The sequence below is a fragment of the Acomys minous genome (genome assembly GCF_964271855.1).
Source record: "Acomys minous genome assembly, chromosome: 20".
NCBI classification, from domain to species: domain Eukaryota; kingdom Metazoa; phylum Chordata; class Mammalia; order Rodentia; family Muridae; genus Acomys; species Acomys minous.
Window position 1 is genome coordinate 8,580,039 of NC_140502.1, and position 105,731 is coordinate 8,685,769.

The 105,731-nt window shown below is 44.4% G+C and overlaps 5 protein-coding genes across 8 annotated transcripts; 1 reads left to right on the plus strand and 4 right to left on the minus strand.

The window, feature by feature from the left end:
* Nucleotides 1-2,606: 2,606 nt before the first annotated feature.
* On the plus strand, nucleotides 2,607-6,383 carry RPS9 (ribosomal protein S9). 2 transcript variants are annotated; one of them, XM_084770297.1, is made up of 5 exons: nucleotides 2,607-2,693; nucleotides 2,957-3,078; nucleotides 3,277-3,399; nucleotides 5,201-5,387; nucleotides 6,136-6,383. In XM_084770297.1, the coding sequence occupies exons 2-5, from the start codon at nucleotides 2,982-2,984 to the stop codon at nucleotides 6,311-6,313; spliced, it is 585 nt and encodes a 194-aa protein (XP_084626423.1). In that variant the 5' UTR covers nucleotides 2,607-2,693; nucleotides 2,957-2,981; the 3' UTR covers nucleotides 6,314-6,383. The 2 variants fall into 2 exon arrangements, with proteins under 2 accessions (XP_084626423.1, XP_084626424.1); XM_084770298.1 differs by lacking the exon at nucleotides 2,607-2,693 and adding an exon at nucleotides 2,713-2,864.
* Nucleotides 6,384-11,626: 5,243 nt separating this feature from the next.
* Nucleotides 11,627-83,896, minus strand: LOC311591400 (paired immunoglobulin-like receptor B). Of its 3 annotated transcripts, none has more exons than XM_084770948.1 (15): nucleotides 83,828-83,896; nucleotides 70,762-70,797; nucleotides 18,428-18,712; nucleotides 17,996-18,298; nucleotides 17,442-17,726; nucleotides 17,010-17,315; nucleotides 16,492-16,788; nucleotides 15,949-16,251; nucleotides 15,600-15,650; nucleotides 14,458-14,574; nucleotides 14,080-14,155; nucleotides 13,966-14,003; nucleotides 13,674-13,726; nucleotides 12,727-12,882; nucleotides 11,627-12,649 (listed from the first exon to the last, which is right to left on the minus strand). In XM_084770948.1, exons 1-15 carry the CDS (start codon nucleotides 83,859-83,861, stop codon nucleotides 12,473-12,475), a joined length of 2,517 nt encoding a protein of 838 aa, XP_084627074.1. In that variant the 5' UTR covers nucleotides 83,862-83,896; the 3' UTR covers nucleotides 11,627-12,472. The 3 variants fall into 3 exon arrangements, with proteins under 3 accessions (XP_084627074.1, XP_084627073.1, XP_084627075.1); XM_084770947.1 differs by lacking the exons at nucleotides 70,762-70,797; nucleotides 83,828-83,896 and adding exons at nucleotides 18,889-18,924; nucleotides 19,068-19,167; XM_084770949.1 differs by lacking the exons at nucleotides 17,010-17,315; nucleotides 70,762-70,797; nucleotides 83,828-83,896 and adding exons at nucleotides 18,889-18,924; nucleotides 19,068-19,167.
* LOC311591402 (neutrophil immunoglobulin-like receptor 1) lies at nucleotides 65,579-69,151 on the minus strand. Its single transcript, XM_084770951.1, has 5 exons — nucleotides 68,884-69,151; nucleotides 67,656-67,769; nucleotides 67,137-67,195; nucleotides 65,939-66,094; nucleotides 65,579-65,861 (listed from the first exon to the last, which is right to left on the minus strand). Exons 1-5 carry the CDS (start codon nucleotides 68,984-68,986, stop codon nucleotides 65,691-65,693), a joined length of 603 nt encoding a protein of 200 aa, XP_084627077.1. The 5' UTR covers nucleotides 68,987-69,151; the 3' UTR covers nucleotides 65,579-65,690.
* LOC311590781 (paired immunoglobulin-like receptor B) lies at nucleotides 81,291-83,814 on the minus strand (the record flags this gene model as incomplete). Its single annotated transcript, XM_084770042.1, has 6 exons — nucleotides 81,291-81,517; nucleotides 81,745-82,050; nucleotides 82,176-82,460; nucleotides 82,744-83,046; nucleotides 83,182-83,388; nucleotides 83,649-83,814. The coding sequence occupies 6 exons, from the start codon at nucleotides 83,812-83,814 to the stop codon at nucleotides 81,291-81,293; spliced, it is 1,494 nt and encodes a 497-aa protein (XP_084626168.1).
* Nucleotides 83,897-91,553: 7,657 nt separating the features above from the next.
* LOC311590889 (leukocyte immunoglobulin-like receptor subfamily B member 3-like) lies at nucleotides 91,554-96,628 on the minus strand (the record flags this gene model as incomplete). Its single annotated transcript, XM_084770188.1, has 10 exons — nucleotides 91,554-91,718; nucleotides 91,795-91,950; nucleotides 93,017-93,054; nucleotides 93,516-93,622; nucleotides 94,385-94,523; nucleotides 94,752-95,060; nucleotides 95,183-95,467; nucleotides 95,745-96,047; nucleotides 96,182-96,350; nucleotides 96,548-96,628. The coding sequence occupies 10 exons, from the start codon at nucleotides 96,626-96,628 to the stop codon at nucleotides 91,554-91,556; spliced, it is 1,752 nt and encodes a 583-aa protein (XP_084626314.1).
* Between the last annotated feature and the right edge of the window lie 9,103 nt (nucleotides 96,629-105,731).

Sequence of the window (105,731 nt, forward strand, 5' to 3'; positions counted from 1 at the left end):
GTCCTTCATCCCATATACTTGCTAATGTTCTTCATCTGGGCCAAATCCTCCATCCAGGCCGGCCATGTGCTTCTCCATCTAACCCATGGTGGTGCTACTTTTTTCTTTCCCTCCTCGGGTCTCTCTCCTTTCCTTCTTTCCAAGATTCCCTCTGTCTCCCCAAGCCTGGGAACTTTAGCCATGCCTATCTCATTTGCCCTGCCTAGGTGTGATGGCTTTTTATTAATTAGCATCAAAATAAATCGGACCATCCTCCAACACACACATGTATGTCTGTGCCATGGAATATACGCGGAGGTCAGAGGACAGAGAGAGCCCGGTTTCTTCTGGTTCTCAGGGATCAAACTCGGGTCGCCGCGTTTGCCACTAAGCACCTTTAACTGCTGAGCCATCTCACTGGTCCCCTAGAGATTTCTACAGACCATTTCACGTAAAGATCTGATTTAAAGGCTAGGCTGGACTACATAGCCAGTTCCAAGCTAGCAAGGCCTGTCTCACACAGATGGATAAATAGGGGCGAGAAAGATGGCTCAGTGGTTAAGAGTACTTGGTGTTCTTGCTGAAGACCTTTACGAATTATGTATGTGAAGGTTATCACTAAAATTGTTGCGTGAGCTGGTTGTGGTGATGTATTCCGCTCCAGGGCAAAGGCAGGAGGATCATGCGTTCAAGGCTTGCCTGGGCTAAGCCTTTGGGACTGTAGGGATGGCTCAGCAGTTGGACTTTTCCAAAGGACCAGAGTTCACTTCCCAACACCCATGTAGGACAGCTCTCAGGTGCTTGTCACTTCGCATCTTCAGGCACCCTATTCTGTCTTCCTGCCATCTGCACTCGGTACACACACCCACACAGACTACACATCTGCACTCAAGTACACATACTCACACAGACTACACATCTGCACTCAAGTACACACACCCACACAGACTACACATCCGTACTCAGGAACACACAGCCACACAGACGACTACACATCTGCACTCGGGACACACAGCCACACAGACTACACATCTGCACTCGGGTACACACAGCCACACAGACTACACATCTGCACTCGGGTACACACACCCACACAGACTACACATAATTAAAAATTAATCAGGCTGGCTGTGCCTTCTGAGTATACAAAGCAAATGCAAATTCTTACCCAATCCAACTGGTTAAAATAAAAATATCTGAGCTAAGGCGGGAGAGACGGCTCAGCGGTTAAGGACACTGACTGCTTTCTAGAAGACCCAGGTTTAAATCCCAGCACCCACATGGCAGTTCACAACTGTCTGTATAAGGTCTGACATTCTTACAGAGACATGCACACTTGCAGGCAGAACACCAATGCACATAAAATAAAGGCAGGTTAAAAAAAAAAGACTAAGCTGGGCAGTGGTGGCCGCATGCCTTTAATCCTGCACTTGGAAGGCAGAGGCAGGGGATCTTGGAGTTAGAGGCCAGCCTGGTCTACAAAGTAAGTCCAGGACAGCCAAAAGCTACATACAAACCCTGTCTGGGGGGGAAAAAAAAAGAAAGAAAGAAAGAAAGAAAAGGCTGAGCTAGGCCTAGTGGTGTGAGCCTGCCCTCCCTCGTACTCAGGGAAAGGCAGGGACATCATACCTATGAGTTTGAGTCCACCCTGTCTACATCCTGGAACCATAAGTCCTATTTCCTCTTAAAAAAAAAAAAAAAAAGAAATCACACCTGCACATACACACCACACAGCTGGGCGTGGTAATGCATGCCTTTAATCCCAACACTCGGGGAGGCAGAGCGATAGAGGCTGGAGGATCTCTGTGAGTTCAAGGTTAGTCTGACCTATATAAGGAGCTCCACGACACCCAGGACTAAGAAGACTGTCTCAAAAAACAAGAGGCTGGAGAGTTGGCTTAGCGGTTAAGAGCACTGGTTCCTCTTCCAGAGGTCATGAGTTCAATTCCCAACAACCAATGTTGTTCATAACCATCTATAGTGAACACACACACACACAAACACACAAAATCATTTGCAGCAAAGTGGATTGTAATCCCAGCACTTGGAAGGTATAGACAGGAGGATGAGGAATTCATGGTCATTTGATGGGAAACCCAGTTTCAAAAACAACCAATAAAATAGACTGAGACTTGCCTATAGGCATTTTCTTATTTAACAGTTTCCCTTGCGGGATTTGTGTCCAGGTTTGTGTCACGCTGACAAAAAAAAAAAAAGAACCAGAACCAGCACAGCTTGCATATTTCAATATTATAATAAGCCCGGCATGGTGGCTCACATCTAAAATCCTGGCACTTGGGCGGGCATGGGCATTACCACGAAACAGCCGGTGGGGGGGGGGGGGAACGTTGGCTGCCGCCCTGAATTCCCTGTTAAGTTTTTCCCGAGGGTCTTTGTTAAAACAAGAAAGTGACGACCGCAGTGCGTTACTCAGTGCCTTCGTCCTAGAAAGTGGCAGCCTCTTTAAATCCATGGTTTAACCAAGGCTGTCACTTCTGCTCTTCCACTCTCCCCGCCCCCCCCCCTCCACCATCTCACTGGTAAGTCGGCCCACCGTAGCGCCGCTCTGGTCCACCCTCTTGTCGCAATCGCCTTCCCGCTTCTGATTGGCGTAGCCGCGACCTGTGCGTGATGACGTCACGGCAGGGCGACGTCGCTATAAGACCGCGATCCGGCCGACCGCGTGTCTCTTTGTCACGGGCCTGAGTTCGTAGGTGAGCTTCCTGGTTGCTATCTAGTTCTCATGTAGGGGTGACGGAGCCATTCGAACGTTCACGAACACGCTGAGGAAGGAAGGCAGGAAAGAGTTGGTTGGCCGATATTGCAACACGGCTGTGGAACAACCCCAGTTCCAAATAGTCTAAAGCAGTTTTCCCGAGAGCCGAGTTAGTGCGGCCATATCTTAGCGGGGGTGGGGGGGGTGGTTTCCTGCGCACGCGCCAGAAGTTTTTTTTTTTAAACCAATTCTATTGCGCAGGCGCAGCGGGCCTGGAGGAGCCAACATGCCGGTTGCCAGAAGTTGGGTTTGTCGCAAAACCTATGTGACCCCGCGGAGACCCTTCGAGAAATCCCGTCTCGACCAGGAACTGAAGTTGATCGGTGAGTGGCCAAGCTGGAATTTCGGACTGGGCGATCCGGGGAAGAGTTAGGTAGAGCCATGATGTGTGTGTCTCCCACGTGGTCAGTGGCGCCATGTCCAAAGACAATTGGGGTTTAGACTAGCTCTGTAGTCGCCGATCCAAGTGTAGTAGTAACCGATGGCCTCTGGCCCTGTGGTTCCTTCCCACCCACGTGCAGGAGAATATGGGCTCCGGAACAAACGTGAGGTGTGGAGGGTCAAGTTTACCCTGGCTAAGATCCGCAAGGCTGCCCGGGAGCTGCTGACGCTCGACGAAAAGGACCCAAGGCGTCTTTTTGAAGGTGAGTGTGGGCCTGTTTTTAGAAGGGTGCGGTGGTTGCTGAGTTTTTAGGTCGGGACGGGGGTGAGGGGTTGGCATATGACGCTGAACCCCAAGTAGTGGGGATTATTTGAGACGGGGGTCTCCCTGGCGTAGCTCGGCTGGAACTGGGTTTGCAGCTAATTAACTACCTTGATTGGCTTAGCGGAATTTCAACACAGATGGAATTTGGAGAATGCAGGCTGCAGGTTTTAAGCATGTGAAAATTGTCAAGGCTGTTTTTCAGCGAGATCTTAAAATAGCCTGTAGTAATATTGTGTACATTGGGGGGTTTGAGTCCATGTATGTCTTTTTGAGGGTGTCAGATGCCCTGGAACAGGACAGTTGTGAGCTGCCTTGTGGGATCTGGGAATTGAACCCAGGTTCTGGTAGAGCATTCAATGCTCTTAACCGCAGTGTGGACTCTGCAGCACCAGCGATCTTGATTTTTGGTTTTTCGAGACAAGGTTTCTCTGGTTGTGGATTCCCTTGGTAGGCGAGGCTGGCCTTGAATTCCAGGTGCTTGCCTCCACCTCCCGAGTGCAGGGATTAATGAAGTGCACAACCTATTAAGTATACAGTTTTGCCTGCATGCAGGCCAGAAGAGGGCACCAGATCTCATTATTGGTTGTGAGCCACCATGTGGTTGCTGGGAATTGAACTCAGGACCTTTGGAACTTAACCTCTGAGCCATCTCTCCAGTCTACCAGTGACCTTTTTTTTTTTTTTAAAAAATCTTTTTTTATTTTGCGTGCATTGGTATTTTGCTGTGTGGGTGTCAGATCTTGGAAGTTTCAGACACAGTCGGGAGCTGCCATCTGGGTGCTGGGACTTGAACTGGGGTCCTCTGGAAGTTTAGTGATGCTTTTAGCCACTGAGCCATCTTCAGTCCTCCTTCAGGGATCATTTTATAGTGAAACCGTGGTTAGGAAGGAAAAGCCCTGTAGTTTTGGAGTTGGCACTTCCGCACTCAGATTCAGCCTTTCCCATGCCTAGTGACTACCAGGAGGGGTCTGTATAGATCGCCAGCCAGTCAGCCTAGAAACAGAAGCGCTGCAATACCAGCTTGTGCCACAAGGGTTCTCTATTTGAGATACTGCCTAAGGTCCTGGGTCTGTCTGTATTGGTTAAATCGATGTCAAAGAAAAGTTTAATGGTAGGATGTGCTTGTGTCTTAGGTTTATTAGTGTGTGCACTTGTGTCTGGATGTTCTATATTTAGATGGTTTAGAGTGCAGAGTAATCATAATTTCCATTTGGGGGACATATTTTTGTATTGTATTTGACCAATATTTATAAAATGGTAGAAAACATCAGTGTTTTGGAAGAAGATAGATGATAGTGTTTTTGCAGTTTGGTTCTCCATACTTAAGGCTTATTAGGTGGCTGGGCCTTTAGCTTTCTTTCAGGCTCCTGGGGAAATAGATGGTTGGTCGTTTTATTTTTTGTAAAGTTAAAAGTTAGAGGTTAGTATAAAAGATTGCTTAACTTTCAGGCTCCTGGGGAAATAGATGGTGGGCCGTTTTATTTTTTGTAAAGTTAAAAGTTAGAGGTTAGTATAAAAGATTGCTTAAAAATCTGTAAAGCTGTGGGCTGCCTATTGGTGAAAGGGTGGCCCAGTGGCTGTGTCATGGAAAAAAGTTATCAGGCACATTAGTCCCTGAGGTTGTTTTCTCCTATGCTTCTTGCAAAAATGGGTGAAAGCTGCAGTAACCTACCGTAAGGGGGCTCTGAGAAAGTCTGAGGTCACACCTGATTTGGGTGCTACTCTCTTTCTGTCCCTAGGCAATGCTCTACTGAGACGACTTGTACGAATTGGGGTGTTGGACGAGGGCAAGATGAAGCTGGATTACATCCTGGGCCTAAAGATTGAGGATTTCTTGGAGAGGCGGCTGCAAACCCAGGTCTTTAAGCTGGGCCTGGCCAAATCTATTCACCATGCCCGTGTACTTATCCGCCAGCGTCATATAAGGTAAGCTGCAGCTAGGCCTGTAAAAACTTTATTTTCCCTATCTGCACTGTTTGTTTCCTTTGCTAAGTTACAATCCCTATCTCCCGTGCAGCCCTCGGAGCTGACAAATGTGAGTTTACCTTGAGGGTTCAGAAACGCGCCCTGCAAACAGCTTATGGGGGAATTGGGGCCATAGCCCCATAGCCCAGCGCAAGGGTCACTGCGGCTCAAGCCGTACACCTTGCGAAAGTGTCTGCCAGGCATGTGAGCAGCTGGACAGGTAACAGCTCTTGGTGCCCCGTTGGAGGGGGAGGATTAAGTTGATGTTGGTGGAGTGGCAAAGCTGTCTGGAGTCCGCTGTGAGGTCCAGTCTAGACACTCATTGCTTTATAGTCCTGTTGGTTAATTTGTCAGTGGGTAACCCACCTACTAAAGTGATAGTGCAAAGACTAGTCACGGTGAGTGGGAGTTGTGTGCGCTGCACACCTTCTGTAAGTGAGCACTAACATGAAAGCCGTACAGGCTATAACCTCAGGTTTCCTCCTCACCTACTTTTGTCTGTGGGCAGAGATGTTGTCCAATGCACTTTGGCCTAGTGTCAGTACAAGGCGGGCAGGAAACCCATAAAGAAAGCGTTAGTATTGGCTTTGGTTCCCAGGTTATTTTAAGAGTTCTGGGTCAGGGGTGCCCATCAGCCCCTTCTCAAGAGGACTGGGCTGGATGGTTCAGCCTCTCTTACCTCTGTCCTTTACCCATTCTTCCCCTTCAGGGTCCGCAAGCAGGTGGTGAACATCCCATCCTTCATTGTCCGACTGGACTCGCAGAAGCACATTGACTTCTCCCTCCGTTCTCCTTATGGTGGTGGCCGCCCAGGCCGAGTGAAGAGGAAGAATGCCAAGAAAGGCCAGGGTGGTGCTGGAGGTGGTGATGATGAGGAAGAGGATTAAATTCAAACCTTCCTGGACTGGAGGACTGTCTAGTTTTCCAGTTGACCAATAAAACAGTTTACACTTGGTATATTGGTGTGCCTGTGCCGTGAACAGTCTCTACAGTGGGAAGAAGCCCTACTAGATGTAGGCCAGGCCACTACACAGCTTAGTTTGCTGAAAATGGTTTGCTGAAGCTAGATGCTTCCTACCTGCACTGTGACATTACTGTCTTCCCCCTGCCCCCAATGTGGTTGTCCTCCTTTAGTGGCCTATAGTGGAAAACAAAGTACCAGCCCTCCCATGGGTCTCTAATGAGTTGACTGGTTGAAAGCTTGAAGGGAGGCTTTTGTTTGTAAGTTGTGTGTCAAGATGTGGTTTGGGTAAATGGGGAAATTTTGCTCAGGCTTAAGAAATTTTTAGCTGAGGCTTTGTGCTTTCAGGGTCAGGAGGGAGGCTGGCTTCCTCATTCTCTGCCTTGCTAGACCGCTTGAGTCAACTGGGAGGATGTGGTGTGATCTCTGAGGAAGTGAGAGCTGATGGAAACTAAAAGAGCAACTGTCAGTTGGGGACAGCTGCTTTGCTACCTCAGTAGAGAGGACTCAGGTCAGTTAAGTGGGCAGCTTCAACTCAGCAAAAGGCCTTACTATAAGGCAGTGTAAAGGTGGCAAGTGACAGGCCCCTCATCTGGTGGCAGTGGCTCCCATGGTTGTCATATTGGTAAGTCCCATAGGAAGTGATTTGGGTAGATGGTCCTGAAGCAGTCGCCTTCCAAAATAAGCTCTGGACTGAGAGTTCATGGCCCTTCACCCGGGTAGTTGAGAACACTGCTGATGGGCTTGATCTGGAGATAAGGTAGTGTGGAGTGGTCCTGTAGTAGAAGGTCTGCTAAGGAGGAAGGAAATACCTAAAGGGCCTGCAGTATGTGTGCACGGCTGGTGGGATAGCTGTAGTCAGGACTAGAAAGTAGCGCTTTCAACGCAGCAGGTTCCAAGCATCCCTGTCTCATTAGTGCTTGGTGTAAGTCTGCCATGGCCTCATTACCTCTGTTCAGGGAGTTGAATTCAAAGGTTAGTATGAGTAGAAATAAAGCCAAACTGTTGGGCAGAGTATAGAAGTAAGCTGGGTTAGCTAGGTACCAACTAAAGTGATTAAGAAAGTTTCTCAAGGTACTTCAGACCAGAAGCAAAACTGCATCCAGAATGAGCTGTCACCTCCCTTACACCAGAAATGGTGCATCTGCTGCTTGTCTAGTCCCCACTCCCTCGATTTCAGCATGCCCCCCTCCTTTTTCACTCGTACAGCTTCTCTGGAATGGGATGACAGTGGAGTAGGTATAAGCAGTGGTGGGAGGCTAGCTCTCAACAGGTTTGTGTCCTGTGGATTTTTTCTTAGATGCTATAGGAACTGGAAGTCTGCCTCTGGCCCATCCTGGAGTTTTTCCCCCGGAGAACTGGAACGTTCTCTCCCATCTCCAGTTATAATTGAACAGACAACAGTGAGTCTTATTCACAATAGCTTTACGTGAGATGAAAAGTAGAAGCCTCTAATAAACCTAATCAAGGAAGTGAAGATGGTTCAGTGAGTAAAATGTTGGTTGTAGAAGTGGCTCCCTATGGAGGCGGTAGGGGGACAGAATGTTCAAAAATATCTTGTGTGAAGCTCTAGAAAATAAGACATTAGGGCTAAACGTGCTGCCTGTTCTTCCGGAGGTCCTTGAGTTCAATTCCCAGCAACCACGTGGTGGCTCAACCATCTATAATGTGATTATATAATAATAAATCTTTAAAGAAACCCAAGACGTTAAAAAAGAAAAGTAGGTGTTGCTTTAATTCCAGTGTTGGGGAGGTAGAGACAGGAAGATCCCTGGAACACACTGGCCACCCTCCTACCAAAATTCACAGGCTCTTGGGTTCAGTGAGCAATCTTAGACTTTGTCCTGTCCCTTCCCCCCAAGAAGACGGGAAACCATTGAGAAAGAAATCCAGTGTTGCTGGGCGTGATGGAGCACGCCTTTAATTCCAGCACATGGGAGGCAGAGGCAGGTGGATCGCTGTTGAGTTCGAGTCCAGCCTGGTCTACAAAGTGAGTCCAGGACAGCCAAGACTACACAGAGAAACCCTGTTTCGATAAAACCAAAAAACCCAAACCAGGAAAAAAAAAGCCACTGTTGCTGTGACTCCACATGTATCTATGTTCAAACATGCATATACCCACACGCACAGCACATGAGACTAAAGACACTAGAAGCTGGACAGGCTTCCTGTGTTTATGAATCATCAGCGTGACAGTGGATACATGAAATAAAGCAATGTACAGATTCAATGCAATCCCCACCAGAACTCCAATGACATTCTTCACACAGCTAGAACATCCTAAATGGGTTATGGTGATTGTTGTCTATCACCCCAACATTCTGAAGGCCAGTGGCTTTGGGGTCAGTCTGGCTGGAGAGGTGGCTCAGAGGTTAAGAGCACTGGCTGCTCTTCCAAAGGCTCTGAGTTCAGTTCCCAGCAACCACATGGTGGCTCACAACCATCTACAATGAGATCTGATGCCCTCTTCTGGCCTGCAGGTGTACATGCAGGCAGAGCACTGTATACATAATAAATAAATAAATAAATAAATAAATAAATAAATAAATAAAAAGTTCAAGGTCAACAGCAGTTAACTAGTAAGCTTGAGGCCAGCCAGGGCTACATCAAGTCTGATGTACATCAAACAATGAAAAGAAAAAGCATGACCCAGAAACAAACCTACCAAGGATGGGACTTAGGCTTCTGAATGACAGGCAAGTGCTTTACCACTGACCTACATCCCCAGCCCTACTTTTCCCTTTTATTTTTGGGACAGGAGCTTACCTACTTGTACAGAAGAGTTCTGAACTCACACAATGGTGAAGGAGGATTTCTTTTTATTTTACTAATTTATTCAGATTATATCTTTATTGTTATCCCCTCACTTTTATCTTCCCCTTCCTCCCTCCGTCCCTCCATCCCTCTGCCCCTCTGTCCCTCCCTCCCTCCCTTCCTCCCTCCCTCTTTCACTCTTTTCCCCTCCTCTAGGTCTGTTACAGAAGGGGACCTTTTTCCCCACCATAAGGTCACAGCCTATCAAGTCTCATCCTGGTAGCATGCTTATCCTTTCTTTGAGTGCTACCAGGCCTCCCCACCAAGGGGAAGTGGCCAAATAAGGTGCACCAGAGTTCATGTCAGAGTCAGTCCCTGCTCCCCATACAACTGTGGAGAATGTCCTGTCCATGGCTAGATCTGAGTAGGGGTCCAATGTTTACTGCAATATTGTCCTTGGTTAGTGCAGTAGGTTGAGCAGAACCCCCTGGGTTCAGATCTGCCCATCATGATGTTTTTCTTGTGGGTTTCTATGACCCTCTGGATCCTTCTATTTCTCCATTCTCCCATATTTCCCTCACCTAGAGTCCCAATAGGAAGTCCCCGCATCTATCCTGATCTCCTGGTAAGTGAAGACTTTCATGGGACATCCCTTTTGGGATAGTGTCCAATTATAAGTGAGTATATACCATGTGAGTCTTTCTGAGTCTGGGTTAACTCAGTTAGGAGGATCTAGTTCCACCCATTTGCCCATAAATTTCAGGATTTCCATTTATTTATTTATTTGGCTTTTCAAGACAGGGTTTCTCTGTGTAGCCGTGGCTGTCCTGGACTCACATTGTAGACCAGGTTGGCCTCGAACTCACAGAGATCCTCTGCCTCTGCCTCCCAAGTGCTGGGATTAAAGGCGTGCGCCATCACTGCCCAGCTAGGATTTCCTTGTTTTTAATAGCTGAGTAGTATTTTGTAGTGTAAATGTACCACAGTTTCTTTATCCATTCTTTGACTGAGGGACATTTAGGTTGTTTCCAGGCTCTAGCTATTACGAATAAAGCTGCTATGAACATGGTTGATCATCTGACCTTGTTGTGTGGTGGAGCATCTTTTGGGTATATTCCAAGGAGTGGAATAGCTGGGTTCTAGGGGTAGTTTAAACTTTTTTCTTTTTTGGTTTTTTTTGAGACAGGGTTTCTCTGTGTAGCTTTGGCTGTGCTGGACTCACTTATTTTTGAAAATTTAAATTAAACTTTTAAGGGATCGTTTCTATGTGGATGTGAAAGAGCTTTCTTTCTAAGTTTTCTATGTTAATTTTTTTTAATGGTCTGATAAACTATGTTGGAATCTGTTTCCTCTTTCTTTAGTTTCAGGATGTCCTTATTTCAAGTATGCAAATATTTGGAAAGAATTCCAGCAAAGCTTCCAGAAAGGGGATTTCCAAAGAGGAACTTTTCTAATGACACTGGGTTCAATGTGTCGGAATCCACTCAGATTTTGTATTTATTAAGCAGTAAAAATAACTCATTGACGCCAAAGGGTCTGTCCATTTTATGTACATCTCCTGATACAGTGCTTTAAAATGGTTCATAGTGTTCTGCTGCTACTGTTACATTTAAAGGAATGTTGGGAGGCTGTGGAGATGGGTCTGTGGTAAAGAGTATGTACCGCTATTGCTGGGTACAGGAGTTTACTTCTCAGCACCCACAGCATGCAGCCCCCAAACAACTATAACTCCAGCTCCAATGTCCACTCTGTCCTCCATGGGCACAACTATAACTCCAGCTCCAATGTCCACTCTGTCCTCCATGGGCACCTAAATACACTTGGTATACACTCACACAGTCAGACACACACACACACACACACATACACACACACACACACACACACAAATAAGACAATATAAACTTTGAGAAAATAAAATGGAGAGAAGTGTGTGGGAAGGGAAATAAGGGTGGGGATCAAATGATGGGGGGTGGGGGGTGGTGGGAGCTGGGAGAGAGAATGGAAACTGATGAGGGGGCCAATTCTGGGACAAAGTGGAGACTCAAGATGTGGTAGGCTCCTGGGAGGATATGGGGGTAACTTTAGCTGAGGCTCCTAGCAGCAGGGGATATGGAGACTGAAGTGGCCACCTTCTATAGCCAGGCACGGCTTCCAATGGAGGAAGGGGAACATCAACCCACCACCAAAACCTTCGACCCAAAATTTATGCTGCCTACAAGATGTGCAGGGATAAAGATAGAGCAGAGATTGAGGGAAGGGTCAACCAATGACTGACCTAACTTGGGACTCACCCCATGGGGGAGAGCCAACCCCTGACCCTATTGATGATACTCTGCTCTGCTTACAGACAGGAGAGTTAAAACAACAACAACAACAACAACAACAACAACAACAACAACAACAACAGAAAGCAAAGAAAAAGTGAATATAGAGGTTTACATGCCAAAAGCTGAGCCAGGAGGAAAGCTATAAAAATAACTTACTGACATCATTAGGTTATTGTTTTTACTTGTCTGTTTATTTTTGAAATTGTTTTATTTCCTTATTGGGTATGGGGAGGGCACTGAGGACTTAGGTGGAGGTCATAGAACAATTTGTGGGAGTCTGTTTTTTTCTTCCACTATTCCTACTGATTGAGCTTAGGATATCAGCAGATAAAGTTTCTTTGCCTGCTCAGCCATCCCACTGGCCCTATTTTATTTATTACTTTTGAGACAAGGTTTCTCTGTGTATCCCTGGCTGTCATGGAACTCACTAGCTAGACCAGCTGGCCTTAGACTCAAAGAGATCTGCCTGTCTCTACCTCCTTAGTCATGAGCTTGAAGGCATGCACCACCAAGCCTGGCCTATTTATTCATTTTTTTTTAACAGGATCTGGTGTGGTCCAAGCTGCCCTCTTCTAGGCTATGTAGCTGAAGATGCCCTTGACCTCTTGACCCTCCTGTCCATCACTCCAGATTGTTAGGATTTCATTTGTGTACCTCCTCCCTGGCCTTTGGGAGTTAATGTTGTTTGAAACATGTCTCACTCTGTAACCCAGGCTGGCATGAAACTCACTAGGTGTCCCAAGGTGGCCACAAGCAATGGCAGTTGTCCTGCCTCAGCCTCTTAGGGATTGGAATTATGAGGCTGTGTAACCATAATTGCATACAATTAGCACCCAGTGAAAAACCCTTCTTTCCTATTTCATTTTTCATTTCACTTGGTTATTGAGAAATCTCTGGCTTCATTTCCGTGCTGTGTGATGTTAGTTAAAGCTCATATAAGTTGCTCAAAGTTCCCAGGATCCCTTGGAGGCCTGTTAGCCATCCTGGCAGGCAGAGGGTCATTACTCCTTGTCCTTGGGAACAGCCTCTGGATGAGCAGCCGCCAGAGCAGCATATATACTGGGCTCCTCTGGGGCTTCCCCTGCCTGGGAGGGAGGAGGTGCAGCTGTCCTCCTGCTGAGTGTCCTGATGCACAGCTGGGCATAGGTCACATCCAGTGGCTCCTCAGGTTCCACAGCCTGGAGTGGGAGAGAGTTAGAGGCAGGTGTATGCTTGGCTTGGGAGAATCTGTAGGTCTCTGAAGGACAGGACTCACCTGACTGTCCACCTCTCTGTCCTCTTCTGCTTGTCCATCCTTTGTGTTCACGTGCTCACTTGACATGGCAGAAGGTAAGGGAGTTCCTGCTTTCTTGAGCCTGGAAGGTTTCACCTGGCCATATGCCTCTCCCTGCAGGTCTTCCTCAGGTGGTCGCTGTTACAGGGAAGTAGTGAGGTACAGATCATGTCTTCCTGTTCCCCTGGGGATCTCCTCTGGCTAGTTTCTCACAGAATGGCCAGAGTGACCCATTTACATTACTGCCTCGCTGGTGGGATGTTGCTGGGCTTCCTTTCTACTGTCCAGGCTTCACCTGACACTCTATCTAGCCCTTTGCTGTCTTGGAACAAGCCACACAGCCCATCTTCCTCAAAACACTTCTGGGGGTTGGAGAGGTGGCTCTGTGGTTTAGAGCACTGGCTGCTCTTGCAGAGGATCTGGGTGTGGTTCCCAGAACCCACATGGCAGCCTCTAATCAACTGTATCTCTATTTCCTGGGTATTGGATGCACACTTCTAGCCCCTGGGAGGATCATGCAGGAGGCATGCGATGCAGAGACATACATACAGGCAAAACACACATAGACAAAAAATAAACTATGAAACCATCCTCCAATTTCTGCCCAGGTTCCTTTGGTTCTGCTGTGTCTCATGTCTACAGTCCCTGGTCCCTTAGATGTCTCTGTGACCTTCTCTGCCCAGGTTTCCCCCCTCTGTAGACAACCAGACAGATGCCCCAAAAGCCAGAAAGGGCACAGGAGGGAGGAAACTTGTGATTCCAAGACAACCGGAAGAGAGCGAAGCCATGGCACACACGAGGCAGGTGCTTGCCGAAGGGAGGGAGAGAACAGCTGTGGAAATTGGAGGGAAGAAGAATAAAGAAAGCCCCCCCCCCGCAGTAAACTGCACCCTAAGTTTTAGCACTGTCAGTGGGGACTGGGATCTCACCCAACTGTCCAGATCCACACCATCCTTAAGTCGAATGTCCTCCATGGACGCATCTGTTATAGCAGAACAAAAAAAAATGTCTCCTGACCAGAGTCCACTGGATGTCTCAGACCCCTACACCCATTTCTGTCTTGCCCCATGTGGGGACAGAGAACCAGGGAGTGTTGTGATTATCACTGGACCCACAGGGTGAAGTTCGGACCCACAGAGTGAAGACCTCAAGTCCTCTCCACCACCCCTGCAATTCTGAGACCTCAGACACCCCCTTGACCCAAGATTCTCTTTCTCTCACAAAGACTTTCTTCCTGGGTGGCGGCGGCTGTGCTGGACCTGGAGAAACAAGATGTGAGTTGTCAGTGTGATGCGTCAGGCAGGCAGGTGTCTAGGTCTCTTAGCTATGATTTACCTCTTCTGGGAGCCTCTGTCCCTGGTTCCTGGCTCTGCAGCTCCTGCAGGGAGTTGCAATTCTGTCTCTTTCTGGGCTGCAAGGAGAGGAGTCTTAGCTAGGAGAGTAGGAAGCCCCTCCACCAGGCGTGTGCGGGGAAGGAAGGAAGCAACTTTCACAACACAAGGGCGAGTGAGCAAATGTCTCAGAACATGGTACAGTTTACAGAACACCTGTCATTGCACAGGTTCTGAGGTCAAGCACTTTCTGTTATCTGCAAGTGTTTCTATGCCCAGTTTGAGGTTTCTCTAGGGCTGACATCCTGAAACCCTGTTTGGATGGGAGTTCCCAGGGGAACCCACCACCTCCTGAGACCCAAGTCACCCACACTCTCCTCACCATTCTTCCTGAATTTTCCCTGATGCCTTCGTCGGAGAAGGAGGAAGATGAGGATGATGAGGAGCAGGAGAAAGGCCACAGAGACTCCGATCAGAACCTTTAGGTAACTCCCCAGTCCTGAGGCAGAAATGACATCATGAGTGGGGACCATTGCTGCTTCCCTGAGCACCTGCTCTATGACAGACACATGCTGGGTCTTTTTTTTCTTTTTTTTTCTTTTTGGTTTTTTGAGACAGGGTTTCTCTGTATAGCCTTGGCCATCCTGGACTCACTTTGTAGACCAGGCTGGCCTCGAACTCACAGCGATCCGCCTGCCTCTGCCTCCCGAGTGCTGGGATTAAAGGCATGCGCCACCACACCGGCCTACATGCTGGGTCTTTACACTCAGCATATCTTCTCCTCACATTCATGCAACATGGAGTTGTCTTTTTTTCCTGCCCAGCAAGTCACCTGCCTCAGATCACCTGACTGTATGTGGCAGAGCTGGGAGTTGAACTGAAGGACTCTGATTTTCAGACCAGTTCTCTCCCTCAGAATTGAGCTCCTGCCATGGTCCTGTGTCCCTCCCTTACACATGTCACCACACTGTGAGACTGACCCACTGCAGAGGCCTCCTTTGTCAGGAGAGGCCACAGCCATGGCCAGCATGGGGGAAAACTCTTAGATGTGTGGACCAGGTTTCCCCCTTTATATTCAGAGAAACAGCAGCTCATAGAGGGAAGGGGTTGTCCAAGGCAGGATCTCCAGAAGCAGCTTTATCAAGCCCATAACAAGCCATTGCCCATCTTGGCCAGACAGACATTCCAACAGAATATTAATTCAGCTCTCTGGAGTCTCTCCATGCAGGTGGGAAGTTTGTTCTCAGGGCCTTAGAGGCAAGATGGGGATTGTGAGTGGGTTCCTTGCTCTCAATATTACCCAATTGCCCCACTGTTCATAATGAGCCTAAATATCTTTCTCTGATTGCCAACTTCTGTAACCCAACCTGTAGGCCCAAGGTCCGGGGTCTCTTTTGTGATCTCTGTTTGCCTTTCACAGTCACAAGCTGAAGTGACAGAGAAATGAGGACTGTGGTGGCCCAAGAGATGCCAGGCAGCCTGGGGACGAAGCACACTCCCTGCACAGAGGTGCTTGGCACTTACCTGTTGGTGACATGTGCCCTGAGGGTGGTGAACCGGAGTCTCTAATGGGTCCTGGAAACAGAACAAGAGGAGGATGAGGGTTAGCTGCAAACCCAGGGAGCATCACTCTGCTCGGTGTCCTCTATCTGTCCTGTTACCTTCCCAAGATCCTCGTGCTGCCTGCCCCACACTTAGATTGCAATACAGGATGGAGTGGATATTACTTGAGGGACCACTGCTGGCATCCACTTCTGTGCCAGAGAGACTGTCTTCTGGCCAATCTTTCTACTGTCCCCTCAATCCCACCCAAGCCAAGAGCTCTCCTTGGGTGTGGATTGTGAGTCATTATGAGATGTCAGGATCACCTCACCTGAGACCTTGAGCTCCACAGGGGCACTGGCATGGGACAACAGGTAGAGAGAAGCAGGTTGAGACCCATAGCACCTGTAGGTGCCCGTGTGGCTGGAGGTCACAGCACTCATGGAGAACTCTGCCCGGTACTGCCGAGCTTGGAACTTTGATTTCAGTCGCAGGGGTTGGTGGGCTGATCCCTCCTTGGACAGAAGGAAAGTGTCCACTCTGGACGTTGACTGACACAGCAGGGTCACATTCTCTCCTGAGTGGACTGTGGAGTTAGGCTTCACTGAGAGGGAAAGTGTGACGCTGAGGTATTCTAAAGAGAAGAGGGATGATGAGAGGCTGCCTTTGTTGTTCTGAGCTGAAGCCTCAACTGTGCCCACCCTGAACACCCGGGACTCTGTGTCTCTTTTCTCTGACTGAGCTCCTGTCCTGCTCCTTGGTCTCTGTGTCTGTTCCCATCTATGATCTCTGTTCCTCATCCCAGCCATCAGCTTCTAGGATGTTCCATGAGAGCCTGAGCAGAGGCTAGGTGCCTGTTGAGTCTATTTCTTACCTGTGATCAGGATGTCCAGGGGGTCACTGGAGGCTGACCACGCAGAGGAGAGGTTGTGTGCACCATAGCACCTGTATTGGCCTCCCACGTCCTGACTCACATAGTCCCATGTGAAGCTGGCCAAGGACAGGCCAGCCTGGGTCCGCTGGCTAGAGCGCTGTGTGAAGTTATATTTTCCCTCCTTGTACAGAGCAAATCTGTTGTAGTTGATGTCAGAGGAACACTGCAGGGTGAGGCTCATTCCAGGGTCCAGGATATGTCTTTGGTGAGTCAGCAGAGATGGTTTCTTGGACAGCCCTAGAGGGAAGGTGACAGGCTAGGGACTGAGGTGTTGGTTCTTAACAAACACCTGTGCCTGCCCTACACATGTCACTGCTTCTCCCCAGGTGTGGGGACGGTGGTTCAGAAACCAGCCTCTCCATTCAGTCTTTCTCTACCTGTGACTCCCCAGAGGGGCAGGCCTGTCTCAAAGGCTTTGGGGTCTCATAAAATGATTGGTGAGTGACATGCTGACTCACCTGTGATGTGTATGTCCAGGGGCTCACTGGGTACTGACCACAACTGTGGGGTATCCTTGTAGTACCCATAACATCTGAATGTCCCTGTGTGGTTTAGGGTCATGTGCTCCATAGGGAACAGGGCTTGGTATGGTGAAGGAGAGCGTTTATACTGCGGGCCAAGGGACTTGGTAAACTTCAGATTATCCTTGGTGAGAATGAATTTATCATATCGATACTGGGAGACACACTGGAGGGTCATGTTTCCTCCTGACGTCACCACAGGTCTGGGCAGGGCTGACAAGCTGGGTTTATCGTAGTACATTCCTAGGAGAAAAGGAGGCAGACTGTGACATGGGCTCACACAGACACAATGTTCCCCAAGACTACTCTATGGGAGGGGAATACTCCTGAGAACAGAGCCTGGGTCAGAGTCTCTGACTGTGCACTCACCTGTCACCACCAGTTCCAGGGTGTCACTGTGCTCTGACCAACCAGCCGAGGTGTAACAGTAACAGCGATATTGCCCTGCATGTTCATCGGTCACATAAGGGATGGAGAACTTGGCCTTGTTCCCAGGCTCCTCTGGGGTCTGTGTTCCCCAGGGTTTTGGGCTTCCCTCTTTATGCAGAACATATATTTTTGCGTCTGGAGTTCCTTGACACCAGATGGTTGTGGAACTTCCGGAAGTGATGACAGAGCCTGGCTCAGCTTTGATGAGTGGTTTCTGGAGGTTCCCTGCAAGGAGAGAAGAAGGTGGTTCTATTTGAATGCAGCACAGAGAGGTTACTGTGGAACATGGCATGTAAGCTCAACCAGAGAAGCAGAACTTCATATACAGATTTATCCTGGTTTTGCGATCACATTTTGCATTCCAATGTTTCTCACGTCCCACTGTCTTCCACGCTCTGTGTCAATGGGCTAAATGGCTCTGGCTACTCACACACACCACACATCAGGCTCCCTGAGCAGCTGTGTCATTTCAACATCGTTCTGGGATTCCTCACCTGAGAACAGAAGCTCCAGGGGGTCACTAGGACCTGACCACACTTGTGGGCTGTTCTGGTCATAGGTGTAGCATCTGAATGTCCACCTCTGGCTGGAGGTCACTGGACCCACAGAGAACGAGGCCTGGTACTTATATATAGGATTGTTATACAGTGAATTCTTCTTCCAGGATTGCTTCTGTGGTCCTTCCGTAGTGAAAATGAACTTGTCATAATTCTCAGAGGCACACTGGAGGGTGACTTTCCTTCCTGAGGTCACCACAGGGCTGGGCTGGGCTGTCAGGCTGGGTTTACTGTGTGCTCCTAGGAGAGAAGGAGGAATCAGTTTTGTTTCAGGCCTTATTTTCCTCCAGGGCTGTGTGGTGGTGCTGCACCGCTGAGAGCAGACTGAATTCTGAACAGTGAGGCCTGAGGATGGGGCATTCCTCTCACCTGTCACCACCAGCTCCAGGGTGTCACTGTACCCTGATGATCCATAATAGGTCTGATAGGAACATAGATATCGTCCAGCATGGTGCCAGTCAATTCTTGAGAAGGTGAATTCAGCCTTGTTCCCAGCCTCAGGTGGAATTTCAGTGTACCTTGGATATTGGCTTCTCTCTTTATAGAGATAATACTTTGTGGCTCCTGATGTCCCCTCACACAAGAGGGTCACTTCGGTGTGCATGGAGACCACAGAGTCCGGTAGTGCTCTGAGGATAGCCTTAGGGGGTGTCTCTGCAAAAAAAGAGCAGTTAGTTCCCAGGGCATCCACCCTCAGATTGCATTCTCAACCCCGTGAGCCTCCAGCCACCTGCAGCAGCAGCACACATGTGGTCTTTTCCACACTCACTGCCCATGCATGGCTCCTGGACATGAAGAGAAGAGCGAGTCAGGACAGTGTGGACACTCACCTGCCAGCACTGAGGTCCTGAGGTCCAGAGTCAGTCCTGGAAGAGAGTTGCCTGTGAGAGGCTTGCCCCTCCCCTCTGTAGAGCCACCTAAGGTCTGGGTGTAGCCTGATGGGTGAGGGCTCAGCTCTGGGCTTGGGTCATTCCTAGACCCCAGTGTCCTCCCCCTTTTCACATCTCACCCAGACAGAGCAGGGCTGTGAGGATGAAGGTCATGGCATCTCCTCCCTGGGGCTGCAACTGTGCTTGAGGACAGAGCTACAGAGGCTGTCAGGAGGAACAGGAAACGTAGGGTGTGGTGCTTGGAAGCAGAGCACTCCTCCTGACCTGGTTGTACATCAGCAACCCACAGGAAGGGGAACTGCAGACCTCACTTCCCCAGTGCTGTGTTTATATCAGGCAGTGGATCCTCTTCAAACAGTTCTCACAGAGATGACAGTTCTACATCACCATCAGTGTCTTCCTCATCTCTTCTCATTACGCTCAGAGCCATATTGTAGCAGACATGTATGATTATCAAATATCAATACAGATTGAAGTGTAGTTTTGCTTTATTCATTGTAAAATGAGCTTTAACTCACCTAGTTCAATGTTGTCCCTGAAGGCATACTGTGTCTTTCTGCTAAACCTAGGCTGATCCTGGAAGTGTCTAGAGTCTATATAATCTATCAGAGGCCTAGAATGTTTTCAGCCTCTGAGATGTACTGCTTAATAACTTATGCATTCTCTCTTTCTCTGTGTCTCTCTCTCTGTCTCTCTCTGTCTCCTTCTCTCTCTGTTTTTCTTTCTCTGTCTCTGTCTCTCTTTCTCTGTCTCTGTCTCTGTCTCCCTCTCCCTCTCCCTCTCCCTCTCTAAGACAGGGTTTTTCTGTATAACACCTCAGGCTGGCCTTGAATTCATGGGTATCAGCTTGCCTTTGCATCCAGAATGCTGGGATTAAGGGCCTATGCCACCATGTTCAGCAAAATTTTATCTTTGTTTTTCTTATGTTTTTTGTTTTTGTTTTTCTTTTCCAGACAGGGTTTCTCTGTGCAGCCTTGGCTGTCTTGAAACTCACTCTATACACCACAATGGACCCCAAATCACAGATATCCTCCTGCCTCTGCCTTCCATGTGCTGGGATTAAAGGCTTGGCCACCACACCCCTTTCTTTTTCTCATTGAGCTCTGGACTGGCTGGTTCAACTTAGCTGTTCTCAATCAAACTCGTCTTCCAGCTTAATGATTCAACCAGGCTTCTCTTTGCTCCTGAATTGTTCTTCTTGGCTCCAAACTATCTCCAACAATCTTTTCCTCCTCCTCCTCCTCCTTTTTTGTTTTTGTGTTTTGTTTTTCCAGACAGGGTTTCCTTCTGTAGACTTTGATGTCCTGGACTCAATTTGTACACCAGGCTGGCTTCGAACTCACAGTGATTCACCTGCCTCTGCCTCCAAAGTGCTGGGGTTAAAGGCGTGCGCCACCAGACCTGGCTTTCCAACAATCTCCTCTAATCTAGCTGCCTTCTCATTCTCTGGCTTGTTCTGTTTTCACCCGTGTCTAGTTTTTTTCTCATTTTGTAAAATGTTCCCTGGAAAACTGACTCCCCCAACTCTCTGTTCTTCAGTCCTTCCCTCCCTCCCTCACCCTCCCTCCCTCCTTCCCTCCCTCCCACCTGCTGTTGTTCCCCTTCATCTCCCAGTGTGTGGAGTTGTGGACATCCTTTCACCAAAGCAGCAGAAGGCAGTCCAACCAAACCATGCTTCTACAACAGGGGCTCCTGGGATCAGGGAACTTTGTCTCTAGAGGGTTCTAGAGTGATGGGACCACTGAGTGCCCTTTCCTCTATCAATACCTCTATTGACTTTACTCTGGTGTGCTTATGGACAGGAGCCTAGCATAATTCTTCTGGGAGGATTCATTAGGCAGCTGATAGGAACACATGCTGATACTGACAGCTAAACATAGTGTAGACTTCAGAGAGTCCTATGCAAGAGTTGGGGGAATGATTGTGGGAGCGGAGGTTATCCAGGACAGCACAGGGAAACTACAGAGTAAACTATTCTGGGAGGTTGGGGAGTCATGTTGTCTTAATCATCAATTAAAGAGCAACCATGTTCATAGCAGCCTTATTCATAATAGCCAGAACATGGAAACAGCCTAAGTGTCCCTCAATAGAAGAATGGAAAAAGAAACTGTGGTACATATACACTATGGAGTACTATTCAGCTACTAAAAACAAGGAATTCCCGAAATTTGTGGATAAATGGATTGAGCTAGAAATGATCATAATGAGTGAGTTAACCCAGAAGCAGAAAGACTCAAATGGTATATACTCACTTATATCTGCATATTAGCCCAAGGGGCAGGTCCCACGAAAGACTTCACTTATCAGGAAACCGAGACAGAGGGGAGGACATTCTAGTGGGACTCTAGATGAGAGAAGCATGGGAGAAAGGCAAAGTAGAAGGATCCAGAGAGTCCTAGACGCCTACATTATGTAGAACATTATGATAGGCAGATTTGGGCACAGGGGTCCCGCTCGAACTAAGGCACCAGCCAAGGACCATACAGGCAGTAAACCTTAAACCCCTACCCAGATCTAGCCAATGGACAGAACACTCTCCACAGTAGAGAGGAGAATGAGATATGACTTTCTCACATACTCTGGTGCCTCACCTTTGACCATGTCCCCTGGAGGGGGAGACCTGGTGGCACTCAGAGAAAGGACAGCAGGTTACCAAGAAGAGACTTGATACCCTATGAACATATACAGGGGGAGGTAACCCCCCTCAGGAACAGTCATAGGGGAGGGGAATAAGGGGAAAATGGGAGGAAGGAAGAATGGGAAGATACAAGGGATGGGATAACCATTGAGATGTAACAAGAATAAATTAATAAAGAAGAAAAAATAAACTATAGTAATAATAAAATAAAAATTACTTTCATAAAAAAAAACAAGTCTGTGAGTACCTATGTGAGTGCAGTTTCACCACGGTGCTCAGCAAAATCCTTAAAGTTTTCCATCATCTCTGGGTCATAGAGTTTTTCATCCCCCTCTTCTGTAACAAACTCATGTTAGGAATGTTTTACATGAGAAAAAAAACTTCTAATTCAGCATTACTTAAAAAGGTGGGGCCAGGGCAATACATGTACTATGTACCACATGGAAAATGAGATAAATGCCACTAAGTGCTTTCTTGTTTTGATCCTGTGCACCAAAACCATCTATTATTGCTTCTGACACGCCAACCTATATATGTCATTTGTTAAACTAAAAACAAACGATAAATTGGTAGAGTTCTTGTCTGCTCTACACAGAGGCTTGGGTTTTATCCTCAATTTTGCAAAAATCTGATGTGTTGGCTCAGTTCTGTGATTTCAGCCCCATGAGATGGGTTTAGGAGAACTAGGTGTTTAAGGTCACTATACAGTGAGTTTGAGGTCAGCCTGGCCTATAAAAGGGCCTGTCTCAAAAAGAAAAAGATCCATAGGAATATGGGAAAATAAAATAAAATAAAATAAAATATAATATAATATAAAATAATATAATATATAATAATATAATATAATATAATATATAATAATATAATATAATATATAATAATATAATATAATATAATATATAATAATATAATAAAATATAATATATAATAATATAATTATGTCCATAATTAACTATATTTTATATCTTCAAGGAATTAGTCAACAATATTTCAATTATAAAGCTATCACACAATAAAGCCGAGCATTTCACTATGTCCATCTTCTTTAATTAATTAATTAACTTTACATCCTGATCTCCAATCGTCCCTATTCAGCTCCCAGTTCTACTCAGCCCGCCTCTTCTGCCATTACCCTTCCCCTTCTCCCCAGAAAAGGGGACCCCCCCCTTACCAACAAACTCCAAAGCATCAAGTCATGTGAGGATTAAGTGTATTCTCTCCCGTTGAGGCCAGACAAGCTTTCCCAGCTAAGGAAAAGTGGCAGTAAAGCAGGTAACTGCATCCCTGTCAGACAGCACCACTCTAGTCACTAGAGGACCCATATGAAGATCAAGCAGCTTATCCTATACATATGTGTTGGGGACCTAGATCCAGTTCATGAATGATCTTTTGTTGGTGTTTCAGTCTCTGTGAGGCCCCAGGAGCCTGTGGTAGTCGATGTTGTTGGTGCTCTTAGTTCTTTTTCCCTACAGGTCTCAATGTGAAGGGGCCATTTCTACCCCAGCCCCTGCATATTATGTTACCCCTGTGACTTGTAATGTCCAGCGTGTGACATGGCTATGGTGTCTTTTTCCTATTAATTTTATGGTCAGCTGCTTTCCAGATCTGATAATAAGTGATGGGTCACGCCATGTGAACCAGTAAGACTTGCACTTTGTGCTGTGTGCTCATTCACACCATCCTCTTTACAGGCATGACTCTTAGCAGGATGAAGTGCTGCCCTCTTCTGGTTAAATGAGCTCCTTTGGATAAACTCTCTCCAATTACTGATATGCATAAACGGTGTCTCATCAGTCCTCTCTGGTGCAGAATGGTGAGGTGTAGAAAGCTGGCAGAGGCATCATATTCGCTGGTGGATATGATCTCCTTAAGACATCGCATCATGTTTGTTCTCCAACATTGCCCCATGGACTCCCATCAATGCCACCACACATGCACCGTAGTCACTGAGCACATAGTGAGATGGTCTCTGCTGTGTTAGAACTACAGTCCTATGTGTCCATCAGAGTTTTCCAATCTGAGGACAGCTCCTGTTACTTCTCAGGAACATGATCATGGTGGGAAATAGGTGAGTTTCTGTCACCTCAGTTATGGGTAGGTCCTAAGTGGCTGTGTTTTGAGTGTGGATCTGGGTTTGTGTACTTTCTTTGGCACCGATATGGGATCTAGCAGTGAGTGGATTCTTTTTTTCTCCAAGTGGAGCCAATTTTCATTATAGATGTTTGATAAACTTTTGTTGATTCATCAATTTGAGAGGACCCATTTTCTGTTATTTCTGTGAATGAAACACACACACCCACACCCACACACCCACACACAATGAGGGAGAGAGATAAGAAAGAGATGAAGAGTATCTATAGAGAGATAATTATTTCTTCTTTTATACTAATCTTGATTTATTGAAGAAACCCACGTTGATCATGAGTATCATTCCACATATGTGCAAATATTTGTACCAGTTAATATTTAGTTCAGGAGATTATGTCTTTCCTTGGGCCAGAAGAAACTTCTATCTAGCTCCATGGCTGACTTTTACGTAGTGTTCTATTATCTACCAAGAACCCCGCTGGGTCTGGCTGACCTGACAGATAAAACTTTATTTAAAGTTGTTTGAGAGAGAAGAAAAGTGGGCAATGAGCTTCCTACCTTGTTCTCTGTTGAAATTTCACCATGGCATATCTCTGAAAACTTGTCTTTATGTGTTTTCTCTTACTTTGCCACTCTAATCACACTGCTGTTCAGTTTTTCTCCATCCCAGATTCTAAACCCAATCTCTGAAATTGCCTAGTGGCACCAGTGTCAACTCTTGGCTCCTGAATAGACTGGATGGACTCCTCACCTATGACAGGTTGTTCAGGAGCCATTTGAGGGAATAGAATTCTGTGTGTGACAGGGTTTTACTCTCTCACTAGGACTGCTCAGAAGTACCAGGAAAAATTCATCCTCAGAGATCCTAGTGTAAAGAATTTAGCCATGGAAGAAACAGAGACGTGTTTCTATTGTTGGACAGAGTTAATCTGTTATAGTTCCAAAGGAATGTCACTTGAGCACAATTTTTTTTGAGACAGGGTTTTTCTGTGTCCTTGGCTCTCTTGGAACTTTGTAGACCAGGCTGGCCTCAAAATCAGAATGATTAGCCTGCCTCTGCCTTCTGAGTCCTGGCATTAAAGGCATGTGGCACTATGCCCTTTGAACACCAGTATTTTAAGTGGCTAGAAAAGATCCCTTCTGGGTCACTAGTGATAAATTCCTGGATACCTCTCCTGGGATGATCAGCCAGAGGTAGTCAGTTCATTTTTCCCTACATCTACCCTCTGATCCAAATCTTCCTTCATTTTACACTCTGACATGGGAGAACTCAGCTTCATATGGTCAAATTCCATGTGTGCCTCTCTCAGAGAAGGAAGAGCCCCCAGAAACATAGTCAGGTCTTGAAATACTTGTTTATAGATTGAGACTTCCTCCTCTGAACTCAGAGCTGCTGTGTGTCACTCACTTGGCATTTACTACACCTGAGGTTTTTTCTTTCAGTGAATGGAGCATCTGTATGAGCATATGTGAGTCAGGATTGGTATGCAGGATAAACACTCCATGTGTCTTTGGACTTGGTTTGAATTTATCATTTTTTAATTTTTCTTTGTTTTGATTTTTGTTTTGGCTTGAATTTAAAGGTGCCAGATGTGTTCTCCTTCTTTTTTCAGAATGAATCTCCCCACAGTGGAGGGTCATGATGTTCCCACCAAGGATGCTAAATGCCTGGGCCAGGCAGACAAGTTCAGTGTACTGTTGAGTTCCTGAAGGAGGCAGCATCAGCCAGAGATAGACTGTGATGGGGATTCCTGAAGTCATAGAACTTTCCTTCTTGAAGGCTGAGTTAGTGAATGGGACTACTGAGTGCACTTTCCTCTGTCATCCTTATCTACAGGTGCGATGCTCTCTGACCAGACAGGACTTCTATGATAGAAGCAGTGAATTAGACCTCCATAGTCACTGCTCATGAAAAGGTTCATAGAGTCAATTTTAGTCCTAAGGTGGTGCTCAGTTGTTCTTGCACAAATGAATGAATTTCCTTTATTATGGAGTAGATGACTGTGAACTACAGAGTTCAACAACACCAGATGGTTATGGATTCCACCCAGAGTATGTCAGTGTCCAGCTCAGGCCAAATGATGTGTTTGTGGTATGGCCTGTCATGAGATTATTGGCCATGTCCTAGGACATTCTTCAACTCCATTCACTATCTCTGTTTTTCTCTTAACTATGTTTTTATCTGGCTATCCCCCCAATAGTATATCCTCATATTTCAAAAGCCTGACCACGTGTTGGATGGATGCCTACATTGTTCAGAGCACTGGTTCCTTTCCAGGCGAAACTGTTTCAGTTTCTAGCACCCTCATGATGTCTCTCAATCACAAATAGCAACAGTTTCAATAGATTTGAGTCCTACTTCTGACTTAAATGGGTGTAACACATACACATAGCCAGCAGACATACATAAAACAAAGTAACAATATATGTAATATAAAATAAATTACTCTATTTATAAATATATGATCAAGAATTTTGTTCAAAGACAAGACATGGCAAACTTCACTTTTCTTAGATTTTTCCACAATCCCTCAAATTATTGACCAAGATGAGCCATTACAGATAGCTTCTGTAATATTATGACAATTAATGAGACTTTGGAGTACAGATGGTTCATTGCAAGATTTCTGTGTTGGTTTCTTGTTTAAAAGGAGAGAATAAAATATCAAATATATTTGGCAAAATTTTCACTGTTTTTGTGGCAATGCTGTATATTTTAAGAAGTCACAGTTACTTATTACATTGAGTTAGTTCCAAGTCTTGTCATTAGTTTGTGTTGTATGAAGTTACAGCTCTTTTTAAAAGAGATTTTCTCCTAAATATAATAAGCCTGAACATTGCTTTGTAAAGCCATGCAAAGAGGCTGCAGTGCTCTTCTTTTGTTTCTCACTGTCTCTGGAAAACAAGTTGGAGAGGCACTACTATTTTAGGGCAATATTGCTCTCTTTTCTCTTCTCTCTCTCTCTCTCCCTCTCTCTCTCTCTCTCTCTCTCTCTCTCTCTCTCTCTCTCCCTCTCTCTCTCTCTCCCCCTCCCTCTCTCTCTCTCTCTCTCTCTCTGTGTGTGTGTGTGTGTGTGTGTGTGTGTGTGTGTGTGAATAAGAGGCAGAATGTGCTCTCAATTGAATATGCCTTGTGGGGAGAATAGGTTTACTGAGGGAGAGTTTAGTACTGCTGACTGTGAGCAGGAAGGGATTCTGTGATACTGCAAGAAGAGCCCTGAGGAAGGATTCATCATTGAGGAGGATAGAGACCAGAGTAGACTGTGGGAACAGGATCTTATATGTTTAAAGAAATGGACCAGATTCCAAGTTGGTGGCACTGAAGATGCACTGTATCTGATGTACAGGAAAAAGACTATGGACCCTACTAAGAGGCACAGACTTCAAGACCCGGAGAACACTAGGTGAGAGGGCTCTTCACAGTGCAGAACACAGGCCTGTCTGGCCTTCAGTCATCCAACACCCCACTGAGGACTGAAGACCAGTCCCCAGGATCTGGACCAGAATTCATCTGAGAACTGGGAACTGCAGATGTACTCTATTACATGAACTTGGTATGTGGGACTGAACTCTGGGTAGTGAAGCATCAGAGCTCCTGGCCCAGGTAAATCTCAGGGAAATGGGTGGATCTATCCTCAGCCTCTCCCCTCCACTAATCTAAAAGAAAGCCCCAGGTAAACATGGGGTCCCGTGTTGCTATGGTCACGTTAAAAAGCCACAGCTTCCTGCTCTAAATGGGACAGGCAGGAACCTAGCTATGGGCTGTCCCTGCATAACTGAGAAAAACTGATCCAGCCTAGCCAAGCTCCACAGCCTAGCAGGGCCTCCCATACTCTCAGAAGAGGCTGGGCAGGACTGAGGGGATAGGGCAGAAAAATAACCAGTCTTCCCAACCCAGTGGGACTGAGCTGACTCAGCTGTGTGCTATGAATGGGACAAGGTAAGAACCTAGTAACCTATTCCAGTGGATTTTCTGCACAATTGGGCAGAACTGACTTGGCCTAGCCAGGCTACATACCTCATCAGGATCTCCTATTCTCTTGGGAGAGGCTGGGAAGACCTGTGCAGATAGAGTAGAAATCTAACCAACCAACAGCAATCAGAAAGCGGTAGCTGATCTCTCCCTGGTGGGCAGAACCTAGGCTCTACTGCCTGGATGGATTAAGCAGAAACCTAAATAACTACTAGAAGCCAGCAGCAGTTCAGTAACTCTAGGGTGATCTGAGCCTAGGACCCAACGCCCCAAGGCCTGAGGGCAGGGTTTTCAAAATTCAACCAGTGACAGGATAACGAGCTCTACATACACGACTTTGAACTAATCTTGGAGCTTCAGAGCACCAGCATCTACTTCTGCTGACCCAGTGGGGGAGCTCAGGCTGTGGAGCAAATTCTCCTTGAGCTGAAACCAGATCACCTGCCTGTCCTAGGGAAGAGTTCCGTGATTCCCCATAGGCAAGGACCCTTGACCTATCATCACACACCAATAACCTGCTCTCAATGACTAGTGAAGGACACAAGAAGCTCCCTCCCAACGTCAGAGACAGCAAGATGACTAAACACCAGTGTAAAAACACAAACCAAAAATACCAAACAATATGGCTTCTCCAGATCCTAGCTATCCCAAAGAAAGCAACCCTGAGAACTCAAATACAGTTGAAATACAAGAAAATGACCTCAAATCCTTAGTAATGAAGATGATAATGGAGGAAATGAATGAAATCAGTAAACAAATGCAGGAAGATGCAGACAAACAGATTGAAGAAAAAAGAGGCCTATAGAGAGGCACTGGAAGAAATTCATGAAAATACACTCAGATAAGGAAATCAATGAAGCAGTTCAAAATCTGAAAGCCTATAAAGAGGCACTGGAAGAAATTCAGGAATATAAAAACAATCAGATGAATAAAATCAATAAAACAGTTCAAGATCTGGAGATGAAAATGGAATCTATGATAAAGGCACAGACAGAAGAAAAACAGAAATGAAGGAGAGATAAACCTGTTTTTTAGGATCTCAAGTGGGGGATCGGAACACTTTCGTGAGAGAACAGGTGAGGTTAATTCACTAGAAGAGCAACCACCTCATGCAGAAGCTTAATTGTTGCCAGCTGAAAAGATCCAGTGAACAGACTGTGGGAGGAGATCTATAAATGAGCCAGAACTGGAGGCGGGGCTTTTTGGAGACTTGGGATAGATTTGGCTGTTCATCGCTTTGCTTCAAGACGCTCCTAGAGAGTACTGCTCAAGGGAAGGCTTTGGGGCTCCGTCTCCTGTTAAGGTTCTGGGTTCTGGTTACTCCAGGTTCCAGCAGAAGAATTCCTACAGCTCATGCCCGGAGAATCGTTCCTTGGAACTGATATCCTTAAGGTTTTGTTATTGTGTTCATTAATCCGCATTTCCTATTGTTTTGGTTAGTTGGGTTATAAGTGACATATGCTCGGTCACTAAGTTGTTAATAAAATATATTGGTTAAGAAAATTAAGCCTACACAGAAATGAGAGAACTTAGAGAAGAAAGCGAGTAACATAGAGGTGAGCTTCTTTAACGAAGTACAAGAGATGGAGGAACAAATCTAGGGACTAGATGATACAATCACAGAACTTGAAGTAACCATCAAAGAAAATGCTAAATTGGAAAATTTTCTGACACAAAACATCCAAGAAATCAAAAACACCATGAAAAGATGAAACATGATGATAAAAGGCATTGAGGAAAGAAAACATACCCAACTCCAAGGACAAGAAAATATCTTCAACAAAATCATAGAAGACAATTCCCACAATTTAAGGAAGGAGATGCATATGAACATACAAGAGGCCCACAGAACAGTAAAAAGACTAGACAAGAAAAGAAAATTTTCCGGCCACACAATAGTAATCAAAACACAAAACATACAGAACAAAGAAAAAATATTAAAAACAGTAAGAGAAAAGGGCCAAGTAACATAATATGGCTATTCTATCAGAATTACACCTGCCTTCTCAGCAGAGGTCCTTGGAGCTGGGCATCTTCTCTTTCCTCAACTCCTATTATCCTCAGATTTTGTCTTTTCATGGTGTCCTTTATTTCTTGGATGTTTTGTATCAGGAATTTTTCTTTTTTTTTTAAATTTTTTTCTCCTTTATTAATTTATTCTTGTTACATCTCAATGGTTATCCCATCCCTTGTATCCTTCCATTCTTCCCTCCCTCCCATTTTCCCCTTATTCCCCTCCCCTATGACTGTTCCTGAGGGGGATTACCTCCCCCTGTATATGTTCATAGGGTATCAAGTCTCTTCTTGTAACCTGCTGTCCTTCCTCTGAGTGCCACCAGGTCTCCCCCTCCAGGAGACATGGTCAAAGGTGAGGCACCAGAGTATGTGAGAAACTAATATCCCACTCTCCACTCTACTCTGGAGAGTGTTCTGTCCATTGTCTAGATCTGGGTAGGGGTTTAAGGTTTACCGCCTGTACTGCCCTTGGCTGGTGCCTTAGTTTGAGCGGGACCCCTGTGCCCAAATCTGCCTATCATAATGTTCTACTTGTAGGATTCTAGGACCCTCTGGGTCCTTCTACTTTGCCATTCTCCCATGGTTCTCTCATCTAGAGTCCCACTAGAATGTCCTCCCCTCTGTCTCAGTTTCCTGGCAAGTGAAGTCTTTCGTGGGACCTGCCCCTTGGGCTAATATGCAGATATAAGTGAGTATATACCATTTGAGTCTTTCTGCTTCTGGGTTAACTCACTCATTATGATCATTTCTAGCTCAATCCATTTATCCACAAATTTCGGGAATTCTCTGTTTTTTATAGCTGAATAGTATGTACCACAGTTTCTTTATCCATTCTTCTATTGATGGACACTTAGGCTGTTTCCATGTTCTGGTTATTATGAATAAGACTGCTATGAACATGGTTGAGCAAATTTTCTTGTTGTGTGCTGGAGCATCTTCTGGGTATATTCCAAGGAGTGGAATAGCTGGGTCTTGAGGAAGCCCTATTCCCATTTTTCTGAGATAGCACCAGATAGATTTCCAAAGTGGTTGTACTAGTTTGCATTCCCACCAGCAATGAAGGAGTGTTCCTCTCTCCCCACATCCTCGCCAGCATGTGGTGTCGCTTGAATTTTTGATCTTAGTCATTCTGATGGGTGTAAGATGGAATCTCAGAGTTGTTTTGATTTGCATTTCCCTGATGATTAAGGAGGTTGAGCATTTCTTTAAGTGTTTCTCAGCCATTTGATATTCCTCTGTTGAGAATTCTCTGTTTAGTTCCATGCCCCATTTCTCAATTGGGTTATTTGGTTTTGTGGTGTTTAATTTTTTGAGTTCTTTATATATTTTGGATATTAGCCCTTTGTCAGATGTGGGGTTGGTGAAGATCTTTTCCCAGTCTGTAGGCTGTCGCTTTGTTCTCTTGACAGTGTCTCCTGCCTTACAGAAGCTTCTCAGCCTCATGAGGTCCCATTTACTAATTGTTGACATTAATGCCTGGGCTGTTGGTGTTCTGTTCAGGAAGTTGTCTCCTGTGCCAATATGTTCCAGGCTCTTCCCCACTTTTTCTTCTAAGTGACTTAGTGTCTCTGGTTTTATGTTGAGGTCTTTAATCCACTTGGATTTGAGTTTTGTACAAGGTGACAAATATGGGTCCAGTTGCATTTTTTTTACACATAGACATCCAGTTAGACCAGTACCATTTGTTGAAGATGCTATCCTTTTTCCATCGAACGAATTTGGCTTCTTTGTCAAAAATCAAATGACCATATGTGTGTGGATTCATATCTGGGTCTTCGATTCGATTCCTCTGATCAACCAGCCTGTTGCAGTGCCAGTACCATGCTGTTTTAATTACTATTGCTTTATAGTACAGTTTGAGATGAGGTATGGAGACTCCTGCAGAGCACCTTTTATTGTACAAGATTGTTTTAGCTATTCTGGGTTTTTTGTTTTTCCATATGAAGTTCAGAATTGAACTTTCAATGTCTTTAAAAAATTGTGTAGGTATTTTGATAGGGATTGCATTGAATCTGTAGATTGCTTTTGGTAGGATGGCCATTTTTATTATGTTAATTCTCCCTATCCATGAGCAAGGTAGATCCTTCCATCTTCTCATGTCATCTTCAGTCTCTTTCTTTAGGGTTTTGAAAATTTTTTTCAAACAGGTCCTTCACTTGCTTAGTTAGAATAACTCCTAAGTACTTTATATTGCTTGTGGCTAATGTGAAGGGTGTAGTTTTCCTAATTTCTTCCTCTGCAAGCTTGTCATTTGTGTATAGGAAGGCTACAGACTTTTTTGAATTAATTTTGGATCAAGCTAATTTGCTGAAGGTGTTTATCAGCTGTAGGAGTTCTCTGGTGGAATTTTGAGGGTCACTTATGTAGACTATCATATCATCTGCAAATAGGGATAATTTGACTTCCTCCTTTCCCATTTGAATACCCTTGATCTCCTTTTGTTGTCTTATTGCTCTGGCTAGAACTTTGAGTACTATATTCAAGAGATATGGAGAGAGTGGGCAGCCTTGCCTTGTTCCTGATTTTAGAGGAATTTCCTTGAGTATCTCACCATTTACTTTGATTTTGGCTATTGGCTTCCTATATATAGCCTTTATTATGTTGAGGAAAGTGCCTTGTATTCCCGATCTTTCTAACACTTTAAACATGAATGGGTGTTGGATTTTATTAAATGCTTTCTCTGCATCCAAAGAGATGATCATGTGTTTTTTTTATTTTCAGTTTGTTTATGTGGTGGATTACATTGATGGATTTCCGTATATTAAACCATCCCTGCATGCCTGGAATGAAGCCTACTTGGTCATGATGAATGATATCTCTGATGTGCTTTTGTATTTGTTTTGCAAGTATTTTATTTAGTATTTTTGTATCGATGTTCATCAGAGAAATTGGTCTGAAATTCTCTCTCTTTGTTGAGTCTTTGTGAGGTTTAGGTATCAATGAGACTATGGCCTCATAGAATGAATTTGGTAATGTTCCATCCCTTTCTATCTTTTGGAGTAGCTTGAAGAGTATCGGATTAGCTCGCCCTTGAAGGTCTGGTAGAATTCTTCACTGAAACCATCTGGCCCTGGGCTTTTTTTGGTTGGTTGACTATCAATGATTACTTCAATTTCTGTAGGGGAAATGGGACTATTTAGCTTGTTTATCTGTTCTTCACTCAACTTTGGCAAATGAAATTGATCAAGAAAATCATCCATTTCCCTTGGATTTTCAAATTTTGTGGCATATATGCCTTCAAAGTAGGATCTTTTGATTCTTTGTATTTCTTCAGTGTCTGTTGTTATGTCTCCCTTTTCATTTCTGATTTTGTTGATTTCAATACTGTCTCTCTGCCCTTTAGTTAGTTTGGCTAATGGTTTGTGTACCTTGTTGACTTTCTCAAAGAACCAGCTCTTGGTTTTGTTGATTCTTTGGACTGTTTTCTTAGTTTCTAATTTGTTAATTTCACCCCTGAGTTTGATTATATCCATACATCAACTCCTTTTGGGTGTTTCTGCTTCTTTTTTTTCCTAGGGCTTCCAGTTTTGTCGTTAAGGTGCTTATGTGCGATGCTTCCAATTTCTTTTTAAAGGCACTTAGTGCTATGAATTTTCCTCTTAGCACTGCTTTCAATGTATCCCACAAATTTGGGTATGTTGTTCCTTCATTTTTATTGAATTTTAGAAACTTGATTTCTTTCTTTATTTCTTCCCTGACCCAGGTGTCATTTAGCAGAGAGTTGTTTAGTTTCCACATACGTGTAGGCTTTTTGTTATTTCTGTTTGTTGTTGAATTGCAGCCTAAGCCCATGATGATCTGATAGGATACAAGGTATAATTTCAATCCTCTTGTATCTGTTGAGGCTTTCTTTGTGAACTAAGATGTGATCAATTTTGGAGAAGGTTCCATGGGGTGCAGAGAAAAAGGTATATTCTTTCTTGTTTGGGTGAAAGGTTCTATAGATATCTGTTATATCCATTTGACCCATGGCATTGGTTAATAATGTTATTTCTCTGCTTAGTTTCTCTTTCAATGACTTGTCCTTCAATGAGAGTGGGGTGTTGAAGTCTCCCACTATTATTGTGTGGGGATCAATGTGTGGTTTAAGCCTTTTTAGCAGATCTTTTACAAATGTGGGTGCCCTTGTATTGGGAGCATAGATGTTCAGAATTGTGATGTCATCTTGGTTGACTTTACCTTTGATGAGTATGAAGTGTCCATCCTCATCCCTTTTGATTAATCTTGGTTGAAGGTCTATTTTGTTCGATATTAAAATGGCTACGTCTGCTTGCTTCTTGTGACCATTTGCTTGGAATATTTTTTTCCAACCTTTTATCCTGAGGTAATGCCTATCATTATGGGTGAGATGTGTTTCTTGAATGCCGAAGAATGTTGGATCCTGTTTATGCACCCATTCGGTTAGTCTTTGTCTTTTTATTGGAGAATTGAGACCATTGATGTTGAGAGATATTAATGACCAGTTACTGTTAAGAGTCTTAATTTTGATGTTGATTCCAGTCGAGCATTTGTGTAGTTGTGTTTTTGCCATGGTATAGTTATCTATTTCCTGAGTAGGTTTGGTTGTAGCTTGATCCTTTGGGATGGAGTTTTCCTTCTAGTACCTTCTGTAAAGCTGGATTTGTGGATAGGTACTGTTTGAATTTGGTTTTGTCATGGAATATTTTGTTTTCTCCATCAATGGTTATAGATAGTTTTTCTGTGTAAAGTAGTCTGGCCTCTCATCTGTAGTCTCTTAGGGTTTACAGGATCTCTGTCCAGGCCCTTCTGGCTTTGATGTTCTCTGCTGAGAAGTTGGGTGTAATTCTGATAGGTTTTCCATTAAATGTTATTTGGCCCTTTTCCCTTGCAGCTTTTAATATTTTTCTTTGTTCTGTATGTTTTGTGTTTTGATTATTATGTGACGGGCAGTTTTTCTTTTCTGGTCAATTCTATTTGGTGTTCTGTATGCCTCTTTTATGTTTATAGGCATCTCTTTCTTTAGATTGGGGAAATTTTCTTCTATGATTTTGTTGAGAATAGTTTCTGGGCCTTGGAGTCTGATATCTTCTCTTTCTTCAATGCCTATTATCCTCAGATTTCTTCTTTTCATGGTGTCCTTAATTTCTTGGATGTTTTGTGTCAGGTGTTTTCCAGATTTGGCATTTTCTTTATTGGTTGCTTCAAGATCTGTGATTGTATCTCTAGACTTGAGATTCGTTCTTCCATCTCTTGGATTCTGTTAGAAAAGCTCAGCACTGTGTCATTCGCCTTCTTCTCTGAGGCCTCACGTTCTCGTTTTTCTTCTGTCTGTGTGTTTATCATTAAATCCATTTTCATTTTCATATCTTGAACAGATTTTTTTATTTCTTTCATCTGGTTGTTTACATTTTCCTGAAAATTTTCCAGTTCCACTCTATGTCCTTCTTTTATGTCTCGCACCTGCTTGGCTGCGTCTTCCTGCATCTGATTTCGAAATTTATTTGTTTCCTCCGTTATCATCCTCATTACCAAAGATTTGAGTTCATTTTCTTGTGTTTCCATTGCATTTGAGTTCTCTGGGTTGTTTTCTTTGGGATAGCTGGGAACTGGAGATGTCATGTTGTTTTGGTTTTTTTTGCGTATGCTTTTACACTGTCCTTTAGACATCTTGCCGTCTGTTTTTGTTGGGCAACTTCCAGAGTTGGGTGGACGGAGCCTGATGATAGATTCCCTTGTTTTCTCATGATTTCCGTAGGCTGGAAGCCCTGATACTTCACTGGTGTGGATGTCAGGAGGTTATCCCTGTCGTTTTGGGCTCTCACAGCCAGGGATCCTCAGCTCCCCTTTGCTGTGGGTCCTGCAATCGTTCTGGGTCTCTGAATGAGCGTTGGATCAGGCCAAGGTATCCACAACCTTTTGGGTTCCCTGCCAAGTCCAGCCAGGGATACTGAGCCCGAATCACACTTCAAGCTCAGCTAGTTTCTCAGGGCCTGAACCATATGCCACAGCAGGAGAACTGCGACTGCACTCAGCAAGTGCATAGGGTGGAAGTGAGCGCTCCACCCAGCCTGTGTCACAGCAGAACTGCGACTGCACTAAGCAAGCGCCTAGGGTGGAACTGAGCACTCCACCCAGCCTGTGTCACAGCAGGGAAACTGTGACTGCGCTGAGCAAGCACCTAGGGTGGAACTGAGCGCTCAGCCCAGCCTGCGTCACAGCAGGAGAACTGCGTCTGTGCTGAGTAAGCATCTAGGGTGTAACTGAGTGCTCCACCCAGCCTGCATCACAGCAGGGAAACTGCGACTGCGCTGAGCAAGCGCCTAGGGTGGAACTGAGCGCTCCGCCCCACTTGCATCACAGCAGGGAAACTGCGACTGCACTATGCAAGCGCCTAGGGTGGAACTGAGCACTCTGCCCAGCTTGCGTCACAGCAGAACTGCGGCTGTGCTGAGCTGGAGCCTAGGGTGGAAGTGTGCACTTAGCCCAGCCTGTGTCACAGCAGGGGAGCTGTGCCTTGGGTAGAAATGCTTGCTGAGCTGAGCCAGCTTCTCCACGGCACAGCTCACTGAGCAAACCCAGGATTCTGGGGCTGAACTGTCTGCTGAGTCCAGTTTGGGTCTCAAGGCACCACGTGACCCAAATCTTGTCCAGAGTCCCCTCTCCCACAGCAACTCCCACCGCCCACCACACCAATCGCCTCCACTGGAAGGCTCTGAGCTGCAAACCTCAGCCACCGCCGCTGGTGCCGCTGGTGCCGCTGGAGCCGCTGGTGCCGCTGGTGCTGCTGGTGACACTGCTGTCTCTGCTGCTGCTGCTCTGATCTGAAAAAGTCCGTGCTCCTCCTGTGTGCAGGGGCAAGCAGGTCCTCCGCACCCTGGTCCCTCCGAACTGTGGAGCACTTCTGCTGCCATGGTGTGGGGACCTTGGTGTTCCTGGCTCAGAAATCTGTGCAATTCCCTGAATTGTTCACTGGAGCTTTCTAACACGGTCCACACTGCTCGCCGCCATCTTGGATCTCCTCCGGAATTTTTCAGATTTAGCATTTTCTAATGTTTGTTTCAAGTTCTACCATAGAATCTTCTACTGCCGAGATTTGTTCCTCCATCTTTTGAATTCTGTTGGAGAAGCTTAGGTTTGTATTATTTGCATGCTTCTCTGAGTTCATTTGTTCCTGTCTTTCTTCTTTCTGTGTTTTTATCATTGTTTCCATTTTCGTCTTCAGATGTTGAACCATTTTATTGATTTCCTTCATCTGGTTGTGTTTTTCTTGACTTTCTCCCAGTGATTCTCTACCGGCCTTGAGATCTTGAATTGTTTTATTGATTTCCATCATCTGGCTGTTTGTCTTTTATGGGATTGTTCACAGTTCCTCTCTATAGGCCTCTTTAATGTCTTCAATTTATTTGGCTGCATCTTCCTGCATTTATTTTTGGATATTATTCATTTCCTCCATTATCATCTTTATTACTGTGGATTGGAGGCCATTTTATTTTATTGTATTTCAATTGTGTTTGAGTTCTTAGGATTGATTTCACTGGGATAGTTGGGATCTGGAGATGCCATAATTTTTTGGTTTTTGTTGTTTAAGGTTTTGCGTTGACCTCTACTCATGTTTCTGTCTCTGAAGTTGGGGCCCTGATCCACCCTCTGTGTTCTGCCTGGGCTAAAAGGCCCATTGAGCATCCAGAGAGGGAAACAGAGGGTGGGCAGGTGTGACACACCCGAAGGCATGCCTGCTTGGCAGTAGGAAGCCTTAAAGCTGTGGCTGGAGGTGTGACTGCAGCTGTCTGAGACCTTGTGTCTGCCCTGGGTCTCTCTGAGGGCTGGTGTGCTTGAACTACCCTCTCTGTTCCTCCTGGGCCAGCATGCCTGCAGGTGGTCAGAGAGGAAGACAGGGGGCGCAATTGATGCAAACACCCTTGGCTCAGAGTTCTGGTTTTGTGCTCATGTTGCAGTGGTTTCCAGACCCTGAGGCTTTCTCGGGACTTGCAGGTTTTCCCGAGATCAGAACCACCTGTTTCCTGTGTTTTTCCTGGGCTAATTGGCCCAGTCTGGAGTTACACTGCCCACAGTTCAGTCTTAGATATCAAGTTCCTGGTTATCACTTGCAGGAACCTGTCCAGCTGTTGGGCAACGTGCACCCTTCTGTGAATTTTCCTCTTAGCACAACTTTAAATGTGTGCCAAATATTGGGTATGTTGCTCCTTCATTTTCATTGAATTTAAGGAAGTCTTTATTTTCTTTCTTTCTTTCTTCCCTGACCTAGGTGTCAGTAAGTAGATACTGTTTAGTTTCTATGTGTATATAGGTTTTTTTGTTATTTCTATTGTTGTTGAATTCCAGCTTTAGGCCACGATGATCTGATAGGATATAAGGTATTATTTCAATCTTCTTGTATTTGTTGAGGCTTGCTTTGTGGCCTACTATGTGATCAATTTTGGAGAAAATTCCATGGGATGCTGAGAAGATTGTATAATCCTTCGTGTTTGGGTGAACATTTGTGTAGGTATTTGTTAGATCTATTTGATTCATGATGTTCATCAGTGTCATTATAGCTCGGTTTAGTTTTGTTTCAATGACCTATCCTTTGGTGAAAGTGGGGTGTTGAAGTCTACCACAATTAATGTATGGGGATTGATGTGTGGTTTAAGCTTTATTAATAGTTCTTTTACAAATGTGGGTGCCCTTGTATTGGGAGCATAGATGTTTATAATTGTGATATCATGTTGGTTGACTTTATCTTTGATGAGTATGACGTGTCCTTCCTCATCACTTTTGATTAATTTTGCTTGAAAGTCTATTTTATTAGCTAAGTAAATGAATACACCAGGTTGCCTTTTGAGTTCGTTTGCTTGGAATACCTTTTTCAAGCCTTTTGCCATGAGGTGATATCTCTCCCTGGGGCTGAGATATGTTTCTGGAATGTAGAAGAATGTTGGGTCTTGTTTATGCATCCGTTCAGTTAGTCTGTGCCTTTTTTTTTTTGAGATTTGAGATCACTGATGTTCAGAGATATTAATGACCAGTGTTACTGTTAAGTCCCTTGATTTTGATGTTGGTTAAGTAGAGTGTTTGTCTGCTTATTTTTTTTGCGATGGTGTAGTTATCTATCCCATGTGAAATTTTCTTGTATCTTCTCACTTTGGGTTGGAGGTTTCCTTCTAGTAACTTCTGTAAGGCTGGATTTGTGGATAGGTACCATGTGAATTTGTTTTTTTTCATGGAATATCTTGTTTTCTCCATCAATGGTTATTCATAGTTTTTGTGGGTATTGCAGTCTATCCTAGCATCTGTGTTCTTTTAGGTTTTGTATGACCTCTGTACAGACCTTTCTTGTTTTATGGTCTCTGCTGAGAAGTCAGGTGGAATTCTGATCGGTTTGCCATTATATGTTACTTGGCCTTTTTTTTTTGCCACTTTTAATATTTTTCTTTGTTCTGTATATTTTGTGTTTTGATAATAAGTGGCAGGCAGATTTCTCCCCCTTTTTTTTGAGAGGTGGATCCTGTTTAATTTATCGTTGGTTTCCCAGGACAGATCACAGAGCCAGGCACAGGATAATTGCTCACTAAATGCTTGTAGAAGGGATAAATGGATAAAGCAGTGCAGACCTGGAGCAATGTGAGAAAAAAAAAACAAACAAACTGACAACCAGGAACATGAAGGAAGGAGCCAAAGAAAGAGGGGCCCATTTAGCTTTCCAGCCAGTGTTTCCCAGGGGCCTAAGGGATGTAAATACTGGAACTATAGTTCAGAGATTTCCCTTTTTGGTCTATCCTATTTGGTATTCTTTAGGCCTATTGTATGTTCATATGCATCTCCTTTTTAAATTGAGGACGTTTTCTTCTATGATTTTGTTGAAATATTTTCTGGCCCTTGAAACCAAATGTCTTCTCCTTTCTCAATGCCTATTATTCTTGGGTTTTGTCTTTTCATTGTGTCCTTGATTTCTTGGGTGTTATGTGGCACACTAAATCTTATAGAAGAAAACGTCTTGATTAGCTTTGAAATTAATTATAGGTATGTGACCTATCTTCCTGAAAATCACCAGCTCAAACATTAAGAATAGTAAGTGGGAACTCATAAAACCTAAAAGCTTCTGCAATGGAAAAGACAGTTTCAAAAGGACAAAATGGCAGCTTTAAAATAGGAAAAGTTGTCATCAACCCTACACCTAACTGAGGACTAATAGCGAAAATATACAAAAACTCAAGAAAGTACACAGAAATTACACCAAAAAATCAATTAAAATAGTGTACGTACCTAAATAGAGAATTTTCACCAGATGAATATCTAATGGCTGAGATACACTTAAAGAAATATTCAGTGTTTTTAGTAATTAGGGAAGTGGAATTAAACTATCTCTGATATTCCATAAAATACCAATCAGAGTGGCTAACGTTAAATATTAAGTGGCAGCACAAGCTGGTGAGAATGTGTAGAAAGGGGAACACTCTTGTAATTGTGTAGAATTATCTTGGAAATCAATATGGCACTTTCTCAGAAAATTGGGAATGTTTCTACCTTAGGACTGAATTATACCACTGCTGGTCATATACCCAAAAGATGCTCCACTATACCACAAGGGCACTTTCTCAACTATGTTTATAGCAGCTTTATTGACAGTCAGAAAGTGGAAGCAATTTAGATGCCCCTCAACCAAAGAATGAATAAACAAACTGTGGTACATTCACACAACAGAATACTACTCAGCTATTAAAACAAAGACATAATGCTATTTGCATGCAGATAGATGTAACTAGAAAAGATGATCCTGGGTGAGGTATCCCAGACCCAGAAAGTCAGACATGGTATGTACTCACTTATATTTGGATATTAGCCAAAAAATACAGGATAACTATCTTTCAAAGAACCACATACCCAAAGAAGCCAAGAAGGGATACTTAATTCAAGGATATTTGAATCTCACTAAGAGAGCAAATAAAATAGACTTCTGAAGTAGATGGAAAAGGAACGCTGTGTGATAGGGAATGAGGAAGGTAAAGGTGTAGAGAACAGATGAAGGGAGAATGGGGGTGGCAGTGGGAAAACAAGAGAGAACAGAAATCAGAGGGGGGAATCATGAGACAGCATAAGTTCCTAAGAGTCTATGGAGTGGTCCCCAGAGAAACTCCTTGCAGAAGGATTATGGAACCTGAAGTTACCAATTTGTGTAGCCAGGGAAGACTTTTAGTAGAAGCAGGGACACCAACCTATGCATAAAACCTTCAACCCTAAATTTGCCTCATCTACAAGAAATGTAGGGATAAAGATAGAGCAGAGATCAAGAGAATATCAAAACAATGACTTGCCCCACATGAGAACCACTCCATGAGACAGAGCCAACCCCTGCCACTATTAATGGAACTCTGCTATACTTGCAGACAGAAGCCCAGAATAACTGTTTACTTAAAGGCTTCATTCAGCAACTGTTGGAAATAGATACAGTGGCCCACAGTCAATCAATAAGCCAAGCTCAGGGAGTATTCTGCAAGACTGTATGGAATGACACAGTGTAACCTACAGTGTTACCTAATGGGGACCATGGGTGCTCACAGAGTCTGAACCACCAATCAAAGAGCAAGCATGGAGTTATCCTAGGACCCCTACACATATAGTAGAAGTACTTCTTAATCGTCAAGTGTTTTCCCTAGCAATGGGAGTAGAGGGTCTCTTTGGCCTGCCTTTGGGTCCATACCCTTCAGTTGGGCTGTCTTGTCTGCCGCCAGTGAGAAGGGATGTGCTTTGTCATGGTGGAAGTTGAGCTGACTGAGGTGTCATTCCCTTTGTGGTCCCCCTGAAGGAAAAGAGAGATTGATGGGGAGTGGCTGTGTGTGAGAGAGATTGGGACAAGAAGAGGAAGGTGTAATGTGATTAAAATCATACATACAAATGTATATAAATGGTACTGAATTTTTCTTTTTTCTCCTTTATTAATTTATTCTTGTTACATCTCAATGGTTATCCCATCCCTTGTATCCTCCCATTCTTCCCTCCCTCCCATTTTCCCCTTATTCCCCTCCCTTATGACTGTTCCTGAGGGGGATTACCTCCCCCTGTATATGTTCATAGGGTATCAAGTCTCTTCTTGGTAACCTGCTGTCCTTCCTCTGAGTGCCACCAGGTATCCCCCTCCAGGGGACATGGTCAAAGGTGAGGCACCAGAGTATGTGAGAAAGTAATATCCCACTCTCCACTCTACTGTGGAGAATGTTCTGTCCATTGGCTAGATCTGGGTAGGGGTTTAAAGTTTACCACCTGTATTGTCCTTGGCTGGTGCCTTAGTTTGAGCGGGACCCCTGGGCCCAAATCTGCCTATCATAATGTTCTACTTGTAGGCTTCTAGGACCCTCTGGATCCTTCTACATTGCCATTCTCCCATGCTTCTCTCATCTAGAGTCCCACTAGAATGTCCTCCCCTCTGTCTCAGTTTCCTGGTAAGTGAAGGCTTTCGTGGGACATGCCCCTTGGGCTAATATGCAGATATAAGTGAGTATATACCAATAAATGGTACTGTATTTTATTTCTGAATTTATAAAATAAAATTTAAGTGATTATATCTAGGTAGATGAGCTAAAGCTTTCTTTCTATGGATTTAGTGTTCTTTTTGTGTTTTATTAATAATTACTTTCTCATCTGATAAACTATGGTGGGCACTGTTGCCTCTTGCTCTAGTTTCAGAATGTTTTTATTTAAAATACACAAACAATTGGGAAAAATCATCAGTGAAACTTGCAGAGAGAATTTCCAAAGGGGAACTTTTCTAGGGACAGTGTCTCAATATGTTGTACTTCACACAGAAAGCTTATTGATATCAATGGACTTGCCCATTTTATGTATATCTCCTGATATGTCACTATATAATTGTTCATAATTTCCTGCTGTGAATACTTGTTGAACAAATGTAGGGAGGCTGTGGAGATGGCTCTGTAATTAAGAGCATATATTGTTCCTGTATAGGGGCCTGCTTTCAGTTCCTAGCTCCACAGCATGCAGCTCCCAAATACCTATAATTCCAGTTTCACTGCCCACCCTTTTCTCCATGGTCACCTGCGCACAAGATGTATAGTCACAGAGACACATATACATAGACATAAATAAAACAATTCAAATATTTTAGAAATTAAAGGGAATATATTGTTGTATGTGACAGAAGCTGAGGCAGGAGGATAGCAAGTTTGAGGACAGTTCTGTTGCATTTATCAGCTTAAATCAATACAACAAACTTTTATTTGTGCTTATTTGTTAGTTTTTTTATAATTGTTTTATTTAGTTACAGGGTGTCGGGATGAAACAGAGGATTCAGGTGGAGGCCAGAGAACAAATGGTTAAATTCAATTTTCTCTTTAAACTACTTCTGTATATTGAATGTAAGCTATGCAGCATGGTGGCAAGTGTGTTTACATGCTGAGCCATATTGCCAGGCCTAGGTTATTTACTTACTCTTTGAGTTAATGTTTTTCTGTGTCTTCTTGTCTGTCCGGGAACTCACTGTGTAGACCAGGTAGCCTCAGATTCACATAGATCTGCCTTGTCTCTACATCCTTCATTCTGAACTTGAAGGCATGTGGCACCAAACCTGATGTGTTCCAGGCTAGCCTGTTCCTTCTAATCTATGTAGCTGAAAATGACTCAGACATCTAGATCTCCCTGTCCACCACTCCAAAGAGCTATGATTTAAGGTGTCTACCTTAACGGATTCCTTTGGTGGCTAATTGTGTTTTGAAACATGTCTCACTATGTGGCCTAGACTGTCATGAATTTTACTAGATATCCCAAGATAGCCATAAAACATAGGTAATTTTCCTGCCTCAGTCTTTCATCAGTTGGAATTGTAAGGATGTTCAACTATGCTTGGAAATTTTCTAACTTCATTGCTTTGTCGAGAAATGTCATTAGAATTAGCACTTAATGGAAAACTCTTCCCTTCTATTAATTTCTCATTTCACTTGAGTATTGAGAAATCTCTGGCATCATTTCCAAGCTGTGTGATTTTAGTTAAAGCTCATACAGGTTCCTGAAGGTCCCAGAATCCCTTGGTGGCTTGTTAGCCATCTTGGCATGCAGAAGGTCATTGCATCTTGTCCTTGGGAACAGACTCTGCATGAGCAGCCACCAGATCAGCATACACACTGGGCTCCTCTAGGACTTTCTCTGCCTGGGATGGAGGAGGTGCAGTTCTCCCTGTGCTGAGTGTTCTGATGCAGAGCTGGGCATAGGTAACAACCTCAGGATCCCTGGATTTGGCAGCCTGCAGTGGGAGAGAGTGAGAGGATTGTGTATGCTTGACTTGGGAGAATATTTACGTCTCTGAAGGACAGGACCCACCTGACTTTGCACCTCTCTTTCCTCTTTTGCTTGTCCACCTTTTGTGTTCGGGCATTCACTTGACATGGCAGAAGTTAAGCGTGTTCTTTCCTTCCTGATCCTGGAGGTTTTCACCTGGGCATATGTCTCTTCCTGCAGGTCTTCCTCAGGTAGTCTCTGTTGGAGGGAAGCAGTGAGGTACAGATCGTGTCTCTCTGCTCCCCTGGTGAGCTCCTCTGACAAGTTTCCCACAGAATGACTAGAGTGAACCATTTAGATTACTGCCTCCTTGGTGGAATCTTGCTGGGCTTCCTTTCTACAGTCCAGGCTTAACCTGACACTCTATCTAGCCCTTGCTGTCTTGGATTCAACCACACAGTCGATCTTCCTCAAAACACATTTCTGGGGGCTGGAGAGATTGCTCCATGAATAAGAGCAGTGGCTACCCTTCCATAGGACCTGAGTGTGGTTCTCAGAACTCATATGGCAGCCTCTAATCAACTGTAACTCTAATTGCTGGGTATTGGAACACACTACTCACCTCTGGGAGGATATTGCAGGCATGTGATGCAGAGACATACACACAGGCAAAACACACATACAGAAAAAATAAACTATGAAACAACCCCTGAAATTCCGGCCAGGTTCCTTTGGTTTTGCTCTGTCCCGTACCCATATTTTCTGGACCCTTTGATGTCTCTGTAGCCTTCTCTACCCAAGGTTTCCCCTTAATAAGACAATCAGACAGATGCCTAAATACAAAAAAATGCACAAGATGGAGGAAACTTGTAATCTGAAGAAAACAAGGAGAAACAGAGGCCATAAAACACATGGTGCAGTTTCTTGCAGAAGGGAGGGAGAAGACAACGTTGGATATTGCTGAGGGAAGGAGAACAAAAAAGGCCCCCTGCAGTAATCTACACTATAAATTTTATCACTGCCAATGGGGACCAGGATCTCAACCAACTGTGCAGATCCACAGCATCTATACGTCGAATGTCCTCCACTGAAGCATCTGTCATAACAGAGCAACCAGCGTGTATCCCAACCAGGGCCAAAGGATGTCTCAGACCTCTACATTCATCCTTTCTTGCAGAGATGGTTACAGAGTACCAGGGAGTGCTATGATTATGACAGAACCTATATTGTGAAATTCAGACCCACACAGTGAACACCACATTTCCTCTCCACCACCCTTGCAATTCTGAGCCCTAGACTCCCCCTGACCCAGGATATTCTTTCTCTCACAATGGCTTTCTTCCTGGGTGGCAGCAGCTGGGCTTGACCTGGGAAAACAAGGAGATGTCAGTTTTTAGTGTGATGCATCTGGCAGGCACATGTCTAGATCTCTATTCATGATTTATCTCTTCTGGGGGCATCTGTCCCTGGTGACAGGCTCTGCAACTGTTGCGGGGAGTTGCAATTCTGCCTCTTTCTGGACTGCAAAGAGAGGAGTCTTATTTAGGAGAGTGGCAAGCCCCTCCACCAGGCGTGAGCAGGGAAGAAAGGAAGCTACTTTACAACTCAAGGGCAAGTGAACAAATATCTCTGAGCATGGTACAGTTTATAGAACAGCTGACATTGCACAGGTGCTGATATGAAGTGATTTCTGAGATCTGCAAGTGTTTGGAAGCTACCTTGCCCCAACTTGAGGTTTCCCTGGGGCTGACATCCTGAAACCCTGCTTGGATGTTCATAGGGGAACCTACCACCTCCTGAGACCCAAGTTGCCCACACTCTCCTCACCGTTCTTCCTGAAATTTCTCTGATGTCTTCATCGTAGGAGAAAGATCAGAATTATGAAGAGCAGGAGAAATGTCACAGAGACTCCTGTTAGAATCTCCAGGTAACTTTCCTGTCCTGAGGCACAAGTGACATCATAAGTGGGGACATTGCTGCTTCTGTGAGTACTTGCTTTGTGACAGACACATGGTGGGTCTGTACACTCACCATCTCTAAAGCTCACAGTCATGAAATAAGGGTTTGTCTTTTTTTTCCTCCTTAGCTATACACCTGCCTCAGATCACCTGACTGGAAGTGGCAGAGTGGGAGTTGAACTGAAGGACTCTGATTTTCAGTCAGGTTCTCTGGCGCAGAACTGAGCTCCATGAATTAGAGGGATGGAGCCTGAATGTCCTTCCATGGCCCTGTGTTCCTCCCTTAAGCATGTCAGCACACTGTGGGCCTGACACACTGAGAAGGCTTCTCTGTCTGGAGAGGCCACAGCCATGGCCAGCATAGAGATAATCCCTTAGACATGTGGGCCAGGTTTCCCCCTTTATATTCAGTGACACAGCAGCTGATAAATGGAAGCGATTTTTCAAGTTAGAATCTCCCAGAGGTGCTGTATAAAGCCAATAACAAGCTACAGCACATCTTGCACAGACATTCCAGCAAAGGGTTTCTTTATCCTTCTAGGTTCTCTCCACATTGGTGGCATCTTTTTTCTCAGGGTTAAGAGGCAGGATGGGGATTCTGGCTTTCTGGATTCCTTGGTTTCAATGTAATCCAATTGCCACGCTGTTCATGCTGAGCCTAAATCTCTCTTTCTCTGGATGGCCAGTGTGAAGTTGGCCAAGGAGAGGCCATCCTGAGTCCACTGACGGAGTGCTGTGTGAAGTTAGATTTTCCCTCCTTGTACAGAGCAAATTTGTCATAGTTGATGTGAGAGGAACACTGCAGGATGAGGCTCATTCCAGGGTCCAGGATATGGCCTTGGTGAGTCAGAAAGATGGCTTCTTGGACAGCCCTAGTGGGAAGGTGATAGACTAGGGACTGAGGAGTTGGTTCTTACCAAACACTTGTTCCCTCCCATCCTGTCCTGCACATGGCATTGCTTCTCCCCAGGTCTGGGGTTTTGGTTTAGAAACCAGCCTCTCCATTTAGTCTTTCTCTACCTGTGACTCCCCAGAGGGGCAGGCCTGTGTCAAAAGGCTTAGGGTCTCATAAAATATCATTGATGAGTAACAGGCTGACTCACCTGAGATGCTTATTTCCAGGGGCTCACTGGGTACTGACCACAACTGTGGAGTATTATTGTAGTACCCATAACATCTGAATGTCCCTGTGTGGCTTGAATTCGTGAATTCCTTAAAGAAAGTGGCTTGGTACTGTTCAGTAGAGGGTATATACTGTGCATCCACAGAGCTAGAGAACTTTTGATCTTCCTTGGTGAGAATGAACTTATCATATCGCTTCTGAGAGACACACTGGAGGGTCACGTTTCCTCCTGACATCACCACACGGCTGGGCAGGGCTGACAAGCTGGGTTTAGTGTAGTTGTAAATTCCTAGACAAGAGGGAGGAAGACTTTTACATGAGTTCACAAAGACACAATGTGGGAGGTGAATACTCCTGAGAACAGAGCCTGGGCCAGAGTCTCTGACTGTGCACTCACCTGTCACCACCAGTTCCAAGGTGTCACTGTGCTCTGACCACCCATCTGAGCTGTAACAGTAACAGCGATACTGTCCTGCATGCTCCTCTGTCACATTATGGATGATAAACTTGGCCTTGTTCCCAGGTTTCTTTGGGGTCTGTGCTCCCCAGGGTTTTGAGCTTCCCTCTTTATGCAGAACATATATTTCGGCTTCCATTATTCCCTGACACCATATGGTTGTGGAACTTCCAGAAGTGATCACAGAGCCTGGATCAGCCTTGATGATGGGTTTCTGGAGGTTCTCTGCAAGGAGAAAGGACGTGGTTCTATTTGAATGTTGCACAAAGTGGTCACTGTGGAACACTGCATGTAAGCTCAACCAGAGTAGCAGATCTCCACATACAGACTTATCTCTCTCCAGTTCATCCTGGTTTTGCTATCACCTTCTGCAATATAATGTTTCTCGGGTCCCACTGTTTTCCATGCTCCCTGTCATTGGGGTAATTGGCCCTGGTTCGTCAAACACTCCACACATCAGGATCCTTAAGCACCTGTGTCTTTTCAACATCGTTCTGGGGCTTTTTACCTGAGAACAGGAGCTCGAGGGGATCACTGGGCTCTGACCACATCTGTGGGCTGTTCCGGTCATTGCTGTAGCACCTGAATGTCCACCTCTGGTTGGAGGTCACTGGACCCACAGAGAACAAGGCCTGGGACTTCTTGACATGGCTGTATTGTGAATCCTGCCTTGAGAGCTCCTGTGGTCCTTCCTTAGTCAGAATGAACCTGTCGTATTGTTGCCCTGAGGCACACTGGAGGGTGACTTTTCCTCCTGAGGTCACCACAGGGCTGGGCTCGGCTGACAGGCTGGGTTTACTGTATGCTCCTAGGAGAGAAGGAGGTATCTGTTATGTGTGAGGCCTTATTTTACCCCAGGGCTGTGAGGTGGTGCTGCACCGCTGAGAGCAGACTGAATTCATAACAGTGAAGTCTGAGGATGGAGCATTGTTTTTCCTCTCACCTGTCACCACCAGCTCCAGGAGGTCACTGTTCACTGACCACACACCATCATCGGTCTGATAGTAGCAGCGGTAATGCCCTGCATGGTGCTGGTCAACTCTTGCAATGGAGAATTCAGCCTTGTTCCCAGGTTCAGGGGGCATTTCAGTGCACTGTGGCTCTCGGCTTCCATATTTATAGATACAGTACTTTTTGGCTTCCTTGGTTCCTTCACAGAAGAAGGTTACCCTAGTCTGCATGGAGACCACAGAGTCTGGTTGTGCTCTGAGGACAGGGTTAGGGAGGAACCCTGCAGGAAAATGAGCAGTTAGTTCCCAGGGCATCCATCCTCAGCTTGCAGTTCTCAACCCCATGACCCTCCAGCCACCTGCAGCATCAGCACACATGTGGTCTTTTCCACACTCACTACCCATGCATGGCTCCTGGATATGAGGAGAAGAGGAGGTCAAGACAGTTGTAGACACTCACCTGTCAAGACTGTTTTCCTGAGGTCCAGAGTCAATCCTGCAAGAGAGTTCCCTGTGAGAGGCTTGTTCCTCTCCTCTGTGGAGCTCCCTAATGTCTGGGTGTTGCCTGATGGGTGAGTGCTCGGCTCTGAGCTGGGGTCATTCCTAGACCACAGTATCCTCCCCGTCTTCCCATCTCACCCAGACAGAGCAGGACTGTGAAGATGAAGGCCATGGCATAGCATTCAAAAGGCTCCAATTCTGCTTGAGGATAGAGCTACAGAACCTGTCAGGAGGGACAGCAAACAGGGTGTGGTGCTTGGAAGCAGAGCACTCCTCATGAGATGGTTGTACTTCAGCACCCACAGGAAGCGGAAATGCAGACCTCACTTCCCCAATGCTGTGTTTATGTCAGGCAGTGGATCCTCTGCAATCAGTTCTTACAGAGATGACAGTTCTACATCACCATCAATATCTGCCTCACCTCTCCTCATTACACTCAGGGCCATATGGTAGCTGACATGTATGAATTTTTTCATCTTGTTTTCTTGCTTTTTGAGACCAAGTTTTTCTGTGCAGCCCTGGCTGTCTTGGAACACACTCTGTAGACCAGACAGGTCTCCATCTCACAGTGATCCACCTGCCTCTGGCTCCGAAGTGCTGGGATTAAAGGCATGTTCTACCAAGCCTTGCTGTCCAACAATTTCCTCTAATCTTCTGGATCCTTCTCATGCTCTGGCTTGTTCGCTTCTCTCATTTACCCCCTCTCTGTAAATATATCCTGGGAAATCTGCCTGTTCTCTTGGTCACTTTCTCTCTCACTCTCCCTCACTCCCTGGTATCCTTCCTTTCTTTTTCTCTTTTTCTCCCTCCTCCCCCTCTCCTTTCCCCTCCCCTTTTCTCCTTCCCCTCCCCTCCCCTCCCCTGTCTCTCTCTCCATCCCTCCCCCATTTCCTCCCTGTCTCTCTCATCCATTAAGTAGCTTCCCTTTCCTCTTCTCTCAAGAGAGTTGGGTGAGTTCTATTCTGTCAAATATTTCTCTGATTTGTCACTCTTTTGCTACTCAACTAGACATCATTTTCAAACTATTTTTACTGTCATTGTTTAGACAAAGACTTGTACTGCCACTCCTGGAACTAAGATTTTCTTTTTTGAAACGTGCTGTATAACAGGCTGGCCTTGAGCTCAGTTCTCCTTTCCTCTGTCTCAAAAATTAAAGGTGTGTTAGCATTCCAGCTGGATCACACAGATCTAAAAGGTCTTTGGATATGATATCTTGCCAAAGCAGCCAAATTCTCCATTAAGTTTCTTGTACAGTTCATTTTCACATTATTTGTGAAATATTTTTTTCTTTCCAGTACTTTTAAATATTTCTGAGGAGGGTCTTTTTGTATATATCTGCATAGAACAAATAGTAAAAAATGTTTTCCTCTTGTCTGTTTGGTGTGGTGGCACATGCCTTTAATCCCAGCACTTGGGAAGCAGAGGCCAGCGGATGTTTGTGAGTTGGAGGCCCACCTGGTCTACAAAGGGAGTCCAGGATAGCCAAGGCTACACAGAGATACCCTGTCTCAAAAACAGAACAGAATAAAAGAAAAATATTTTCCTTATACTCTCAAGTGATGAAGTCCCATTGAGCAGTACTATTCTGTACGTTTTGTGTTTTTTCTTTTCTGTATTCTTTATTTGTTTGATTTTGATTAAAACTTTCAAATTACATTCGTTAATTATCTATGTAATTTTAAGTGAGTGTTTGTGTACATAAATTCATGTATTTGTGTCAAAGCACCTGTGTGGAAGTCAGATATAACCTGAGTAACAAATATTCCTTGTATAATGTGAATCCTGTTGGTCACACCCAGGAAATTATACTCCAACGGGGAGAAATGTCGTGAATGGATGGAACAACTGTAAATAAAGCACTGTTTAGCCAATCAGCTTGGGAGAAGGACAGGTAGTGGAATGTGGGACTTCCTGGAGCATGGTAGTAGTGGGGAGTTCACAGTTAAGAGTGAACAGTTGATGGAGGGAGGGAGAGAGAAACCACCCAAGAAGGCGAGATTGGCAAGTGCTTCGGCTATATGTAGATCATGAGGATCAAAGTAGTTTATTTTATTTTATTCTTAGATTGGTAGCAGTTTAGATTATACACAGTGTGTTGCTTGCAGCTTTGAACTAGGTTTTCTGGGCCGAATAGATAAAATTACTGTAATACTCTGTGCCATCTCAGTGTCCCTGCACTACCATCATTTTCCTTGGTCCTTCTGCTTCTTACAAAAAATTATATGGTTCTGGATGGCCTCATCCAAAAGGTCCACAGTTTTATTTAGCTTTCTTGGGACCTAGGTTGTTAGTGCTGTTGTACTGCCTTCTGGTACTTGGTTGGAAGGGTGTCCACAACTCCAAGTGCTGGGAAGGTATCCCAGCCATGAGGTGGAACAGTGTCCCAAGAGTATCCTAGAGAACACAAGTCCAAGTATTACATAGCTCTGAGAGGAGGCCTCTTCAACATAGATGATGCAGCTCTGAAGGAGACTTCTGCCAATTACCTGAGGTGCTAAGGAACCTAGGACCTTGATCTCTACTCTTTCTTCATTTCTTCTTTCTCTTCTTCTTCTGACCAGAGAGTCACAGCAGGCAGTAAATCTCTTAATAGAGATTTATTGGACGTAAGAATCTAAGAGTTGCTGCCTCTGCTCCCAGGAGAAGTCAACAGGGATAAGGGAAAACATAGCCTTTGTATAGTGTTCCTTTGCCTGCAGAACTTTCTGGGGGAAGAGATTTCCAGAGTGTGAATTGGTGGAATTTCAATCCTGTGCTTGGGGAAGCCCTGGGATTTGGCATTGGGTTCTTCTTACAGAAATTTTACTGCAAATTAACATGGCCTTGGCTGAGTCCTAATGAGGAGCTGAAGATGTCAGTTAAAGAGGTCTGGGGCTGGTGTCTGGTGTGTTGGAGATTTCTCAGACAAAGGTCAGACCAGTTTTCTGATTTGAGTGGTTAAAAAAGTTGACAAAGTTTCCAAAACTCCAGGTTTTCATACCACTCTGCTGAGGCAGGAATAGTCACAATGGACAGATCCCACTGGGACACTAACTGGAGCCACCATTGTGTTTCCTGTTTCCATAGCCCAGGGCAGGAAGGAGGGGCTGACTCCTCCAAGTAAAGGAGGAGGGCTGGCAGTGAGCCATTTGAAATTTTAGTGGCCAGGTGTTCATAGATCTTGGGACTGGTGGTGTAGTGGGCTTTAGGGTATTGGGGGGTAGGACAGAGGGCTGCCTGCAGCTTGGGGACGGTAGATTGTCACAGGGCTGAGGGACACAGTGGATAGCAGAAGCTTTGGGGTAGCTGCAGGCCACTGTAGCTTGGACATGGGCTGCTGCAGCTTGGGTATGGGTGCCATAGCATTGGGGCAGATTACTATTGATGTCCTAAGCTGAGGCTTGAGGCAGAGCACCATGGCTTCCACATAAGGGTGTCAAGATTAGGGCCACACCTAAGACCCTTTGATGTAGCTATGGCCTAAGCAACAGGTGACCCCTTAAAGTACCCATCACTGTACAGCCCTGGAGGATGCTGCAGTCTTCAAGAACTCAATGGTACACTGATATTATCTTGCTTGTACAGCTACTTAGCAACCTCAGTGGGACCATGATTCTCAAGTGTGGGCCAAAGGACAATGTTGGAAGATTCATTATGACAAAAGAATGAGAACAAATCACGGGTCCTTTTGCACCCTACACTCACACTAATTCCAAAGACACAATGTGTGTTCATCCTTGGTCCATTAATGCTGACCTATACATGAGCATGCAGATGTACTGTTTAATGAAAAAAAGTCCTGAGATGTGGTCAATGCTCAGAGGCCTACTGCAGATTCTAGTGCTAATAGAGTGAGTCCAAACCCTTAATCAATTATTTCCTGATCTGAGGGTGTTGCTCAGAAGCCTCTTCAGAGTAGAAGGATGGTTAGAATGTGAATGCGTGGAGCTGAGTTCTCCCATGGCAGAGTGTGAGAGGTAGGGAAACCAGCGTAAGAGTGTTGGAGATGGTAGGTTTAGGGAAAGGATGAATTTCCTAACTCTCTCATATTATGCTAACAGAGCCATTCAGGAATTTATCACTAGTGATGCAGAAATATCAACCTAGGAATTTGAAAGACAGGTGTCCATGTATCTTTCTGATATCAATTATGACTGCTTAACTCATCCAAATATTTAAAAAAAACAGCACCCTCTTTTTCCTGGGTAAATTCTGTAGACTGGAATCCCTAAGGTTGACTTCTCCTTGAGATCTCTGAGCAATTCCAGGGGAGAGGGAAAACATTTGGTATACATACTACTTTTCTCCCAAAGAGATATTGAGCAACCTGTTACAGATGAGGAGTCCATCCAATTTAGCCAGAAGCCAGGAGCCGACACAGGTGCCACTGAGCAATTCTAGAAGGTGATGGCTATAGAAAGGGATGGCTTCTCAGATCAAGAGGCAGTGAATAGCATTGTTATGGGAGTGTACAAGTGAGAGGAGACAGGAACAAGTTCTCAGAAGCAGTCCATGGCAAGATTTCAGGTGAGAACAAGGTGTGAAGCTCATAACTGAGTCTTATCTATCAAACATATCTTTTTTTAAACAAGTACAGATGAATATGTTATTAATAAAATATATGCCAAGCAAATTTAGGAACACATTAAGATTATATATTACAATCAGGCAGCCGCGGTTCCACATGCCACACACCATGTAAAGGACATAAGGACAGGAACCACATAACCACCAAGACTGGTGCAAAAATGCCTTTGGTAAAGTTCTATGTGCATTCATAATAAAGTTGTGAAGACTTAAAGAGTAGTTGCGCATATCTTAAAATAATGAAGATTGTACACAACAACCTATAGCCATCGTTATATTAAGTGGAAACAACTTGAGGGCCTTTCATCTAAAATTAGAAGTGTGACAAGCATTTCCACTCTCCCCTCTCTTCTTGCAAACTTGTTTCAAAAACACTATCTCTGGCTGTTCAGCCATGGCTGAATGTGGTGTTTGGAAAGAATAGAGCACTACTTAATTATTTATGAATCTGGATGTTCAGTTTCTTACTATGCAAGAAATTTGCATAGTATACTATACAAAATTCTGAACTAAAAATAGGTGGGTATATCATCCTTGCATGAAAAAGAAATGACACACATGAATAAACATGGGTGTATTCAATAATCAGAGTTGATCAAAAAAAAATTCAAGAAAACTCCTACTCCTTCTCCTCCTCTTCTTCCTTCTTCTCTCTCTCTCTCTCTCTCTCTCTCTCTCTCTCTCTCTCTCTCTCTGTCTCTCTCTCTTTCTCTCTCTCTCTCTCTCTCTCTCTCTCTCTCTCTCTCTCTCTCTCTCCTACTCTCTCTCTCTCTTGTCCTCTCTCGGGATCACAGTGGAAAATAGGTGACATCTGCAAATCTTCCTTCATGCCATACTAAGTATGACCTCTAATTATAAGTCACAGAGAATCTGTGATCAACATGAAGCCTTGTATATGCCTAGACATTCGTATCTCAGAGCTATTCCCATGTAGTGGAATTAGCAATATTAGTTATCTGCTTGTTCTGCAGTTTTAATTCTTTACATCCAAATTAAGTCCCTCTCCCTCATCATCTCTCCATCCTAACCCCTCCTTCAGCATCTAAGGAGATGATCATGTCGTTTTTCCCCTTCAGTTTACATCTATGAAGGATTACGTTGATGGATTTCTATATATTGAACCACCTCTGTGTGCCAGGTATGAAGCCTACTTCGTAATGGTGAATAATATTTTTGGTGTCTTCTTGCATTTGATTTGTGAGTATTTTAGTGAATATTTTTGCATCAGTGCTCATAAGAGAAATTGGCCTGAAATTCTCTTTCTTTGTAGAGTCTTTCTGTGGTTTAGGTGTAAAGGGGACCATGGACTCATGGAATGAGTTTGGCAATGTCCCTTAGGTTTCTATTTTGTGGAAGAGTTTAGAGAATGGATATTATCTCATCTTTGAAGGTCTTGTAGAATTCTGTACTGAATCCATTCTGCCCTGGGCTCTTTTTGGTTGGGAGACTTTTTATGATTTTCTCGATTTCATTAGGAGATATAGGACTATTTAATTTGTTCACCTAATCTGGGTACTGAATCTTATTTTTGAATTCATAAAATAAAATATAAGTGATTACATCTAGGTAGATGAGCTAGAGCTTTCTCCCCTTGGCTTTAGTGTTCTTTTTGTGTTTTATTAATAATTACTTTCTCATCTGATGAAGTATGGTGGGCACTGTGGCCTCTTGCTCTAGTTTCATAATGTTTTTTATTTAAAATAGACAAACAATTGGAAAAAATCACAGTGACACTTGCAGAAAGAATTTGCATAGGGGAACTTTTTTGTGACAATGTGTTCCATGTGTGGTACTCCACACAGAAAGCTTACTGATATCAAGGGACTTGCCAATTTCATGTTTATCTCCTAATATGTCATTATAAAATTGTTCGTAGTTTCCTACTCTGAATACTTTTTGAACAAGTGTAGGGAGGCTGTGGAGATGGCTCTGTCAGTAAGAGCACATACTGTTCCTGTACATGGCCTGCTTTCAGTTCCTAGACCCCACAGGATGCAGCTTCCAAATACCTATAATTCCAGCTCTAGTGCCCACTCTTTTCTCCATGGTCACCTGCATGCATGATGTATAGTCACAGAGACACATATACATAGACATAAATAAAACAGTTCAAATTTTTTAAAAATTAAAGGGAATATATTGTCTATGACAGGAGCTGTGCTGGAGGACAGCAAGTTTGAGGACAGATCTGTTGCATTTACCAGCTTAAATCAATACAACAACCTTTCATTTGTGCTTATTTGTTAGTTATTATGATTGTTTTATTTAGTTACAGGCTGTAGGGATGACACAGAGGACTCCGTTGAAGGACAGAGAACAAATGGTTAAACTCAAATTTCTCTTCAAACTACTCCAGAAGTTGAATTTAAGCTATCCAGCATGGTGGCAAGTGTGTTTACATGCTGATCCACAATGTTCGGCCTATTTTATTTACTTACTCTTTGAGTCAATGCTTCTCTATATATTCCTGCTTGTCCTGGAACTCACTTTGTAGACCAAGTAGCCTCAGATTCATATAGATCTGCCTTGTGTCTACATCCTTCATTCTGAAATTGAAGGCATGGGGCAGCAAACCTGATATATTTATTAAATTTTTTCGCAGCCTGATGTGTTCCAGGCTAACCTCTTCCTTCTAATCTATGTAGCTGAAAATGACTCAGACCTCTAGATCCTCCTGTCCACCACTCCAAAGTGCTATGGTTTAAGGTGTCTACCCTAACGGATTCCTTTGGTGACTAATACATTTTTTGAAACATGTCTCACTATGTGGCCCAGACTGACATGAATTTTACTAGGGATCCCAAGATAGCCATAAAACAAAGGCAATTTTCCTGTCTCAGTATTTCATCAGTTGGAGATGTCAGGATGTTTAACTATGCTTGTAAATTTTCTTACTTCATTGCTTTGTCGAGAAATGCCATTAGAATTAGCACATAATGGAAGACTCTTCCCTTCTATTAATTTCTCTTTTCAGTTGAATATTGAGAAATCTCTGGCATCATTTCCAAGTGGTGTGATTTTAGTTAAAGCTCATACGAGTTCCTCAAAGTTCTCAGAATCCCTTGGTGGCCCATTATTCATTTTGGTATGCAGGAGGTCATTGTGTCTAGTCCTTAGGAACAGCCTCTGGATGAGCAGCGGCCAGATCAACATAGACACTTGGCTCCTGTGGATCTTCCCCTGCCTGGGATAGAGGAGATGCAGTTCTCCCCGTGCTGAGCGTTCTGATGCAGAGCTGGGCATAGGTGATGACCTCGGGCTCCTTGATTTTGGCAACCTGGAGTGGAGAGAGTGAGATGAAGGTGTATGCTTGGCTTGGGAGAATATGTAGGTGTCTGAAGGACAGGACCCACCTGACTTTGCACCTCTCTGTCCTCTTCTGCTTGTCCAACTTTTGTGTTAGGGAATTTTCTTGACATGGCAGAAGTTAAGGGAGTTCCTTCCTTCCTGAACCTGGAGGTTTTCAGCTGGGTGTATGTCTCTTCCTGCAGGTCTTCCTCAGGTAGTCTCTATTGTAGGGAAATAGTGAGGTACAGATAGTGTCTCCCTGCTCCCCTGGTGATCTCTTCTGACAAGTTTCCCACAGAATGGCTAAAGTGACCCATTTAGATTACTGGCTACCTGGTGGGATCTTCCTGGGTTTCCATTCTACAGTCCAGGCTTAACCTGACACTCTATCTAGCCCTTGCTGGTTTGGATTCAGCCCCACAGTCCATCTTCCTCTAAAAACATTTCTTGGGGCTGGAGAGATTGCTCCATGAATAAGAGCAGTGGCTTCACTTCCAAAGGACTTGAGTGTTGTTCCCAGAACCCATATGGCAGCCTCTAATCAACTGTAACCCTAATTGCTGGGTATTGGACATACACTACTCGCCTCTGGGAGGATATTGCAGGCATGTGACGCAGAGACATACACACAGGCAAAACACACATAGATAAAAAATAAACTGTGAAACCATCCCCCAATTTCTGCCCAGTTTTCTTTGGTTTTGCTCTGTCCCATACCTATATTTGTTGGCCCCTTAGATGTCTCTGTGGGCTTATCTGCCCAGGATTTCCCCTTAATAAGAGAACCAGACTGATGCCTATACGCCAAAAGGGGCATAGGATGGAGGAAACTTGTAATCCAAAGACAATAAGGAGAAAGAGAGGCCATAAAACACATGAGGCTGGTTGCTTGCAGAAGGGAGACAGAGGTCAGTTGTGGAAATCGTGAGGGTTGAGGGAGGGAGAACAAAGAAGGCCCCCTGCACTAATCTGCCAGTGGGGACCGGGATCTCAACCAACTGTCCATATCCCCAGCATCCTTAGGTCGAATGTCCTCCACTGAAGCATCTGTCATAGCTGAACAACCAGCATGTCCCCTGACTAGAGTCAAAGGATGTCTCTGCCCTCTACATTCATTTCTTTCTTGCCCCAGGAGGGGTGGGGTAGAAACAACCAGGAAGTGCTGTGATTATGACTTAACCCATAGTGTGAAGTTCAGACCCACACAGTGAACACCAAATGTCCTCTCCCGCACCCCTGCAATTCTGAGACCTCAGATACCCCTTACCCAAAATTCTCTTTCTCTTACAATGGCTTTCCTCCTGGGTTGTATTAGCTGGGCTGGACCTAGAGAAACAAAAAGATGTCAGTTTTCAGTGTAATGTTTCAGTCATGAAGATGTCTAGATCTGTACTCATGATTTATCTCCTCTGGGGGCTCTGTCCCTGGTTACTGACTCTGAAACTCTTGCAGGTAGTTTCAATTCTGCCTCTTTCTGGGCTGCAAAGAGAGGAGTCTTATTTAGGAGAGTGGCAAGCCTCTCCCCCAGGCATGAGCAGGGAAGAAAGGAAGCAACTCTTATAACTCAAGAGCAAGTGAGCAAATGTCTCTGAACATGGTACAGTTTATAGAACACCTGACATTGCACAAGTTCTGATATTAAGTGCATTCTGAGATCTGCAAGTATTTGTAAGCTATCCTGCCCCAGTTTGATGTTTCCCTGGGGCTGACATCCTGAAACCCCGTTTGGATGTTCATAAGGGAACCTACCAACTCCTTAGACCCAAGTTGCCCACATTCTCCTCACCGTTCTTACTGAATTTTCGTTGATTCCTTCTTTGGAGAGGGAGGAAGATGAGGATGATGAGGAGCAGAATAAATGCCACAGAGACTCCTATTAGAGACTTTGAGTAACTTCCCAGTCCTGAGGCACAAGTGACATCATAAGTGGGTATTACTGGTGCTTCCCTGAGCACCTACTTTGTGACAGACACATGCTGGGTCTTTACAGTTACCTTATGTGATGATCACAGTTATAAAACAAGGAGTTGTATTTTTTTCTACCCTGCTAGTCACCTGCCTCAGCTTATCTGACTGGAGGCGGCAGTGCTGTGAGTTGAACTGAGGGACTCTGATTTTCAGCCCAGTTCTCTCCAGCAGATTTGAGCTCCATGAGTTAGAGGGATGGGGCTTGAATATCCTTCCATGGCCCTGTGTTCCTCCCTTAAACATGTCACCCCACTGTGGGACTGACACACTGCGGAAGCTTCTCTGTCTGGAGAGGCCACAGCCATGGCCAGCATGGGGAAAAATCCTTATACATGTGGGTCAGGTTTCCCCCTTTATGTTCAGTGACACAGCAGCCCATAAATGGAAGCGATTTTTTAAGTTGGAATCTCCCAAAGATGCTGTATAAAGCCAATAACAAGCTACTGCACATCTTGGGAAGACATTCCAGCAAAGGATTAATTTAGCCTTCTGAGTTCTTTTTATGTTGGTGGAAGGTTTGTCCTCAGGGCCTTAGAGTCAGGATGGGGATTGTGACTGTCGGTTCCTTCCTCTCAATGTCATCCGATTGCCCCACTATTCATGCTGAGCCTAAATATCTCTTCCTCTCCATGGCCAATGGGAAATTGGCCAAGGAGAGGCCAGCCTGAGTCCACTGACTGGAGTACTAGGTGAAGTCAGGTTTCTCCTCCTTGTACAGAGCAAATCTATCATAGTTGACGTCAAAGGAACACTGCAGGGTGAGGCTCATTCCAGGGTTCTGGATATGGCCTTGGAGAGTCAGCAGAGATGGCTTATTGGACAGCCCTAGAGGGAAGGTGACAAGCTAAGGACTGAGGTGTTGGTTCTCAGCAAACACCTGTGCCCTCCCATCCTGCCCTGACATGTCACTGCTTCTCCCCAAGTGTGGGATGCTGGTTCAGAAACCAGCTTCTCCTTTTAGGCTTTTTCAATCAGAGACTCCCCAGAGGGGCAGGCCTGCATCAAAGGACTTAGGTTCTTATAAAATTACTGGTGAGTGATGTGCTGACTCACCTGTGATGTGTATTTCCAGGGGCTCACTGGGTACTGACCACAACTGTGGGGTATCCTTGTAGTACCCATAACATCTGAATGTTCCTGTGTGGCTTAGATTCACGTGCTCCATGGAGAAATTAGCTTGGTACTCTTCAGAAGAGGGTATATACTGCGCATCCACAGAGCTAGAGAACTTTTGATCTTCCTTGGTGAGAATGAACTTATCGTATCGCTTCTGTGAGACACACTGGAGAGTCATGTATCCTCCTGAGGTCACCACAGGGCTGGGCAGGGCTGACAAGCTGGGTTTAGTGTAGTTGTAAATTCCTAGGAGAGAAGGAGGCAGACTGTTACATGTGTTCACAAAGACCCAATAGTCCCCTAGGCTAGTCTGTGGGAGGGGAATACTCCTGAGAACAGAGCCTGGCCCAGAGTCTCTGTGCACTCACCTGTCACCACCAGCTCCAGAGGGTCACTGTACACTGACCACACACCATCATTGCTGTGATAGTTACAGCGATAATACCCTGCATGGTGCTGGTCAACTCTTCCAATGGAGAATTCAGCCTTGTTCCTAGGCTCAGGGGGAATTTAGGTGTGCCATGGCTCTGTGCTTCCCTTTTTATAGAGAGAGTAATTTTTAACTCCCCTAGGTCCTTCACACAAGAAGGTCACCCTAGTCTGCATGGAGACCACAGAGTCTGGTTGTGCTCTGAGGACAGGGACCGGCAGAAACCCTGTAGGAAAATGAGGAGTTAATTCCCAGGGCATCCATGCTCAGATTTCAGTTCTCAACCCCGTGAGCCTCCAGCCACCTGCAGTAGCAGTGCACATGTGGTCTCTTCCATACTCACTGCCCATGCATGGCTCCTGGACATGAAGAGAAGAGCAGGTCAGGACAGTTGTGGACACTCACCTGCCAGCACTGGGGTCCTGAAGTCCAGAGTCAGTCCTGCAAGAGAGTTCCCTATGAGAGGCTTGTTCCTCTCCTCTATGTAGCCACCTAATGTGTGGGTATTGCTTGATGGGAGAGTGCTCGTCTCTGAGCCTGGGTCATTCCTAGACCGCAGTATCCTCCCCGTCTTCCCATCTCACCCAGACAGAGCAGGACTGTGAGGATGAAGGCCATGGCATATCATTCAAGAGGCTACAACTCTGCTTGAGGACAGAGCTACAGAACCTGTCAGGAGGGACAGCAAACAGGGTGTGGTGCTTGGAAGCAGAGCACTCCTCATGAGATGGTTGTACTTCAGCACCCACAGGAAGCGGAAATGCAGACCTCACTTCTCCAATGCTGTGTTTCTGTCAGGCAGTGGATCCTCTGCAATCAATTCTTACAGAGATGACATTTCTACATCAACATCAACATCTGCCTCACCTCTCCTCATTATATTCCGAGCCATATGGTAGATGACGTATGAATTTTTCGTCTATTGTTTTATTGCTTTTCAAGATAGAGTTCTCTGTGTAGCCCTGGCTGTCTTAGAACATGCTCTGTTGACCAGATTGGCCTACAACTCATTGTGATCTACTTGCCTCTGCCTCCAAAGTGCTGGGATTAAAGGAATGTGCCATGAAGACTTGCTGTCCAACAATTTCTTCCAATCTTCTGCATCCTTCTCCTCTGGCTTGTTCAGTTCTCTCATTTACCCTCTCTGTAAATATGTCCTAGGAAATCTTCCTCCTCTCTTCGTCACTCTCTCTCTTTCTCTCTGTCCCTTCTTCCTCCCTCCCTGGCTCATTTTATTCCTCTTTCTCTGTCTCTCCCTCCTTCCTCCTCCGTTTCCCTCCTTTCTTCCACCTTTCTCTTCTCTTCTCCTACCCTGTCTCTCTCTCTCCCTCTCTTACCCCATTCTGCCCCCCTGCATTATCGCTTATGGAGCTTCCCTTTCCACTTTTCTCCAGAGAGTTGGGTGAATTCTATTCTGTCAAATGTTTCTCTAATTTTTCACTTATTTTTGCCATTCAATTAGACATCATTTTCAAACTATTTTTACTGTCATTATTTGGGCAAAGGTTTGTCCCGCCACTCCTGGAAATAAGATTTTCTTTCTTGCCACTTGTTCTATAACAGGCTGGCCTCGAGCTCAGTTCTCCTTGCCTCTGTCTCAAAGATTAAAGGTGTGTTAGTATTCCAGCTGGATCCCACAGACCTAGAAGGTCTTTGGATATGATCTCTTGCCAAAGCAGCCATATTCTCCATTAAGTCTTGTACAGTTCATTTTCACATTTTTTGTGAAATCTATTTTCTTTCCAATAATTTTATCTATTTCTGAGGAGGGTCTTGCTGTATATATCTGCATCGACCAAATATTAAAATTTCTTATCCTCATTCCTGTTGTGTGTGTTGGCACATGCCTTTAATCCCAGCATTTGGAAAGCAGAGGCCAGCGGATATTTGTGAGTTGGAGCTAGCCTGTTCTCAAAAGGGAGTCCAGGATTGCCAAGGCTATACAGAGAAACTCTGTCTCAAAAACAGAACAGAACAAAAGAAAAATATTTTCCTTATAGTCTCAAGTGATGAAGTACCATTGACCACCATTATTTCTATATGTTTGGTGGTTTTTCTTTTTCTGTTTTTAAATGTATTAAATTTTCATTATAAGTTTCCAATTACATTTGTTAATTATCTGTGTATTTTTTAGTGAGTGTGTGTGTATATACATCCATACATTTGGGTCAAAACCTGTGTGTGGAGGCCAGGGGACAACCTGAGAAACAAATTTTCCTTGTATAATGTGAATCCTGTAGGCCAGACTCAGGTTTTAAAGTTGGTAGCAAGAAAGTATACTCCAATGTAGAGGAATGTCTTGAGTGGATGTAACAACTGTCAATAAAGCTCTCTTTAGCCATCAGCTGGGTAGAAGAACAGATGGTGGAAGGTTTGACTTCCAGGGGAATGATAGTAGTGGGGAGTTGACAGTTACGAGTGGACAGTTGATGGAGGAAGGTGGAGGGAAGCCACCCAAGAAGGTCAGATTGGCAAGTGCTTGGGATATATGTAGATTATGAGGATTAGAGGAGTTTAGTTTATTGTTAGACTGTAGCAATTTAGATTATACACAGTGTGGTGTTGTAGCTTTGCACTAGGCTTCCTGGGCCGAATAGATACAATTACTGTAACACTCGGAGCCAGCTCGAGTGTAACACTCGGCCCAACACTATCATCATTTTCCTTGGTTTTTCTGCTTCTTTCAAAACTTTATTTTGTCCTGGGTGTCATGATCTAAAAGATCCACAGTTTTATTTGACTTTCTTGGGACCTAGGTTGTTAGTGTGTTTGGACTGCCTTCTGCTACTTGCTTGGAAGGGCGTCCACAACTTCAAATGCTGGGAAGGTATCCCAGTCATGAGGTGGAACAGTGTCGCAAGAGTATCCTGAGGAACTCCAGTCCAGGTATCTCACACCTCTGAGGGGAGGCATCTTCAAAATAGCCGTTGCAGCTCTGAGGGAGACTTCTGCCAATTACCTGAGGTGCTGAGGAGCCTAGGAGCCTGATCTCCACTCCCTCTTCATTTCTAATTTCTCTTCTTCTGCTTCTGACCAGAGAGTCACAACAGGCAGTAAATCTCAAAGCAGATTTACTGGAGGTACGAATCCAAGAGTGGCTGCCTTGCTCCCTTGAGAAGTCAACAGGGAAAAGGGAAAACATAGCCTTTGCAGAGTGTTTCTTAAGGGACAGTACTTTCTGGGGAATGGATTTCCAGAGTGTGGATTAGTGGAATTTTGAGCCTGTGCTTGGGGGAGCCCAGGGATTAGGAATTGGGTTTTTTTTTAACAGAAATTTTACTGCAGATTAGCCTGGTCTTGGCTGAGTCCTAATGAGGAGGAGAAGATGTCAGTTAGAGAGATCTGGGGGTGGTGTCTGGCCTGTTGGAAATTTCTCACACAAGGTTCTGACCACTTCTCTGCTTTAAGTGGTTAAAAAAGTTTCCAATGTTTCCAAAACTTGCAAAGATTCTACTGATGTTGTCATCATAATGGACAGCTCCCATGGCAGTACCAGTAGGCATTGTGAGACAGGAAAGGTGTCCATGTTTTCATACCCCTCTGCTGATGCAGGAATAGTCCCCATGGACAGCTCCCACTGGGACACTAACAGGAACCACCATTTAGTTTACTGTCTCTAAACCCCAGGGCAGGAAGGAGGTACTGACTACTCCAAAGAAAGGAGGAGGACTGGCAGTGAGCCACTTGAAATTTTAGTGGCCAAGTGTTCCTAGATCTTGGGGCTGGTGGTGTAGTGGGCTGTAGGGTATTGGGAGAAAGGCAGAATGCTGTCTGCAGCCTGTGAAGGGTAACATGTCATAGGGTTCTGCGCACAGTGGATAGCAGAATTTTGGAGAAGCTGTAGGCCACTGTAGCTTGGACATGGGCTGCTGCAGGTTGGGGATGGTTGCCATAGCATTGGGGCAGATTACTATTGATGTCCAAAGCTGAGGCTTGAGGCAGAGCACCATGGCTTTCACCTCAGGTTTTCTTGGCAGGAGTTTTAGTGTTCTTTTTGTGTTTTATTAATAATTACTTTCTCATCTGATCAACTATGGTGGGCACTGTTGCCTCTTGCTCTAGTTTCAGAATATTTTTATTTCAAATACATGAACAATTGGAAAAATCACCAGTGAAACTTGGAGAAAGAATTTCCAAATGGGAAGTTTTCTAGTGACAGTGTGTTCAATGTGTGGTCCTCCACACAGAAAGCTTACTGCTCACTTTCTGTATATCTCCTAATATGTCAGTATAAAATTGTTCATAGTTTCCTGCTCTGAATACTTTTTGACTAAATGTAGGGATCCTGTGGAGACGGCTCTCTCGGTAAGAGCACATACTATTCTTGTATAGGTCCGGATTTCAGTTCCTAGCCCTCAAAGCATGACGCTCCCAAATACCTACCATTCCAGCTCTAGTGCCCACCCATTTCTCCATGGGCACCTGTACACATGGTGTATAGTCACAGAGACACTTATACATAGACATAAATAAAACAGTACAAATCTTTTAGAAAATGAAGTGAATATATTGTATATGACAGGAGCTGAGGCTGGAGAACAGCAAGTTTGAGGACAGTTCTGTTGCGTTTACCAGCTTACATCACTACAACAAGCTTTCATTTGTGTTTATTTTTAGTCTTTATAATTGGTTTCTTTCCATTTTTACAGGCTGTAGGGATGACACAGAGGACTCAGGTGGAGGACAGAGAACAAATGGTTACGCTCAAATTTCTCTTCAAACTATTCCTGTAAGTTGAATTTAAGCTATCCAGCATGGTGGCAAGTGTGTTTACATGCTGAGCCATAATGCCAAGCCAATTTTATTTGCTTACTATTTGAGTCAATGCTTCTCTATATATTCTTGTTTGTCCTGGAACTCACTCTGTAGACCATGTACACTCTGATTCACATAGATCTGCCTAGTGTCTACATCCTTTATTCTGAACTTGAAGGCATGGAACACCAAAACTGATCTCTTTTTAAATTTTTTTTTGCAGCCTGATGTGTTCCAGGCTAACCTCTTCCTTCTAATCTATGGAGCTGAAAATGACTCAGACCTCTAGATCCTCCTGTCCACCACTCCAAAGTGCTACAATTTAAGGTGTCTACCCTAACGGACTCCTTTGGTGACTAATGTATTTTTTTGAAACATGTCTCACTATGTGGCCCAGACTGACATGAATTTTACTAGGGATCCCAAGATAGCCATAAAACAAAGGCAATTTTCCTGTCTCAGTATTTCATCAGTAAGAATTGTAAGGATGTTTAACTATGCTTGTAAATTTTTTTACTTCATTGCTTTGTCAGGAAATGCCAATAGAATTAGCACTTCATGGAAAACTCTTCCCTTCTATTAATTTCTCATTTCAGTTGAATATTGAGAAATCTCTGGCAACATTTCAAAGCGGTGTGATTTTAGTTAAAGCTCATACGGGTTCCTCAACGTTCTCAGAATCCCTGGGTGGCCCATTATTCATTTTGGTATGCAGGAGGTCATTGTGTCTAGTCCTTGGGAGCAGCCTCTGGATGAGCAGCGGCCAAATCAGCATAGACACTGGGCTCTTCTGGACCTTCCCCTGCCTGGGATAGAGGAGGTGCAGTTCTCCCCGTGCTGAGCGTTCTGATGCAGAGCTGGGCATAGGTCACGACCTCGGGCTCCTTGATTTTGGTAACCTGGAGTGGGAGAGAGTGAGATGAAGGTGTATGCTTGGCTTGGGAGAATATGTAGGTCTCTGAAGGACAGGACCCACCTGACTTTGCACCTCTCTGTCCTCTTCTGCTTGTCCAACTTTTGTGTTAGGGAATTTTCTTGACATGGCAGAAGTTAAGGGAGTTCCTTCCTTCCTGAACCTGGAGGTTTTCACCTGGGCATATGTCTCTTCCTGCAGGTCTTCCTCAGGTAGTCTCTATTGTAGGGAAATAGTGAGGTACAGACAGTGTCTCCCTACTCCCCTGGTGATCTTTTCTGACAAGTTTCCCACAGACCGGCTAGAGTGACTCATTTAGATTACTGGCTCCCTGCTGGGATATTTCTGGGTTTCCATTCTACAGTCCAGGCTTAACCTGACACTCTATCTAGCCCTTGCTGGCTCGGATTCAGTTGCACAGTCCATCTTCCTCTAAAAACATTTCTGGGGGCTGGAGAGATTGCTCCATGAATAAGAGCAGTGGCTTCACTTCCAAAGGACTTGAGTGTGGTTCCCAGAACCCAAGTGACAGCCTCTAATCAACTGTAACTGTAGTTCCTGGGTATTGGACACACACTAGTAGCCTCTGGGAGGATATTACAGGCATGTGACACAGAGACACACATACAGGCAAAACACACATAGACAAAAAATAAACTATGAAACCATCCCCCAATTTCTGCCCAGTTTCCTTTGGTTTTGCTCTGTCCCATATCTATATTTGCTGGCCCGTTAAATGACTCTGTGGGCTTTCTGCCCAGGATTTCCCCTTAATAAGACAACCAGACTGATGCCTATACGCCAAAAGGGGCATAGGATGGAGGAAACTTGTAATCCAAAGACAATAATGAGAAATAGAGGCCATAAAACACATGAGGCTGGTGCTTGCAGAAGGGAGACAGAGGTCAGCTGTGGAAATGGTGACGGTTGAGGGAGGGAGAACAAAGAAGGCCCCCTGCACTAATCTGCCAGTGGGGACCGGGATCTTAACCAACTGTCCATATCCCCAGCATCATTAGTTTGAATGTCCTCCACTGAAGCATCTGTCATAGCTGAACAACCAGCATGTCCCCTGACTAGGGTCAAAGGATGTCTCTGACCTCTACATTCATTTCTTTCTTGCCCCGGGGGGGAGGGTAGAAACAACCAGGAAGTGCTGTGATTATGACTTAACCCATAGTGTGAAGTTCAGACCCACACAGTGAACACCACATGTCCTCTCCAGCACCCCTGAAATTATGAGACCTCAGATACCCCTTACCCAAAATTCTCTTTCTCTTACAATGGCTTTCTTCCTGGCTGGCAGCAGTTGGAGTGGACCTAGAGTAACAAAGAGACGTCAGTTTTCAGTGTGATGCATTTGGCAGGCACATGTCTAGATCTCTAGTCATGACTGAACTCTTCTGGGGGCATCTGTCTCTGGTTACTGACTCTGAAACTCTTGCAGGTAGTTTCAATTCTGCCTCTTTCTGGGCTGCAAAGAGAGGAGTCTTATTTAGGAGAGTGGCAAGCCCCTCCACCAGGCATAAGCAGGGAAGAAAGGAAGCTACTTTACAACTCAAGGGCAGGTGAACAAATATCTCTGAACATGGTACAGTTTATAGAACAGCTCACATTGCACAGGTGCTGATATTAGGTGCTTTCTGAGATCTGCAAGTGTTTGTAAGCTACCTTGCCCCAGCTTGAGGTTTCCTTGCGGCTGACATCCTGAAACCCTGTTTGGATGTTCATAGGGGAACCTACTACCTCCTGAGACCCAAGTTGCCCTCACTCTCCTCACCATTCTTCCTGAAATTTCTCTGATGTCTTCGTCGTAGGAGAAAGATCAGAATTATGAAGAGCAGGAGAAATGTCACAGAGACTCCTGTTAGAATCTTCAGGTTTCTTTCTTGTCCTGAGGCACAAGTGACATCATAAGTGGGGACATTGCTGCTTCTGTGAGTACTTGCTTTGTGACAGACACATGCTGGGTCTGTACACTCACCATCTCTAAAGCTCACAGTCATGAAATAAGGGTTTGTCTTTTTTTTTTCCTCCTTAGCTATACACCTGCCTCAGGTCAACTGACTGGAAGTGGCAGAGTGGGAGTTGAACTGAAGGACTCTGATTTTCAGTCAGGTTCTCTGGCGCAGAACTGAGCTCCATGAATTAGAGGGATGGAGCCTGAATGTCCTTCCATGGTCCTGTGTTCCTCCCTTAAACATGTCAGCACACTGTGCGCCTGACACACTGTGGAGGCTTCTCTGTCTGGAGAGGCCACAGCCATGGCCAGCATGGGGAAAAACTCTTACACATGTGGGCCAGGTTTCCCCCTTTATATTCAGTGACACAGCAGCCGATAAATGGAAGCCAATATTCAAGTTAGAATCTTCCAAAGATGCTGTATAAAGCCAATAACAAGCTACAGCACATCTTGCACATACATTTCAGCAAAGGGTTTCTTTATCCTTCTAGGTTCTCTCCACGTTGGCGGCAACTTTTTTCTCAGGGCCTAAGAGGCAGGATGTGTATTTGGGCTTTCTGGGTTCCTTGCTTTCAATGTATTCCACTGTTCATGCTGAGCATAAATCTCTTTCTCTGGATGGCCAGTGTGAAGTTGGCCAAGGAGAGGCCATCCTGAGTCCACTGACTGGAGTGCTGCGTGAATTTAGATTTTCCCTCCTTGTACTGAGCAAATTTGTCATAGTTGATGTCAGAGGAACACTACAGAATGAGGCTCATTACAAGGTCCAGGATATGGCCTTGGTGAGTCAGCAGAGATGGCTTCTTGGACAGCCCTAGTGGGAAGGTGACAGGCTAGGGACTGAGGAGTTGGTTCTTACCAAACACTTGTGCCCTCCCATCCTGTCCTGCACATGTCACTGCTTCTCCCCAGGTCTGGGGTGTTGGTTTAGAAACCAGCCTCTCCATTTAGTCTTTCTCTACCTGTGACTCCCCAGAGGGGCAGGCCTGTGTCAAAAGGCTTAGGGTCTCATAAAATATCATTGATGAGTGACAGGCTGACTCACCTGAGATGCTTATTTCCAGGGGCTCACTGGGTACTGACCACAACTGTGGGGTATCCTTGTAGTACCCATAACATCTGAATGTCCCTCTGTGGTTTGGAGCCATGGAGAAATTGCCTTGGCACTGTTCAGTAGAGGGTATATACTGTGCATCCACAGAGCTAGAGAACTTTTGATCATCCTTGGTGAGAATGAACTTATCATATCGCTTCTGTGAGACACATAGGAGGGTCACGTTTCCTCCTGAGTTCACCACACGGCTGGACAGGACTGACAAGCTGGGTTTAGTGTAGTTGTGAATTCCTAGGCAAGAGGGAGGAAGACTTTTACATGAGTTCACAAAGACACAATGTGGGAGGTGAATACGCCTGAGAACAGAGCCTGGGCCAGAGTCTCTGACTGTGCACTCACCTGTCACCACCAGTTCCAGAGTGTCACTGTGCTCTGACCAACCAGCTGAGCTGTAACAGTAACAGCGATACTGTCCTGCATGCTCCTCTGTCACGTTATGGATGATAAACTTGGCGTTGTTCCCAGGTTTCTTTGGGGTCTGTGTTCCCCAGGGTTTTGGGCTTCCCTCTTTATGCAGAACATATATTTCGGCTTCCATTATTCCCTGACACCAGATGGTTGTGGAATGTCCAGAAGTGATCACAGAGCCTGGCTCAGCCTTGATGATGGGTTTCTGGAGGTTCTCTGCAAGGAGAAAAGGAGGTGGTTCTGTTTGAATGTGGCATACAGTGGTCACAGTGGAAAATGACATGCAAGCTCAACCAGAGTAGCAGAACTCCACATACAGACTTCTCTCCTGGACATCGTGGTTTTGCTATCATCTTCTGCATTGCAATATTTGTTGGGTCTCACTGTTTTTCATGCTGCGTGTCAGTTGTCTAAATGGCCATGGTTCCTCCCTTGCACTGCCTATCAGGCTCCTTGAGCACCTGTGTTATTTCAGCATCATTTTGGGGGTTTGTACCTGAGAACAGGAGCTCCAGGGGGTCACTAGGTTCTGACCATACATGTGAGCTGTTCCGGTCATAGCTGTAGCATCTGAATGTCCACCTCTGGCTGGAGTTCACTGGACCCACAGAGAACGAGGCTTGGGACTTCTTAAAATAGCTGTACTGTGAGTCCCACTTTTTGGAGAGCTTCTGTGGTCCTTCCTTCGTCAAAATGAACCAGTCATATTGTTGCCCTGAGACACACTGGAGGGTGACCTTCCCTCCTGAGGTCACTACAGGGCTGGGCTGGGCTGACAGGATGGGTTTACTGTATGCTCCTAGGAGAGAAGGAGGAATCAGTTATGAGTGAGGCCTTATTCTCCTCCATGGCTGTGACTTGGTGCTGCACCGCTGAGAGCAGACTGAATTCATAACAGTGAAGGCTGAGAACAGAGCTTTGTTTTTCCTCTCACCTGTCACCACCAGCTCTAGGAAGTCACTGTACTCTGATGGTCCACCCTCATCTGTCTGATAGTAACAGCGATAATACCCTGCATGGTGCTGGTCAACTCTTGCGATGGAGAATTCAGCCTTGTTCCCAGGCTCAGGGGGAATTTCAGTGCACCATGGATCTTGGCTTCCCCTTTTATATAGAGAGTAATTTTTGGCTCCTGTGGTCCCCTCACACAAGAAGGTCACCCTATTCTGCATGGAGATCACAGAGTCTGGTTGTGCTCTGAGGACAGGTATAGGCTGGAACCCTGAAGGAAAATGAGCATTTAGTTCCCAGGGCATCCATCCTCAGATTGAAATTCCCAACCCCGTGACCCTCCAGCCACCTGCAGCAGCAGCGCACATGTGGTCTTTTCCACACACACTGCCCATGCATGGCTCCTGGAAATGAAGAGAAGAGCAGGTCAGGACAGTTGTGGAAACTCACCTGCCAGCACTGGGGTCCTGAGGTCCAGAGTCAGTTCTGCAAGAGAATTTCTTGTGAGAGGCTTGTTTCTCTCCTCTGTAAAGCTACAGAGTGTCTGGGTGTTGCCTGATGGATGAGTGCTGGGCTCTCATCGGGTCATTCCTAGACCACAGTATCCTCCCCGTCTTCCCATCTCACCCAGACAGAGCAGGACTTGGAGGATGAAGGCCATGGCATATCATTCAAGAGGCTGCAATTCGGCTTCAGGACAGAGCTACAGAGCCTGTCGGGAGGGACAGCAAACAGGGTGCGGTGCTTGGAAGCAGAACACTCCTCATGAGATGGTTGTACTTCAGCACCCACAGGAAGCGGAAATGCAGACCTCACTTCCCCAATGCTGTGTTTATATCAGGCAGTGATATAATCTCTGCAATTAGTCCTTGCAGCGATGACATTTGTACATCATCATCAATGTCTGCATTACCTCTCCTCATTATACTCAGAGCCATATGGTAGAGGACATGCATGAATTTTTCATCTTTTGTTTTATTGCTTTTCGAGATAGAGTCTCTCTGTGCAGCCCTGGCTGTCTTAGAACACACTCTGTTGACCAGATTGGCCTACAACTCATAGTGATCTACTTGCCTCTGCCTCCAAAGTGGTGGGATTAAAGGAATGTGCCATGAAGCCTTGCTGTCCAACAATTTCTTCTAATCTTCTGGATCCTTCTCATTCTCTGGCTTGTTCAGTTCTCTCTCTATTTACTCTCTCTGTAAATATGTCCTGGGAAATTTTCCTCCTCTCTTTTTCACTCTCTCTCTTTCTCTCTGTCCCTTCCTCTTCCCTACTTGGCCCCCTTTATTTCTCTTTCTCTCTCTCTCCCTCCTTCCTCCTCCCTTTCCTTCCTTTCTTTCACCTTTCTGGTCTCCTCTCCTACCTTGTCTCTCTCTCCCTCTCTTACCCCAGTCTGCCCCCCTGCATTATTCCTTATGGAGCTTCCATTTCCACATTTTTCCAGAGAGTTGGGTGAATTCTATTCTGTCAAATGTTTCACTAATTTTTCACTTTATTGCCATTCAATTAGACATCATTTTCAAATTATCTTTACTGTCATTGTTTGAGCAAAGGCTTGTACTGCCACTCCTGGAAGTAAGATTTTCTTTGTTGCAACTTTTTTTTATAACAGGCTGGCCTCGAGCTCAGTTCACATTTCCTCTGTCTGAAAGACTAAAGGTGTGTTAGTATTCCAGCTGGATCACACAGACTTAGAAGGTCTTTGGAGATGATCTCTTGCCAAAGCATCCATATTCTCCATTAAGTCTTGTACAAATCATTTTCACATTTTTTTGTGAAATATTTTTTCTTTCCAATAATTTGACTATTTCTGAGGAGGGAATTACTGTATATATCTACAAAGAACAAATATTAAAAATTCGTTTCCTCATGCCTGTTGGGTGTGTTGGCACATGCCTTTAATCCCAGCACTTGGATAGCAGAGGCCAGCGGATATTTTTGAGTTGGAGCTAGCTTGTTCTAAAAAGGGAGTCCAGGATTGCCAAGGCTATACAGAGAAACTCTGTCTCAAAAACAAAACAGAACAAAAGAAAAATATTTTCCTTATAGTCTCAAGTGATGAAGTACCATTGAGCACCACTATTTCTGTGTGTTTGGTGGTTTTTCTTTTTGCATTTTTTATGTGTTTAATTTCCATTATAACTTTCAAATTACATTTGTTAATTATCTGTGTATTTTTTATTGAGTGTATGTGTACATACATCCATGCATTTGTGTCAAAACACCTGTGTGGAGGTCAGGGGACAACTTGAGCAACAAATTTTCCTTGTATAATGTGAATCCTGTAGGTCAGACTCAGGTTTTAAAGTTGGTAGCAAGAAAGTATACTACAATGTAGAGGAATGTCTTGAGTGGATACAACAACTGTCAATAAATCTCTGTTTAGCCATCAGCTGGGCAGAAGAACAAGTAGTAGAAGGTGTGACTTTGGGGAGAATGGTAGTAGTGAGGAGTTGACAGTTAAGAGTTGACAGGTGATGGAGGGAGGTGGAGAGAAGCTACCCAAAAAGGTTAGATTGGCAAGTGCTTGGGATTTATGTAGATTATGAGGATTAGAGAAGTTTAGTTTATTGTTAGATTGGTAGCAGTTTAGATTATACCCAGTGTGGCACTTGTAGCTTTGATCTAGGTTTCCTGGGCCAAATAGATACAATTACTGTAACAGTCTGAGCCATGTCTGTGGCCCAACACTGTCATCATTTTCCTTGATTTTTCTGATTCTGTCAAAAAATTATTTGGTCCTGGGTGTCCCGATCCAAAAGGTCCACAGGTTTTGTTTGGCTTTCTTGGAACCTAGTTTGTTAGTGTGGTTGGACTGCCTTCTGGTACTTGGATCGCAGGGTGTCCACAACTCCAAGAGTTCGGAAGGTATCCCAGCCATGAGGTAGAACAATGTCCCAAAGTATCCTGAGGAACATGAGTCCAGGTATCTCACAGCTCTGAGAGAAGGCCTCTTCAACATAGACGATGCAGCCCCGAGGGAGACTTCTGCCAATTACCTGAGGTGCTGAGGAGCCTAGGAGCCTGATCTCCACTGCTGCTTCATTTCTACTTTCTCCTCTTCTGCTTCTGACCAGAGAATCACAGCAGGCAGTAAATCTCTTAAAAGAAATGTATTGGGTGTATGGATTCAAAGACTGTCTGCTTCTGCTCCCTGGAGAAGTCAACAGGGATAAGGGAAAACATAGGGAACACATAGTCTTTATATAATGTTCCTTAGCCTGCAGAACTTTCTGGGGGAAGGGATTTCTCGAGTTTGGATTGGTGGAATTTCAATCCTGTGCTTGGGGAAGCCCTGGCATTTGGGATTGGGTTTTTCCTACAGACATTTTACTGCAAATTAGCATGGTCTTGGCTGAATCCTAATGAGGAGCTGAAGATGTCAGTTAAAAAGGTCTAGGGGTGGTGTCTGGCCTGTGGTAGATTTCTCAGACAAAGGTCTGACCACTTTTCTGCTTTGAGTGGTTAAAAGAGTTTACAAAGTTTCCAAAACTCATAAAGATTCTACTGACATTGTCATCATAATAGACAGCTCCGATGGCAGTAGCAGTTGGCATTCTCAGTCAAGAAAGGTGTCCAGGTTTTCATTCCACTCTGCTGATGCAGTGATAGTCACCATGGAGAGCTCCCACTGCGACACTAAGAAGAACCACCATTTTGGCTCCTGGTTCCACACCCCAGGGCAGGAAAGTGGGGCTGACTGCTCCAAGAAAAGGAGGAGGACTGGCAGTGAGCCACTTGAAATTTTAGTGGCCAAGTGTTCATAGACCTTTGGGCTGGTGGTGTATTGGGCTGTAGGGTATTGGTGGAAGGGCAGAGAACTGCCTGCAACTTGTGGAAGGTAGCATGTCACACGGCTGGGGGACACACTGTATTGCTGAAGTTTTGGGCTAGCTGCAGGCCACTGTAGCTTGGACATGGGCTGCTGCAGCTTGGGGATGGGTGCCATAGCATTGGGGCAGATCACTATTCATGACCAAAGCTGTGCCTTAAGGCAGAGCACCATGGCTCTCCCCTCATGGTGTCAGGCTCAGGGCCACATGTAAGACCCTTTGATGTAGGTATGACATAAGCAGCAGATGAAACCTTAAACTACCGTCACAATATAGCCCTGGCTGATGCTGCTTTCTTCAAGAACTGAAGAATACACTGATATTTTCTATCTTCTACAGCTACCTAACAACCTCTGTTTGACCATGTCTCTCAACTGTGGGTCAAAATACAGTCATGGAAGATTCATTCTGACAGATGAATGAGAACAAATCATGGGTCTTATTGCACCCTTACACTCAAACCAAGTCCAAAGGTATAAGGAGTGTTCATCCTTGGTCCATTATTGCTGACCCATTGATGAGCATGCAGATGCTCTATTTAATGAAAAAAATTTTTAGATGTGGTCAATGCTCAGAGACTCACTTGCAGATTCTAGTGTGAATAGAGGAAATCCAAACCCTTAATCAATTATTTCCTGATCTGAGGGTGTTGCTCAGAAGCTTCTTCAGAGGAGAAGGATGGTTAGAATGTGAATGTGTGGAGCTGAGTTCTCCCATGGCAGAGTGTGAGAGGGAGGGAAACCAGCATAAGTGTGTTGGAGAGGGTAGGTTTATGGAAAGAATGAACTTCCTACCTCTGGCATATTATGCCAGCAGGGACATTCAGGAATTTATCACTAGTGATGCAGAAAGTATCAACTTAGGAACTTGAGAGACAGGTGTTTATGTATCTTTCTGATATCAATTATGACTGCCTAACTCATCCAAATATTTAGAAAAACAGTACCCTGTGTTCCCTGATTAAAGTATATAGACTGGTATCCTTGAGGTTGACTTCTCTTTGAGATCTCTGTGCAGTACCAGGGGAGAAGGAAAACCTTTGGTAGACATACTACTTTTCTCCCAAAGATATGTTGAGCGACCTGTTACAGATGAGGAGTCCATCCAATCTAGGCAGAAGCCTGGAGCTGACACAGGTGCCACTGAGCAATTCTAGAAGGTGATGACTATAGAAAGGGATGGCTTCTCAGATCAAGAGGCAGTGAATACCATTATGATGGGAGTGTACAAAAGATAGGGAACACGGACACACAAGTTCTCAGAAGGATGGCATGGTGAGATTTCAGGTGAGAACAAGGTGGGAAGCTCATAACTCACTCGTATCTATCAAACGTATCTTTTTTCTTTAACAAGTACAGATGAATACGTTATTAATAAAATATATGCTAAAATATATATTCATAAAATATAATGCTTAGGAACACATTAAGATTATACATTATAATCAAGTTGCCTTCATCTCAGGAAGTCAGACGTGGTTCCACATGCCATACACCATATAAAGGACATAAGGACAGAAACCACATAACCACCAAAGTTGATGCAAAAATGCCTTTGGTAAAGTTGTATGTGTTTTCATAATAAAATTGTGAAGACATAAGGAGTAGTTGCACATATCTTAAAATAATCAAGACTGTACACAGCAACCTATAGCCATCATTATATTAAGTGCAAACAACTTGACTTCCTTTCATCTAAAATTAGAAGTGTGACAAGCATTTCCACTTTCCCCTCTCTCATTACGAACTTGTTTTAAAAACACTTTCTCTGCGAGTTCAGCCAGGCCTGAATGTGCTGTTTGGAAAGAATAGAGCACTGCTTAGTCATTTATGAATCTAGATGTACAGTTTCATTCTATCCAAGGAAAGACACAAAATACTGAACTAAAAATCAGTGGGTATATCATCCTTGTATGAAAAAGAAATGATACATCTGATAAGCATGGGTGTATTCAATAAATCAGTGTTGATCAAAGAAAAAAATTCGAGAAAACTCCCTCTACTACTACTTTCTCTCTCTCTCTCTCTCTCTCTCTCTCTCTCTCTCTCTCTCTCTCTCTCTCTCTCTCTCTCTCTCTCTCTCTCTCCCTTGTCCTCTCTCAGGAACAGGATCCTAGTAGAAAGTAGGTAACATCTGCAAATCTTCCTTCATGCCATACTAAGTATGACCTCTAATTATTAGTCACAGAGAATCTGTGATCAACATGAAGCCTTGTATATGCGAAGACATTTGTATCACAGAGCTATTGCCATGTAGTGGAATTAGCAATATTAGTTACCTGCTTGCTCTGCAGTTTCAATTCTTTACATGAGAATTGAAGGCCTCTCCCTCATCATCTCTCCATCCTAAGCCCTCCTTCAGAATCTAAGGAGATGATCATATGGTTTTCCCTTCAGTTTACATCTATGAAGGATTACAGTGTTGGATTTCTATATGTTGATGCACCTCTGCATGCCTGGTATGAAGCCTATTTGCTCATGGTGAATAATATTTTTGATTATTCATTTGGTTTCTGAGTATTTTAGTGAATATATTTGTGTCAATGTTCATAAGAGAAATTGTTCTTAAATTCTCTTTCTTTGTAGAGTCTTTCTGTGGTTTAGGTGTCAAGCTGACCACGGACTCATGGAATGAGTTTGGCAATGTCCCTTAGGTTTCTATTTTGTGGAAGAGTTTAAAGAGAATTGATATTAGCTCATCTTTGAAGGTCTTGTAGAATTCTGTGCTGAATGCATCCTGCCCTGAGCTCTGTTTGGTTGGGAGACTTCTGATGACTTCTGCGGTTTCATTAGGAGATATAGGACTCTTTAATTCGTTTATGTGATCTTGGTACGGAATTTTATTTTTGAATTTATAAAATAAAATTTAAGTGATTACATCTAGGTAGATGATCTAGAGCTTTCTTCCCATGATTTTTCGTGTTCTTTTTGTGTTTTATTAATAATTACTTTCTCCTCTGATATTGTATGGGGGCACTGTTGGCTCTTGCTCTAGTTTCAGAATGTTTTCATTTCAAATACAGAAACAATTGGGAGAAATCACTAGTGAAACTTGAAGAAAGAATTTCCAAAGGGGAACTTTTCTAGTGACAATGTGTTCAATGTGTGGTACTCCACACAGAAAGCTTACTGATATCAAAGGACTTGCCCATTTTAGGTATATTTCCTAATATGTCACTATAAAATTGCCCATAGTTTCCTGCTGTGAATACTTTTTGAACAAATGTAGGGAGGCTGTGGAGATGGCTCTGTCATTAACAGCACATACTGTTCCTGTAGAGGGCCAGATTTCAGTTCCTAGCCCCCACAACATGAAGCTCCCAAATACCTATAATTCCAACTCTAGTGCCCACTCTTTTCTCCATGGTCACCTGCACATGATGTATAGTCACACAGACACATATACATAAACATAAATAAAACAGTTTAAATCTTTTAGAAATTAAAGTGAATATATTGTATATGACAGGAGCTGAGTCTGGAGGACAGCAAGTTTGAAGACAGATCTGTTGTGTTTACCAGCTTAAATCAATACAACAAGCTTTCATTTGTGCTTATTTGTTAGTTTTTATGATTGCTTTATTTAGCTACAGGGTGTTGGGATGACACAGAGGACTCAGGTGGAGGACAGAGAACAAATGGTTAAACACAAATTTCTCTTCAAACTACTCCTGTAGATTGAATTTAAGCTATCCAGCATGGTGGCCAGTGTGTTTACCTGCTGATCCACAATGCTCGGCCTATTTTATTTACTTACTCTTTGAGTCAAGTGTTTCTCTATGTATTTTTATCTGTCCTGGAACTCACTCCATAGACCAGGTAGTTTCAGATTTACATAGATCTGCCTTGTCTCTACATCCTTCTTTCTGAAATTGAAGGCATGAGGCACCAAACCTGATCTATTTATTAATTTTTTTTAACAGCCTGATGTGTTCCAGGCTAGCCTCTTCCTTCTAATCTATGTAGCTGAAAATGACTCAGACCTCTAGATCCTCCTAGTCTCCACTCCAAAGTGCTATGATTTAAGGAGTCTACTTTAACTGATTCCATTGGAGGCTAATGTTTTTTTTGAAACATGTCTCACTATGTAGCCCAGACTGTCATGAATTTTACTAGGTATTCCATAAAACAAAGGCAATTTTCCTGCCTCAGTCTTTCATCAGTTGGAATTGTAAGGATGTTTAACTATGTTTTTACATTTTCTTACTTCATTGCTTTGTCGAGAAATGTCATTAGAAGTAGCACTTAATGGAAAACTCTTCCCTTCTATTAATTTCTCAATTTACTTGAATATAGAGAAGTGTCTGGCATCATTTCTAAGCTGTGTGATTTTAGTTAAAGCTCATACGGGTTCCACAAAGTTCTAGAATCCCTTGGTGGCCTGTTATCCATCTTGGCATGCAGAAGGTCATTGGGTCTTGTCCTTGGGAACAGCCTCTGGATGAGCAGCGGCCAGATCAGCATACACACTGGGCTCCTCTGGGGCTTCCTCTGCCTGGGATGGAGGAGGTGCAGCTTTCCCTGTGCTGAGCGTTCTGATGCAGAGCTGGGCATAGGTCATGACCTCGGGCTCCCTGGATTTGGCATCCTGCAGTGGGAGAGAGTGAGAGGATTTTGTATGCTTGGCTAGGGAGAATATGTAGGTCTCTGAAGGACAGGACCCACCTGACTTTGCACCTCTCTGTCCTCTTCTGCTTGTCCACCTTTTCTGTTCGGACATTCACTTAACATGGCAGAATTTAAGGGTGTTCTTTCCTTCCTGATCCTGGAGGTTTTCACTTGGGCATATGTCTCTTCCTGCAGGTCTTGCTCAGGTAGTCTCTGTTGGAGGGAAGTAGTGAGGTACAGATAATGTCTCCCTGTTCCCCAGGTGATCTCCAATGACAAGTTTCTTACAGAATGGCTAGACTGAACCATTTAGATTACTGTCTCCTTGGTGAGATCTTGCTGAGCTTCCTTTCTACAGTCCAGGCTTAACCTGACACTCTATCTAGCCTTTGGTGTCTTTGATTCAACCACACAGTCCATCTTCCTCAAAACACATTTCTGGGGGATAGAGATTGCTCCATGAACAAAAGCAGTGGCTACATTTTCATAGGACCTGAGTGTGGTTTTCAGAAGCCATATGGCAGCCTCTAATCAACTGTAACTGTAGTTGCTTGGTATTGGAAAACACTACTCACCTCTGCAAGGATATTGCAGGCATGTGATGCAGAGACATACATACAGGCAAAACACACATACAGAAAAAATAAACTATGAAATGACCCCCCAAATTCCGGCCTGGTTCCTTTGGTTTTGCTTTGTCCCATACCCATATTTTCTGGCCTCTTAGATGTCTCTGTAGCCTTCTCTACCCAAGGTTTCCCCATAATAAGACAATCATTCAGATGCCTAAATACCAAAAAATGCACAGGATGGAGGAAACTTGTAATCTGAAGAAAACAAGGAGAAACAGAGGCCATAAAACACATGGTGCAGGTTCTTATAGAAGGGAGGGAGAGGACAACGTTGGATATTGCTGATTGCTGCGGGAAGGAGAACAAAAAAGGCCCCCTGCAGTAATCTACACCATAAATTTTATCACGGCCAATGGGGACCAGGATCTCAACAAACTGTCCATATCCACAACATCTATATGTCGAATGTCATCCACTGAAGCATCTGTAATAGCTGAACAACCAGCATGTCTCCTGATCATGGTCAAAGGATGTCTCAGACCTCTATGTTCATTCCTTTCTTTCCCCTGGTGGGTACAGAGAACCAGGGAGTGCTGTGATTATGACTGCACCCATCGTGTGAAGTTCAAACCCACACACTGAACACCACATGTCCTCTCCACTACCCCTGCAATTCTGAAACCTCAGACACCCCCCAACCCAGGATTCTCCTCTCACAATGGTTTTCTTCCTGGGTAGCGGCAGCTGGGCTGGACCTGGAGAAACAAGGAGATATCAGTTCTCAGTGTCATGCATTAGACAGGCATATGTCTAGATCTTTAGTCATGATTTATCCCTTCTGTGGGCATCTGTCCCTGGTGACTGGCTCTGCAAGTCTTGTGCGGAGTTGCAATTCTGCCTCTTTCAGGGATGCAAAGAGAGGAGTCTTATTTAGGAGAGTGGCAAGCCCCTCCACCAGACATGAGCAGGGAAGAAAGGAAGCTATTTTTGCAACTCAAGGGCAAGTGAACAAATATCTCTGAACATGGTACAGTTTATAGAACAGCTGACATTGCACAGGTGCTGATATTAAGTGATTTCTGAGATCTGCAAGTATTTGTAAGCTACCCTGCCCCAGCTTGAGGTTTCCCTGGGGATGACGTCCTGAAAGCTTGTTTGGATGTTCATAGGGGAACCTACCACCTCCTGAGACCCAAGTTGCCCACACTCTCCTCACCGTTCTTCCTGAATTTTCGCTGATGCTTTCTTCGGAGAAGGAGAAAGAGGAGGATGATGAGGAGCAGGAAAAATGCCACTGAGACTCCTATTAGAGACGTCAGGTGACTTCGAAGACCACTGCTGCTTCCCTGAGCACCTGCTGTGTGACAGGCACATGCTGGGTTTTTACAGTCACCTTCTCTCATGATCACAGTTATGAAACAAGGAGTTGTCTTTTTTCCTACCCAGAAATACACCTGCCTCAGCTCACCTGACTGGAGGTGGCAGAGCTGGGAGTTGAACTAAAGGACTGTGTATTTCAGCCTGGTTCTCTTGCCTGGAACTGAGCTCCATGATTTAGAGGGATGGAGCCTGAATGTCCTGCCATATCCATGTGTCCCACCCTTAAGCATGCCAACACACTGTGGGACTGACCCACTGCAGAGTCCTCCTGTGTCAGGATTGGCCATACCCATGGCCAGCATGGGGAAAAAACTTAGACATGTGGGCCAGGTTTCCCTTTTTTATTTATTGATACAGCAGCCCATAAATTGAAAGGTTTTTTCAAGTTAGAATCTCCTGAAGCTGCTGTATAAAGCCAATAACAAGCTACTGCACATCTTGGAAAGACATTGCAGCAAAAGATTTATTTATCCTTCTGGGTTCTCTCCATGTTGGCGGAAGGTTTGTTCTCAGGGCCTTAGAGGCAGGATGAGGATTGTGACTGTCAGTTCCTATCTCTCAATATCATCCAATTGCCCCACTGTTCATGCTGAGCCTAAATCTCTTTTCCTCTGGATGGCCAGTGGTAAGCTGGCTAAGGAGAGGCCAGCCTGAGTCCACTGACTGGAGTACTGGGTGAAGTCAGCTTTCCTCCCTTTGTACAGAGCAAATTTGCCATAGTTGATGTCAGAGGAATACAGTAGGGTGAGGCTCATTCCAGGGTTCTGGATATGGCCTTGATGAGTCAGCAGAGATGGCTTCTTGGCCAGCCCTAGAGGGAAGATGACAACCTAGGGACTACAGAGTTGTTTTTTATGAAAAATTGTACCCTCCCATCCTGCCCTGCACATGTAACTGCTTCTAAACCAATGTGGAGCACTGGTTCAGAAACCAGCCTCTCCATTCAGTCTTTCTCTACTTGAGACTCCCCAGTGGCACAGGCTGTGTAAAAGAGGTTAGGGTCTCATAAAACGATTGGCGAATGACAGGCTCACTTACCTGAGATGTGTATTTCCAGGGGCTCACTGGGTACTGACCACAACTGTGGAGTATTATTGTAGTACCCATAGCATCTGAATGTTCCTGTGTAGCTTGGAGCCATGAGTTCCATAAAGAAAGTGGCTTGGTACTGTTCAGTAGAGGGTATATATTGCGAATCCACAGAGCTAGAGAGATTTTGATCTTCCTTGGTGAGAATGAACTTATCGTATTGGTTGTGTGAGACACAGAGGAGGGTCATGTTTCCTGAGGTCACCACAGGGCTGGGCAGGGCTGACAAGCTGGGTTTAGCATAGTTGTAAATTCCTAGGATAGAGAGAGACTGACTGTTACATGGGCTCACACAGACACAATGTTCCCCAGGGCTAGTCAATGGGAGGCGAATACTCCTGAGAGCAGAGCCTGGGCCAGAGTCTCTGACTGTCATTCACCTGTCACCACCAGTTCCAGGGTGTCACTGCGCTCTGACCAACCAGCTGTGCTGTAAGAGTAACAGCGATATTGCCCTGCATGTGCTGCTGTCACATCATGGATGGAGAACTTGGCCTTGTTCCCTGGCTCCTCTGGGGTCTGTGTTCCCCAGGGTTTTGTGCTCCCCTCTTTATGTATCACATATATTTCTGCGTCTGGAGTTCCCTGACACCAGATTGTTATAGAACTTCTGCAAGCAATGACAGAGCTTGGCTCAGCCTTAATGATGGGTTTCTGGAGGTTCCCTGCAAAGAGAGAAGGAGGTGGTTCTCTTTTAATGTTGCACAAAATGGTCACTGTGGAACACTGCATGTAAGCTCAACCAGAGTAGTAGAATTCCACATAAAGACTTATCTTTCTTCAGCTCATCCTGGCTTTGCTATCACCTTCTGCATTGCAATGTTTCTTGGGTCCCACTGTTTTTCATGCTCCGTGTCAGTGGGCTAATTGACCATGCTTTGTCAAACACTCCACACATCAGGGCTCTTAAGCACCTGTGTCATTTCAACATCTTTCTGCGTCTTTTACCTGAGAACAGGAGCTCGAGGGGGTCACTGGGCTCTGACCACATCTGTGGGCTGTTCCGGTCACTGCTGTAGCACCTGAATGTCCACCTCTGGTTGGAGGTCACTGGACCCACAGAGAATGAGGCCTGGGACTTCTTGAAGTGGCTGTACTGTGAATCCTGCCTTGAGGAGAGCTTCTGTGGTCCTTCCTTAATCAAAATGAACCTGTCATATATTTGCCCTGAGGCACACTGGAGGGTGACGTTGCCTCCTGAGGTCACCACAGGGCTGGGCTCGGCTGACAGGATGGGTTTACTGTATGCTCCTAGGAGAGAAGGAGGTATCTGTTATGTGTGAGGCCTTATTTTACCCCAGGGCTGTGAGGTGATGCTGCACTGCTGAGAGCAGACTGAATTCATAACAGTGAAGTCTGAGGATGGAGCATTGTTTTTCCTCTCACCTGTCACCACCAGCTCCAGGAGGTCACTGTTCACTGACCACACACCATCATCAGTCTGATAGTAGCAGCGGTAATGCCCTGCATGGTGCTGGTCAACTCTTGCAATGGAGAATTCAGCCTTGTTCCCAGGTACAGGGGGCATTTCAGTGCACCGTGGTTCTCGGCTTCCATATTTATAGATACAGTACTTTTTGGCTTCCGTCGTTCCTTCAGAGAAGAAGGTTACCCTAGTCTGCGTGGAGACCATAGAGTCTGGTTGTACTCTGAGGACAGGGATAGGGAGGAACCCTGCAGGAAAATGAGCATTTAGTTCCCAGGGCATCCATCCTCAGCTTGCAGTTCTCAACCCCATGATCCTCCAGCCACCTGCAGCAGCAGCACACATGTGGTCTTTTCCACACTCACTGCCCTTGCATGGCTCCTGGATATTAGGAGAAGAGGAGATCAGGACAGTTGTAGACACTCACCTGTCAGGACTGCGGTCCTGAGGTCCAGAGTCAGTCCTGCAAGAGAGTTCCCTGTCAGAGGCTTGTTCCTCTCCTCTGTGGAGCTTCCTAATGTCTGGGTGTTGCCTGATGGGTGAGTGCTCGGCTCTGAGCTGGGGTCATTCCTAGACCACAGTATCCTCCCCATCTTCCCATCTCACCCAGACAAAGCAGGACTGTGAGGATGAAGACCATGGTATAGCATTCAAGAGGCTCCAATTCTGCTTGAGGACAGAGGTACAGAACCTGTCAGGAGGGACAGCAAACAGGGTGTGGTGCTTGGAAGCAGAGCACTCCTCATGAGATGGTTGTACTTCAGCACCCACAGGAAGCGGAAATGCAGACCTCACTTCCCCAATGCTGTGTTTATATCAGGCAGTGGATCCTCTGCAATCAGTTCATACAGAGATGACATTTCTACATCACCATCAATGTCTGCCTCACCTCTCCTCATTACACTCAGGGCCATATTGTAGCTGACATGTATGAATGTTTTCATCTTGTTTTCTTGCTTTTCGAGACCAAGTTTTTCTGTGCAGCCCTGGCTGTCTTGGAACACACTCTGTAGACCAGACAGGTCTCCATCTCACAGTGATCCACCTGCCTCTGGCTCCGAAGTGCTGGGATTAAAGGCATGTTCTACCAAGCCTTGCTGTCCACCAATTTCCTCTAATCTTCTGGATCCTTCTCATGCTCTGGCTTGTTCGCTTCTCTCATTTACCCCCTCTCTGTAAATATATCCTGGGAAATCTGCCTGCTCCCTTGGTCACTTCCTCTCTCACTCTCCCTCCCTCTCTGGTTTCGTTCCTTCCTTTTTCTCTTTTTCTCCCTCATCCCCCTCTCCTTTCCCCTCCCCTTTTCTCCTTCCCCTCCCCTCCCCTTCCCTGTCTATCTCTCTCCATCCCTCCCCCATTTCCTCCCTGTCTCTCTCATCCATTAAGTAGCTTCCCTTTCCTCTTCTCTCAAGAGAGTTGGGTGAGTTCTATTCTGTCAAATGTTTCTCTTACTTGTCACTCTTGTGCTGCTCAACTAGACATCATTTTCAAACTATTTTTACTGTCATTGTTTGGAGAAAGGCTTGTACTGCCACTCCTGGAACTAAGATTTTCTTTTTTGAAACTTGCTGTATAACAGGCTGGCCTTGAGCTCAGTTCTCCTTTCCTCTGTCTCAAAAATTAAAGGTGTGTTAGCATTCCAGCTGGATCACACAGATCTAAAAGGTCTTTGGATATGATATCTTGCCAAAGCAGCCAAATTCTCCATTAAGTTTCTTGTACAGTTCATTTTCACATTTTTTGTGAAATATTTTTTTCTTTCCAGTATTTTTAAATATTTCTGAGGAGGGTCTTTTTGTATATATCTGCATAGAACAAGTAGTAAAAAATGTTTTCCTCTTGTCTGTTTGGTGTGGTGGCACATACATTTAATCCCAGCACTTGGGAAGCAGAGGCCAGCGGATGTTTGTGAGTTGGAGGCCCACCTGTTCTACAAAGGGAGTCCAGGATAGCCAAGGCTACACAGAGAAACCCTGCCTCAAAAACAGAACAGAATAAAAGAAAAATAGTTTCCTTATACTCTCAAGTGATGAAGTCCCATTGAGCAGTACTATTCTGTACGTTTTGTGTTTTTTCTTTTCTGCATTCTTTATTTGTTTGATTTTGATTAAAACTTTCAAATTACATTCGTTAATTATCTATGTAATTTGAAGTGAGTGTTTGTGTACATAAATTCATGTATTTGTGTCAAAGCACCTGTCTGGAAGTCAGATATAAACTGAGTAACAAATATTCCTTGTATAATGTGAATCCTGTTGGTCACACCCAGGAAATTATACTCGAACGGGGAGAATTGTCGTGAATGGATGGAACAACTGTAAATAAAGCACTGTTTAGCCAATCAGCTTGGGAGAAGGACAGGTAGTGGAAGGTGGGACTTCCTGGAGCATGGTAGTAGTGGGGAGTTCACAGTTAAGAGTGAACAGTTGATGAAGGGAGGGAGAGAGAAGCCACCCAAGAAGGCGAGATTGGCAAGTGCTTGGGCCATATGTAGATCATGAGGATCAAAGTAATTTATTTTATTTTATTGTTAGATTGGTAGCAGTTTAGATTATACACAGTGTGTTGCTTGCAGCTTTGAACTAGGTTTTCTGGGCCGAATAGATAAAATTACTGTAATACTCTGTGCCATCTCAGTGTCCCTGCACTACCATCATTTTCCTTGGTCCTTCTGCTTCTTACAAAAAATTATATGGTTCTGGATGGCCTCATCCAAAAGGTCCACAGTTTTATTTAGCTTTCTTGGGACCTAGGTTGTTAGTGCTGTTGTACTGCCTTCTGGTACTTGGTTGGAAGGGTGTCCACAACTCCAAGTGCTGGGAAGGTATCCCAGCCATGAGGTGGAACAGTGTCCCAAGAGTATCCTAGAGAACACAAGTCCAAGTATTACATAGCTCTGAGAGGAGGCCTCTTCAACATAGATGATGCAGCTCTGAAGGAGACTTCTGCCAATTACCTGAGGTGCTGAGGAACCTAGGACCTTGATCTCTACTCTTTCTTCATTTCTTCTTTCTCTTCTTCTTCTGACCAGAGAGTCACAGCTGGCAGTAAATCTCTTAATAGAGATTTATTGGACGTAAGAATCCAAGAGTTGCTGCCTCTGCTCCCACGAGAAGTCAACAGGGATAAGGGAAAAAATAGCCTTTGTATAGTGTTCCTTTGCCTGCAGAACTTTCTGGGGGAAGGGATTTCCAAAGTGTGAATTGGTGGAATTTCAATCCTGTGCTTGGGGAAGCCCTGGGATTTGGCATTGGGTTCTTCTTACAGAAATTTTACTGCAAATTATCATGGTCTTGGCTGAGTCCTAATGAGGAGCTGAAGATGTCAGTTAAAGAGGTCTGTGGGTGGTGTCTGGCGTGTTGGAGATTTCTCAGACAAAGGTCAGACCAGTTTTCTGCTTTGAGTGGTTAACAAAGTTGACAAAGTTTCCAAAACTTATAAAGATTCTATTGAGGTTGTCATCATAATGGACAGCTCCCAGCAGTAGTCATTCTGAGACAGGAAAGGTGTCCAAGTTTTCATACCACTCTGCTGAGGCAGGAATAGTCACAATGGACAGATCCCACAGGACGCTAACAGAAGCCACCATTTTGTCTCCTGTTTCCATAGACCAGGGCGGGAAGGAGGGGCTGACTCCTCCAAGGAAAGGAGGAGGGCTGGCAGTGAGCCATTTGAAATTTTAGTGGCCAGGTGTTCATAGATCTTGGGACTGGTGGTGTAGTGGGCTTTAGGGTATTGGGGGATAGGACAGAGGGCTGCCTGCAGCTTGGGAAAGGTAGATTGTCACAGGGCTGAGGGACACAGTGGATAGCAGAAGCTTTGGGGTAGCTGCAGGCCACTGTAGCTTGGACATGGGCTGCTGCAGCTTGGGGATGGTTGCCATAGCATTGGGGCAGATTATTATTGATGTCCTAAGCTGAGGCTTGAGGCAGAGCACCATGGCTTCCACATAAGGGTGTCAAGCTTAGGGCCACACCTAAGACTCTTTGATGTAGCTATGGCCTAAGCAACAGGTGAACCCTTAAAGTACCCATCACTGTACAGCTCTGGATGATCCTGCAGTCTTCAAGAACTCAATGGTACACTGATATTATCTTGCTTGTACAGCTACTTAGCAACCTCAGTGGGACCATGATTCTCAAGTGTGGGCCAAAGGACAATGTTGGAAGATTCATTATGACAAAAGAATGAGAACAAATCACGGGTCCTTTTGCATCCTACACTCACACCAATTCCAAAGACACAATGTGTGTTCATCCTTGGTCCATTATTGCTGACCTATACATGAGCATGCATTTGTAGTGTTTAATGAAAAAAAGTCCTGAGATGTGGTCAATGCTCAGAGGCCTACTGCAGATTCCAGTGTTAATAGAGTGAGTCCAAACCCTTAATCAATTATTTCCTGATCTGAGGGTGTTGCTCAGAAGCCTCTTCAGAGTAGAAGGATGGTTAGAATGTGAATGTGTGGAGCTGAGTTCTCCCATGGCAGAGTGTGAGAGGGAGGGAAACCAGCATAAGAGTGTTGGAGATGGTAGGTTTAGGGAAAGGATGAATTTCCTAACTCTGTCATATTATGCTAACAGAGCCATTCAGGAATTTATCACTAGTGATGCAGAAATATCAACCTAGGTATTTGAGAGACAGGTGTCCATGTATCTTTCTGATATCAATTATGACTGCTTAACTCATCCAAATATTTAAAAAACAGCACCCTCTTTTTCCTGGGTAAATTCTGTAGACTGGGATCCCTAAGGTTGACTTCTCCTTGGGATCTCTGAGCAATTCCAGGGGAGAGGGAAAACCTTTGGTGTACATACTACTTTTCTCCCAAAGAGATATTGAGCAACCTGTTACAGATGAGGAGTCCATCCAATTTAGCCAGAAGCCTGGAGCTGACATTGGTGCCACTGAGCAATTCTAGAAGGTGATGGCTATAGAAAGGGATGGCTTCTCAGATCAAGAGGCAGTGAATAGCATTGTCATGGGAGTGTACAAGTGAGAGGAGACACAGGAACAAGTTCTCAGAAGCAGTCCATGGCAAGATTTCAGGTGAGAACAAGGTGTGAAGCTCATAACTGAGTCTTATCTATCAAACATATCTTTTTTCTTTAACAAGTACAAATGAATATGTTATTAATGAAATATATGCCAAGCAAATTTAGGAACACATTAAGATTTTATATTACAATCAGGCAGCCGTGGTTCCACATTCCACATACCATGTAAAGGACATAAGGACAGAAACCACATAACCACCAAGATTGATGCAAAAATGCCTTTGGTAAAGTTCTATGGGCATTCAAAAGAAAATTGTGAAGACTTAAGGAGTAGTTGTGCATATCTTAAAATAATGAAGACTGTACACAACAACCTATAGCCATCGTTATATTAAGTGGAAACAACTTGAGTGCCTTTCATCTAAAATTAGAAGTGTGACAAGCATTTCCACTCTCCCCTCTCTTCTTGCAAACTTGTTTCAAAAACACTATCTCTGGCTGTTCAGCCAGGGCTGAATGTGGTGTTTGGAAAGAATAGAGCACTACTTAGTTATTTATGAATCTGGATGTTCAGTTTCTTACTATGCAAAGAAAGACACAAAATTCTGAACTGAAAATAGGTGGGTATATCATCCTTGCATGAAAAAGAGATGACACACATGAATAAACATGGGTGTATTCAATAAATCAGTGTTGATCAAAGAAAAAAATTTGAGAAAACTCCTTCTACTCCTCCTCCTCCTCCTCCTCCTCCTCCTCCTCCTCCTCCTCCTCCTCCTCCTTCTTCTTCTTCTTCTTCTTCTTCTTCTTCTTCTTCTTCTTCTCTCTCTCTCTCTGTCTCTCTCTCTCTGTCTCTCTCTCTCTGTCTCTGTCTCTGTCTCTGTCTCTGTCTCTCTCTCTCTCTCTGTCTCTCTCTGTCTCTGTCTCTGTCTCTGTCTCTCTCTCTCTCTCTCTCTCTCTCTCTCTCCTACTCTCTCTCTCTCTCTTGTCCTCTCTCGGGAACAGGATCACAGTGGAAAATAGGTGACATCTGCAAATCTTCCTTCATGCCATACTAAGTATGACCTCTAATTATAAGTCACAGAGAATCTGTGATCAACATGAAGCCTTGTATATGCCTAGACATTCGTATCTCAGAGCTATTCCCATGTAGTAGAATTAGCAATATTAGTTATCTGTTTGTTCTACAGTTTTAATTCTTTACATCCAAATTAAGTCCCTCTCCCTCATCATCTCTCCATCCTAACTCCTCCTTCAGCATCTAAGGAGATGATCATGTCGTTTTCCCCCTTCAGTTTACATATATGAAGGATTACGTTGATGGATTTCTATATATTGAACCACCTCTGTGTGCCAGGTATGAAGCCTACTTCGTAATGGTGAATAATATTTTTGGTGTCTTCTTGCATTTGGTTTGTGAGTATTTTAGTGAATATTTTTGCGTCAGTGCTCATAAGAGAAATTGGCCTGAAATTCTCTTTCTTTGTAGAGTCTTTCTGTGGTTTAGGTGTAAAGGTGACCATGGACTCATGGAATGAGTTTGGCAATGTCCCTTAGGTTTCTATTTTGTGGAAGAGTTTAGAGAATGGATATTATCTCATCTTTGAAGGTCTTGTAGAATTCTGTACTGATTCCATTCTGCCCTGGGCTCTTTTTGGTTGGGAGACTTTTTATGATTTTCTTGATTTCATTAGGAGATATAGGACTATTTAATTTGTTCACCTAATCTGGGTACTGAATCTTATTTTTGAATTCATAAAATAAAATATAAGTGATTACATCTAGGTAGATGAGCTAGAGCTTTCTCCCCATGGCTTTAGTGTTCTTTTTGTGTTTTATTAATAATTACTTTCTCATCTGATAAAGTATGGTGGGCACTGTGGCCTCTTGCTCTAGTTTCATAATGTTTTTTATTTAAAATAGAGAAACAATTGGAAAAAATCACAGTGACACTTGGAGAAAGAATTTGCATAGGGGAACTTTTCTTGTGACAATGTGTTCCATGTGTGGTACTCCACACAGAAAGCTTACTGATATCAAGGGACTTGCCAATTTCATGTTTATCTCCTAATATGTCATTATAAAATTGTTCGTAGTTTCCTACTCTGAATACTTTTTAAACAAGTGTAGGGAGGCTGTGGAGATGGCTCTGTCAGTAAGAGCACATACTGTTCCTGTATAGGGCCTGCTTTCAGTTCCTAACCCCCACAGCATGCAGCTCCCAAATACCTATAATTCCAGCTCTAGTGCCCACTCTTTTCTCCATGGTAACCTGCACACATGATGTATAGTCACAGAGACACATATACATAGACATAAATAAAACAGTTCAAATCTTTTAGAAATTAAAGTGAATATATTGTATATGACAGGAGCTGAGGCTGGAGGACAGCAAGTTTGTTGACAGATCTGTTGCACTTACCAGCTTAAATCAATACAACAAGCTTTCATTTGTGCTTATTTGTTAGTTATTATGATTGTTTTATTTAGTTACAGGGTGTAGGGATGACACAGAGGACTCTGATGGAGGACAGAGAACAAATGGTTACACTCAAATTTCCCTTTAAACTACACCTGTAAGTTGAATTTAAGCTATCCAGCATGGTGGCAAGTGTGTTTACATGCTGAGCCATAATGCCAAGCCAATTTTATTTACTTACTCTTTGAGTCAATGCTTCTCTATATATTCTTGTTTGTCCTGGAACTCACTCTGTAGACCATGTACACTCTGATTCACATAGATCTGCCGTGTGTCTACATCCTTCATTCTGAAATTGAAGGCATGGGGCAGCAAACCTGATCTATTTATTAATTTATTTAGCAGCCTAATGTGTTCCAGGCTAACCTCTTCTTTCTATCTATGTAGCTGAAAATGACTCAGACCTCTAGATCGTCCTGTCCACCATTCCAAAGTGCTATGATTTAAGGTGTCTGCCTTAATGGATTCCTTTGGTGACTAATGTATTTTTTTGAAGCACGTCTCACTATGTGGCCCAGACTGACATGAATTTTACTAGGGATCCCAAGATAGCCATAAAACAAAGGCTATTTTCCTGCCTCAGTATTTCATCAGTAGTGATTGTCAGGATGTTTAACTATGCTTGTAAATTTTCTTACTTCACTGCTTTGTCGAGAAATGCAACTAGAATTAGCACTTAATGGAAAACTCTTCCCTCCTATTAATTTCTCATTTAACTTGAATATTGAGAAAACTCTGGCATCATTTCCAAGCTGTTTGATTTTAGTTAAAGCTCATACGGGTTCCTCAAAGTTCTCAGAATCCCTTGGTGGCCTATTATTCATCTTGGTATGCAGGAGGTCATTGTGTCTAGTCCTTAGGAACAACCTCTTGATTGAGCAACGGCCAGATCAGCATAGACACTGGGCTCCTCTGGACCTTCCCCTGCCTGGGGTAGAGGAGGTGCAGTTCTCCCCGTGCTGAGCGTTCTGATGCAGAGCTGGGCATAGGTCATGACCTCGGGCTCCTTGATTTTGGTAACCTGGAGTGGAGAGAGTGAGATGAAGGTGTATGCTTGGCTTGGGAGAATATGTAGGTGTCTGAAGCACAGGACCCACCTGACTTTGCACCTCTCTGTCCTCTTCTGCTTGTCCAACTTGTGTGTTAGGGAATTTTCTTGACATGGCAGAAGTTAAGGGGGTTCCTTCCTTCCTGAACCTCGAGGTTTTCAGCTGGGTGTATGTCTCTTCCTGCAGGTCTTCCTCAGGTAGTCTCTATTGTAGGGAAATAGTGAGGTACAGATAGTGTCTCCCTGCTCCCCTGGTGATCTCTTCTGACAAGTTTCCCACAGAATGGATAGAGTGACCCATTTAGATTACTGGCTCCCTGGTGGGATCTTTCTGGGTTTCCATTCTACAGTCCAGGCTTAACCTGACACTCTATCTAGCCCTTGCTGGCTCGGATTCAGCTGCACAGTCCATCTTCCTCTAAAAACAATTCTGGGTGCTGGAGAGATTGCTCCATGAATAAGAGCAGTGGCTTCACTTCCAAAGGACTTGAATGTGGTTCCCAGAACCCAAGTGGCAGCCTCTAATCAACTGTAACTGTAGTTCCTGGGTATTGGACACACACTACTCGCCTCTGGGAGGATATTGCAGGCATGTGACACAGAGACACACATACAGACAAAACACACATAGACAAAAAATAAAATATGAAAACATCCCCCAATTTCTGCCGAGTTTCCTTTGGTTTTGCTCTGTCCCATACCTATATTGCTGGCCCCTCAGATATCTCTGTGGGCTTATCTGCCCAGGATTTCCCCTTAATAAGACAACCAGACTGATGCCTACATGCCAAAAGGGGCATAGGATGGAGGAAACTTGTAATCCAAAGACAATAAGGAGAAAGAGAGGCCATAAAACACATGAGGCTGGGTGCTTGCAGAAGGGAGACAGAGGTCAGCTGTGGAAATGGTGAGGGTTGAGGGAGGGAGAACAAAGAAGGCCCCCTGCACTAATCTGCCAGTGGGGACCGGAATCTCAACCAACTGTCCATATCCCCAGCACCCTTAAGTCGAATGTCCTCCACTGAAGCATCTGTCATAGCAGAACAACCAGCATGTCCCCTGACCAGGGCCAAAGGATGTCTCAGACCTCTACATTCATTTCTTTCTTGCCCCAGGAGGGGTGGGGTAGAAACAACCAGGAAGTGCTGTGATTATGACTTAACCCATAGTGTGAAGTTCAGACCCACACAGTGAATACCACATGTCCTCTCCAGCACCCCTGCAATTCTGAGACCTCAGATACCCCTTACCCAAAATTCTTTTTCTCTTACAATGGCTTTCTTCCTGGGTTGTAGCAGCTGGGCTGGACCTAGAGAAACAAAAAGATGTCAGTTTTCAGTGTAATGTTTCAGTCATGAAGATGTCTAGATCTGTAGTCATGATTTATCTCCTCTGGGGGCATCTGTCCCTGGTTACTGACTCTGAAACTCTTGCAGGTAGTTGCAATTCTGCCTCTTTCTGGGCTGCAAAGAGAGGAGTCTTATTTAGGAGAGTGGAAAGCCCCTCCCCCAGGCATGAGCAGGGAAGAAAGGAAACAACTCTTATAACTCAAGAGCAAGTGAGCAAATGTCTCTGAACATGGTACAGTTTATAGAACACCTGCCATTGCACGAGTTCTGATATTAAGTGCATTCTGAGATCTGCAAGTATTTGTAAGCTATCCTGCCCCAGTTTGATGTTTCCCTGGGGCTGACATCCTGAAACCCCGTTTGGATGTTCATAAGGGAACCTACCAACTCCTTAGACCCAAGTTGCCCACATTCTCCTCACCGTTCTTCCTGCATTTTCGCTGATGCCTTCTTTGGAGAAGGAGGAAGATGAGGATGACGAGGAGCAGAATAAATGCCACAGAGACTCCTATTAGAGACTTCAGGTAACTTTGCAGTCCTGAGGCAAGTGTGAAATCATAAGTGGGTATTACTGGTGCTTCCCTGAGCACCTACTTTGTGACAGACACATGCTGGGTCTTTACAGTTACCTTATGTGATGATCACAGTTATGAAACAAGGAGTTGTATTTTTTTCTACCCTGCCAGTCACCTGCCTCAGATTATCTGACTGGAGGCGGCAGTGCTGTGAGTTGAACTGAGGGACTCTGATTTTCAGCCCAGTTCTCTCCAGCAGATTTGAGCTCCATGAGTTAGAGGGATGGAGCTTGAATGTCCTTCCATGACCCTGTGTTCCTCCCTTAAACATGTCACCACACTGTGGGACTGACACACTGCAGAAGCTTCTCTGTCTGGAGAGGCCACAGCCATGGCCAGCATGGGAAAAAAATCCTTATACCTGTGGGCCAGGTTTCCCCCTTTATGTTCAGTGACACAGAAGCCCATAAATGGAAGCGATATTTCAAGTTAGAATCTCCCAAAGATGCTGTATAAAGCCAATAACAAGCTACTGCACATCTTGGGAAGACATTCCAGAAAAGGATTTATTTAGCCTTCTGAGTTCTCTCCATTTTGGCGGAAGGTTTGTTCTCAGGGCCTTAGAGTCAGGATGGGGATTGTGACTGTCAGTTCCTTCCTCTCAATGTCATCCAAATGCCCCACCATTCATGCTGAGCCTAAATATCTCTTCCTCTCCATGGCCAATGGGAAATTGGCCAAGGAGAGGCCAGCCTGAGTCCACTGACTGGAGTACTAGGTGAAGTCAGGTTTCTCCTCCTTGTACAGAGCAAATCTGTCATAGTTGACGTCAAAGGAACACTGCAGGGTGAGGCTCATTCCAGGGTTCTGGATATGGCCTTGGGGAGTCAGCAGAGATGGCTTCTTGGCCAGCCCTGGAGGGAAGGTGACAGGCTAAGGACTGAGGTGTTGGTTCTCAGCAAACATCTGTGCCCTCCCATCCTGCCCTGACATGTCACTGCTTCTCCCCAAGTGTGGGATGCTGGTTCAGAAACCAGCCTCTCCATTTAGACTTTTTCAATCAGAGACTCCCCAGAGGGGCAGGCCTGCATCAAAGGACTTAGGTTCTTATAAAATTACTGGTGAGTGATGTGCTGACTCACCTGTGATGTGTATTTCCAGGGGCTCACTGGGTACTGACCACAACTGTGGGGTATCCTTGTAGTACCCATAACATCTGAATGTTCCTGTGTGGCTTAGAGTCATGTGCTCCATGGGGAAGTCAGCTTGGAACTGTTCAGTTGAGGGTATATACTGTGCATCCACAGAGCTAGAGAACTTTTGATCTTCCTTGGTGAGAATGAACTTATCGTATCGCTTCTGTGAGACACACTGGAGAGTCATGTATCCTCCTGAGGTCACCACAGGGCTGGGCAGGGCTGACAAGCTGGGTTTAGTGTAGTTGTAAATTCCTAGGAGAGAAGGAGGCAGACTGTTACATGTGTTCACAAAGATCTAATATTCCCCAAGGCTAGTCTGTGGAAGGGGAAAAGTCCTGAGAACAGAGCCTGGCCCAGAGTCTCTGTGTACTCACCTGTCACCACCAGTTCCAGGGTGTCACTGTGTTCTGACCACCCAGCCGAACTGTAACAATAACAGTGATATTGCCCTGCATGTTCCTCTGTCACATTATGGATGATAAACTTGGCCTTGTTCCCAGGCTTCTCTGAGGTCTGTGTTCCCCAGTGATTTGGGCTTCCCTCTTTATGCAGAACATATATTTCTGCGTCTGGGATTCCCTGACACCTGATAGTTGTGGAACTTCCTGAAGTGATCACAGAGCCTGGCTCAGCCTTGAGGATGGGTTTCTGAAGGTTCCCTGCAAGGAGAGAAGGAGGTGGTTCTGTCTGAATGTGCCACAGAGAATTTACTGTGGAACATGGCATGCAAGCTCAACCAGAGTAGCAGAACTTCACATACAGACTTCTCTCCTGGACATCCTGGTTTTGCTATCATTTTCTGCATTGCAATGTTTCTCATTCCCACTGTTTTCCATGCTCTGTGTCAATGGGCTAAAGGGCCTGGTTCTTCACACACACCACCCATCATGCTCCCTGAGCACCTGTGTCATTTCAACACACTCTGGGACTTTTTACCTGAGAACAGGAGCTCCAGGGGGTCACTAGGTTCTGACCACACCTGTGGGCTGTTCTGGTCACTGGTGTAGCACCTGAATGTCCATCTCTGGTTGGAGATCACTGGACCAACAGAGAACGAGGCATGGGACACCTTGAAATCGCTGTACTGTGAGTCCTTCCTTGAGGAAAGCTTCTGTGATCCTTCGGTAGTCAGAATGAACCCGTCATATTTTTGCCCTGAGGCACACTGGAGGGTGACCTTCCCTCCTGAGGGTACCACAGAGCTGGGATGTGCTGACAGGCTGGGTTTACTGTATGCTCCTAGGAGAGGAGGAGGAATCAGTTATGTGTCAGGCCCTACTTTCCTCCAGGGCTGTAAGGTGGTGCCGCACCGCTGAGAGCAGACTGAATTTGTAACAGTGAAGCCTGAGGATGGGGCATTGTTTTCCTCTCACCTGTCACCACCAGCTCCAGAGGGTCACTGTACACTGACCACACACCATCATCGCTGTGATAGTAACAGCGATAATACCCTGCATGGTGCTGGTCAACTCTTGTGATGGAGAATTCACCCTTGTTCTTAGGCTCAGGGGGAATTTCAGTGCACCATAGTTCCGGACTTCCCTTTTTATATAGAGAGTAATTTTTTAACTCCCCTAGGTCCTTCACACAAGAAGGTCACCCTAGTCTGCATGGAGACCACAGAGTCTGGTTGTGCTCTGAGGACAGGGACCGGCAGAAACCCTGCAAGAAAATGAGGAGTTAATTCCCAGGGCATCCATGCTCAGATTTCAGTTCTCAACCCCGTGACTGTTAAGTACCTGCAGCATCAGCACACATGTGGTCTTTCCATACTCACTGCCCATGCATGGCTCGTGGATATGAAGAGAAGAGCAGGTCATGATAGTTGAGGACACTTACCTGCCAGCACTGTTGTCCTGAGGTCCAGAGTCAATCCTGCAAGAGAGTTCGCTGTGAGAGGCTAGTTCCCCTCCTCTATGTAGCCACCTAATGTGTGGGTGTTGATTGATGGGAGAGTGCTCGGCTCTGAGCCTGGGTCATTCCTAGACTACTGTATCCTCCCCGTCTTCCCATCTCACCCAGACAGAGCAGGACTGAGAGGATGAAGGCCATGGCATAGCATTCAAGATGCTACAACTCTGCTTGTGAACAGAGCTAAAGAGCCTGTCAGGAGGGACAGCAAACAGGGTGTGGTGCTTGGAAGCGAAGCACACCTCATGAGATGGTTGTATTTCAGCACCCACAGGAAGCGGAAATGCAGACCTCACTTCCCCAATGCTGTGTTTATATCACACAGTGGATCCTCTGCAGTCAGTTCTTACAGAGCTGCCATTTCTACATCACCATCAATGTCTGCCTCACCTCTCCTCATTATATTCAGAGCCATATGGCAGATGATGTATGAATTTTTTGTCTTTTGTTTTATTTCTTTTCAAGGTAGAGTTCCTCTGTGCAGCCCTGGCTGTCTTAGAATGCACTCTGTAGACCAGCTTAGGCTACAACTCATAGTGGTTTACTTGCCTCTGCCTCCAAAGTACTGAGATTAAAGGAATGTGCCATGAAGGCTTGCTGTCCAACAATTTCTTCTAATCTTCTGTATCCTTCTCATTCTCTGGCTTGTTCAGTTCTCTCATTTATCCTCTCTCTGTAAATATGTCCTGGGAAGTCTTCCTCCTCTCTTTGTCACTCTCTCTTTTTTTCTCTGTACCTTCGTCCTCCTTCCCTGGCTTCCTTTATTCCTCTTTCTCTCTCTCTCCCTCCTTCCTCCTCCCTTTCCCTCCTTTCTTCCACCTTTCCCTTCTCCTCTCCTACCCTGTCTCTCTCTCTCCCTCTCTTACCCCATTCCCCCCTCCCCCCGCCACATTATCCCTTATGGAGCTTCCATTTCCACGTTTCTCCAGAGAGTTGGATGACGTCTATTCTGTCAAATGTTTCTCTAATTTTCCACTTTTTTTGCCCTTCAATCAGACATCATTTTCAAACTATCTTTACTGTCCTTGTTTGGGCAACGGCTTGTATTGCCACTCCTGGAAGTAAGATTTTCTTTTTTGCAACTTGCTCTATAACAGGCTGATCTTGAGCTCAGTTCTCCTTTCCTCTGTCTCAAAGATTAGAGGTGTGTTAGTATTCCAGCTGGATCACACAGACCTAGAAGGTCTTTGGATATGTTCTCCTGCCACAGCAGCCATATTGTCCATTAAGTCTTGTACAGTTCATTTTCTCATTTTTTTGTGAAATATATTTTCTTTCCAATATTTTTATCTATTTCTGAGGAAGTCTTGCTGTATATATCTGCATAGACCAAATATTAAAATTCTTTTCCTCATGCCTGTTGTGTGTGGTGGCACATGCCTTTAATCCCAGCACTTGGAAAGCAGAGGCCAGCGGATATTTGTGAGTTGGAGCTAGCCTGTTCTAAAAAGGGAGTCCAGGATTGCCAAGGCTATACACAGAAACACTGTTTCAAAACCTACAAAGAACAAACCAAAATATTTTCCTTATATCTCAAGTGATGAAGTCCAATTGAGCACCAATATTTCTGCATGGTTGGTGACTTTTCTTTTTTGTATTTTTATGTTTAATTTTTACTATAACTTTCAAATTACATTTGATAATTATCTCTCTATTTTTTTTAGTGAGTACGTGTGTACATACAGTCATGCATTTGGGTCAAAACACTTGTGTGGAGGTCAGCTGACAACCTGAGTAACAAAGTTTCCTTTTATAATGTGAATCCTGTAGGTCAGACTTAGGTTTTAAAGTTGGTAGAAAGAAACCATAGTCCAATGTAGAGGAATGTCTTAAGTGAATGTAACAACTGTCAATAAAGCTCTGTTTAGCCATCAGCTTGGCAGAAGAACAGGTAGTGGAAGGTGTGACTTCCAGGAGATTGGTAGTAGTGGGGAGTTGACAGTTAAGAGTGGACATTTACTGGAGGGAGGTAGAGAAAAGCCATCAAGAAGGTCGGATTGGCAAGTGCTTGGGATATATGTAGATTCTGAGGATTAGAGTAGTTTATTTTATTTTATTGTTAGATTGGTAACAGTTTAGATTATACCCAGTGTGGCGTTTGCAGCTTTGCATTAGGCTTCCTGCGCCGAATAGATACAATTACTGTAACAGTCTCAGATATCTCTGGGACCCAACACTATCATCATTTTCCTTGTTTTTTCTGCTTCTTTCAAAACTTTATTTGGTCCTGGATGTCCTGATCTAGAAGGTTCACAGTTTTGTTTGGTTTTCTTGGAACCTAGGTTGTTAGTGTGTTTGGACTGCCTTCTGCTACTTGGTGTGCAGGGTGTCCACAACTCCAAGTGCTGGGAAGGTATCCCAGCCATGAGGTGGAACAGTGTCCTAAGAGTATCCTGAGGAAGATGAGTCCAGGTATTTCACAGCTCTGAGAGGAGGCCTCGTTGATATAGCCGATGCAGGTCTAAGGGAGACTTCTGCCATTTAACTGAGGTGCTGAGGAGCCTAGGAGCCTGATCGCCACTCCCTCTTCATTTCTACTTTCTCCTCTTCTGCTTCTGACCAGAGAGTCACAGCAGGCAGTAAATCTCTTAAAAGAAATGTATTGGAGGTACGGATCCAAGACTGTCTGCTTCTGCTCCCTGGAGAAGTCAACAGGGATAAGTGAAAATGTAGGGAAAACATAGCCTTTATATAGTGTTCCTTATCCTGCCGAACTTTCTGGGGGAAGAGATTTCCAGAGTGTTTATTGGTAGAATTTCAATCCTGTGCTTGGGGAAGCCCTGGGATTTGGCATTGGGTTCTTCCTACAGAAATTTTACTGCAAATTAACATGGTCTAGGCTGTGTCTTATGAGGAGCTGAAGATGTCAGTTAAAAAGGTCTGGGGGTGGTGTCTGGCCTGTTGGAGATTTCTCAGACAAAGGTCAGACCAGTTTTCTGCTTTGAGTGGTTAAAAAAGTTTACAAAGTTTCCAAAACTTATAAAGATTCTACTGAGGTTGTCAACATAATGGACAACTGCCAGTAGTAGGCATTTTGAGACAGGAAACAGGTCCAGGTTTTCATACCACTCTGCTGAGGCAGGAATAGTCACCATAAACAGATCCCACTGGGACACTAACAGGAGCCACCATTGTGTCTCCTGTTTCCATAGCCTAGGGCAGGAAGGAGTGGCTGACTCCTCCAAGGAAAGGAGGAGGACTGGCAGTGAGCCACTTGAAATTTTAGTGGCCAGATGTTCATAGATCTTGGGACTGGTTTTGTAGTTGGCTTTAGGGTATTGGGGGGAAGGACAGAGGGCTGCCTGCAGCTTGGAGAAGGTAGATTGTCACAGGGCTGAGGGACGCAGTGGATAGAAGAAGCTTTGGGGTAGAAGAAGCAGGCCACTAAAGCTTGGACATGGGCTGCTGCAGCTTGGGGATGGTTGCCATAGCATTGGGGCAGATTACTATTGATGTCCTAAGCTGAGGCTTGAGGCAGAGCACCATGGCTTTCACCTCAGAGTATCAAGGCCACACCTAAGACCCTTTGATGTAGCTATGGCCTAAGCAACAGGTGAACCCTTAAAGTACCCATCACTGTAAAGCCCTGGATGATGCTGCAGTCTTCAAGAACTCAATGGTACACTGATATTATCTTTCTTGTGTGGCTACTTAGCAACCTCAGTGGGACCATGACTCTCAAGTGTGGGCCAAAGGACAATGTTGGAAGATTCATTCTGACAGAGGAATGAGAACAAATCACAGGTCCTATGGCACCCTTACACTCACACCAATTCCAAAGACACAGTGTGTGTTCATCCTTGGCCAATTAATGCTGACCTATACATGAGCATGCAGATCTTCTGTTTAATGAAAAAAATGTCCTGAGATGTGGTCAATGCTCGGAGACTCACTGCAGATTCTAGTGTTAATAGAGTGATTCCAAACCCTTAATCAATTATTTCCTGATCTGAGGCTGCTGCAGCTTGGGGATGGGTGCCATAGCATTGGGGCAGATAACTATTAATATCCAAAGCTGAAGCTTGAGGCAGAGCACCATGGCTCTCCCCTGAGGATGTCAAGCTCAGGGGCACATCTAAGACCCTTTGATGTATCTATAGCCTCAGCATCAGGTGAACCCTTAAAATACCATCACAATACAGCCCTGGCTGATGCTGTTTTCATCACAATCTGAATAGTACACTGATATTTTCTATCTTCTATAGCTACTTAGTCACCTCAGTATGACAATTTCTCTTAATTGTGGGTCAAAACACAGTCATGGAATATTTGTTCTGACAAAGGAATGAGAACGAATCATGGGTCTTATTGAACCCTTAAACTCAAACGAAGTCCAAAGGTACAAGGAGTGTTCCTCAGTGGTCCATTAATGCTGACCTACTGATGAGCATGCAGATGTTCTATTTAATGAAAAAAAGTCTTGAGATGTGGTCAATGCTCAGAGACCCACTCCAGGTTCTAGTGTTAATAGAGAGATTACAAACCTTTAATCATTTATTCCTGATCTGAGTGTGTTGCTCAGAAACCTCGTCAGAGGAGAAGGATGGTTAGAATGTGAATGTGTGGAGCTGAGTTCTCCCATGGCAGAGTGTGAGAGGGAGGGAAACCTGCATAAGAGTGTTGGAGAGGGTAGGTTTAGGGAAAGAATGAACTGCTTAGCTCTGTGTCCTTGTATCAGCAGAGATATTCAGGAATTTTTCACTAGTGATGCAGAAAGTATCAACCTAGGAACTTGAGAGACAGGTGTCCATGTATCTTTCTGACATCAATTATGACTGCCTAACTCATCCAAATATTTAGAAAAACAGCACCCTGTGTTCCCTGGCTAAATTCTCTAGACTAGTATCCTTAAGGTTGACTTCGCTTTGAGATCTCTGTGCAGTACCAGGGGAGAAGGAAAACCTTTAGTAGACATACTACTTTTTTCCCAAAAACATGTGGAGCAAACAGTTGCAGTCCATCCAATCTAAGCAGAAGTCTGGAGCTGACACAGGTGCCACTGAGCAATTCCAGAAGTTGATGACTATAGAAAGGGATGGCTTCTCAGATCAAGAGGCAGTGAATACCATTATGATGTGAGTGTACAAGTGAGAGGAAACACAGACACACAAGTTCTCAGAAGCATGGCATGGTGAGATTTCTGGTGAGAACAAGGTGGGAAGCTCGTAACTCACTCTTATCGATCAAACACATCTTTTTCCTTTAACAAGTACAAATGAATACGTTATTAATAAAATATATGCCAAGCAAAATTAGGCATACATTGAGATCATACATTATAATCAAATCGCCCTCATCTCAGAAGGCAGCTTTGGTTCCACATGCCATACACCATGTGAAGGACATAAGGACAGAAACCACATAACCACCAAGACTGATGGAAAAATGTCTTTGGTAAATTTCTAGGTGCATGCGTAATAAAATTGTGAAGGCTTAAGAAGTAGATTCACATATCTCAAAAGAATCAAGACTGTGCACAACAACCTATAGCCATCGTTATATTAAGTGGAAATAACTTGAGTGCCTTTCATCCTAAATTAGAAGTGTGACAAGCATTTCCACCCTCCCCTCTTTCATTGCAAACTTGTTTCAAAAACACTTTCTCTGGCAGTTCAGCCAGGCCTGAATGTGCTGATTGGAAAGAATAGAGCACTACTTAGTCATTTATGAATCTGGATGTGCAGTTTCATTCTATCCAAGGAAAGACACAAAATCCTCAACAAAAAATAAGTGGATATATTATCCTTGCATCAAAACGAAAGGATTCATATGATAAACATGGGTGAACTCAATAAATCAGTGTTGATCAAAGAAAAAAAGCACGAGAAAAATATTCCTCTCTATCTCTCTCTTCTCCTCTCAGAACCACTGTGGGAAATAGGTGACATCTACAAATCTTCGTTCATGCCATACTAAGTATGACCTCTAATTATCAGTCACAGAGAATCTGTGATCGACATGAAGCCTTTTATATGCAAAGACATTTCTATCACAGAGCTATTCCCATGTAGTGGAATTAGCAATATTAGTTACCTGCTAGCTCTGCAGTTTGAATTCTTTACAACTGAAATGATGTCCTCTCCTTCATCCTCTCTCCATCCTAACCCCTCCTTCAGCATCTAAGCAGATGATCATGTGGTTTTTCCCTTCAGTTTACATCTATGAAGGATTACGGTGATGGATTTCTGTATATTGAACCACATCTGCGTGCCTGGTATGAAGCCTACTTGGTCATGGTGAATAATATTTTTGATGTGTTCTTGTATTTGGTTTGTGAGTATTTCAGTGAATATATTTGTGTCGATGTTCATAAGAGAAATTGGTTTTAAATTCTCTTTCTTTGTAGAGTCTTTCTGTGGTTTAGGTGTCAAGGTGACCATGGACTCATGGAATGAGTATGCTAATGTCTGTTCTGTTTTTATTTTGTGGAGGAGTTTAAAGAGAATTGATATTATCTTATCTTCGAAGATCTTGTAGAGTTCTGTGCTGAATCCATCCTGCCCTGAGCTTTTTTGGTTGGGAGGCTTTTGATGACTTTCTCCATTTCATTAGGAGCTATAGGACTCTTTAATTCGTTTATGTGATCTTGGTACTGAATTTTATTTTTGAATTTATAAAGTAAAATTTAAGTGATTACATCTAAGTAGATGAGCTAGAGCTTTCTTCCCATGGCTTTAGTGTTCTTTTTGTGTTTTATTAATAATTACTTTCTCATCTGATAAAGTATGGTGGGCACTGTTGCCTCTTGCTCTAGTTTCAGAATGTTTTTATTTCAAATACACAAACAAGTGGGAAAAATCACTAGTGAAACATGCAGAAAGAATTTCAAAAGGGGAACTTTTCTAGTGACAGTGTGTTCAATGTGTTGTACTCCACACAGAAAGCTTACTGACATCAAGGGACTTGCCAATTTCATGTATATCTCTTAATATGTCACTATAAAATTGTTCATAGTTTCCTTGTCTGAATACTTTTTGAACAAATGTAGGGAGGCCGTGGAGATGGCTCTGTCATTAAGAGCACATACTGTTCCTGTAGAGGGCCAGATTTCAGTTCCTAGTCCCCACAGCATGCAGCTCCCAAATACCTATAATTCCAGCTTCACTGCCCACTCTTTTCTCCATGGTCACCTGCACACATGATGTATAGTCACAGAGACACATATACATAGACATAAATAAAGCAGTACAAATCTTTTTTTTTTTTTTTTTGTGGAACATTTTGTTTGGATATAGTGTGAAATTCAGTAAATTAAACATTTAAAAGACAGGGTAAAAACATAGGTATGAGGATAATAAGGAAGAAAGTGTGATCAAGGGGAAAAGGCCGAGTGGGTAGGAACCTGTGTTTTCATGGCCCATTTAGAATCCACTTGGATTTGCAGGCATAGAAACAACATTGTTTGAGGAAATCTTATCCTTAGCAGCAGCAGCAGCAGATCTGGTCTGTTTTTAATCTTAGAATGTAGCAGCAGTCAAGGGGTGGAGTTGGTCCTGAAGGATGTTAAGCTGATCTGAATTAGTGAGAGAGCTGGGTTAATTAATGCAAAGGTCCAGTCTAGCTGTTTTAGTTCTGCATCCCCCAAAACAGTGTCCAGAGTGGCAAGAGGAGAGGTGAGTTAAATGGCCCATGGCCCATCCGTCCCCTTTTAGAGATCATCCAAACTGCTTTCAGGAGTTTGGGGGTGTTGATCTTTTGGTAACTGCTTCCTGAATGACAGAAGGGAGATGAGGGGAACAGCAGTTGGAGTTCCTCATAAGCAGGCATCTAAGCGGCCAAGGTAACACTTAACAGTTGTCAAAGATCCAGAGCTTAAGCCAAGAGCCAATAACTGTACAACTTTGTACCATTAGGTGACAAAATTATATGACAAAACTTTTACATTAAGATTACCATGAGCTAAATGCAACTGCACAATTGGCTAATCCATGTGTTCTGTGGAAGGATAAGGTGACTGTAATAAGCCGTTTGCTACATTAACCTCCTGGATAAAGAACAAAAATCTGGAAGATTTGTAAAAGCAGTCAATTAAAATCACCATCCAATGAGTGAATCTTAACAGAAAGTATCTAAGTGATGTTCCTTCTTTTTAAATGTTGTCTTGGTCAGTGTTCTATTGTTGTAAAGAGACATCATGTCCACAGAAACTCTTACAAAAGAAAACATTTCACTGGGGCTGGCTTACAGTTTCAGAGGTTTAGACCATCACAGTCATGGTGGGAAGTACGGTGGCTTGGAGGCAGACATGGTGCTGGAGAAGGAGCTGAGAACTCTACATCTGGATCCAAAGGTAACAGGGAGTAACAGTGAGCCACGGAACCCTGCGATTCAGAGACCTCAAAGCCTGCCCCCCGCAGTAACACACCGTGGCCAACAAGGTCACACCTCCTAATAGTACCGCTTCTTATTGATGAAGCAGTCAAACACTTGAGTCTATGGTGGTCATTCCTATTCAAACCCACTACACAATGCACTTTGTATATATATTTTTAAATATTAACAATATTAGCCACTATTTATTGAAAAAAAAAGTATCTTAAGTAAAACACAGTTATTGGTTAGAAAAACTTTGATAAAGTAAAAAATTTAAAAATTGGGACTATTACTTTAAATGGCCATGCCTAGTATTTGAAAACATGACTTAATACCTATTTTATTTTTTTTTAAATTAATTTATTCATATTACATCTTGATTGTTAGCCCTTCCCCTGTTTCCTCCCATTCCTCCCTCCCTCCCACTTCCCCCCTTCTCCCCTCCCCTATGTCTGTGATTGAGGGAGACTTCTTCCCCCTATGTATGCTCTAAGATTATTGAGTCTCTTCTTGGTAACTTGCTATCCTTCTTCTGAGTGCCACCAGGCCTCCCCATCCAGGGGACATGGTCAGAAAAGGGGCACCAGAGTTCACGTGAGAATCAGATCTCACTCTCCACTCAACAGTGGAGAATATCGTGTTCGCCGGCTAGGTCTTGGTAGGGGTTCGAAGTTTACTGCCTATTTCTCCTTGGCTGGT

Bases quoted from the DNA above. Each gene is read 5' to 3' on its own strand.
- RPS9 (XM_084770297.1), top strand. From the start codon at position 2,982: ATGCCGGTTGCCAGAAGTTGGGTTTGTCGCAAAACCTATGTGACCCCG. The intron at 3,079-3,276 runs GTGAGTGGCCAA...ACCCACGTGCAG, and splicing joins CCAGGAACTGAAGTTGATCG to GAGAATATGGGCTCCGGAAC. The intron at 5,388-6,135 runs GTAAGCTGCAGC...CTTCCCCTTCAG, and splicing joins ATCCGCCAGCGTCATATAAG to GGTCCGCAAGCAGGTGGTGA.
- LOC311591402 (XM_084770951.1), bottom strand. From the start codon at position 68,986: ATGGCTCCAAACCACAGAGGGACATTCAGATGTTATGGGTACTACAAG. The intron at 66,095-67,136 runs GTAAGGGGTATC...TCCCTACAATAG, and splicing joins TAAGAGAAAGAGAATTTTGG to AGACTACCTGAGGAAGACCT. The intron at 65,862-65,938 runs GTGGGTCCTGTC...CTCCCACTCCAG, and splicing joins ACAGAGAGGTGCAAAGTCAG to GTTACCAAAATCAAGGAGCC.
- LOC311591400 (XM_084770948.1), bottom strand. From the start codon at position 83,861: ATGGTCTTCATCCTCACAGTCCTGCTTTGTCTGG. The intron at 70,798-83,827 runs GTGAGATGGGAA...ATTCTCTTGCAG, and splicing joins CACAGTCCTGCTTTGTCTGG to AACTGACTCTGGACCTCAGG. The intron at 17,316-17,441 runs GTGAGTGCACAG...CTTTTCTCCTAG, and splicing joins CCTGGAACTGGTGGTGACAG to GAATGTACTACGATAAACCC.